Source organism: Pan troglodytes, chromosome X (assembly GCF_028858775.2).
Source record: "Pan troglodytes isolate AG18354 chromosome X, NHGRI_mPanTro3-v2.0_pri, whole genome shotgun sequence".
NCBI classification, from domain to species: domain Eukaryota; kingdom Metazoa; phylum Chordata; class Mammalia; order Primates; family Hominidae; genus Pan; species Pan troglodytes.
In genome coordinates, this window is record NC_072421.2 from 128,484,109 (window position 1) to 128,628,287 (window position 144,179).

The 144,179-nt window shown below is 39.8% G+C and overlaps 1 protein-coding gene and 1 long non-coding RNA gene across 9 annotated transcripts; one reads left to right on the top strand and one right to left on the bottom strand.

Annotated features, from left to right (window-relative positions):
* Positions 1-473: 473 nt before the first annotated feature.
* On the bottom strand, positions 474-37,831 carry LOC104004000 (uncharacterized). 2 transcript variants are annotated; one of them, XR_676804.4, is made up of 4 exons: positions 36,942-37,831; positions 9,488-9,628; positions 8,853-9,015; positions 474-1,037 (listed from the first exon to the last, which is right to left on the bottom strand). It is a non-coding gene; the product is annotated as an uncharacterized LOC104004000 (long non-coding RNA). The 2 variants fall into 2 exon arrangements; XR_676803.4 differs by lacking the exon at positions 8,853-9,015.
* ARHGAP36 (Rho GTPase activating protein 36) lies at positions 25,248-59,469 on the top strand. 7 transcript variants are annotated; one of them, XM_003317678.5, is made up of 12 exons: positions 25,248-28,014; positions 51,344-51,502; positions 52,749-52,814; positions 53,318-53,553; positions 53,799-53,991; positions 54,210-54,265; positions 54,498-54,648; positions 55,173-55,321; positions 55,498-55,674; positions 55,914-56,011; positions 56,144-56,250; positions 58,212-59,469. In XM_003317678.5, the coding sequence occupies exons 1-12, from the start codon at positions 27,957-27,959 to the stop codon at positions 58,367-58,369; spliced, it is 1,608 nt and encodes a 535-aa protein (XP_003317726.1). In that variant the 5' UTR covers positions 25,248-27,956; the 3' UTR covers positions 58,370-59,469. The 7 variants fall into 7 exon arrangements, with proteins under 7 accessions (XP_003317726.1, XP_521264.2, XP_009437902.1 ...); XM_521264.6 differs by lacking the exon at positions 25,248-28,014 and adding an exon at positions 48,259-48,342; XM_009439627.5 differs by lacking the exon at positions 25,248-28,014 and adding an exon at positions 48,546-48,688.
* The last annotated feature ends 84,710 nt before the right edge of the window (positions 59,470-144,179 follow it).

Sequence of the window (144,179 nt, forward strand, 5' to 3'; positions counted from 1 at the left end):
ATTGGGTTAATTCTTGTTCTGCAGATATTTGTGTTACAAACTGACTATTCTTAGGCTGGGCGTGGTGTCCAGCACTGGGTGCTGTAGTCCCAGCACTTTGGGAGGCCGAGGCGGGTGGATCACCTGAGGTTGGGAGTTCGAGACCAGCCTGACCAACATGGAGAAACCCCGTCTCTACTAAAAATACAAAATTAGCCAGGCATGGTGGTGCATGCCTGTAATCCCAGCTACTCAGGAGGCTGAGGCAGGAGAATTGCTTGAACCCAGGAGGCAAAGGTTCTGGTGAGCTGAGATCACACCATTGCACTCCAGTCTGGGCAACAAGAGAGAAACTGTGTCTCAGAGAAAAAAAAAGAAAGAAGAAAAAGAAAGAAAGAAAGAAAAGAAAAGAAAGAAAGAAAGAAAGAAAAGAAAGAAAGAAAGAAAGAAAGAAAGAAAGAAAGAAAGAAAGAAAAGAAAGAAAGAAAGAAAGAAAAGAAACTGACTATTCTTAATGTATCTGTAGATGAGCGAAACTGAAAAAAAGAGGTTCCAATAGTAAGAGTTAGAATATGCATGGAATATTAACTTACTGATTAATGGATTTTAATCTATTATTATCTTATACTTTCAGTAGTGGCAAGTTCTTCGTTGAGGGAGGTGGTGAGGTGTGATGGTTACTGGTGGCTTAGTCTCCTGGGAACTTAGCTCACTGGGGATGCCAGATTAATGCATCCTTGATGTGGGTTTCTGGCATTGGAGTGAATAAGGTTCTGATGATTAGGTGACCTGAGGAGGGAAGGGAAAAGAGTGTTTCTCTCTCCCAGCTACTCATGTCTTTGATCAATAAAACTGTGGTTATGTAGCTACTCATATTCATTTTATACATCAAATATTAATCCCATAGCACACAGCAGTATTTCTCAATGTGCGATCTATAAATTATCCATATCAGAAGCACTTTAGTCGAGGCCTGGGGGTCTGCATTTGAAAAGTATCCCAGATGATGCAGATGCACACCAAAATCTGATCCCCAATGCTCCAGTCTCTCAAGTGCTCTGTGAGAAAAAAAAGATGCCATGGTTAGGGAAGTTTCGAACACATTGCCTACTATATCCACCTCTGAAGAGGTTCATAATGCACATTAGCATATTAAAAGCTCTGAAAAATCTTTCAGTAACAGAACAATCTTATGTCCACTAACATAAGATTAATTAAATTATGATACACATACAATAAACTCCTATACTGCATTTTTTTTAAATGAGGTAGCCCTCAAAGAACTAACAGGCAGCTTGGTGTAGATGTTAAGAGCATAGATTCTGGCACCAGATAGACCTGAACTCAAATCCAACCTCTGCCATTAAATAACTGTAATCTTAGGAAAGTCCTCTGAGCTGTTTTCTTTTCTCTACAGTGGGAATAATAACAATAGTCTTCATCTCATGGAAGTTATTATGAGTTTTAACTGAATGAAAATATGAAGTATTTATAGAATTGTATTTGGTACGTGGAAAGTGTACAGTAATTATTAGCTCTTATGATCACTGACATGGGAAAATGCCCATGATATATTGTTAAATCAAAAGCAAGGCCAAGAACAATACATATAGCTTGCTTTCGTTTGTGTTAATAAATTGTACATCATAAATAATTTCAAAGATAAGTGTGGAAGGATACTCAGTATTCTGTTAACAGTGATTACCTTTGGGGTTAGGTACTGGGAGGGAGGAACGCTGTCAATTTTCACTTTACATACTTTGGTAAGTTTTTTTTGTATTTTTCTCCCCAGCTTTATTAAGAGGTAATTGACAAACAAAATTGTATATATTTACAATGTACAATGTGACATTTTGATATATGCATACATTGTGAAATGATTGAATCAAGCTATTTAACATATCCATTACCTCACATACTTAGTATGTGTGTGTGGTGAGAATATTTAAGATATACTCTTAGCAATTTTCAAGTATACATTATTATTAACTGTAGTCACTATGCTGTAGAATAGATCTCCAGAATTTCTTCTTCCTAACTGAAACTTTATATCCTTTGACCAACATCTCTCCATTTCCCCTCCACCTTTTGTTTTTATTTATTTTTTAAAGATAACACACATCAGGGAGATAAAAGGAATTTTGCCCAGAATGGAAACCAGTATGGACTGGATAATGGAAAATAATCAAGTGTTAGCACGGTTCTCTCTTGTTTCCAGAGAGGCACATTCAGCTACATTTAGCTTTTATTGTTTAATTTTTTTTATTTTTGCCAGCCTCACCATTCTTCTGACTCATCCAGCTGTCTGCCTACTGATCTCCTCTGCCTTCTGTATGCTGACGGCTGCTCTGTATATAAGCCTGTCTTTGTACATGTGAATTTTGAATTCCTGATGCTGGACATTGCATTTCACAGAGGTCAGCCCATGCTCCAGCCTACTGAGATTGTTTTGGATCCTGAGTCTCCCATCCAATCTGTTAGCTAGATCCTCTAGCTTCCCAGCATCCTCACTCTCAGAGAGCATGCCATCTGTCTGAGCTGTTGGATAAGAATGGTGACTTGACTGACACTGATGTAAAGATCTGTGACCTATCACTAGAGACACTGATCCACATATCAGCAGCCACCTGCTACCTCTGGTGTCTCACCTGCAGTCTGTATTTCTTCACTTTATCTATAAAAGGCTCATGAGAGTCTAAGTCAAAAGCCTTGTTAAAATCCAGATGCATCCTGTCTACAGCATTCTCCTGATCTACAAGCCTTGTAACCTTATCAGAAGAGTAAATTAAGTTAGTTCTGCCATGACTTGTTTTCCTAAAGGCCCTACTTAGTGTTATTACTAAAAAAGATTTGATTTGAGCCCAATTGTGGTTTCAATTTAGACATATTTACTGTATTTCCCTACCTGCTCAGTGTCCCTCCCTGTCCCTCCAAGGCTTGCCTGGTGGCTGGAGTTAATTGGATGCATAAATTCATGCAAAAGGACTAATGGAAAACAAGGGCTTATGTGTACTGTTTGCAATGTAGTAGCAAGAAAGAATTGCTCAAAAAGTAGAAATGTTGACATATATGTGTGAATTTTGGATTCCTAGTCCTTGACATTGCATCATGATAGATTGAGGGCCTATTTTGGCTAGAGGAGGATTTTGATGCTCTTTACAATACAACAGGAAGGTTGTTTATCATTCTACCTATGACCTGGGCTTAGTAATGGAGATCTATATTAGTTTCCTAGGGCTGCTGTAACAAACGATCACAAATTTTATGGCTTAACACAATAGAAATTTATTATCTCAAAGTCCGGAGGCCAAAAGTCCGATATGTTTCCTGAGCCAAGATCAAGGTGCTGGCAGGGCTGAGCTCCCTTTGGAGGCTCTAGGGGAGAATGCATCTTTTGCCCCTTCCCACTTCTGATGGTTGCTGGCATTCTTTGGCTGGTGGCCACGCCACTCCAATCACTGCCTCCATGGTCACATTGCCTTCTCTTCTTCTGTCTGCAATCTCTGTCTGACACACTTATAAGGGCACTTGTGATTGCATTTAGGGCCCAGCTGGCTAGTCCAAGATAATCTGTCTATATCAAGATGCTTAATTTAATCACATCTGCAAAGTCTCATAGAAGATAATATTCACATGTTCTTGGGAATAGAATGTGGATTTTATGGGAGGGGGAGCATTATTCAGCCTAACACAAAGACTAATAACAAATTACTAATGCCTTCCCCTGACATACTCTCCTCAGCCCCTTGGTTTATCTAAGTATGAAGGAGACAACTGGAATGGAGAAAAGCAAAATTTTGCAGAAGATGCCACTAGACTTTCTTTCCTCTTCTGGCCCCTGGTGGTATATCCAGCTGCAGATCTGTTCATGTACCTGTCCAGTTTCTGACCATACACACTCTGCTGGGAAACAGTGCAGTATAATCCACTCCTGAAATTCATCTTTGCCAGTTTTCACTCATTTGGGTGGCTTTCGACCTCCACAGCATAATTGCTGACGCAAGTTGAAACTTTAACGGGGGGAAAGATTGATTGGCTCACCAATAACATTTGTCTCTTGGGCTGGCAGTGAGCGCAGAGGAACCATTTATGCAATCTAATTATTACGTCAATTGGGGGATGGAGTAATGTTTCCCAGATGCCATTTGGCACCTGGAAAGCTGCAAATCAGCACTATCATATAAGAAACATTAATATAGACCATTGATTGGATTCATTGATCCTATCCCTTCCCCCTACCGCCTTTAGCTTCTTACTTTGGTTTGGAGTGAAACGCAAAAGCTTTGCTTTGCTTCTCCTAGCTGCCATGTTCAGACAGGTGATCGGATTGATTAGATGTATTTTACAATTAAATGTACTTAAGGAATCATGTGCATTTCTGAATCATTTTCCCTTTTCCTGACCTTGAATCATTCAAAATATATGTGGCCAGTAGGACTGAGATCTAGGCTCCAAAGGAAGCCAAAACAGGAGGGAAGAGCAAGGGGCAAAGTGCTGTTTGCAATTCCTGCATCCTGAGCCTGTATAATATGTCCTCAGAACTTTTCACTAGGCTTTTCAGGTTCATTGTTGGAACAGTTTCTTGGTGTTAGATCATTGTAAGCCCCCAAGAGGGCTTAATTTTTTATTTTTAATGATTCTTTTTATTAGTAACTAAGTAATCTGTTGGGATTAACCTCAACAGAGTGCAGGGCCCTAGAGCCCAAGGAAAGAGGATGTTAGGATATTGGGGAGGTTTATTATAACCTCTTTAATCTTCATTTCCCTTCCACAAATTCTTCTCCCTCTTGTAGGCAGATCCCTGCAATATTTTTAAGTGACAAAGTCTTTCATTCCACAATTGGAAACAAAGCTTAAAATGTAGCTAATCCAGGGAGAAGGAACATAGCTACTTAAATTTATACTAATGAGTAAATGACTGCTACTACAGACGCCTAGATGATCTATTAGATTTGGAAAGGGCTTCACAGCCCCAAGCCTAAACTTGTTATTTTAAGGAAGGGAGGACTGAGAATTGACTTGCCCAAGGTCTTACATAAATTTTGAAGTATAGTTTTTTTTCTGAAAGAAAGTTTTAATAGAGGAGCACCTTAAGGGGCATTGTAAACAGACATTTGTGACCAGTTTTACCAAGGGCTAGGTCTGGGGGATTCCAAAGCCAACTATAATCTCAGGTCTATTTTTAAAGGTAGTCTATCACCAGTGCTTAAAACACACTCTTCCCTTTGGCTCTGCCCTGGTGGGATTCACCAAAAGTTCATGTGTCTTATTCCTTTTTGTTATCTTAGTATCTAGTTGAGTGTCTGCCTCATAAAAGGCATTCAGTGAGTGTTTGATGTAAGATTGAATGTTTCCAGAAACAGGGAAGGCTTTTCACTGTACCCTCCATACTCTCTCATTCTGCCTCCTGTGTACACATTGCTTAAATAGCTGTTCAGGTTAGAGATTTTGCCCTTGGGTGGGACTAATAATTGTGTCAATGATCAGAGACCAAAGTGAAGAAGGCTATCCAACTTACCCAGGATCGAACCCACAACCCTAGACTTCCTTAAAGCATATGAGGAGATAGTCAGACTATAGTCTGAGATGTTAGAAGTGAATATTATGGAATCCATGTATCTCTGAAGGCCAGAGTCACCAAGTCTATATCTCTGATCATTGCGGGCATCCTAAGTCAGGGAATGCAGGTTGCAAGTGGGAGCCGGCACACCTTCTCCAATAAGCTTCTCTTACTTTCTTGGGAGGAACCCCTCCCTGGTTGTGGTTGGGGCTACAGAGAAAGAGTAAAGAGGGAACCATAGGGTTGTGGACAAGCTACTCAGATACTCATGGCTTGTGGGAAGGAAGGGTTTGATCGGTCAGGATCAGCCCTTAGCTTTAATCTCATAGTGCCCATGCCCACCAATTCTACTTGCTTATTCTCTCCTTCGCTGGTTCACCTGCACTCACCTGCAGGGACTGGGCCCAGGCATGGCCCCTGGCCCCAAGCATGCCTACCTCTCTCTGAGCTGACTCGATTAAGTCCCACTGCTCATGCCTTCTGTGTTCATGGCAAAAGTTTTCAGTCAGGGATGACAATGAAGAGACAAGGCAGCCCTTGGGGCAGGGCTACCCATCAGCCCTAGATGAAAACAAGATCCAGCAGCAAAGCCCATTCCTGTTGGCTGATGGCTTGGCATTGGCTGAGAGTCCAGAGAGCCTTCAGTTGGTCTGAACCAATGAAAAGGAGCCAAAGATACAGTCTCTCTTGCCATTAAAGAGATATTTCCACCTATGATTGGCCCCAGGATACTTCACCTCAGGGTTCTCCTATTGGCCTGGAATAGCATGCTGGCAGCTAGGGCACCCTGTGGTGAGCAGGCACCTACGTAGGCATGCAGTAAAGCACAGCCTGCTGCTGGGCACTCAGGGGACAGGCAGATAGAGGAGGAGGTATCAAGATCCTCTCTCTGCTTAACTGGTGACATCTTGGGGTCCACCAACTTCTCCTTTTTGTGCCTTTCCCCTCTGGCTGGGCCTGCTTGCTCTCCTGGTCCCATTCCCCAAAGGACTTCGATTCCCAGGTATGGTGGTGACTGGCAACACAGGGTAAGATGTAGCTTTTTCTTAGGGTTATTTGCATTGTTGTAGGGGATCCTGAAATCTGAAAAGTGGTGGTGGTCCAAAGAAATTGTAGGTTCATAGAATTTTGGTGCCAAAAGGGAACTTTGAAATAGTTCCCATTTTACAGATGAGGAAGAAAACTGAGATGGACTCCAAGAAGTAATAGAATTTAGTCAAAATCATATAGCTAGTTAGTGGCAAGTCTCCTGACCATAGGCAAGGACATTTCTGATGCATCCCAAATGAATCTTAAGCTGTGGTATTTCATGTACATTTCTACTGTTTTTCAAACCACTGATTTTCTGTCCTAACGAAACTCCTAGCCTCACTGGGGAGATCTTCAAATCACAAATTAATGGCTTAATTAACATTACAACAAGTTTTTGGCTGTGTCTTCAGTGTATGAAGAAGGGGGCTTGTGACATGGGCTTTCTCTCTGTTTACCCTCTTCTTGTACCAACCCACAGTAGTCAGATGACTGTGACCAGGGCTCTGGAGTCATGTAATCTGCTATCTAGCTAGGAAGTTGTCCAACTGGTGACTCTGTGATGTTTGAGCCATCACTGTGCAAGATGCAGCAGAGAAGAAAGTCAGTTACTAAATGCAAAAAGGTCTGAGTCTAAGCTACTGCCATATTAATACCAGTGCTTCGTTTTTCATGCATTTAGCCTCCAAATCCCTTTTAAGTTAGAGACCTGGGTTTATTTGTCCATATATTAGGTGGGACCCTGAACAGTCCTGAAATCCTGGCCCTGGGTAGCTCTGTATTATCAACAACAATGATAAGCATAAAGGGTTTGGGATTACTCAATCCAGCTTTCCCCCATTGTGTCTGTTTTCTTCATGCTTCTACCTTTCTCATTCCCCTTTTCCTTATCCTTTAAAGGCCAATTTAAGTCCTGCCTTCTCCAGGAGCCTCCCCTTACTAGTGCTGCCCACATCAGTCTTTCCCTCTTTTGGATTCTTACTGTCCTTCCAGCATATCCCTCAAAGTGACATTTCATTATATTCCATTTGTATTTATCACTGTTGGTTCCATATATATCAACCTCATCTTCTCAACAAGAGTATAAGTTCCATAAGGGCAGGGTACACATTTTATCCTTGCTAAGTGTGCCCCATAATGTCTGATGGATGTTCAAATTAGACTAGAATGATAGCTTTTGTGGTGACATGGGAAATGCTCACAATATACTTAAGTGTCTAACTCAAAATACAAAAGTCTATGATCACAATTTTATAAAGACATGGAAAATAAAAGCAAGCAAGCAGAAAGGTAATACATGCAAATGTGTGAGAGGTGGGTGGGATGATAGGCGAGTCTAAATATTTATATATTTACCTGACTTTTCAAAGTTTCAACAAGGAGCATGTATTACTCTTATGAGAAAAAAACAAGGTGGGGTGGGGGGAAGGGGGAGGGATAGCATTGGGAGATATACCTAATGCTAGATGACGAGTTAGTGGGTGCAGCGCACCAGCATGGCACATGTATACATATGTAACTAACCTGCACAATGTGCACATGTACCCTAAAACTTAAAGTATAATAAAAAAAAAAAAAAAAAAAAACAAAGATTATTTAAAAGAGAATCACAGATTTATGAGCTCTGGAAAGCAGAGCAGAAACAGATGAAAGAGCTCACGTAAGTCCTGTCTTATTGTTTTAAGATTGAAAAGCCTGGGGCAGAGCTATGGGAGATGCCTAGCTGGTAACTCAGTTTCCATCTTCTAGGAGCAAACAACCCAGTTTCCTGAAGCTCTAAGGCTGAGCCTCCTAACCTCTCCTCAAATCCACCTTCCCCTGAGCTTCTCCTCTAGGCATCGGTCCTGGAACTGCGTGGTTTTCTCCTGATGAGGTCTCCCATGATTCTTTGGTGTCTCCTGGGTTGGGAAGCCTGAAGGTTTGGCTTTGACTCTGTTCTAGTCCCTTGCTAGCCTCTCCTGGAACTCACTGCTTTGCCTCTGAAGCATCCCAGGACAATAAGCTATATAGTATCCACACTCCCAGGTGGCTGGAAGTAAAAAAACACCTAGCTGTACCCTTTCCTAGAAATATATACTTACTGCACTCTGAGTACTTGCTGGGAAGGGTGATCTCGAACTAATTCCACTCAGTACCTTAGCAAAGCCTTGCTGAGAGCAATACTATTTAAGGAGGGCCACCTGAAATTGGTGCTTGAAGCCCATCCATTCCTTTCCAACTGGACCCAACAGACTAGCCCCAGGTACCTGCCATGCCCATAACTTTCCCTTCTAGTTAGGCCTACCTCACTCATAGCCAGGAAAAAGGGCTGGATGGAGGTTTTATGCAGAAGAGTGGCCCAGGGATCGCCACTTAACCCCAGGCAGGCCATCCATGATCTGGTAGCAGACCTATGTGGTGGATTTTTTTATTAGTGTTCCTCTTGCCAGCGATGGATTCTGATGTGCCTACAATTGGTTAAAGTGATGAAGACTCTTGTTAAATGCACATTTGTCACTTGGGATGATAAACACATGTAATTCATTGTGTACATCTATGTTTCCATCCTTCCATCCATCCACCAAACAAGCATTGGGCTCCTATTTCTTATTTTCACTTCCCAAACCACAAAGCTCTGAAAACCAAAAACATTCTCATAAGTTTGACATTAAAACTCATTTTAACTTATATTATAATAGCCTTTCTTTATCCCACTTAGTGTGAATATTCATATATTTCATGACAAAAATATTAATGTATTTGATAATGGGGAGCTATACTGCAACCTGCTAGAGGTGTTATGTGATATTGGCAAATACACATGATTACCTTGATAAAATTCCCCAAATTCTGAATTTTGAAACATCTGGCCCTAAGGATTTGAGATAAGGCAGTTTAACCCTTTAAGATCTAGGGATGGGGAGGTGGTAGATACCCTACCTGAGTTGGCCAGGAACAGAAGAAACCACTCAGTGAAGGGAGTAGGCATTCAAATCTTTAGAGAGAGAGGGCTTGCTCAGGTTCAAGCCAAGGAAATCCAGTTGGGTCACTCAGCTGTTAGTCCAAAAGGAAGGAACAGGGCTGCAAACAGAAGACGGAATAAAGACTCAGGAGAAAGATGGAACTGAAATGGAACAAGAATAGTTTGAGAATGGGGAAATGAGAGGGAACTAGAAAGTAGCAGGAACAAGGTGTCTTTGACTCCAGTCAATTGGCTGGTGGCTGTTAGGTACCAACTGGGGTCAGGTTAGCTTTAAATTTGGAAGATTGTGACAGGCAGATACTGAGAGAAATGAGACACAAACTCTGGTCCTCTCTTTGCCAAAAGTCTAGAATCTGCAGGGTCCTGAGAGAATGGATAGGAATTGGAGTTGCATTAGTCTGAAACAAAGATTTAGCTTTGACTTTTTTCAATCTCTGCATTTTTAAAGCTTTATTTTTTAAATTGTGAAATATGCCACACATAAAGAAAAGTGCATAAATCATAAATGCACAACTTGTTCAATGAAACACCCATATTAATCGTTACCCGGTTAAAAATAGAATATTATCAGCACTCCAATGCCCAACTTGTGTCCTTTCCCTAATCATAACTCCTTTCTCCCCTACTAAAAGGTAACAACTTTTCTGACTTTTCCAAAAATCACTTCCTTGCTTTTATTTAGACTTGTACACCTTAGCATGCATCACTAAACATTATAGCTTTGCCAGTTACTGACTTTTATGTAATAACTCAGTATGTACGCTTTTGTTTCTGGCTTCTTTCATTCAATATTATGTTTGTGAGATTAATCCATGTTGCTGCATAAAACTGATATTGTTCCTTCTCATTGCTGTATAATATTCCCTTTTGTGAATATGCCACAACTGAGTTAACCATTCTACTGCAGATGGGCATTTTCAGTTTGGGACTGTTTGACTAACACTATTATGGTTATTTTTGTTTGACTTTTGGTGCACATGTCCCTGCATTTCTGTTAGTAGTGGAATCACTGAGTCATAAGCACGTGTTCCATTTGCTGGATGCTGCCAGTTTTTCAAAGTTTGTATCAATTTGCACTCTTCCATTGCGCCAAATCATTATTAACAGTAAGTATTGTCAGAGTTTTACATTTTAATCACTCTGGTGGGTGTGCAGTGGTATCTCATTGTGGTTTGATTTGCAATTCTCTGGTGACTAATGAGGTTGAGCATCTTTTCATATGTTCATTGGCCTTTTGGATACACTCTTTTGTACAATTCCCATTTAAGTCTTTTGTCCATTTTATCCTACTAGATTGTCCTTTTCATATTCATTTCTAGGAGTTCTTTATACATTCTAGATGCAAGCTCTCTGTTATATGTGGTACAAATAAATTTTCCAACACTGTGGCTTCCCATTTAATGCTTTTTGAGTCTCATTTTCTTCCTCTAATTTCCATCAAGCTTCCCAGGCTCAAATGTCCCCCATTTTGCTAAGGTTCTAACAAGCTCACCTGGGCCCTGAGGGATAATAGCTCAGTAAGGCTGCAGGGCTGTTCTCTCCACCTTCCCTTCCTTCTTCCCTCCCACTTATCTGCCCTGTCTCTCTCTCCCTTCCCTCAAACTTTGCCCATTCTTGGGGGGGCTGCTTATTATTCACAGGAGGGATAGAAACAACCTTCTTTTAGCCATGGTGCCAAAACTGTCAGATTTGCCACGTGCTATTAATATGTCAGAAAACCTTCATCTGGAAAGCACTTGGAGATTATGTAGTTCTAATGATGAGGAATCAAAAGCTCACAGAAATTAAGCGGCTTGTCCATCATACTGCAAGTTAGTGGCCAACTTAGGACTAGAACTCAGGTCTCTTGCATGCATGCCCCAGCTTTTTCCACTCCATTATGCTAAGAAAGACCAGAGCACACAGCTGCACATTGACGGGGGCATTTTTTTCTTCTTCTGAAAATAAGTGCTGTCTGTGTCTGTGTAACAACGCAATCGGTAGAGACTATGGCTCATGTCTGTCTGGACCCAGGTTGAGAGATCACATCACCTCTGCTACTTTCCCATCTCCTGGCTGTCAAAGCCTGAAGGACAACAAATGGCTTGAGTAATGAGATGAGTTAAGATAGTGTCTCCCACGCTGAGTTATGTGCCAGTTCAGGACTACAGGATTCTGCCACAATCCATTTACACAAGAAATTAAATTGAAGATCGCAATGTAATATTCATATATTAAATCCTGGCGGACAATCAAAGTAATTAAGGCCAAATGTTCTGAATCATCCTGTGGCATCATGAACATTCTATTGCTGGGTTTTTAGAAGGACTTATTTCTACAACCAATTATCTTGGAAATCATTAAACCTCCTTTGGAATGTGAGTAATTTGAAAGCCACCATGATACCCAGTGCTACTCAAATCACTTTGCCCCCATAAAAGAATAACTCTGCTACATAGGAGTGCTGGGTGGGTAAGGAAAATCTGATTTTCAAGAAGCTAAGTTTAGGGGATAGGAACCAGTCTCCGACCACCCCCCTCCCTGCATTGTGTTTTTCAAAAGGAGTGGCTATATTTCATCCTAAATTGAAGCAGTTAACTGATGCAGGCTACCAGGCTAATCCCAGCTACAGACTGATCTGCTTGCAGTGTAGTTCTGTGGTTCTCACAAATACATTCTACTGATTAAAACAAAACAAAACAGAGTCTGGAGAAAGAGGATGGCTCCGTCTAGCCCCACAATGATGAATAGGGTTGACCTTCAGACCTTCCCCACCACTCCCCACCATAGACCACTCGTCTCTTAAAGCTTCTCCACATACCCTCATCTCTTAGTCCCTGTTCTTCTCAGCTTCCCTTTGTCCACACCTCTGTTATGCCACTCATCATAAAGTCCTCGAGTTATTTGTTGGCTCCCCTTCTGGAGCGTAAGCCCTTCAAGGGCAGGGGCTATGCTCTAATCTTTCCAGTGTTCCCACTCGTGGCCCAGTGCATGCATCAGAGAAGGTGCTTTGTGTATGGTTGGTTCATGTATGAAAGTCTAGATATATAAAAGACAAATGATCAAGAGAACTCACAAACATACACGAATGTATCTCTGTTTGGGAATGACAGGCTTAGTGTCATGGCAGCATCAAAGAGAGGAACCAATCTTCCTTTCTCTTCCAGTAAATGTTTTAATTCTCTCCAAAATACAATGCTCTCAAACCATCACCCACAAATAAAACTCTATCATGGAGAATGTGTAACTAAAAGATAAACAAAAAGTATTAAATTAACTTGTACTTTTTCAGAGTTGTACTTAGGAAACAATCAAGTTATTTTACCTGAACTAATTATACGACTTCTTTGCATCTTGAATACTGTATACAAAAAAAGGTCTCTGATTCATCAGTTTTGCCAGTGGGAATAATTAAAAGTGTGCATATACAGTAATATTCCTACCAAATTATTTCTTCTCATAAATATTTATCCATAGCCTAAGTTTGTTGATGCTGAGCGGCATCAATATTTCTTGACTTTGGTTCACATACTGCCCCCTTGACTGTACCACAATTCTGATTCACAAATGAGATTCTTGGGAGATATTGGACTGTATCTTGTTCATGTCTATATTCTTAGTTCTAGCACAGAGCTTGGCACAGAGCATGCACTCTCTGTAGAATGAACGAATGAATGAAATACTAAGTGAGGCAGTAGCCTTCAGGGATGATTTGTATCAAAGTGAAGTTGTACAAAGCAAGACCCATTCACTGCTATTCTCTTTGTGACCCGTTGGCTACAGCATCCCTGAGCTTTTAGGGCAACCCGATCCACCCACCCAACCAGCATGCCCCTTTCGAAGGCAGTCGTGCTACCCCTCCATGTGCCCAGCACTAGCCAGAGGGGTTGGTGCAGTCTGTGTGCCAGCCCAAGCCAGGTGGACACAGCAACAACGACCTGTGGCTTTCCTGGGTGGGCATCTTGAGCCTACATGTTTCACGTCATCATGCACCTACCAGTCAGTGCTGGAAACTGCACCAAGAAATATTGATACTGCACAAAATCAATAAACTGGGGCCATGGCTAAATACTTATTGGGGCAGATAGTGACGCCGTTTGCTCAGAAAATTCAATCAAGTTCTGTGCAATTACTGCGGGTTTAGATTTGAACAAATTAGCTGTTAGTCATAGAATTTCAGAATGTCAGAGCTGGAAGGACCCTTATAATTCATCTGGCTCTGTGTAACCCCGAGGTTTTCAAGCTTCGCTTTCGCAAGAAACACTTTTTAACCAAGGAAATCTTATGACGCTCCTCTTATTCAAGTAGGGGTGCGGATCCTGATGCATAGCCTCCCCTTCTCAACTGCTTCAAACTGCAGAGGTGAAAAGGAAAGTCCAGTAAAGTTAAGGAGGATCGTGGCATACTAGGGGCAAAAAGTTCCAGTCTTGGAGTAAGTGTCAAGACAGACTGCAACTCTGTCTTAGCCAAGGGCCTGATATTCAGCCATTTACACTCATGCCTGAAGGGGTCTTTTGGATATGATCATTTAAACTGATGAGAGACGTGTGTTCCTAGGAGGGGAGACACAGTGACTAACAGACCCTAGCAGGAGTGAGTTTATTTAAATGAAACACACTGCTACCAACCTTCGCAAAGCCTAAAGGAAAATCCCAAGGGCAGGAGACCCAGAATGGTAAATGCCCATTATTAGAGTATTTCACAAAGGCAAAGAGAAGAGAGGAGGAACGGAGCTAGGCCAAACCTCCTCCTCCCATCCTGGCGGATATCTGCTTGTGTACCTGTCTATTCATGTGTCCATCTTTTAAGGTGCCTTTGTGTCATCTTCTGCAGTGGTATATCTAGTTCCTTGTCAGTTTCTGCCTGAGGCCCATCCTTGTGTTCAGGTTGGCTCTCTCTACTGTGAGTCTGTCGCTGCCTACATCTCAAGTCTTTCAGCTCCTCTGTGTCCAGATATACTATTTTTCATGTGCTTATTTGCCTCAGAATGTGTGTCTGTGTCTGACTGATTTTACCCCACAAGAATGGCTAACAGTGAAAGTGGGAGGGAGGGAGGAAAAAACTGTTTCTGGTCCTCCTAAAGACTTCAATCTCCTCTTCTATGTTTCTTAACTTTTTTCACCTATTTTTTTCCCAGTATTCATATCTCCCTCATCCCTTTTTCTTTCACTGTGTTCCTTTATCTCTGGTTGTTCTATTTTTCTGTTTCTCTGTATACTTTTCTTTTCTATTTTATTTTTTTGACAGTGTTTCACTTTGTCACCCAGGCTGGAGCACAGTGGCATGATCATAGCTTGCTGCAGCCTTGACCTCTTGGGCTCAAGCAATCCTCTTGCCTCACCCTCCTGAGTAGCTAGAACTATAGCTGCATGCCAACATGCCTTGCTAATTTAAAAAAAATTATATTGACAGGGTCTTGCTATGTTGCCCAGGCTGGTCTTTAATTCATGGGCTCAAGTGATCTGCCCACCTCTGCCTTCCAAAGTGCTGGGATTACAGGCGTGAGCCACCACAGCCAGCTAGTTCTTTCTCTTTCTTCTTTTCCTCTTAGCTCCTATTTCTGGGTTTCTCTTTTAACTGTATTCCTCTTCCTCCATGTGTCTCTTTTCTGTGATCCTTTATTTATTTTATTCATTTTCTTTCCCTGTCTTTTTTATCCCTTTCTCCATGTCTTGTTTTTCTATTTCTCTTTCTCTTGCCCATTCTTCTCATCTCTCTGTCAGTAGCTCCTTGTATATGAATCTGTCAGCCTCTTTTCTGCTTTGTTCTCCCCAAAGATGCTTCAAGCATCAGGAGGAGGAAGGAGTTACCCTTTTCTGCCCTGGGCTGGACTGTGGGTGGGTGGGGTTCATTATCTGTCTTTTCACTCAAGGATGGGTGGGGTCGTTTGCTGCTCCCTGGAACCTAACCAACACATCCTTGTTCCCTGCCCCCAAGACCCCATCTGCAGAGTCACACTGCGACTCCAGCTGCTGCGCTGCTTGCATTCCCTGCACGTCCCATGCAGAGTGATGAGCCCCCAGGTGCAGTGGGAGAATTCATCAGCCACCTGACAGGGCTAACAATTTACTCCTGAGAAATAATCCATATCCAGATAATGGATCACCCCTGACTCCCTGAGACCATTTGTCTTGGCACTTAAATGGCACCAGAATCCAGGGGCAGAGCCAGGCACTCTATCCCAGGTTCATTGGTAGATGAATAGGCTGGAATAATAATGTTAAGGATTATGATAAGGAACACTTTGCATTTGCATGGTGCTTTTTTAAAACTCTATAGATTTGGAAGAGATTAACCTTCCTTGGCTCATATCTTTTGCATCTCACACACTGTGGACCCTGCTTGCAGATTCAGAAAAAGGGGAATTTTAGTGACTCACCCAGACTCATCTAGCCTGTTACTGGCAGAAATTGGAGGAAAACTATTTCCTGACTTCCTGAGACTCTTTCCTCTGAATGCTACATGGCCTTCCAATCTCTGGGTCCCACTGTTTGTATCCAAGAAATGGAAGCTGATACTAAGAGACAGTATACTGGAGGGGTTCATAGATCTGGCTTTGAATCCTGGCTCTGCATTAGCTAGGCTAATGCAGGCTGCTTACTCACTTAGAAATTCTACTTTAAAGATCCTCCTCTTTAAAGTGGGGATCCAAATAAACCTTCCTCGTAGGAATATTATGAGAATGAAGAGAAATTATGCATGCAAAGTGCTTATTATAGTGCCTTCCTTATAGTAAAAGCTCCATGAATGTTAGCTGTGATTATTACTACTGCCTGTCTCTTTGCAGGATGCTAAGTGAACTCATACAAATGCATGAGAAAATTGGTCTAGAGGAGGGGAAGAGATAATTGGTGGCTTCCACATAAGTGTCCCTGAGGCCATCGATGGGGGAAGGGATGAGGAAGAGTGAATTCTGATTGCGGGAGGAACTACGGATTCTGCTTGGGGTGGGAGGTCCCGCCAGCTCTGGGAACAGGCAAAGAGAAGGAAGGAGATTGGGGATTTGTGTTCAGGCTCCAAACGTATTTCATTGCTCAGCAGGATCAATTGTTGGCCTTCAGTCCCAGCCAGCTAAGGTTCCCGTTCTCAGGGTCTCAGCTGTTTCTGTTTCCCTGGGGTGGTTCTCTTTCCCAAAAGCTGGACAGAGGAATATTTCTTTGGGGGAATATTGAAGCCCAAAAGGTTTTGTGGAAGGCCAGCACAAACGAAAAAAATGAATTCTTGTGCAGGAGCCTTTTGCGTAAACAGGAGTTCACTGTACGAATGTAAAAATATTATTAATATTCCCAATAATAACAGTAATGATCAATCTTTAAAGCTTGTTCTATGGAGTGCCACTGCCAGAGGTTGACACATCATCTCAGATGGTGCGAAACATCCCCAGGGTCCATCTGCATGCAGAATCACAGCCCACATTCTTCTCCCCGTTTACGGAGACCTCACCCTCCCAGAGTCACACACATAATTTAGTCTTCGGTGAAATGATTCTGACGCTATAGAGGCTCCCTGGAGAATGGATGCTGTGCGGAGGCGGGCAGTGTGGGCTCCTGACTTCAAGCTGCAGGAAGGCGAGGAATTGATACATCTCCTAAGCTCCAAGGGCTCAACTTCTTTGGAGATCAGAAGGGCTTTGTCAAAGCCTGATGGTTTATTAATAATTCTCTCAACTGAAGAGAGCCCCATGCTTATCAATTGACAAGTATTTAGTGAGGACCCTCTGTAGGGGAGCTAAAGAGGTTTGGCAGAGCTGACAATGTGGTTGAGGAGACAGACCACAGACATAGAAAGATTATTGACAATAAAAGCAGTCCCTTCAACAAAGAGATGCTAGCAGCTGAAGCATCTCAGCTGGAAAAAAATGTAGTCAGGAGACTTGACCTCACAATCTCTCTGAGACTTGGTTTCCCTATCCTCTTAGAAAGGCAGTCTGGTATCACTTAAAGAATATTCACTTTGGAGTCAGACCAACCTGATTTAAAATTTCAGTTACCTCACAAACTAACTAGGGGTCATTGAACCAGTTACTTAACTCCTATGAGGCACAATTACCTTATGTATAAATTGAGATATAATAATAGCCCCCACCTCATAGTGTTGTGGTGAGAATTAGATGAAAGCACACATGTAAAATGCTAAACATAATGCCTGGCACATGGTAAACATTTAATAATCTGTTCTTATTATAATATGCAGGGAGAAAGGCACAGAATGTTTGGAAATAGAAGGGTTTTATTTTCCTCTTCAGCTTTTTATATGCATGACATTAAATTTCATACAAATGCAAACCAAAAAATACTCATATGTAAACAATAATTATAATATCACTGTATGATACCTTTTATATGCCTCCCCAGTATTGCTCACTAAATTTTGTATGATCAAATTTACAGAACAATGAAATAGCAGAGGAGGCAAATTATATGCTCCTTGTGATCTTGAATTCCTTTCTGAGCTTCAGTTTTCCCATCTGTATAATGTGGCTAAGAACACCTACTTCACAGTGCTGTTGTGAAAATTAAATTAAAATATGTATTAAGCACTTAGCACAGAATAGGCAGAAAACAAACATTAGCTCCCTCCTCTGCTCTCATCTATAAAAATGAGAATAAGAAAAAATCATCCTCACAGGGTTATGATGAGGATGAAGACAGGCAAATATACAGGAAATGCTTGTAAACTGTAAAATCCCCCATAATAGTCTTTACAGAACATTTGAAATGTACCAGGCATTGTGCAATTAACAAACGTTAATCAATTAGGTAAACATTACTTAAGTGTCTACTATATGGAGGACTATTTTAGGTATTGTGAGCCATCCAGAGAGATAAGGGCCATCAGAGTAGATGAGCCCCTCCACATGAGAATAGAGCGTTGAGGACAGGACCTGAGCAATGCTCCCATTTAGGGTACCAAACGAGAATGCAGAGCCAGAAGGAGAAATCAGAGGCAAGAACACCAGTATAGCAGTGTCCGCAGAGCCAAGGGAAGAGTGAGTTTCAGTAAATAGAGACTTACAATGTAGCATTCTGCAGAGAATGAAAATCAAAATAGGACAGAGATGTGTCCCCTTGGAGCAGGCCTCCAAAAAAAACATTCGTAACTGCTTTGAGAGGGGCTGTGTGTGTCTGCACATGCATGCACGCACGTGCATGTATGGAGGGGGTAGGAGCCATCTTGCCGTGGATGGCAGGTATGTTTGGGGAAACGTAAGGTGAGCATATCTAGAATACTCTTTCAAGGTGTTAAGGACTAAGGCTGAGAAAGGAAGGATGGATGATAGCTAGAAGGGGACGCAGGGTTGAGGGAAGACTGTTTCCATATAGGAGCGTTTCAATGTTTTTGTGGGCTACAGGGAAGAAGAAGCCCACAGGGAAAGAAAAGATGAATAAGTAGATGACAGAGAGGATTACTGAACAGACAGAAGAAGAATTCTGAGAGATGAGACCTGGGAGGTTTGGCTGAGAGCAGAGGAGTTTTCAATTAATAAGGAGAAAGAGATCATGGGGTAGCAAATGGCTGTCAAGTAGCCAAGAGGGCTGAGAGTTGACAAGGAGCCATTGCATCTAGAATTAGGAAGGCCTCAAGAGTGGAAGTGGAGTGGGAAGAGGTAAAATAGTGAGTTGATGGTAGACGCTACACATTTGAGAAGTTTTGCAGACCCAGGAGCAGGTAGAACAAGGCCAAGGGAGAGATTATGCTTTACGGGGAGGTTTGAGATGTGTGTAGGAAGGAAGGAGTTAGCGGAAGAGAAGAGGCTGAAGGTAGAAGAGGGTCAGAGGTTTCTTGGTGGCTGAGGTGGCAGCAGCAGAAGGGGCCGAGCTTCAGAACACTAGTGAGGAGAACCCCAGAGAGGATCCCTTTTTTCCTTTGAGGTGGGAGGAAAGGACAAAAAAGCCAGAGGAGCCGACGTTCTGCACTTGGTCCTTGAACCTGGCCTTGGGCACTAATATCACCACTGTTGACCCCATAACTTTCAGGGCATCTCATGATCACTGAGTAGATTTGAGGGACTGTCTCTGAGGACAGCAAGGTGTGTGATTTGGAGAATATACTGGTGGCTCTTTCCCTAGGGAGATGGCAGAGAGCTGTAGCCCCAGTCCCAGGATACCAGGCCCCAGAGCCTGGCCCAGTGAGGAGGGCCTACAGTCCATGACCTATATCCATGTTACACAATCTCTTCCTTCCCTGTCACTGAAATTGCCACCCCAGAGCCAATCTTAAAAATGAAGTCAGGGTCCACAGTCACTCAGAGACTTAAATGTTCCTGTTATTTGCTAAGGCACTAGGGACCCAGAGTCCTGTGATCTGGCCAGAAATTTCCTTATTAGGGGCAAAAGGAAGGGCTTTCTGAATATAACCTGGTCTTCACCTCTTCAACATGTGTGCACAGCCTGCCAAATGCGTCAAATGGCCGTCCTGCCACTTGACCCAGCCTCAGCTACAGCCCCTCTTCTCCGGCATGGCTGCTCTCTGGTCCTAGGCAGATGCATTTCTGATGGCACCTTCCTGCCTTACCGCTTAGTTTTCAATCTCATAACTCTCCTGGGATCTAGGGGGTGGAACAGCAGGACGGTTATAAGCCCTGGGTGCTTGAAAGCAGGAGAGGGTTTTGGGCCACAGAAGTCAGGAGAGGGGGTCCTTGGGTGGGGGCCAGACCCAAAGTAGCTCAGAAGTTAAAGTCAGTCCTTGGTATCTTTTGTCCCAGGGTCAATTTTGGTGTTCACATACCAATCTTATGGCTCCTGGGATGGAGGAATACAGGGAGGGAAGGGCAAACAGCCCCTTAGTTAGGGAAACCTAGGGCTCTGGAGCTAGCCTTGCATCTTTGTTTAAGGCGTGGGTTGTCCCAGGATTGAGTTATAATGGAGAAAGACCTATTTGCATTGACAAATGGCACTTAATGAAGGGAATGATTAAAAGCGAGGGAAGCTACAGGCTCAGAAATGTCAGCGGTTGTTGTACAAGAGAATTCCTTTATTGCACTTTCCTCTCCCCCTTCTCCCTCGTCCTTTTTCTTCCCTCCCGCTATTGCTCATCTTCCTTCTTCTCCTCTGCCCTCCTCCTGCTTGCTCCATCCACCTCCACCCACAGCAACTGATGTGATTTCTCATGATCTACAGTCAAATGCCATTAATCCCGACAGACTCACGAGGGTCCAGCTAAGCTGTCCCATGAACCAATCCTGTGAGAAGACAGACCAGGGTACGCAACGGGCAGGCAGCCCCCCCACCCCGCCCCCTCACGAGTAATGGCAGATAAACCAATAAACCAGAGTGGCTGCCCCTAAAATAATCAATAAATCACTTGGGGTCCAAGAGAGGTGGAAAGCTCCCCAGCAAACAGTGCTCAGGATATTTTCCATGACCTTCTCTGCCTTGAATGTCCATGGCACGCTAGCCGCGTGGGCCAGGACTGACTCTGCTCTCAAGGTGCCGCTCCCAGATTCCGCCTGGCCCTCTCAGTTTCAGAGGGAGGTAATTCATTCCAGTGGGATGTGACAGGTGCCATCTTCAGGCGCCTGGCTCTGCTCCCAGCAGCAGGGACTGTCGCTGACTGCAAATCCCCCAAGTGCCACGCTGGTCTGAAGAAAGCAAGCCCTGGGGTGGGCAGATGACCTTTCAAGAACCCAGGAAGCCAAAGTGGGATAGCAGCGTGATGTAATGGACCGAGCCCTGGACTAGGATGCTGGACACCTGGCTTTTAGTCCCTTTTCAGCCACTAACTTGCTAGGCGATGTTGGGTAAGTCACTTTCCCTTTCTGGATCTCAGTGTCCCCTTCCCACCAGCCCCCGTGATGTGAAGAGGTTGGACTAGATTATCTCTAATGGCACTTTCAACCCTGATAAGCAAGTTTTGAAATTAAAGAAAAAATTATTTTTGGAAAATTGCCAGCTCTAATTAGAATTTATTTAAGGACTCCTCTCAGGCTCTAATTTAAGCTGCTTTACCATCAAATCCTTCACCCTAAACTCCCATGCAGTACAGGCAGCCACTTACCAGCACCCAAGCTCCATCTAAGACATCACAACCACTCACAGGTGTAGCCTTCTCCTCCTGCAGAGCTATTTCTGTGTTTGGGGCTGGGTCATCCTGATAGGGTCCTGAGGTAGAGCCCCATGAGATGCATGCACCACTAACACTCAGATTTTAGAGTAGACCAGTGGGATGGCTGCCTGGGAGGAGATTCTCCTTAACTTATACTTGTGTGTGTGTGTGTTTGTGTGTGTGTGTATACATAATAGCACAATAAATTATCTCTATCTATATATATATAGATAGAGAGAGAAAGAGAGAGTCATATATATATATATACTTGAAAATATGTTGCAGATATCATGACATTTCACTCCTAAATACTTCAGAATGCATCTCATAAGAATAAAATGTTCTTAGCTGGGGAGTTTCTCAGGCTTTCTAGGGGCTTTGGAATTCTCAGCAAGGTGAAAGTCTCCAGTTTTTGGAGTCCAAGGGAGGGGTCAAGAGACATATAAGATCTAAAGACCAGATTTTAGGCTGGATATGGGTAGTGTGAGAGGGAGCCATGCACAAAAGAAGGAAGCACAAAAGTGCTTCAAGAACAGGTTCCAAACAAACAAAAAAGGCAGTGACTTTAGGCAAGTCACTCCCCTTCCTCAAACTTTAATTTCTTCCTCTATAAAATGAGGGTTGTGCTAATCTCTGTCCTGCCAACCTCCCAAAGCTGTATGCAATTCAGATTGAAAATACATATGAGAGTACGTTGAGAGCTGCTACACTTAAATATATAAAGGCAAGTGCTTTGCAGAGATGAACTTCAGAGGTAGTAAAGCCCATGAGTCCATGGTAACACATAGAAGTGGACGGTCCCCCTGCTGAGCCCCTAAACTCTTGTTATTGGAAGCCACGGAATTTTCTTCTAGAATGGAAATGTCAGTGGCTTGCATGTCTTGTAGTTTTTCAAAGGCATAAGCACACACCTGAATTTTTTCTAGTTCTTTTTTCAGATAACTCCATTTTCTTATTGATTATGGCGCACAAAACTGAAAGAAAACATCCCCGTGCTTTTTGTTCTTTCTGACATTTTTTTCCTGTGCCCCCCTTTGTTCCCACTATTCTCCCTACCCCACCCTGTTGAGACTTCTGGAGTTGGAAAATTCTTTCATCCTGCCTACCCCTAGCTCAAAGAGCAAAATGCTTTACAAAATTAAGTGAGCATTTGGGATTTTTAACTTGATTTTATCTTTTCATTCAACCAGAGGGGTATGTGTGTGGGAGATGCGCTTGTCAACTAAAAGCAATTTCTCTGCCTCCTTGGGGACTGAAGCGTAATCGTTGCTCTGTCTTTCTAGTGTCAGGATGAAACTTGCATTTCCTGAGTGGTGTCAGCACACTGACAGACAGCTCCTGGGATCTAGCAAGGAGTACCAGAAAAGAATGGGCAGGGGGCGAGAGATGTGGAGGCTGGTCTCAGCTCATCTCTTCTCCCCTGGGTGACTTTGGGATAGTCACTTACTTTGCCTCATTTTTCTAAATCTAAGAAAATGGGAATAATTCTCTCCCATATCTACCTCACAAAGATGGTGCCAGGACTTTGTCAGGTTTCAGTGATATGAAAATTTAGAATTAATAGAGCTATGGGAAAAAAGTGCTATGGAAGGAGTGTACCCCTAGAAATGCTGTTAAGTAGCTAGAAAGGAACTTCAAGATTTCTCTGTATAAACCCATTTGAGAAATGAGGAAACTGAGGACCTTCTGAGGTTCAAAGTGGTCCCCCAAAGCACCCATGATTTCACTGACATGTTTACCATTTGCCCAGCTAAGTCTTTCACAAATAGAAAACCAGGGAGGCAGGGTCTTGAGGTCCTGGGGCTTGGAGTCCCCTTTAGAGAGCAAATATGATCCCTGTGTGCTCTGTGTGGACCTTCTGATAGGGCTTCTCAAAAGGAGATGCTGGGGGGCAGGGTGCTAATCTGCCAATTCCCTTCATGGACCCAGAAATAAGTACTTGTTATCTCGTTCCTGAAAATGCAGAGACCTTCCTAACAATCTGTAGAGCAGAGGTGTCCAATTTTTTGGCTTCCCTGGGCCACTTTGGGAGAATTGTTGGGCCATACATAAAATACACTAACACTAATGATAGCTGATAAGGTAAAACAAATGGCAAAAGAATCTTATGTTTTAAGAAAGTTTACAAATTTGTGTTGGGCCGCATCCAAAGCTGTCCTGGGTTGCATGTGGCCCACGGGCCATGGGTTGGACAAGCCTGCTGTAAAGGGAGGTGGGTGGCAGGATTGAGATTCCCACTTCATGGAGGAGGAGCCTGAGGCTCATGTTGGGAAGCAGACACACATTCACCCAGCCAGTCAGCCAGTAAGTCCAGCCTCACTCTTGGCATTTTAACTGCCCTTTCCACTGTGCTCTCTTGCCTGATGCAAGGAACCCAACAAGTAGAATGTTCAAATGAAATAACCTGACTGGGAAGTGCTATGTAGACATATACACAAGGATTCTTAGAAAATCCAAATGAATGACTTGTATGGAGTATGCTCATTTTGAACACACCTAGGCCCTATGAGGAGTCAAGTTTCAAGGTTTAGTCAATTTTCCATGCTACATATTTCCCCATGCACCCAAAAGAAGTAGAGTGGGGTTAAAGTGACCAGTTTCCCCATTTGGTTGCCCCAGTGTTTCTTGTGGCTAGGGTGCTGCAGTGTTCCCTGTAGCTAGGGCGCAAGGGGAGGGTTTGCAGGGAAAGACTTCTTTCTTCTATATTAGAGTTTCTCTAACTTTAGTGGGCGTAAAACCACCATGGAGGGCCTGTTAAAAATACTATTTTCTAGTCCCCATGCCCAGAAATTCTTGTTTAGTAGGACTGGAGTGGGAGCAGGGAATCTGCATTGTTATATGACATTCCAAGTGATTCTGATGCATCTGGTCCAATAGATTGTACTTTGGGAAACACTGATCAACAACAAGGTTTAAGGGCCTTTAATTCCTAGAGTCCCATTTAATTAGCAATTATATGCCCGGGTGTCAAGCACTTTTGGGCTTCAGGAAAAAAGTTAAGAAGGTCTGAAGCCTATCTTCTAAAAGTCAACAAGCCCCAGATTCACTTTATCATTCTGGCTAAAGACCTCTGGGAAGACAATGACCCAAACTAGGAGCAGGATGCTTGGCTCTTAATTGGAATTACAATAGAAGACGCTTAAGAAGCAGTAAACTGTCGTGCCGTAGGTCTTGGACTGTCAGAGTGAGGACAAGGATGTCCTATGTGTCCCTTGTGAGCACATACCGTGGGATGAGGGATTACAGGTCCAGGCTAGCAGGCTCCTGGCTGCTCGATGGGGGCACTAAGGACTCCTACATCCTCAGAAAGGAGGAGTCATAACTTGTTATGTGCCCCTGCACAGGAGGGGAATTCTGCGTTTTACTCGCAGGCCAACTTTCTCAGCCTTTTCTGGGTCACCAAAGCCAGCCCAGGTGCCTTGTGCCACTGGCACAACCCCAACCTAAAGGCCCTCGTCATTCTCCTATCTAGCCTAGTCCTTTATTCAGCAGAGACGAAGTTGTAGATTTTTTTCTAAGTAGGATTTTCTAACTCCAGAAAATAATATATGTTTATTAAAGAAAAATTGGAGAATACTAAGATATGAAAATAATAAAACAGTTAAAAATTGCCCATAATTGCATTACCTAAATACAATCACGACTCAGATTCTGGTGCGTTTCCTTTTAGCCTTTTTTTTTTTTTCTGTATATAGGCTTATTATTTATTTGCGCTGTCTATATTACAATGTGTGCACATTTTGCATCCTGCCTTTTTTTCATTTAAAAATATCATACGCGTATTTTCAGATTATCATATAAGCTTCTAAATTATACACTTAAAAATAATTGCATAATAATTCATTGAGTGAATCAACATTATTTGCATAGCTCAATATCCGGCACCTAGAGGACATTTGAAAAATATTTGTTGTATGAATTAATGGATTGATGGATGAATGCATTTCCCTATTATGTCTATTATGCCCTTCTACCCCAGGAAATTTAGTTAAGGATAAAGATTTTCAAAGGGAATGTAACACTAAGTAATTAAGTGGCAGAGTAGGCAGGTCAAAGAAAAGGGACAGGGCAGAACTGCTAACTTAGTTACTAAATCAATTTTTTAAAGAATTCTGACCTCTGTATTTCCTCTTCTCTTTTTTCCCAAAAGAGTAGATGCTTTGGTCCACCTGGAGCTTTTTCATAGCTATTAATATCCCCATTTTACAGGTGAGGAAACTAAGCTTCAGAGAGATTAAATAACCCTCCCAAGATTACATGGCTAGAACATAGCAGAATTGAGCTTCCAATCTAGGTTTGTGAGTTTCTGTAGCTTTGTTCCTTTATTACATTATACCTCTTGAGAAAAAGGCAACAAAGAAGGACGGCTGTCATGGGTTTGTACCTCATGTAGAGCTGCCCTGGAAGCAGCTCTAAATTTCAGTTTCCGAGGACTCTGGGATTGGACCAAGCAGGCAGATTTTGTGCCATGAGGGAGCCCAAAAAAAGCTCATTCAGTTGGAAAAAAAAGGAACCCATTGAGGCCATTTCAAAAGCTGGTGCTGGATAAGCTCATGGGAAGAGGTAAGGCTGAGATTTCAATATCCAGGGCCTGAAACTGGACATTTCTAGATGTTAGGCTTGTTTGGCTTGGATGACTAAGTATTCGTAAAGAAGAAATCGGTAAAAGAGCAGGTCTGGTGAGTGTTTGTTGTCTGTGATTGCTTTTAGAAAACAGAGAAAATCAAAATGATTTAGAAGTTGGTACAAAGGCAGAGAGGTACCATTTTTCCCAGAAAGGAAGGAAAACGAGTGGAGGGCCTTTAAACTCTGAAGATAGCTCTGCTTTGCTAAGAATTGTACAGCAAAGTACAGGCAATTTTTCCATTTTATGCACCCCTTTTGCCGCATTAATACTAATATCAGTGGTTAGCAAAGCAAATATAATAACTGCTCTCCCCAGTGGACCCAGTGATTGAGGCTTCCACTCCTCTGGCCTGCAATCGAACAGTTGGAAGGAGATTTTCCATATTTCTTTCTACCTCCTCACTAGCATTTTGATCAACAGAGCCCCATTCTCCCAGTGGAGAAAAACAAGGCACAGAGTCACGTCTGTGGAGCTACCACTGGCGAATTGGGAGAGAAATTAATTTGGGCCCCTGGGCTTGAAGTAAAAAGGAAATTTCGTTTAGAAGCTCTTCCTGCCTAATGTGGTCCATCTCTGGTGGCTGCTTCTACCCCAGGATTTGGGGGGCAGGGCTGTTTTTACCACCACCAGAGGCCCCAAACACTGAACCCATTATGGCACGTGCTTCCATATGTATTTAAAACGTAAAAATACAAAGCCATAAAAGAAGTGTAAGAAAATCCAACACAGTACCACCCTCCATTGAAATATCAAATATCAAATTCTTTCTAAAAATAAATGTGGGTCCCCCTCCCATATCAGTGCCCAGTGGAATCTGTAAGTCGGCAGCAACTGGGGGGCACCCCACGTTTATACATACTTGACACTGGGTTCTTTTATCTCAGTTGATGATCAACCCCCTCAGTACAAAGGTTCCCAGGCAGGAGAGCATCTCCCTCTTCGCTGCGGAATTCGCAGGAGAAGGGAAGTAAGATTACTCTCAGATATGGGACTTCTTGGGGGAGGCGGCAAAATCGTTTTTCCTGCTCACATTCTTGGTCCTCTAGAACGGACCAGTGATTTAAATCAGACTTGGAGCTACTCGGGGCTGAGGTGATGCCTGCCCTAAGAGAGGGGTTAAGGGTGGGGGTGGGAGGGTCCCCAAGGGCTGAGACAGTATCTCCCCTTTAGATTCAGGGATCCCGGGGAACACACTGCTTCCCGCTTAGACTAGGCCTCTTGAGGGCTGAGATAACGCTCCGCTAAATCGTGGAGTTTTCTAGAGCCTGGGATACTGTCTCGCCCTCAGATCTGAGGCTCCCTGGGACAGGTGCGCTACCTCGCCTTCAAATTCCAGCCTTTGGGGACAGGCCTGCTTTTATGTGCCCGATCAAGGGCTCCTGGGGTGGGGCTGGGGGACAAGGACCTTCCCTCCCTCTCAGATTTGGGGCTCACCAGGGCTGAGATGGCGTCTCCCCTCAGACTCTGGGCTCCCTGGGGGTAGGGGCAGGGTCCCGCCCTCAGAATCAGCTTCCCAGGACAGGAGCTGTGTCTCTCTGCCTCCCTTCGCGTGGGGCAAGGGGCTGCGGGACCAGCGGCCTCTCTTCTGGCAGGAGGGGGGGTTCCCCGGAGGCCCTGCCCCCTTCGTGACATGCTCGAGGTGTCCGGTGACCGAGACACTCTTAGCTGGGTGCAGGGTGCGGCTCAGGGCGTGGTCACCGGGGGCTACTTAGGGCCGCCGGTGCGGGGGACGACGCAAAGGTTAACTGCGAGCTGCCGGGCACTCAGCGCGGGTCATGGCGTGGATACTGGACTGCCTTTTCGCCTCGGCCTTTGAGCCCCGCCCCCGCCGTGGTGAGTGGGGCCCACCGAGTCGGGGGGCTGGGGTGCTCGGCCGGGGGCGGCCGGCGGCTGCAGCTCCCTCTGGGCGCCCTGGGGCTTGACTGGTCGCCCCCTTGCCTCCCTTCCTGCTGGCTTTTAGCTAATTGTTCCTGGCTCAAGGGACTGCCCCGTCGAGGCCCCGCATAAATCACCAGCTTTGCCGGGAACCGCGAGCAATCGCGCTAATGGCTCGGCGGTACGCGGGACGAGCGCGTGGGCGGAGTCGCTGGCTCAGCCGCCGGCAGGGACAGCCAGAGCCTTGGGGCCAGACGCGCAGGAGCGGCGTCCCGCAACTCAAGGACCCTCAAGGCCCAAGGATGAATGTCCCTGACAGGGCAAGCCAGGCCCCAGGGACCCTGAAGGAGGCGGGGATTCATTTTGCCTTGAAGTTCGTCCCCTTGTCTCAATCTCAAACACAGAATATCAGCAATGGACCCCCTAGAGTCGTCGAATTTAACCCCTTCATTTAAGAGATGATGACACTGAAGATGGGAAAAGCCTGCCCAAGGTTACCCAACAGGTTGGCAGCATACCTGGGTCAGCTTAGGCTCTGCCAGCTGCCCACTGCCCCAGACTGCCCAGTAGTAGACCCCTGGGGTCTTTAGTCGGGTTCTTTCCTTGGGTACTTGAGATCAATGCTTGGTTTCCCTATTTCTGTGGAATTGAGGACACAAGTGTGCAAAGATCACAGCACCGGCATATGTGGGTCACATTTCACCCCTTTTCGGGAACTGCTTCTACAAAGTACATTTTGACAACTGATTATATTTTCATCCTTAAAGTTTCAGGAGACTGATATTTTCTTTTTGACATACCCCAGGACCCCCACCCACACTGTCCTTCACTCCCCCTTGATAATAAGCCCCACCCCCTTCAGGCTGCCACCTGCCCCCACAGCCACCTGTTTTTCCATAGTCTCCACCTCCAAAATCTATATTGGTGAGAGTGCGTCATTGGGCACCAGCCATAGACCAAACCTGGGGTTGTCTCCTCTTTCCTCTGTCCCCTCACAGGCGGGGGAGGGGAAGGAGGGAAAGGAGGGGCCTCAGCAACTTAATTCAGCAGAGACCTGTTTTTAGTTCTTGCCAGCCCCAACACCCTGCTGAGAACCATCCCAGGAGTTTGACCTCCTGCTGAAAGACTACAGCTTGCTTAGCCAGTTCAAGTACAGCCTCAGGCCAGCAACAAGATCTCTGAGAAGGAAAAAGATCTGCATACACACAGAGGTTAATTTTTTCTTTTGCATATTTTTAAGGTTTATATGATCCTGGTGAATCAAAAATATAAGGGAGTTTTATAAGATGTCTTTTAAGGCCTTACTGCTCTAACAGTATACCCTGAAAAAGGGGGTGGGGGAAACATTTCACGGTTGCTTGGACTAGAAGGTTGTCATGTGACTCCAATGAGATCAAGGACATGAAGGCTCCTTTATGAGTAACCACATAGGAGGGAGTCCATATTACACCAGGAAGCCCATTCCCATCTAAAAACAGCAATGTCTATTAGAATTAGAAGGCTTTTCTTTAAACTGAACCCAAATCTATGTCCTGGGAGCTTCCACCTTCTGGCCCTGGCATTGACTTCCATGGTCCTCCTTCCTAGGAAACAGTGTCAGCTCTCCCCATTGTCCCATCCCCTACTCACCCTGTTCTTACCTAGGCCAAACTTCCCCAGTTTCTTCATCTGTTTAACATGTGACATAGCTTCAAGGCCCCTACCCATGTCTAGCTGCTTTTCTTTGAACATGCTCCAAGTTATAAATGTCCAGTGACCAGGCCAAAAGAGGCTTTCCAGCTGTGCCCCTATAAATATAGTCCTGGAAAGCTGACTTTCCCTCTTTTAGAAGCCTACGCCACACCCAAGGTACACACATACGTAGTCATAAACACACCCATAACATACACATTACCACACCTATGCATGCCCATTTGCAAAGCCATGAACACACACACACACGCTTCACATGCACCACATAATTTCCACACACAACACAATATACTCACATCACCTGTGTATGCACCACTCACAAATCCCATGCACAGCCACACAGTTCACACAAAGACTTTATTCACATTGAATTACTTTCAACGAAAGCTACTCTTTTTCCTTAAGTAAACCCAAGTTCTTTTTGGAGTCTCCATTCTGTATTTGGTGTTTGAACTCAAGTGTAAGACCTTATATTCGCTGCTGCATTTCTAATCTGGTGGGACCTGTTCCCCAACATACCCCTGCAGCACACCACTGCCTACATCAGCTCTATTACTCAAACAACAGCAGCTGATATATGTGAAGCTCTTCCCAAATGTTGGGCCCTTAGGCTCAATTGCTTACATGTATAATCTCACTTAAGTCACAGGGCATCACTTTGAAATAAATAATCTTTGGGTAGTTTTTTGACTGGGCAAGAGCTCATTTCATTGCACTCCCCCTGAGAAATGCTGTACAATGTGAAGGGTAACTTTGTGGGTAACTATTGATATTCTGCAGGGCTATAATTGCCTTGGTGCCTCCCTTTGAATGTCCTTCAGAAGTCTTCAGGAGTCAGAGATGGGGTTGGGGGAGGAAGCTGTCAGCTGACTGGACAGAACTGGGGCAGTATCTAAATGTTCCTTCACCCCCATTCCCCTTGCCCAAGAGATAGCTGGCATGTGACAGCAATTTTTTTTTTGAGGGGCAGGTTTATTTTGTCTTCATTAGAATATCATCACGCTTTTGTTGATGTTTGCTATTTTTTTTTTTTGTTCAACTCTTTTTTTAAAAAATTTACTTTAAGTTCTGGGATACATGTGCAGAACGTGCAGGTTTGTTACATAGGTATACATGTGCCACGTTGGTTTGCATCAGAGAGATTTTTCAGGGCGACAACGGGCAATGGGCAACCATAGGAAGGCACTTGGGAGAGGCATCACTGAGGTCTGGGAGGAATGAGGGCCCAGAAAGGCCTTCTTTCCCAGGGAAAGAGACAGCACAATTGACCCACTTGAAATTCTCTCCCCAGTTCACTCTTGGCATTGGATTTGGCCTCAAACAATTGGACTTCTGTAAAGCAGCCAAAGCTCTAAAGCTGAAGGGACCCTGGGGCGCACTTTACATACAAATTTGATCTTTTCTTGGAGATGGGACCGAATCGATTTGCTGAGGCCAGGCCTAGTTGTGCTGCAGCAGGATCAGTTTCCAAAGCTGGGGCGTGACTGCCAATGAGACCAGTGAGACACCCCATTCTCCAAGTCAGGTCGTCAGATAAGCACCCCCATTCACCAATGGCAGGACTTCCCCAATTTTCTTTATTACTTGTTTGTACCTCAAAATACATTTCTCCCAAAGAAAAAAAGTGTGATGCTCTAGAGCTTAGCCCATAACTTACCCATCGTGAGGATAAAATACAGAATCTGTGTGATGAAAACTGGCAGAAAATAATACTCTTGCAAATGTATCTCAGGCTTCAGCAGTAGAGCTGACATTTATCAGGCTTAAATATCAAATGATGGAAAGCATTGAGCACTGATACAGCAAGGCACCAGGTCCGTGAGGGTGATTATGGCAATGGTGAAAGTAACATCATTCCTTTTTTTTCACACCTACCTACTACAACAACCTAAATGTCCAACAATAGTGGAATGGTTAAATAAATTCTGTGATATATCCCCTTATTAGATTGCACAGAATCATAAAAATTATTTTTGTGAAGAATATGTAACAACATAGAAAATGGTATGATTGTAACTGTCAAATATGCATTTTTGAAAGACTAGAAAGAAATCGACAATAAGATAAAGTTAGAGAATCTATTAAGGTGGTGGGATAATAGTTATTTTTCTCTATGTTTTCTAAAGTCTATGAAGTTTGTTCTTCAATTACTGTTATACTTTAAAAAGGCATACAAAGGTAAATTTAGTACCTGTGATATGCAAATAATCTATACAGTGATCTAGAATTTCACTATACGTAGTTTAAAGAATTTTTTCTCCTAATTTTAGTTTAAATGTAATGACTAGATCCGGCCAGCCAACCATGATCTTCCCAATGATCATGAAATTTCCACTTACTCTGGGTGGGAAGAGGAACAACTGGTTTGAATCCCAGGCCAGCTCTTATAAGGTTGCTGTGAGAGAGTTACTTAACCTCTCTTAAAATGACATAATAATGTCTATATTTTGGGGTTGTAAATAATAATAATAGTTCTTATTACTGCTGTTGTAGATGTCATTATGTTAAATGCTTTCTATGGCTCAGTTATCAAAAGAAGCTTTTTTCCCAAATGTTTACTGTTTGTAAATACCAGTCATACTACATAAACTATCTCTAACCGTAACAACTTTCTGAGGTTAGTATTATTGTCTCTATTTTAAGGACAAAATCTCAGAGAAGTTTAGTAACTTGCCCACTGTCACACAGTGGCTGAGCAAGGATTACAATCCTTTTTGATCTGACTTCGAAGCTTGAGTGAAATTAAAAGAGAGAAACATTTGCAAAACTCCTATGCTGACATATGGCAGACATTTACTAGGTGGTCAACATGATGTTGGTGATACTTTGCCCAGGACCCAGATGCTGGTCTTTGACTTATTTGATTATCTATAAATTTCTTTCTGTGAAAAGGAATTTCAACTGAAAGATGCAATACAAACGCACCACCTGTGTCCTCATAGATGTGGCTCTGAGTCACTAAGAAACGATTTCTGTTTCCTTCTGGCAGTATCATTTGTTCTCACATGTATCAGCAGAAGTAGGTAGATGGCATGTTTGATGAGCCTTGGCAGCTACTGTCACGTCTCAGATACACTTCTTGAGAAACCACGCGGCTTCCTCAGGATGAGTACCCAATACTCAGCAGCTGGTAGGTCCCTGCTTATTAAGGAAACTTACTAAGTGGCATGGGCATATCTGGAACCCCTGCTCTAACTATTCTCTGTCTGATGTGGTTGACACCTAATTGCTACCCCTCCCATTTCCCTTTTCAAAGCTAAGGCTCCAGGATTTCCACAGAAGCATACAGGGGTAGGAGCTGGAGAAGTTTTTCGAAATTCTTAAATCCTCAGAGGGACTCACTTGCAAGGAGGAATCTAGGGTCAGTGAAGGTAGCATGCAGGATAAATAGAAGGGATGAAGGAGAGGGAGGAGTTGAAGGCACCTTCCAGAGTCTGGGAACATCTAGGGGTGGACCTCTCAGAGCTTTTCCTGCCATGAATCTCAATACCTCTCTACTCTGTAGTCTCTTTATCCCTCCCTGGGATTATATCCACCACCACCACCCCTCCTCCGCCCCCAATTTCTTGATCTTCCACCACCGCTCCCTGCTTAAATGCAGCTTTAGCTTGCAGTGACTTGCTTTTGTCTCTAGAGGGAGGCAAAAGCACCAGGGAGGAGGGGGTTCAGATTGGGGTCTTCTTCCACTTCACTAGTTTTGGCAAAGAGTAGAATTTATTTTCTTTTAATTGGGAACATATGAATAAAAGCTAATCAGAGATGTATTTTAAGTGCTGCATAGCATATCTCAGAGAACCATCATATCTTTCTCTATCATCCCATCTACCCCTCAACGTAGGTGGCTGCTAGAAACTGGATGGTCTTAGGCACTATTATTTCTAGAGTGAAAGTGAGGGCAAAGCAAAACAGGAGTCATAGGGCAATCTTAGCCAGGAAATAGTCATGCTTTTATTTTCTGGGGCACAATGGCACATATTTAGGAGACTGGGTTGGGGCTGGGTCAGCAATTGGGGTGGAGGGAAGTCTGGACAGTGAGCAGAAAGTTTGAAACTTTCCTGTGTGGAGTATTACATCTGAAACCTTGGTCTCATTAACACTGCGAGGAGAAACTGCAGAGTGAGAATTGGACTTAAGGTCCAGTTCTTCCGGGGCTGCATTAGGCTGATCAAACATCTTCCTAAAAGAAGAGGGACTATTTCAAGAGTGTCAGACAAGCCAGTAATGAGGAAAATTGGCAGTTTAGTCAGTTGGCTCCACTCCCTGAACACCATGGTTGAGACACTCTGGGCTACATGAGAACGAAAAAAAGTGCAGAAGGGAATTAACTAACCTTTTCTTAAACATTTACTGTATCTGTTAACCACTTGGCTGGTGGTTTCTATGGTTTACCTCCTTTAGTCATCTGAGCAATTCTAGGCAGGTGTTAACATCTCCATTTTACAGTTGAGGAAACTGAGGCTCAGAGAGGTGAAGTATCCTTCCCAAGATCACACAGCAAGTAAGTGCTCGAGCTGGGATACCAACACAAAGCTGTCTCATTCCGAAGCCTGTGGTCTTTCTCTGCCCTCCCCACATGGGAAAAACAAAAGCCCTGATTTTCAAGGGCTTTACTCTCATGGGGAAACCATGATCTCTCTCCCCACAAAAATCCACATTTTGGTGCCCTGCTCCTCCAGATTCTTATATTTAGGGTGAAATCAAACAAATCTCTGTTTATGTTGGACAGTAATGGGAGTTAGTAAAGCATTTTCACCTTTACAATTCCCCATATAATCTTCATGTTATGGGAACACATTTTCTGAACTCCAAAGAGAGAGAGAGACTTATGACGGCGATTTTAAGCTCCAAGGAAGTGTGTGTGTGTTTGTGTGTGTGTGTGTGTCTGCGTGTCTGTGTGTCCATCCCATGGTGGTGGCATATTGATAGGGATTCTGATAGCCCCTCTTATTGCCCCAATTATATGGGTGGGGGGTATTAGAGAAGGATAGCTTTCAATTATGCTAATAGCCCCTGGCCCAGGACTGCATCTTTGGAGACATAGCCTGGAGCTTTTGGCTTCTTCAGAGCTGAAGTTTGTCCTCCATTGCACAGGCAGGAACACTGAGCTGGAGTGAACCAGATGGTCTTTATGAACCAAAGTGGAACTTACACAACAGGATTTAGATGGGTAGTCTAGCGATGTGTTTATGCATGTGTGCGTATGTGTGTGTGCTGGTGTTGAGAAGCAGGGGCAGAACCTCTGAGGAAGAGAGGCCTCACATGAACAGCTGTGAGGAGGTGGAAGTGAAGCCAGTATATTCAGAGGAGAAAGAGGAGGTGTCAGATTGGCCCCACAGCAGCAGGAAAGCTGAGCATCTGAGACCAGATGCTGGGAGATACCAAAGTTTGCCTGAACACCTTGTATGGATTTAAGTTTAATGAAACCAAGGGGCTTCAGGTGGTCTATGCCCTGCCTGAGTAAGACTGACGTATTTAGGCTCCCTTTCCCCCCCCCAAAGGATACTTTCTGGCTACATAATACTTTAGGCAATGCTTTCTGTGCCCACCCAGGATGAGGTGCTGACCCAGGCCCAGCTGGGGGGAAGCTTTATGGATGTTCCAACTGCTTTTCATCCACGCACCAGGCTCATTTGTGCCAGATGAAAGGGCACAATAATAACAGTGGCAATTTAAATCGTGCTTCTCACTTTCCCCCTGAAAAGTGGCGAAGTGACTCACCACTGTTGAATTGTCCCTCTCTATCCACCCCCTGACCTCTTTGCAGCAGTCTAGGCTGGTTCCCTGGGGGCTAAGCTGGGAGCTAGAGCTTCCAGAGGCCCTTTAGCTGTGACTGGGATGACATCATGCCCCCCCATAAATGTGTTCCCCAAAATGCGATGTATTGCTTTAATTTGGGTTTCTCAGATGAGGCTGCTTGGAAGGCATTAGAGCAGCATGAGCCCCATTAGGCAAGTGCAGTGCCCCCCGACTCATGAATAATATAAAATGGGGTCCATTCAGTAATCTTTTCTGAGGGAGAGGCTCTGCTTGTTTTTCTACATGCAGTTTGGTATGGAGATGCTTGCTCTATTTGAAATTCGCCATATACCAACTTCTGGTAGTGATATTGTAAAAATGGGTCTGGGGGAGCTGTGAAATCATTCTGTTACTCCACCCTGATTCTTCACCTCCATTTCCCTCCATACCCAAATCCCCTGACCCTGTGGCTAGAAAATGTTCATTTTCAACTCTTTCTTTCAGCACCAGCCTACGGAGAGCTCCCAGAACTGGAGCTAGTGAGGTGCACTTGTGCCTAGAGTAATTACAGATTTTGAAGTATCAACAAAGCAGGTAATTAGGTGGAGAAAGTATCCGCTGTCTGGGAGACAAAGAAAGTAATTATGATGAGTACTCTTGGTGCTGTCAGTAAACTCAAAAGAAAGATTTGTAGAGAAATGATAATGTTTGATAGAAACTTCAACGTCTAGCAGGAATCAGGGGACTCTTAGTAAAGCCACCTGGTATGTAATACAGGTTTAGGAAATATGGTAGACCTGAGTTCAAATACGAGCTCAGCCTCCTAGGGTCTGTGTGATCTTGGGGAAATTACTTAACTACTCTGAGCCTGATGTATGAAGTGTAAAAATAGCAATAATTATAGCTCTATCTACCTTACAGGATCATTGTAAGGACCCAAGGAGATAATGCATGTCAGAACACTTAGCACAATGCCCAGTACACAGTAGGTACTTAACAAATGGCAACATTATTATTATTATTACAACTATCCTTGCTACATACCAGGTATTCTCTACAGCCGTTCAGAGTTTAAAAAGGGAAAGAAATGATTGCAGTTATGTATGATCATGTCATGAGAAGTATGAAGGGTGTAATTGTGGTGGCTCAAAGAAGCGAGCCCTCAGTTGAGAGGGAAAAGTACAGAAGAGCAGAGAAAGTTTTGTGATTCTGGAGTTAGGTTTTAAAAAAAATAAGTAGGAGTTTGTCACAAGGCCCAAGGGGAAAGGGCTTCCAGGCAACTGGATCTGCCCACACAAAGCCAAAAAGGTGTGAAACAGCCAGGCCCTGAGCAAATAGTTGGGCTCAGCTAGGCACCAGCTGGGATCTCCTGGGCGCGGGAGGGGTGTCAGGTCAGAGACCAAGAATCTTTCCAGCTTACTCCCACCAGCCCCTGTATCGCGCCCTAGGCGCCCTACCTGGCAAATCACGTGCGGTGCCCTCCTCTTCTTTCCTTTAAGCAGCCAGGTAAATTCACACCCTGCCCCAGCGGGCCTTGCCGACACAGAGGTGGGCGGGCAGGCGAACCCCCACGGTGCAGATCAGACCAGCGGGAACCCCTGCCGGGGTCGCGGCCCCTACTTCCTTTCTTCTCTCAGTCCCAGCCCAACGTCCCACTCGTCCCCGCCCCCAACCACACACACGGTCACTTGGGTTCTTTTAGACAACCCTGTACTCTCACACACCGCACCCATACACTTACGCAGCAATCCCCCTTCAAGACACACACAACCCCTTCATCCAAGCACGTAAGCTGACCACATGCGTCCACACCACACACATGAGAACATCACACCAAAAGACACACACCGCACCCTCACATGCATAAACCTTTGAACACACATCTCAAGTAGATTGACTTATAGAGAAATCTTGCACACGCACACATTCACACACTACACAGTTCAACAGACACCACCTGTAAACCCACATTGACACACTGCATCTAAGCATAAACACACTCCACACATATGCACACAAGCTTCAACGGGTACACGCACATCCACACATTGCACACACATATACACTCACCACAGCACGACCACAAACCCCGGCAGGAACAGCACACACCCGCCTTCAAACCGCACCCACATAATCCCACTATAATCGGGCAGAAACATACAACCTATAAGCGTGCACACACAAACACATGCTGCATGTCAAAGCGCAAACCAAATACACACCACACCAAGCACTCCAGCTAAAACGTGCTCCGCGCACACACCCCCCACACCCGGCCACACACCGAACGCACACACAGATCTACCGCACCCGCGCGCGCGCACACACGCTTACATGCATACATACATACACACACAGCCCGCCCCCGCCTTCCCTTTGGGCGGAAGAGAAGGGGGCGAGGAGGAGAGGAGGGGAAAAAAGGAGGGGGGATGAGCGAGCCAGGCGGGGCGGGCACAGATGCTCTTTTCCTTTTGACCTGGGGTGTTGCCCCCATGTTCCCCATTCCCAAGCAAAGGGAGTAAGTGAGTTGGGTCCAAGGAAAATCCAGGCGGAACCCAGGAAAACAAGAAGGTCTAGGGAATCAGCGAGCTGGCGCGAGGGCTCCGCGGGGACCCTGACTCAGCGCACTGTCGACCCCGCCGGAGGCTCCTCCTCCCAGTACCCTCCCCCTGGCCCTTTCACTGCGTTGACCTCTGTCCCCCTCCGCACCCCCACCCTCAGCCAGGACATGTGCTTCTCTCCCCGGCCCCCACCCGCCCCCACCCCCCGAGCCCCACTGGAGAGAACTGGCCACTGTTAAGGGTTGAGGGCTTTATTGGTTTCAAGAAGTAAGGAGTTAAGACTGGCAGACAAGCTTTTTGCGAAGCCTGTTCTAATCTAGCTTGAAGACTTTTCTTAATGGAGAGCTCACTCTTTCTCAAAGCATCACATTTTCTACGTAAAGGGCAATGGCTATTAGAAATCCCCGACCCCGCGCTGGACACATAGTAGGGCTCTCTAAATGTTCCCCCCTCCCGCTTATGTCACCACATTTGGCAAGGCTGTCTGCAGCCTAGCACTGGCTCGCAATAGCTGTTGGGCAGTCAGTCAGTCGGTGAGCTCTTTTCTTAGCCCACTAGCCCTCCTGAAAACAGCAGCTTCGGACTGGGCGCCACAGGCGGCAGGGGGCGATAGAGTCGCTAACGGTGCTTTGCACTTCTGGTTCTGGCCGCACAGCCCCTGTGAGAATCTCTGAGGTGCCCTCCCGCCATAAGCGGACTATGCGAGTGGTGGCGGCGGGGGTCACTCCGGAATGATCCGCGGCCAGATGACTTTCTGGCTCCTGTCCTCCACTTGCTTCTTTTCTGTGGAGATGGACAGCAAGGGAAAGGGAGATGGACCTCCCCCTCCGACTACCCCGTGGCGCATTATGTAAAGTGTCATGTAAAAATACCCAGGCTTCAGAGTTCTTTATAGGTTCGAATCCCAGCTCTGTCACTTCTTAGCTGACTAACGTGGTAAGTCGCTGGCTTAGGTCGCGGGGTAGTTGTGAGGCTTAGAGGAAGTAACATATGTGAAGTACTTCTTCCAGTTAACATACAGAGGATGTCCATTCCCTCCCTCTTTCCCCCACCCTCTTCAAAAATATAAAGATATGGGAGTTTAAAAGAAAGGGGATTAGAGTCTGGGAGGGGGGACATGGCCATCAGCTGATGCTCCCAAGCCAGGCCAGAAACACAGAGGACGGGCAGGAGTTCAGTTAACTTGCAATATGCTGTATTTAAGGGAAATGCCTGCACCAATGATTTGGTGATGCCATTCACTGGCCACAAGAGAATCCAGGTCACAACTCCAATCCCTGGATTTGTGATGAGGCTCTTCTGCCCATCACCTCCCCTCCTTACAAGGACTTCCTAACTCACCTCCACTTGTATTCTTTTCCTTCTTACCGAGATGCCACAGTAATATTTTTAAACTTCTTGTGAGCACTCCTTGGGTGCCAGGAATGTCTCCTGTTAACTTATGTCCCACCAGCATCTAGCACTGTGCCAGACACACAGTGCAAGCGCTATACAGGCGGCAAGAGATGTCCTGGGTGAAATCCCTAGGAAACATTGAGACTCGAGGGTACATGAGGAGTTATCATAAGGAACCTAAAGAGAGGACCCTAGGCACTGCAGGGATGGAGGGCAGTGGCTTTGGATAAAGAGTTATTCCATTGGACAAAGAGTTATTCCATTGGACAAAGAGTTATTCCATTGGACAAAGAGTTATTCCATTGGACAAAGAGTTATTCCATTCCTCCTCAAAGCCCTCCACCTCTAAGCCTGTCTGGAAGAGCATTGCTTCACTGCGGCTGAGACTTCTGCAGGCAACTAAGAAGAAAGCCTCTTTCCTGGAGGGCAGAGGCCCTGGCCAGCTAGAGGGTGATTCACCATCTCAGTTAGGTAGCAGAGATGGCGCTAAAGTGGCAATGAATCAGTCCAAGATGGCATGAGGAGATTACCTGAGTGATGATGAGAAGGGGGATGAGGCAGGAGCCTGAGCCCTTGAGGCTGGGACTGAGTGATAGAACGTCTATATTCATATGCACAAAGTCAGCTCCTAACCTGCCTCCCCAGTTCCACAACCAAGTCCCCAAGGATAGCATTGGCACCCTCCTGGGGAGGGGAATGTTTGGGAGACTTGGGTTCCAATCCTGACTCTGCTACTTACTATGTGACTTTGGGCAAGTTATTTTCCCCTCTCTGGGCTTCAGTGGCAAGGTAAGTGCTAGGTACTTTACCTATGTCATTTCACACATTCCTCTCCACGGTATTATTGGAGCATTAATTTTCCTATTTCGCAGTTGAGAAAACTGAGGCTGAGTGATATTTTGTTATCTACCTTCTCTCTATATCATGCGGTCTTTGTGTATGTATGTTACCAGGCAATCGCTGTAATCCAGGCCTCTTCTAGTATGCCAGTCCTCTATTTAAATTGGATCCCTATGTACTCAGGTTCAAATCGTGTCTCCCAGCTGCCCCCAATACCAGCCCATGTTGCTAGCTACCTGGGTGGGTTTTCTTTTCCTCTCCGGCGACACCCTCTCCCACCTCAACTCAAGTTTTTTTCCTGGCATATAGGTCTAAAATCTCACATTAAAAAGCAAGTGTCACCAGAAAGATGTACTCCAATGTTTTGTGTTTTATCACAGTGGAGGGTGCTGGTTGCAGGGTGCTGGTTGCAGGATGCTGCAGTGAGGAAGGGGAGCAGAGCTTCCAGGGCCAGAGGGAGGGGCTGCAGAAAAATCCAGGGAGAGAGAGAAGACAGAGAGAGAGAGAGACAGAGACAGAGAGAGACAGAGAAAGAGGGGATGCCAGGGACAAATTGGACCAGCCTCAAACTGCTGCTCCCTCCCTTTCTCCCCCTCTACTTACCTGGTGCTCTAGAATGTATAAAGGGGCAGCACCCAGTCCACTTACAGCAGGAGGAGAGGGAGAGATCCTCTCCTCTCCTCTCCTTCAATGGAAGGGCAAATTGTCCTGAGTATTCAAATTGCACTCCTGTGTTGGGTAAGATTTATTTAATTCTGGGGGGAGGGGAGGGCGAGGGCCTCATCGTGGTAGCAATGATGGTGAGGTGGCACTTAAATTGAAAAGAGCGCCACCAGTGCTGCTTAGAGCCAGACGCTCTCTCTCTTTACTAGAGGATAAGTGAAACTTGACACTGGGCTTCTGGATCTCATTTCCAATCCAGGCACCTAAGAGCCATATCTCTGAGCCTTTGGAGAATAAGTCCATGTCTGCCTGGGCTTCCACAGCAGCTATACTTGGAGCCAGCAGCTGTACTCTATCCTTTCCCTTCCTTTTTCTTCCTTCTCTCCTTTGCCCAGGCTCTGCTTCCCCATGTTTCCCTCTTGCTGGGCTCACCCATAGTCTCTTATATTCTTGACTCTTCTCTTTCTTCTCCATTTCTGTCCCTCTTTGTTGACAACACTGTCCCTTGTGCATTTACTTGGCCCAAGACAGGAGAGAATTCAATTGGGGGGGGTTGTAATTGTGTATTTGAAATTCTCCCACTTAAGATCTTGTGATTATAACCCCATATTGCCCTTGTTGCATCAGATAAGAATATTAAGCTCTTGTAAATTATATATTTTTGCTTGGTTGAATGGTGATTTGTATATATGATTGGTGGGCTGCAGTTTAGAAGAGAGTATTTTTGGAAGAGGTATTAAAAGGTAAGACGGTTTGGGCTGGTGTAGATGGCCTCCTGACTTCTCTAAGTGCCTAGATATGCAAAGAAGACAGTACATGAAAAATTAAGACTATAGTAGTGGGGGGCGGGGGTGGGAGACCATTGCCAGCCAGGTCGATGGAGGACTTTGTGAAGTCAGCTTCTGTTTTGCTCTTGCTGATCATTGAACTTTGAAAAAAATGACCTTTTTATCTCTGAGTTTGGAAGACCAGAGGCCCTAGACGAGAAGACCAGAGGCCCTAGACAGGAAGGGGAAACAAAAAGCAGAAAGAGTGAGGCAAGGAGGGGAAAGGACTATTCCTTGTGCAGTCCTTGTGTGCAAAGGGCCAACAAAGAATGTCCCCTGCCCTCAAATGCCACACCAGTCAAGGCAGAAGGGAAGCAAAGTGCTGTGGCAAATTGTGTGCTGAGCTGGGATCCAGGAGTTCTGGACCTTCATCTTGGCTCTGCCACTAATTAGCTGTGTCCTTGGGTAAGTTTCTTAACCATCTGAACCTCCATTTCTGCTCTTCCTTCACTTGTACTGTGAGGTTGTGTGGCATGGCCAGGGGAGGGGAGGTTCAGAGCATTCAGAGGGAAGGGACCCTTGGGCTGAATCTTGAAGGAGAGCTCTGCTTTGAATAGGGGAGAGAAGATTGTGGGGTACAGTGAGAACCAGTGGGAGTGGCCCAGAGAATTCAGCAAACAGGTATGCGTAAGGCACTGAGCTGGCTGCTGGGTAGAAAATTGCTATGAATCAGCCCCCTCCTCACCGCGGCAAGCTTTCCAGAGAGTAGAGGAATCTGAGCGGCAGAGCCAAGCGCTGGCAGTGCCTGCAGCTCCTCTCAGCACTACCCGCTGCCGCCCGCCGGACTGTCGAGCAGGTCACGCAGCCTTTCCCTGGCCGGACCAAGAGGCTCGCCAAGAGGTAGTGCAGGGGTAGGGCACCAGTGGCCTGAGCGCAGCCCACTGCGGGGTGAGAGAGGGAGGTGAGGGCACTTCCACGTGGAAGGCCCGACGTGAGGGAGGGAGAGGAGACCTGAGAGTGTGGAACAAGTTGCCCAGGCTTTTGCGTTCAATGTCTCAAACCTAAGAGCGCAAGAAAGATTTAATTTTTCTAATTCTCAGAGGAGCAGGAAGCAGTGAGTGGTTTCCGCGCGCCGCAGGGCTTTGTTTAACTTTACAGGTTCTGCGCTGCCTGGAGCTACCCAGGGGCAGGACCTGCGCAGCGCACCTCAACCCAGCCTAAAGGCCATGCTCTGCAGCGCAGTGGCAGCCAGAGACCCAGGGCAACCCCGAGAGGCAGAGGGCGCACATTCCGCAGCCCCCTACCCTCACCTCTGTCCCTAGCTCAGAGCCGAGGGCACGCAGCGGGACGGGTGCTCGGGCGGAGGGTCGGGGGTGGAGACAGGCTCAGTCCCCTGCACTCTGGCCCGTTGGAGGGGCTTGGTGGGGGGGTGGGCTCTCCCTTCAACTGCGAATAGCAGCCGTGTGGCCCTGTGTCCCGGAGTTAGCTCAGTCCAGTGGAAGAATCAAGGACTTTGCAGACGTGAGAGTTGTGTCTCTACAGTGCCCTTAGATAAACAGAATGATAATAAATTATGCCAGTATGTTTCGGGCTTGGAGACGCTCTCTGACTTGCCCAAGGCCACCCAGCTGCTTAGTAACTGAGGAGGCCTCCTGACTCCTGGTCTAGGGATTTTTCTGATTGCGTCATAGCCATGAGAGTGGTCCAATTTTGAATGGGGATGGATAGATGGATGGATGGATGGATAGACAGACAGACAGATATTGATATTTTTAAAAATATGCTTATTTGAATGTAGTTTTAAAATACCATTCCTGCCATGAAAACTACAGGGAAAAACATCTCCCACAGCCCCAGTTCCCTATGACAGCCACTCAGACAGGATTTTGAAAAAGAAAACTGACAGAAAATTGGATGCTTGTTGGGGAAGATACGATCAAAGGAGAATAGAGGGGGTAGGAGTGGGGAAACAAAGATGGAGGAGAAGAAGCTCTCAGCACGGATTCTGAGAACTTCCTTATTCTGAAGGTTTCTTTGATATGGCCTCTGTTCAGATGGCTTCTGGGAGTGTCCCCATCAGTCCTTTATTTCTTATGCCCACTCTGTAGAAGCCACAGATGTGGTCTGGAGAGGCAAATATTGATGACCCTTCTTTTAATTAAGTCTCATTTCCCTTTTTCCCTCTCTTGTAGTGAGTACATCGAAGAAGGGAATTTTGCATGTGTGTGAGTGTGTGTGTGTGTGTGTGAGAGAGAGAGAGGGAAAATGCTTATGTAAGAGAGTGTAAGGGTGTGTGTGTACATGGATGTCTGTGAGTGGGAATATGTGTGTGTGTGTGTGTGTGTGTGTGTCTGAAAGGGAGCAGGTCTCAAAGAGGGAAGCTTTGAGAGAGGCAAGGGAGATAAGAAGAATGAATCAGAATTTACAGAGTGCAAACTAAAAACTTATAGCTGACTAGGGATCTGTCCAGTGCTGGTGGGCCTGGGGAAATAGTCAATTCTTAATATTCCTTAAAAGAACAAAGGAAAGGAAACATATTTAAATTAGTGCAAGAAAGATGATGTTAAACCCATGGGCCTTTCTTGATAGTCTTCAGACACTTGACATTTATGTGACCTTCGACTAGGCTGTGAGATCCCAGGGCAGGAACAAGGGCTTTCTACTCCAGGTAGCTCTCCCCTTCCCTCCACCATCTCTAGCATGGGTGGCTTCCATACTGTGCCAAGGAAGCCAAAGTTCAGGATTAAATCCATTTTGTAGGCCAGTTAGCTTTTATCTACATTTCATAGACTAGACTAATCCCCACATATCACACAGTTAGCTGCCTTGCATCTCTGATCATGAAAGACCCAGTGAAGATACAGTTCATCTTATCCCATCTAAAAGTGTGCTTCCTGCTGACAGTGGGTGAGTACCCATTTTCATCTTCAAAGGATGATACAGAGGCATTCTTCAGCAGGGGACACTATCTGCCTCATTCCAGATAGTAGCACTTCTGCTAAGTCTTCCTCTCAAGTTTGGCTCCCAGGTATTTTGGAGGGCAATTCCTCACCTTGCTTGTTTGCTTGCTTGGCATAGAAATGTACCCTTTGGAGAACACTTTCATTCTACCCTTTTATTTTATCATCACAGCCACACTTAATAGGTACCATGATTCTTGTTTTGTAAGGTCATGGATCTGAGGCTCAGAAAAGCAAGATAATTTGCTCTCTGTCACATAGTTAGTGAGTGTGTAAACTTACATGGAGTGAAGCTGAGATTTGAAGCTAAGTTCCAGTCTATATCACAGGACCTTGCCAGGATACCATGCTGTCAGGTTGGGGGTGGGCTGGGGTAAGAAATATGGTGAGATGCCTACACAGGGCTTTTGGTGTCTTTCTCCTCTGTCAACTCCTCTCCTCTACCTTTCATAATAGTCTTTTTTTTCAAAAAATATATATATACTCTTCCTGTAAATATATATATACACACACACATATATAAACACACACACACGCATATATATGTGTGTATATATGTGTGTGTGTGTGTGTGTGTGTGTGTGTGTGTCCATGTATCTATCTTTCTTTCTATCTTCATTTCCCACGGAATGGCACAGAGCAATGTATAAAAATAATACCTCAAAAATCCAACCACATCCTTAGGAAAGAAGGTAGTCTTGGTTTAGACTTTCCCAGTTCCAGGCAGCAGATGTTGGTGATGAATACCAAGAACTGCTATGGTTTGGTGGAAAGGGCAAGGCTTGAGCTGGGGATAGGAAGGGAGAGCTGGTTCCCAGATCATATTCCTCCATGGCATTTTTGTGCAACTTTAGATAAGTCACAGCCTCTCCAAAGTCTTAGTTTGTTGCTATTGTAAAATGGGGAGGAAATATCCAACCTACCTCTTTCCCAGGGGTTATTGTAAGAATAAAGTGGCATGATTCATTTATTCATGAATCACGAATAACTGTTTTAATTACAAGACTCTCAAGAGCTTATAATCCTATGATTCACTCGACAAACACTTATTGAACATCTATTGTGTGCTAGGGTCTGGAGATAATGGGCATATGGAAAGCTTTTAAGAAAATGAAAAGCAGGAGACAAATTAGGCATTAAAAACGTTTACCTCCTATTGATAGAACATCTTATTTTTAACTTCTTCCACCACAATTTAATAGAAGCAGCAACCAAAAGGGGAAAAAATGATATGCATGACACAGCTTGTGATGCCAACACTATTATGCACCCTGATACATATTGCAGATAATAGTGAGAATATCTATATCTTCGTGTACTTGATGTCACATTGCCTTGTTTACACTATCCTTTGGGATGTTCATAGCATAAAAATTGCCTTTCACCATCCTGAGCCTGAGTTGTTTCTTTAGTCAATAAAATTTAAAAACAGGATTCCATGGAATGACGACTGTACTTATTTTACAAAGATGCTGTAATATGTGGTGGCTGCCTGCCGTCAGATATGACCTACCCTGGCTTATGGAATCAGGCTTTGATTATGTGTATTCTTTTGATTTCTTTATTTAGCAATGCAGAATCTTGCAGCTAGTGAAAGCAAATACGGGTGCGTCAATGGCAAGAGCCCTGAGACTGAAGAGAACTGGGTTCTTGTCCAAGCTCTGTTGTCAAATTGCTGTGTGGTCTTGGGAAAACCCCTGTCTCTCTGTGAGCCTCAGTTTTCTGACCTGTATAATGGAGGTTTGGGACCAGGTGATGGCTAAGGTCCTATTTCTGAAACATTCTAATATTATAATGTTTCTGAAACTTTCTTATTTTTTTGAAGCCAGGGCTTTTCTCCATATATTTTAACAGTAATATTACCTCTAGTTTATGACCTTCTGCTATAACATGATGGGCTGACTCAATGTATTGATGAACACTATCCCCAGATTTAATTATCTTGGAGCGTCATCACCACATTGTATAAAATGAGCCATATGGTTCATTGCATCAGCAGCCTTTGCTGAAATGGAGGTTATGGGATAACAACTTTAAGGCTAACTCATTAATGCTCTGGGATGAATAAGCTAATGTGTCAGCAGACCAAATTGGTGCCCAAATGTTTTCATATAGAGACCCATATCTCTTTCCCATGTTGTGATACATTAATGGGGATGTCTTTATCCATTGCCGCTGTCTGTAGTCATTTGAATAATGTAGATGCAGTACCTTCTGGGCACCCAGCCCCATTCACTATCAATTTCCTAAACTTTGAGGCACTCTCAGAGGCTTGGAACAAAATTCTAGTGATGCCATAGAGTACCTAATTTATAAGGATTTAAACCATGGCATCAGTGCAGTCCCTGCTTTTTTTTTTTCCATAGGTGTTTACTAGTAAGCACTGCACCATTCTTAACTATTTTATGGGGGCAATGGAGTAAATTAGTCCTCCAAATCATGAAGGCTGTAGATTTATGCCTAGTTGAAACCATTTCAATCCTCACAATGTTGAAGTGGGTAACCTTTCTGACGTTAATTTGTTTCTCCATCTGTGTGCCATGCATTTTGGGAGGACGTGAGAAACAGGCTTGATGCCATTCAAGTGTGTTTCCCCTTTTTGTGTTGATGGAAACTTGATTTGTGCCTGTCCGCTCTTTGTTCAAATTCTCTCTCTTGATATCTGCTCATATTCTAGCCCCTTTACTTATCCAAATAAAATCATATATATATATATATTGCTAGTGACAATGTAGAATTGGATGGCTTGAAAGAGAAACAAATTTTGAGACATACAGTCACTTTATTAATCTGAATAATAACATTTGAAATATTAACCTATGCAGTTAGTTTTTCTAAATTTTATAAGATGATTTTTTTTAAATACTTGACTCTGCTGAAATTGGAGAATGAAGAAGAAAGATATATCCCTTAAAATCTCCTAAGATCTCGTTACATAATTCAAATTTAGTGGAGAAGAGTAGATTGTTCAATGGATTGATACAAATTCTAATTTTATGTAATTACTTTTGAAACATGATTTTTTTTGTAAACTCCAGCCCTCTGCAAAGAACCTTCACTATTAACATGTTTATTAAAAACCAATGCTAAATACCACACATAATATTATTCATTCAACTCTCAGACAACCACTGAAATGGATACTGTGTCATTTCACCATTTTATAGAGAAGGCCACTGAGACTCAGAGAATTCAACTGACTTTCTTAAGATCACACAGCTAAGAAATCTAGAGGCTGGCTTTGAACTCAGTTATATTTGGCTCTAACACTAGTAAAAGTATTTGTCTAAAGATAGTGTTTCTGCAAATGTTTTGAATTCTAGACTGAAACTGAGCTGGTTTGCTTTCATCTTGCTTTTGAATCTCATGGTCTCTTCAGGCTAGTGCCATGGTATACTGAAGGGGTAAGGGGAAAACACTTTGGAGCAAGAGAGGTCTCTTGGCACCTCTTTCCTGTAGGGAGCCTCCTTTTGTGTTCAGCTTGAAATGTCAGGCCTGAGGATGAGTATTCAAATCTCAAGATCCTGTTATGTGCCTCTCTCATAGTGCGAAAGCCTGCCTACTCATTCCCCCTCCCCACCCCACCCATCTGCTTCTTGTCTGGGGACATTGGTCTTCCTAAATCTGCTTCTGTATTGTATGCTACTGGCACCTTGAGAAGGTTGAAAGCAAGTAAGGCAATGCCAATTTTTCTGTTAGAACTGCAGCATATAACTGCTCTTAAGTTTAGCCCTGTGTGCTGGAGCAGGGAGGCAATGACAAACGGTTTATTCTAAGGCCTTTGATTTCCTTCGGAATTGTAAGCATCTAGGCTGACTCATCTCTCAAAGGCTTTTCTCTCTCTCTCCTTTTGGGGCTGTTGTTGATTGGGGATTTTACTGTTTGTTCTTACCTTATATTTGCGGGAGAGAAGGGACTGATTTTCATCTTATTTTTGGGTGAAAAAACCAGCTCTGCTCTTTGGGTGATCAGATCTGGTAAGCTTCGATAAGAAGAAATAGCTGAAACTCCAAAACAGGTACAAAAGATGTCTGGATTGGGGAAAGGGGAGAGGGGAGTAATGTTAGAGAAATTAAGCCAGAGCTAGGCTGTGTGTCTCAGGATGAGACCCTAGACTAATAGGCTCTGGACCTGCTATTTTGAATGGGGGATTGCTAGAGGCTTAGTCTGGAACTGTGGTTAAATGCATGTGCCTTTGGTTAAAATGGTCACTTTGCAAGTTGCAGTTTGGTGGTTGGGGTTAGGTGTTCACTTTGGGTCCAGGGGATGGAGCTTTGCAGTTGAAGGTTTAATATCTATGCTAGGTGTTTTCCTCTTGGTTTAGTTCAAAAGCCACAGGAAAACTCCTCATCTTTTCTCTTACTGCACCTATTTCTGACATCTGTGATCCTGGCTACTAAGGGAAGTAGGCAAAAGAGTTTTGGAGACAAAATTCAAGTATGGTTTATTTGTTTGTTTGTTTTTTGTTTTTTGTTTTTTTGTTTTTTTTGGACAGAAGGTAGCTCATCTATTTAGATTATTGCATGATAAACCGTTACTTAACTTTTCTCTGCCAAAGCTGCATTGCCTGATCTTTGAAATTTAAGCTCCCCACCCCCCAAATCATATATAGAATGTTATTGTAGATTCCATGGGAAAGAGACATTCAGTAAAGTTGTATGTAACTACTTCCTTTCTTGGCAAAAGGTTTAGTTCCCCATCTCCTGAATTATCTTCTCTATCAGGAACCAGCCATATGTACCCAAACCATGAACTTGGGAGCTATCCTAAATTGTTTTCTTTCCATTGCAATTAAAGATGTTCCCTAAGCCCTGTCAGTTCCATCCATGAGATTCGTCCCCTACTCCAGCCCTAGTGACACTGACTTGTGTCAATATCCCTTGCCTCTTGGCTCATCTACCTACTTCCAGCTCTCTACCCAAAACAGGCTTTTTCATGGCTTTCTGTGATTTTTCCAAGGTGCAACCCTGAATCTTTCACTCCCTGCCTAAAGCCCTATTGCCTTCAGGAAAAAGTCCGACTCTTTAAGCTGGCTTATAGGGCCATCCATGATCTCACCCCTGCCCATCCAGATTTATCTCCTTCCAATCCCTTTATACAGCTTCAAGAATATGACAACCTCTCTCCCATCTCTTTTCCTTTGCACAAGCTGTTCTCTCTGGATGCTCCCCTCCTCTGTCTCCAGGCAGACTTAGCTGTTTTCTCCTTTCTGCTCTCACAATACTTTGTTTATATCTTGGAGGTCTAACATCACAAGGTTTTGTAAATTGTTGCTAACTTGTGTATCTCCTTCACTGCACTGTTAAATCTTTAAAAAAAAAAAAAAAAAAGAAATAGTATTACCTTGCTCATCCTTTCAATCTTTAGCGCCTGGCACAAAGTGGGCAATTAATACAGGTTTTTGTTTTAATGAATGAATGAATGAGTGAACAAATGAGTAATAGAGAATGTGCGGGAAAGGATGCTGTGTGAGGTGTAGGGGCATACCCCATGGGGGATGCTTTGTAGTCTGGAAGTAGTATAAGATAGTGGGCATCATGGAGAAGACACATATAAAATAGGTTTTACCATTACACTAAGACAAACTCCACTTTGATACCAATTCTGTTTAAGGAGTCTCACTAGAAATGGTCTGGAAATGATGTTTGTTGGTTTTGGTACAAATGATTTTTTATGAAAAAGTAATATAATGAAGTTGTACAATGTTTGGTAAATAGAGAAAAGCAACAGGCAAACAAAATCTCACCAGTTAATGCAAATGTTGTTAGCATTTGGGTGCATTTCCTTCAGTCTTTTATTTTTATGCATGTTTTTCTTCACATAGTTGCAATCAAAATTAATACAATTCTGTGTTTTGTATTTGTTGTTAAAAAACTCTTTGTAAATATGACTTTAATGATTGCATAATTTTTCCATACTGTGGCCATTACAAAATTTATATAACTAATATCATTGCTGGGCTAGCTTTTTTTCCCTTTTTTTGTTACTATTATGGTTTATGTGGATATGCTTTTCCCTGTCTGTAGGAAGATTTTATTAGGATAGATTCCTAGAAGGGGAGTTACTAGGTCAAAGGGCCTGGGGACGATTTTTGGCTCTAGACCCATGTGTCCATTTTGTTTTCTGGACTTGTCTGAATTTGCAGCTCTCCTAACCTAGATGAAAGTCCCCTTTTTATCCAACCTGGACAGCATCGAGTATCATCATGGAAAGAAAAAAAAAAAAAACCTCTAAAAACGCTCTAATTAATTAATTAATTAATGGAAAATACTATCTTATTTTTGTTTCAAAGTGCTTTTGTTAAAAAATGTTTTTCTTTTTTATTTTTTCTTCTTATTTTCTCTCTTTGTACTTTTTTTTTCTAATTAGGTTTTCTTTTTCCTGGACTATCTGTTAAGGGCTGAATTTTTGAAGTTGGATTTTTTTTTCCTTTTTAGCAAAAACAACCAGAGGCTGCTCTGCTTGAGGGTGAAGCCGCCTCCCAGTTTTCCCTCCCCCTCTACCCCCACCCCCATAGTTCTCTCCACCAGGTCCAGTGACAATTGGATGATGCAGCCTTAATAATCATCCGATTCCAGAATGGGTGGCTGCATTCCTTTTCTGAAGGCAGCAAGGGCACTGTGCCCCAGAATCATGCCCCCTTTGCTGTTGTTGTCCGCCTTCATTTTTTTAGTGAGTGTCTTGGGAGGAGCCCCAGGACACAACCCCGACCGCAGGACGAAGATGGTATCGATACACAGCCTCTCCGAGCTGGAGCGTCTGAAGCTGCAAGAGACTGCTTACCACGAACTCGTGGCCAGACATTTCCTCTCCGAATTCAAACCTGACAGAGGTAAGCTGTACCCCGGATTGTGGCATCCTCGCCTTCGGGAGAGTGGACCCTCCGGGCAGGACAGGGCGGATTAGGGGTCTGGCAGGGTGGGAGGGGCTCACGCCTGATCTCGGACTTGATCAGTTCTCCTGGCGTCTGGGGAACTGAAGAAGCCGGAGTTGAAGGCTGTTTGTTGAATTGCGGAAGAGGTAAAAATTAGTTGAGTTTGGTCGAAGGCTGGGAGTTGAGGGGGCAGTAAGACAGACGGGCAGATGTCAGGGACAGACAAGTGGACAGAGGGCCGGTGAAGAGACAGACGCACCAGGTGCGGTGCGAGAATAGGGCAGAGCGAGACGGAAGCGCAGAGGGACACTCTGGAGAGAACTGGGAGAGACAGAGACAGCGCGGTCGAGAGACAGAGAGTAGAGGGAGATAGCAAGACAGTGCGTGAGAGAGAGACGCTCCTAGCCGGGCGGTGAACGGGAGGGCGGTGCGGGCGCGGGGGCGGCGGCAGGAGGTGCGCCTCTAGCACTGCCCACCTCAGCTGGCTGCCGGGGAGCGAGCAGGACGCGGCGCAGGACGAGGTTCGAGTGCACCAGGGAATCTCAGGGGTAAGCGCGCGGATTTGGCAGCGGAGCCCAGGCGGTTAGCGCGGACCCAGGCGCGCCCCAGAGGTATTGGAAAGTGCTGGGGGTGGCAGCTTCGCTAGGCGCGCACCGCGAACGCAGCTTGAATTGAGCGAAGCAAAGGGCGAGGAGCCCCCGCTGGCAGCCACTGATGCCAGATTCGGAGTGCGGGGACAGCCAGGTGTCGCCGCTTCTCCTACCGCAGCGCAGGGAGCCGACGGCAACCTGGTGCGAGCGCGCCCGCAGTAACTTGGCGACCCTCACCCGCGGTGGCGCTGCAGGAGAGCCCCTCCCTCCCCTCTCCTGTTGCGTGATCTGGGGGCTTCAGAGCCCCGGAAATTATGTTTTAAGTGTTGTATTGAGCGACTACGGGTGCGTAGCAAGATGCGCGGTGCGCACGCGGCGCATTAGAATGTCTGGTTTGGTTAAATTCTTGGAGTCTGATAAGAGTGAGATAGGCTTGTCCTTGTTGTTAGGTGGGGAAACTGAGGCTCATAGAAAGCAAATTACTTTTCGCCCGCTGGGCAGAGCTCGCCTCTCTGCCACTCCCTCCCCCTGCTGCAGATCAGGGCATTGGGATGTTTTAGTCACTTATTAAGTCCTATTTGTAAGTGTATCTTTTCTTTTTTCTCTTTCTGTAGCTCTGCCTATTGACCGTCCGAACACCTTGGATAAGTGGTTTCTGATTTTGAGAGGACAGCAGAGGGGTGAGGGGGCTCTTGTATTTTCTTTAGAAAAGAAATAGAATGCTAACCCCCTGTGTAGTGTGGCCCTGGCTATTGGAGACTGGGTGGCGTCCACTGTCCCAGGGGACACTCTCCTCAGCTCCCAAACCCCACAGGGGGTGATATCAGGAAATGGCGCAGTAGCTGTAGGTGCTTGGGGCGGTCCTCTCAGACCTTCCTGGTGGACTCACCCCACACAGATCAACCCGAAGAAATCGCCCTCTTTGTTTCAAGGTAGTCACCCCCAGGGAAAATTTAAGGCAGGGACCTCGAGCCTCGTCGGGGTGGTTGAGTGGAGCTGAGTCCTTTCGCCAAACCACTGCGGGGTCTTTTTGGCTAGCTCCCCAGGGAGGGGCGCTGCGGTTCTGGAGAGGTGGGGTTGGCTGCGGGTGGTTGCTGAGAGGAGTGCTACAGCCCCTGCTTCCTCCTGATTTAAGCGCTGCGAGGCTTTGACGTTTCTCATTCTTTCTCTCGTGGCTCCCCAGCTGTATCACACAAGACATTTGGCATTAGCCTGGAAGAGGTCCTGGTGAACGAGTTTACCCGCCGCAAGCATCTTGAACTGACAGCCAGGATGCAGGTTGAAGAAGCCACCGGTCAGGCTGCGGGCCGTCGTCGGGGAAACGTGGTGCGAAGGGTGTTTGGCCGCATCCGGCGCTTTTTCAGTCGCAGGCGGAATGAGCCCACCTTGCCCCGGGAGTTCACTCGCCGTGGGCGTCGAGTGAGTTAAACCCTCCAGGTTTCAGGCAGGGGCCTCTCCTGAGGTATGCAGGAATGTGAGGCCGGAGGATCAAGGCCTGTGCCCTCAGAGGCAGGGGGGAGCTGAACACAATATGTTGAAGTGGTGTCCTTGGCTTGCCACAAAGGGAATGTATCTTGTCCTGAATGTCATACATACAGTACTCAGGAAGGTCCTAATTGACTCTCTTTATTTCCCGTTTTAAGATAATCTGGATTTCTCCACAGGGTGCAGTGTCTGTGGATAGTCTGGCTGAGCTGGAAGACGGAGCCCTGCTGCTGCAGACCCTGCAGCTTTCAAAAATTTCCTTTCCAATTGGCCAACGACTTCTGGGATCCAAAAGGAAGATGAGTCTCAATCCGATTGCGAAACAAATCCCCCAGGTTGTTGAGGCTTGCTGCCAATTCATTGAAAAACATGGTAAGGGAGCTGCAAATGGGTAAATCAAGGAAGGAAGCAAAGGGAAAGGAGGGATGTTCTGGAAATGGGGGGAGAAAAGAGGTCGAGGATGAAGGGCTTGGATAACATTCCCCTGACACCCAGTGGAGGTCGCGATGCAGTAGGGGGTGAGGGGAGAAGAGAAATGCCATGGGAAAGGGATTCAGAGATGCTTAGCATCCCCTGGTCTTTTCTTTCAGGCTTAAGCGCAGTGGGGATTTTTACCCTTGAATACTCCGTGCAGCGAGTGCGTCAGGTAAATTGGCTATGTTTACATGTTTGTTCCTCCAATAAGAAAGAGCAGGAGGAGGTGGGGTTTCCCCATAGACCTGACTACCTGGTGGGGGGAGGAGCAGGGTCTTCTTTGTAGCCCCCAGGCCCACCATATTGCCAGCTACCTCCACTGAATACTGGAACCTGTTGAAGGAATGACCAAGATGGAGCTGTGGTGGGCCAGGCAGACAGTTCCTGTCTTCTCCTTTTCCTAGCTCCGTGAAGAATTTGATCAAGGTCTGGATGTAGTGCTGGATGACAATCAGAATGTGCATGATGTGGCTGCACTCCTCAAGGAGTTTTTCCGTGACATGAAGGATTCTCTGCTGCCAGATGATCTGTACATGTCATTCCTCCTGACAGCAAGTGAGTCTTCTGACCTCCCTAGTAGGGCAAGGAAAGGAAATATTACTGGGGTCTAGGGGTTCTAGGGACAGAGCTCAGGCTGGAGGACTTCGAAGAACTAAGGCAAAATGACCATAAGAAGATTTTAAAAACCTCTCCAGAATATATACAATTATTATTTGTCAATTAAAAATAAAATTTTAATAAAAAACGTATTTGGGTTACTTTCTTTGTATTTCTAAATGTTCCATTATAAGTCTGTTGCTTGGAAATTTCTCTAGAGCTTCTTGAAGATATGTGTGCCCTCTCAGGTCAAAAAAAAAAAAAAAACCACCCAGGTTCTGTAGAGGACGTCTGGTTTTTATGGGGGCACTTCTTGCTTTCAGAGTTCCTGAGCTCAAATGCTTTGGAAATGAGCAAAGGCAAGATGCCTGGGTACTTTCTCCATAACTGCCAGCAAGTTTCAAGCAGAATCTCACCTCCCTTGGTATCAGTCTGCAGCCAAGACTATCCCCCTGAGACAGCCCCTGTTTTCCTTCTTCTAGCTTTAAAGCCCCAGGATCAGCTTTCTGCCCTGCAGTTGCTGGTCTACCTGATGCCACCCTGCCACAGTGATACCCTGGAGCGTCTGCTGAAGGCCCTGCATAAAATCACTGAGAACTGCGAGGACTCAATTGGCATTGATGGACAGTTGGTAAAAAGATCTTGGAAAGAGTAGTGAAAACTGTAGTAGGGGACATATGTGGGAGTATATCAGCAAGAGGGTGGATGGAGAGGAGAGAGAGAAACAAGAATAAAAAGAGACATATTCATTTGTACAACTCCCAGTACTACCTCAGCGTCAATCACTTTCTGCTTTCCTTTGCCTAGGTCCCAGGCAACCGTATGACTTCCACTAACTTGGCCTTGGTGTTTGGATCTGCTCTCCTGAAAAAAGGAAAGTTTGGCAAGAGAGAGTCCAGGAAAACAAAGCTGGGGATTGATCACTATGTTGCTTCTGTCAATGTGGTCCGTGCCATGATTGATAACTGGGATGTCCTCTTCCAGGTAGGTGCAAGTTTTGGATGCACTTGTTTTACACATCCGTCTCCTGTTCACAAGGCAAGGCACAGTTGTACCTGCATCTTTGAGGGTAGCCAAAACAGGCAGCCACAAGATCGTCCAGTCTAGAAATTCCTCCCACATTAGCTGGCCTTGGTACCTTTAGTCCTAGGTACCTGAAAGAGATGAGTATAAATGAAAAGGTGCTGTGTAATGATGGCTAATGTTGCTAATTCTACCCTCAGGTGCCTCCCCATATTCAGAGGCAGGTTGCTAAGCGCGTGTGGAAGTCCAGCCCGGAAGCACTTGATTTTATCAGACGCAGGAACTTGAGGAAGATCCAGTGAGTGTTTTTTGGGTTTGTTTATGCTTAGCCTGAAGCACCTCCTCCTATGGGGTTTTCCAACTCCAGACTATCTTTATATTAAGTAACGCAAGTACACAAACTGACTTTTTCAAAATCCTTCCCATTCAGGAGTGCACGCATAAAGATGGAAGAGGATGCACTACTTTCTGATCCAGTGGAAACCTCTGCTGAAGCCCGGGCTGCTGTCCTTGCTCAAAGCAAGCCTTTTGATGAAGGTCAGTTCCCTGCTGGAGGTCAGGCCCTTGCTGAAGGTCAGTCCCTTGTTGAAGGTCAGGCCCTGTTTGAAGGCCAGGTCGTTGCTGAAGATGAGCCCCTTGAGGAAGATGAGTCCTCTGAGGAAGATGAAGAGCTAGTATTTGAATATCTTAATCAAGGAGTAGTCTTTGGGGAAGCTCAAGGTCTAGAAATCCCAAATAACTTTGAGATTCAGGGCCCACATCTTGAAGGAATACCAGAGCTTGATGAGGAAGATGATGATGATGATAATGATACTTTAAATTTTGATGATCTTCCTCCCCTTGGAGATATTCTAGAACCAGATAATGAAATTCCAGAACTCATTGAGATCCCAGACTTTGAAGAAATTCCATATTTTGATATGGTCCCAGACCTTGAAGGAGCCCCAGATGTGCAAGAAATCCTGAACCCTGGAGAAAACTCAAACCATGACCTAGAAGAAGGAGCAGATTTTGAAGACCACCAAAATCTTAACCTTGCAGAAGCTCCCTATCTTGATGTAATCCCAAACAATGAAATTCCAGACCACGCAGATGCTTCAGATAATGATGAAATCCAAGATTCTGAAGAAGATCCCAGTCTTGAAGATGTCCCAGCTGTTGATGAAGTTCCAAATGATGAAGCCTCAAATACTGAAGAAATCCCAGACTATGAAGCCCCAGAGGTAAATGGGATTTCAGACTCTGAGGAAGACCTTGATTTTGAAGAAGTCTCAGCTCTTTATGTGGTTCCAAGCCCTGAAGAAGCCCCTGGTAGACATGAAATCCCAAATCATGAAGAATCTCCAGAGCTTAATGGACTCTCAGACCCTGAAGAAGATCCCAGTCTTGAAGAGGTCTCAGATTTTGATGGAATCCCAAATGATGAGGAAGCCTCAGACACTGAAGAAATTCCAGACCATGAAGAAGCTCCAGAGACCAATGGAATTGCAGGCCCTGAAGAGGTCCCAGCTCTCCATGTAGTCACAGGCCCTGAAAATGTCTCTGATTTTGATGAAATGCAAGACCAGGAAGAATCCTCAGATGTGAGTGGAGTCCCAAACACCGAAGAAGCCTCAGATATTGAAGAAATTCCAGGACGTGAAGAAGCCTCTGATGTTAGTGGAAACCAAGACTCTGAAGAAAGCCCTAGTCTTGAAGAAGATTCAGTTCTCTATGTGGCTCCAAAACCTAAGGATGCCCAGATTTACAACAAAGTTCAAGATTATCAGAAAGACCAAGCCAATGCATTTGAAGAAGAAGAAGTTACCACTATGGCTCCAGAAACTGATGATGTCTCCATTCTCAATACAATTCCAGACCCTCCACAAGACCTGGCTGTCAATCTTGAAGAAGTCATGAATGTGGAAGAAGTCCCAATGCTTAAAGATTTCAACTCTAAAGAGGTTCAGAATCCAAAGGCAATTCAGTTTCATAAAGATGCAGATGTTGCATTCCCTGTAGATACCACTCTCCTTAAAAACAAGTCTCAGCCTGGCCAAGTCATGGACTACAAGTCCTCACCAGAGGTGTTGAAGGGCAACACCTGCTTTCTGTCTTCCATGCAGTGCTGTAAGCTTTCAGCTCTAGCTTTGTTACTCATTTGCTTGGTAAAATTAGTCAGGTTACTTGTAGGGTGGTGGTGGTTATTAGGAGGTCGCCCTCTTACCTGTCTCCCTGGTGGTATTGTCCATTCCCTCTGAGCGCAGGGTATCTGTCTTACTCTTTCTCTTTCCTAACTCAGCTCTTTTCCCAGTTCCCACAGTGGTCCTAGATTCAGAGATCTGTGTTCTGCTGTCAGGCTGTAGTATTCTTATATGTCAAATGGGGATAATCATCCCTGTCCTACCTTCTTGCCTCATACTGTATTTGAAACTCAAAATTAGGTCTTAGTGCCTTGGGTGCTGCGCAAAGTATAAAGTCTAGAAACATAAGGAGTTAACATTGTTACTATTTTTCAGGTTCCTCTGAGGAGCCAGCTGTGCCTCCCGGCACTGCCCGTTCCCATGACGATGAGGAAGGAGCGGGTAACCCTTCCATTCCGGAGCAAGACCGCCCATTGCTCCGTGTGCCCCGGGAGAAGGAGGCCAAAACTGGCGTCAGCTACTTCTTTCCTTAGATGTTTTTCCTTCTATAAGGTGCCAGACAGGGGAAAAGGGTGGGGGTACATCTGGGATGTCACAGGAAACATTAAGGAGAGAGTTGAAGGTAAAGATCTGAAGGTAAGAAGGAGTTCCACCTGATGCTCGGGTCAGGATGAGAATTCCAAACACACTGCCAGCCCCTTCACTGGGGATGCTTGGTCTCTTCTGCTGGTAAAAGCAGCGATGTTTCTGTGTCATGCCCAAGCTCCCCGGTGCTACCTTGCCTTTCTCTTTTACCCCTGATCTTGGCTTTCTCTCTCTCTCTGCAGACTTTCCTTTAATTGATGTGACATTTGTGGTAAACACCTTTCCCAGGGAACCTCACAAATCTTGAGATGCTTTCCCTTCCCCAAATGGGATTGCATGATTTCCCTGACTTTCCTACCCTCCTCCAGAGAGCTCAGTTGGAAAGGCCCTCAAGAGGCATGCTAGAACGTTAGGTCAGCCTACTGACAGCTGACAAACAATTAATGCGAAATCATGTCACACCAACCCATAGCCGTGTCCACGCAGCAACTCCACCACCTTAGGATTTCCCCCTCCAAATTATTCAGACCAATGGCTTGCCAAATGGCCTCTCCCAAAATTCTGTACAGTTTTGCTCAGGTCACGCCAACAGGGAAACCTCAAGTGTAGATCTAATTAGTGTTTCTGGGATCCAAAGTTAGAGGAAAAATTAGATTTTATTGCCTGGATCTGCTTTAAAGACAATTGGTGTTTACACCCTCTTGTCAGCAAAACAGCTAGTTAGGTAAGGACATATAGTTCCAAGTAGGTAAAGTCACTTGATTACAAATGTTCTTAACTATCGTCTCTGTAATTCCTTTATACAGGACAGTACAAAATTGTGGGACATGCTCTGGTAACACACAGATATGGGTTGCATATGATCCAGAATTACAGCTGATATTATGGATAACAACTGCTAAGGTCCATAAAATGAAGACTGTATTGTATTGAGGGATAGAAATTGATCATTTAATGGGTAACAACTGCTGAGCTCAAAGATTTGTGATTGTTAAAACTTCTCTGGCATTTAATCATTAATAAACATCTGTATTGTGACAGCAGCATATTCATGGCTTATTGTGTTTTTCTTCTTTTTAATTTGGGGGGTGAGTTGGGAAGCTCTGACTAGAGAGCTGAAGGGGTAAAGGAGAAGTGAATAGAAATAAACAGGACAGGGTGATGTAGAATAAAGAAGAAGATGACATGGGATAAAGGGAAGGGGGTGACAAGGAATGAGGGGGTGGAGTGATGTGGAATAAAGGGGAGGGAGTGAAGTGGGTAAAAGGGGATAGAGTGATGTGGGGTAAAGGGGAGGGAATAGAGTTGAATAAATGAGAGGGGGAAACATGGAATAGAGAGGGAATGACATGGGATAAAGGGAAGGGGGGTGACATGAAATGAGGGGGTGGAGTGAGGTGGAATAAAGGGGAGGGGATGATATGGAATAAAGGGGAGGGGCTGATGTGGAATAAATGGGGGGGGGTGAGGTGGAATAAAGGGAAGTAAAATAGAATAAAGGGGAAGGGCTATAATGGAATAAAGGGGGTGGAAGTATTACTATTAAAGTAGAAAAGGTTAAGGGGAGATGAAAGAGAAGTAGGGGAAGCAAAGGAAGCTTAAGAGGAGAGCCTATAAGGGGGAAGGGAGGGGAATAAATGAGGAGACCACTAGGTATTTTCAACTGAGAAGTTCCCCCGAATCAGTGAAAAATAAAATCCTAAAAACATAGGCAGACATATGACTTCCAAGGGTCAGAGGAAGAACATACTGCTGTCTGACTGATAAAACTTGCAACCTTTCTTGAAAACTTATGGCTTCATGACATACTTGGAAATTTTCCATGTTAGATACAGGGCCTTAGAAAGTGGAATGGTTTGTGTTATTTATTTTTACACACTTTGCTTTAGGGTATTTCCTTGCATAGAGCTTTACAGACTGCAGACTCGTAGCATTGTCCCCTCCTACACTAATAAATTTTGTAAATAATAATAATCCTGATAGTTAACACATATCAAGGTCTTCCAAAGTGTCTGACACTGTTAAAAACTTTATATTCATCATTTAATTTAATATTGGGGTTTGGGCTTTCAACAAGCAAGTTTCAGGTTTCTTCCTTGTAGGTCCTTTCTCTCCAGAAAGGACAGGCTATTAGACAATAACTGATATTTCAGGCAGATTCTAGCAGTTATAGCTGGGGCTTACAGATATCAGAGGCAGAAGAAAATGTAGGAGCTCACCCATTCCAACCTTCTTGTTATGTGAATAGTCATACTAGGGCTCAGACTTGGGAAAGGTCAGAAATCCGGGAGTAAGATTCAGATAGACCTTCTGACTGCATTTCCAGGACTTTATGGGGTCAAAAAAGTAAAATATGTCCCGTGAAAAGTTTACGTGTGCTTTCACCATTCAGCTTCAAAACAAACCAGATAACAAAGAAGAAAGTAGATTTGAAAACATTGCCTTCACTCTCTGGCCTTCCCTGAAACCAGGTTTTCTCCTAATCTTACATTTCTTCCCAGTGCCAATTCCTAACCAGCCTCAGGGACTGGGCCTGAGAGTGTTTGTAGATGTGGGCATTATCCTTGCTGTTCTCCACACTGTAAGGACCCAGCTCACAGGCTTCCTGACACTCCAAGTCCTGTCCTTATTCTGGGTGCCACCAACAATGTACACATGGAAGTCTTACCCCATATACCCTGGCCTCACACCTCTCTGACCTTTAACTTCTTAGTACCTCAACCACTCCCAGTCACTTGGCATCACTGGGCGTGGCTTCAACTCCAATATCCCACTGAGGCCCAAATCTTCTAATGAAGGCTGGGTCCATGCCATTTGCTCTTTGGCTTCCCTGAGGGGTCCAGTACCCAAGACCTTCCTTTTGTCTTCACTATTTTCCCTGTCCAGACAAAATTTGGGGCATATTGATTTAGTATTAACTGCCTTATCATCCCCTTGCCCTCCAAATACCACATCTGCACTATTTATCTCCAATTTTTGGTCTTTCCAAACAAATGTGTTCTCTGATTCCATAATAACCACTGTGGGAGAAAGGAGCAGCACCCCAAGAATTTCCAACCTCAGCTGGCCCTTCTGGCCACCTTGCAATCCTTTCACACACCCTAGGTCATCTCTTTCTCCAATTTTCATCCTATCTGTACTCCAAGATTTTCATCACTCCTCTCAAACAACAGCCCCTTTCACTCTACCCTCACCACACCCCATACAATGGCTCAGACTCCTACTTCATAAAGGAGATTGAGGTTAACTTCAGCTCCTTGACCCTACACCTACAAAGGTCTTTTTGGCTTCACTAACTCTCACTTCATATTGCATAGCACTACTTCTTATTATATAGCACTCCTTCAGCTTAGAAGTTCCTATTCTAGTTTCTTTTCCCTTGCTCTGTCTCTCCTCTGCTTTCCTTCTCCATTACCCCCACCCCTAAAACCTTGCTTACACTATTATCTCAGTTCTCTTGCCTGATTTTTGAATCTCTTCTTGTCTACTAGTTCACTTACTTCAGGATATTCTCATGATCAAGTGTCTCTCATCCTTAGAAACAATTCCTTGATCCGTCATCACCCTGTAACAATTGCTATACTGCTCTTTTTGTCAAACTCATTGAAAGAAGAGTCTATTCTATTCTGTATCTTCCTTCTTTTTTTTTTTTTTTTTGAGACAGAGTCTCATTTGTGTCACCCAGGCTGGAGTGCAGTGGCATGATTGTGACTCAATGCAACCCCTGTCTCCTGGGCTCATGCCATCCTCATGCCTCAACCTCCCAAGTAGCTTGGGCTACAGGCGCATGCTTCCACGCCCTGCTAATTTTTTTTTGTATTTTTTGTAGAGATGGGGTTTTGCCATGTTGACCAGGCTGGTCTTGAACTCCTGAGCTCAAGTGACTCACCTACCTCAGCCTCCCAAAGTGCTGGGATTACAGGCGTGAGCCACCACGCCCAGTCTCTATCTTCCTTCTCACCTCCCATTTATTCTTCAGTCCATACCAATCAGGCTTCTATTCCCACTACTCTAATAAAATGGTGGCAAAAGTCACCACCAATAACCTATTATTACATTCAGTAAACATTGGTAATACCCTTATTTTCCTCGGTCTCAGTGACACCACCACACCACCATCTCTTGATGTTTTACTTATATTTTTTAAATTAAACATTTTTATTTGAGATAATTGTAGGTTCACATGCAGTTTTAAGAAACAATACAGCAAGGTCCTGAATATCCTCTACCCAGTTTCTCCAGTTGTACTATCTTGTAAATCTACAGTACAATATGACAACTAAGACACTGACATTGATACAGTCCAGATACAGCAATGTTCCATCACCATGAGAATTCCTCCTGTTGCTCTTTTATAGCAAAATAGACAAATCTACCTTTCATCCCCACCACCCCCTTTCCTAACCCTTGGTAACTAATCTGTTATCCATTTCTGTAATTTTGTCGTGTCAAGAATGTTATATAAATGGAATCATACATATGTGAGCTTTTGGGAGTGGCTTTTTTTTTTCACTCAACATGATTACTTTGAGATTCATCCAGGTTGTGTGTAGCAGTACTTCATCTCTTTTTATTGCTGAGTAGTATTTCATGGTATAGATGTACCATAGTTTGTTTAACCACTCACCTACTGAAGGACATTTTGGTTGTTTCTTCAGTTTGGGGCGATTATAAATAAGACTACTATGAACATTCGAGTACAGAATTTGAGTGGACATATGTTTTCAGTTTTCTGGATGAATGCCCAGCTGTGCAATTACTGGGTCGTACACAATTGCATGTTTAGTTTTATAAGAAACTGACAAACCACTTTCCAGAGTAGTTATACAACTTTATATTCACACCAGCAATGTATCTGCATGCTTGCTAGCATCTGGTCTTGTCACTATTTCTTTTTATCTTGGCCATCATGATAGTTGTGTAGCGATATCTCATTGTGGTTTAAATTTGTATTTCTCTGATGCTTAATGACATTAAACATCTTTTTATGTGTTTATTTGCCATCTGTATAGTCTTCAGTGAAATGTCTGTTCACGTGGATATCTAATTGCTCTGGCACCAATTGTTGAAAAGACTATTTGTTCCCCATTGAATTGCTTTTGTGCCACTGCTTGCATGATTTCTGGTGATAAGTCCACTGTAATTCTTATCCTTCTTCCTTTATAGGCAAAGTATTTTCCCCTCTGGCTTCTTTCGTGACTTTCTCATTACCTTCGGTTTTCTGCAGTTTGAATATGATATGCTTAAGTATGACTTTTGGCAATTTATATGGTGTCACCTGAACTTCCGGGATGTGTGGCTTGATGTCTATCGTCGATTTTAGAAATTGATGTACCGTTATTATTTCAAATCTTTCTTCTGTTTCTTTCTCTCTCCTCTTTCTGGTAATCTATTTACACATGTTACATCATGTGAAAATGTCTCATAGTTCTTGGATGCTCTTTTCTTTTTTCATTCTTTTTTTTCTTTTTATTTTAGTTTAAGAAGTTTCTATTGACCTATCTTCAAGATTACTCATTCTTTCCCTGGCCGTGCCCAATGTACTGATGAGCCCATTAAAAGCAGCTTTCATTTCTGCTAGTGTTTTTTCATTTTTGGCATTTAAAAATTCTTACTTAGAATTCCCATCTCTCTCCTTACATGATTATTCTGTTCTTGCATGTTGTCTACTTTTTTTGATTAAAGCCCTTAACATATTAACCATAGTTATTTTAAATTCCTGTCTGATAATCCCAACATTTGTATCAGTCTTGTTCTAATGCTTGCATTGTCTATTCAGACTATGATTTTTCATGCCTTTTGGTGTGCCTTGTAATTTTTGTTGAAAGCTGAACATATTGTATCTGATGTCAGGAATTAAGGTAAGTAAACCTCTAGTCTGAGGATTCATGTTAATCTGGCAAGAATTGGGCTTTGTTTAATCTTTTCTGTAACTATTGGTGCCTCGGGCTTAAACTTTTCTATGTTCTTGTTTTTGTCTCCCCAATTAACATTGTGCTTTCCTAAGTACTCCTCTGAGAGAGAGTCTGTGTCTTGCAGCTCTTTCAATTGTAACTCACTATTATTATACTGGAGCCCTGTTGGTATGGTGTTAAGGTGTGAATCGGGGGATATTTTATAATCTTCTGATTACATCTCTCTTTTAATGGGTCTGTGTCTTTGGAATGTGACTTTTACAAGTGTTTCTTTAATGATAGAGCTTTTCCCCTCCTGCCTCCTGTTCCATTCTTTGCCTGCAGTGTTTCCAATCTATTTCTTCAAAAGTCTGACCCTTGTTTACTATTTTTCCCTCAGGTGAGACAGGAAGGCTGGAAGATGCGGGAGGGCAGATGAATTCTCCTCTCTCAGCTAGGATAAAGTTTCAGAATTATGTTGGAGAGTTAGCATTTGTTATGGAGAGGGCTCTAGATGTATTTCAGGAAGGTTACTCTTCTATTATCTCTCCAGTGTCATAAGGAGACTTTTCTTGGATCCTGTATCCTCATTGTAAGAACCTGATGGGGTTCCTAGAAGGGAAAGTAGATTAAAAAATGTGAGGATCCTCCTAAGACTGTGGATCCTATGAGTTTCTGACTCTCATACTAGTCCACACTCAGCCTTTTAGCAATTTTTCAGAACTACCGTTTAAATGTTTTTACCATCTTATGGTTCCAGTAGCTTCTGCTTTAGTTAAGCAGATTTCAGTTGCTGTAGATTTTTGAACGTGCCTTTCTCTCCAGATTTAGGGATGATAGTTTGCCCTGTGACCTCAGTTATCTGATGGGTCAAGAAAAGTTGTCGATTTTTAGTTTGTCCAGCTTTTTCTTGTTGTAGGACGGAAGTGACAACTTCCAACCTGTTTATACGTTGGAGCTGGAACCAGACATATCTAATATTGCATTTCTAATGTCAGTTTCTACGTGTTCATTGTTAGTATATAGAAAAGAGATTGATTTTTGTGTGCTGATCTTGTCTTATGTGACCTTGATGAGCTTACTTACTAGTTTTAAGAGAGTGTTTTTTAATAGGTTACCTGAAAATTTTCTATGCAGCTAATCATGTCAATTGAAAATAATGGCAGTTTTATATCTTTCTTTCTAATCTATACGCATTTTATTCCTTTTTCTTATCTAAATGCAATGACTAGACTTTCCAATATTATATTGAATAATAGTGGTGAGAGAGGACATCCTTGCATTTTTCTTCATCTTTGAGGAAAAAGCGTTCAATGTTTCACCATTAATTATGATGTTAGGTGTAGGTCTTTTGTATAATAGATGCTTTTTATTAAGTTGAGATTGTGCGTCTCTATTCCTATCTTGCTAAGAGGTTTTTGCTTTTTATCATGAATTTTGGATTTTGTCAAATATTTTTTCTGCATCTGTTGATATGATCATATGATTTTTCATTTAGCCTGTAGATATTATGGATTACAATGGTTGATTTATGAATATGGAACCAGCTTACGTATCTGGAATAAATTCTACTTGGTCATGGTATTTAAGTTGTTTATTTTTACATTAATGAGTTCACTATGCTATTTTTTTCTGAGAATTCTTATGCCTAGATTAATGATCTGTAATTGATCCGTAACTTTCTGTTTTTGTACTTTTTTATATAGTTTTGGTATCAAGATAATACTGGCCTCATAAAATGCATTGGAAATTGGTAATTCCTCCTCTGTTTTCTGGAAAAGATTGTATAGAGTTGGTGCTAGTCCTTCTTTAAACATTGGGTAGAATTCTCCAGTGAAACCAACTGGGACTAGAGATTTCTTTTTTGGGAACTTTAGAAATTATGAAAAATTATGAATTAAAGAATTTTATTTAATTATTATAAAACTATTCAGATTATTTTATTTTGGGTTTTCAAATATTAGTTACATGTCTTTTAGGTTACAAAATCTATGAGATTAAATTTGTTCTTAGTATTATCTTAACATCCGTTGAATGTTTGCAGGGTCTATAGTGATAGTCTGTTTCATTCCTCATATTAGTAATATGTGTCTTTTCTCTTTTTTTGGTTGTCAATCTTGTAGTAGATTTTTCAATTTTATTGCTCTTTTCAAAGAACCAGCTGTTTGTTTCATTAATTTTTTTCTATTATATTCCTGTTTTCAATTTTATTTATACTGATATCTTTATTATTTCCTCCTTTCTGCTTGCATCTGGTTTATTCTCCTCTCTACTTTCTTTAGGTAGGAACTTAGATTATTGATTTACTCTTTTCTAATGTAAGCATTAAATGCTATCTATTTTCATTTTAGCATTGCTTTAACAGTATACCACTAGTGTTTATATGGCGAGTATTTATTTTCATTCAGTTTGATACATTTTTAATTTCTTTTGAGATATTCTCTTTGACCCAAGGTTGGTTTAGTTTGGTTTAGTTTCCAAGTGTTTTGAGATTTTTCTCTTATTGATTTGCAGTGTTGTCTGGCTCATCTGTTATAGATAGCACTTCTATTTGATCCTGAGGAAAAATGAGCTTATATGACCACCTTCCGTTGCCAAGCTGGTGGTGAGGAAATGGCAGGCCTGGGTCACCATTTTCTGTTGGATAAGAGGTCATAAGATGACTGGCTACCATTTCGTTTTCCTAGTTCTGTGGTCCCAAACCAAGACACCTTCCTCTTCCACTTTTCAGAGTTTTTCTTTGGTTGTCTTTTGAGTTACTTCCAGAGTTTATAGTTGTCCTTAGTGTGCAGGAGTTTGGAAAGAAAGATTTATGTGCTTTTCCTAAGCAGAAATCTCATGATTATTTGAAATAATTGTTTAGATATAATTTTCATATACATTTTACCATCTAGAGTGTACAATTTAATGCTTTTAGTATACTTTCAGAGGCATGCAACCATTGCCAGAATTTAAATAAAAATATTTTCATCACCTTAAAAAGAAACCATGTAGCGGTTAGCAGTCACTCTCTATCCTCCCCATCACCCAAATCCTAGGCAACCAAAGTAGTTTCTATCTTAATAGATTTGCCTCTTCTGGATATTTTTTGTAAGTGGAATCATGCAATATGTGATCTTTTGTGACCAGCTTCTTTCATGTAGCATAATGTTTTTAAGTTTCATCTATGTTATATGTATTAATAGTATGTATCAGAACTTTATTCCTTTTTAATGCTGAATAACAATTAATTGTATAGCTATACCATGTTTAATTTGCATGCACCTAGTAAATAATGATGTAGAGCAATTTTTTGTATTTTTCCTCTTTCTTTCATCATGTATCTGTTCAAATCTTTTGCCCATTTTTAACTAAGATTTTGGATTGGATGTTGACAGTTCTTTGTACAATCTGGATTTTTTTTTTTTATTTTTTAGTTTGTGACTTGACTTTCATTCTCTCAATTGTGCCCTTTAGAGAGCAGAACTTCTAAAATTTTAATGAAGTCTAGTTTATCATTTTAAAAAATTTTATGAATCTTGCTTTTGGTGTCATTTCTAAAAAATCTTTGCCTAATCCAAGATCACAAGATGTCTCTCTCAGGTCGACATTAGAGGAAGGAGATGAGGCGCCTAAGGCACAAAATTTAAGGAGGAACTCATGCTGAGGGTTGTGCAAGTCCCTGAGAATGAGGATGTCCTTATATTTTGCACCCTCAGTTCCTCACTTGCGTCACCCTATTCCTGGTCCTGTATTCTTGTTTTTTGTTTCCTAGAAATTTTTTATCATTTAATTTATTCAGTCATTAGTTGAGGATCAATTAGGTTGTTTCCAGTTTTTCCTATTTTAAATATTGCTGTTATAAACATTCATATACAAGTTTTGGTGTGGAGGTATGTTTTCATTTCTCTTAAGTATGTATCTAGGAGTGGAATTGCTCGTCATATGGTAACCGTAACTTTAAATATTAGAGAAACTGCCAAACACTTTGTGAAAAATGTGACTGCATCATTTTGCATTCCTACCAGAAATGTCTGATATTTCCAATTTCTTCATATCCTTGCCAATAATATTTGTTATCTGACTTTTTTATTATAGCCCTCCCAGTGAGTCTGAATGGCATTTTCTTGTGGTTTTGGTTTGCATTTCCCTATTGACTAGTAATGCCAATCAATGTAATTAATATATCATATTAAGAAACAAAATGTAAAAAATATATTTTTAGTTTGTTTATTTCTGTCTATGATTTATTTTGAGTTGATTTTTAAATTTTATTTTTATTTTTATATTTTGGAGACAGGGTCTCACTCTGTTGCCCAAGCTGGAGTGCAGTGGTGTGATCATGGCTCACTACAGGATCGATCTCCTGCGCTCAAAGGATCCTCCCACCTCAGTATCCCAAGTAGCTGGGACTACAGGTGTGCCAACACAACCATCTAATTTTTGTATTTTTTGTAGAGATAGGGTTTAGCTATGTTGCCCAGCTTGGTCTTGAACTCCTGAGCTCAAGTAATACACTCACCTCAGCCTCCCAAAGTGCGGGGATCACAGAAATGAGCCACCGCTAGCCTTGAGTTGATTTTGTATATAGTATAAGGTATGGATTGAAGTTTATCTTTTTCTTCCATACAGATAGTCACATTTTCTAGCACCATTTATTGAAAAGACTACCATTTCTTCACTGAATTGCCTTTATAACTTTATCAAAAATCAGTTAATAATTCATTTTTTCTGTATTTCTACATTTTGTCTGTTTGAAGGATCTATTTGTCTATTTTTATGTCAGTATCATACTATCTTTATGACTATAAATAAACCTTTAAATTGAGTAGTCTTAGCCACCAAGTTTATTCTCCTTTATCCAAGTTGTTTAGAATATTCTTGGTCCTCTGCATTTAAATAGGAATTTTGGAGTCAGTTTATCAGCTTAATGAAAGGAGTCTCATAGGATTTTGATTGGTATTGCATTGAATCTGTAGATCAATTCCGAGATTCTTTTGACCCACTAACAAGGTAAATCTCCACTTATTTAGGTCTTTTTTTATTATCTGTCAGCAACATATTATAGTTTTCAGTAATATTGCAGCTCTGCCGTCAGAATTATTTGTATTTCACATTTCTGATGCCTTTGTAAATGGTATTTTAAAAAATTTTAACTTATGATTACTCATTATTAGTATATAGAAATAAAAGTAAATTTTGGAAGTTGAATTTGTATATTATCAGTCATAATAGTTTTGTTTTGTAAAATTGGTTGGCTTTTCTACATTGATGACTGTGGTATCTGTGAATAAAGTCTTCCTTATTCCTTTGGGGTCTGCAATAAAGACTCACCTCTTATTTTTCTTGTCTTGGGGCACTAGCTGCAACCTTTAGTGCAGCGACACACAACAACACACATTTATTTTCTCACAGTTTCTGTGGGTAAGGAATCTAGGCATGGCTTAATGAGATATTCTGCTCTGGGTCTCAAAGGCTGCAATCAAGGTTTTGATTGATTATATTTTCATCTAGAGAATCAACTAGAAAAGAATCTGCTTCCAAAATCATTAAACTTGTTGGCCTAATTAATTTCCTTGCAACTGTATGACTAAAGGCCTTTGTTTCTTACCTTAGCTGGAGGTGTCCCCAAGGTCCTAGAGGCCACCTTCAATTTTTTTTTTTCCCATGTGACTATCTCTATAGGCAGTTCATAACATGTTCGTCTGCTTCTTTAAAACTAGCAGAAAATCTCTCTTAGCAGTCTGGTAAGACTTTTATAACACAATATAATGATAGGAGAGGCAGCTTATCATCTTTGCCGTATAACATGACCTCACTAAAGGAGTAATATCCCATTACTCTTGTCGTATTCTACCAGTTAGAAGCAAATCACATGTGCCACCTAAACTCAAGGTGAGTGGATTACACAGGACATAAAAACAGGAAGTAGAGATCCTGGGAACCATATTCATATTTTCTCTGCCACATAAGAATCCTAAGATATGCCATTTCCTCCCTCCCAATTTTTTGAAAATGTCACGTATTTTACTTTTAATATGCTAAAACCCCAGTGGTTTTCCTTCTTTTGTGCATATCCATATTTATAGATACACACCTGAAGGGCTTCCTGTACAATTTGCTAAGTGCAAAATGTAATTAGTGATTAATTCTTTCAGCTTTTTTGTATCCTAAAATGTTATTTTATCCCTTTTAAAAAAACACATTTTGGCTGGGTATGGAATTGTGGATTTACTTTGTCCTTCTTACAGTACTTTAAACATATCGTTTTACTGTCTTATAGCTTTCATGGTTTCTGAAAAGAAATTATCTATCATCCTTACCTGTCTTCCTCTACATGATGTGTCTTTTTTCTAGGCTTATTTTAAGAGTTTGTTTTCATGAATTACTGTGGTTAATTTTATTATGATGTGCTTAATGTATTTTTTTCATCTTTGTTGTGCTTGGACATGCTAAAGTTACTGGATCTGTGGTTTTGTAGTTTTCACCAATTCTAGAAAGTTTTATACTATTATTTCTTCAAATATTTAGTTTTCTGTCTCTCTCTCCTCCTCTTCAGAGGCTCCAATCACATATATATTAGGCTACTTTAAATTATCCCACAACTTAATGATGTTCCTCATTTTACTTCCATCTCTTTTCTCCCTGTATTTCATTTTGGAGAGTTTTAATTTCTATATCTTTATCTTTGTTTATCTTTTACTTTGAATGTCTGATATATTGTTATTCCCATTGACTGTATTTTTCACCTCAGACAATGTGGTTTACATCTCTGCAAGTTAGACTTGGATCTTTTTTGTATCTTCCATTTCTCCAGCTAACGTGTTCATTCAGTATTTCCTCTATCTTCTTGAACACGAGATACAGGCAAATTGACTATTTTAATGTTCTTATGTACTAATTTTCTCATCTGTGCCAGTTTTGTGTCTGTTCTGATTAGCTGAGTTTTCTCCTTATTATGAGTAGTGTTTTCCTGATGCATTGTTCATCTTGTAATTTTTTGGTTGGATGCCAGATGTGAATTTTGACTTGTAGGTGTTGTATATTTTGTATTCCTATAACTATTCGTGAGCTTTGCTCTAGGATGCAGCTAAATTACTTGAAAAAAGGCTGGTACTTAATGTCTTCCTTTTAAACTTCCAGGTAGACCAGAACAGCACTTAGTCTAGGGTTCATTTTCTTCACTACTCAGACAAGACCCTTCTGAGTATTCCTCTCTATGTCCCATGAATTATGAGGTCTTTCACTCTGGTGGTAGGTACACAAATTATTTTCTGCCTTATGTGAATGTGAGGTACTATTTCTATAATCCCTTTGGGTTCTTACATGCACAAATCCATCAGCCCTGATCTAAGCAATGAATAAGGACACTCTGCAGATCTCCTCATTTCTTTATCTGTTTGACTCTCTCCTCTCAATTACTCTGCCCTGTGAACTTTAGCTACCTGGGACTCCTAGGACTTCTAGGTCTAACTCCTCAACTCAGAGAGAATGCCTGGATTCTGGGCAACACCTGGGTTTCTATCCCCTGCACTGCACCTTGGTACATCTTTCAGGCAGCAAGCTGGAACAATTGTTGGCTCATCTCATTCATTTTCTGTCTTTCAGGGATCACTGTCCTTTGTTGCATGACATTCAATGTCTTGAGAACCATTATTTCATATACATTGATTGTTTTTAGTCATGTCAAGTGGGATGGTAAATTTGCTCCCTGTTACTCCTTCCTGTTCAAAAGGAAAATCAGAAATATTTATTAATTTTACACTGTTTAGAAGATTTCTGGATATCTTTCTGTTGTTTATTTCTAATTTAATTCTGTGTGGTTATAGAACATACTTTGTCTGATTCAAATCCTTCAAATTAGTTGAAGTTTGTTTTACAAGTCAGAAATATGGTAGTATATCTTGGCAAGTGTTGCATGTGTACTTGAAACTGTTTTGCTGTTGTTGGGTGCTGTATTTTGTGTATATATTAAGACAAGTGGTTAATAGTATAACTCAAGTAATCTGTATACTGCACATATTTATTTCTCTGTGCTTGTAGAAAGAGTACTGAAATCTCCAACTATAAATGTGAATTTGTTTATTTTGTTTTAAGATTTGTATTTGCTTCATCTATTTTTGAAGCTCTGATGTTAGGTACACACACATTTAGAATTGTTTCGTTAGTGAATTGACCCCTTCGTAAGTATACAAAGGCCCTTTTATCCCTGGTAATATTGCTAGTCTTAACATTAACATTATCTGACATTAATGTAGCCATTTTGGCTTTCCTTTTTTCATTTTTAAAAACAGCTTTATTGAGATATGATTCATATACCACAAAATTTATCCATTTGAAGTACACAATCTAATGGTTTAGAAAATTGATAGAGTTGTATAACCATCATCACTACCCAATTTTTAGAACATTTACCTCCCTTTTAAAAGAAAAGTCATACACCTTAGCAGTCATTCCCTATTCCTTCTTATCCTCAGCCCTAGGTAACACTAATCTAAGTTTTATCTCTATAAATTTGCCTATTGTGGGCATTTCCTATAAAGGGAATCTTAAAATGTGTGACCTTTTGTGACTGGATTCTTTTACTGAACATATTTTCAAGGTTCATCCATGTTATAGTATGTATAAGTACTACATTCATTGTTTATTGGCATTACATATTCTATTTTATGGATATATCACATTTTACTAATCTCTTCATTAGCTGATTGGCATTTGGACTGTTTCCACTTTGGGCTGTTATGAGCAGTGCTACTATGAACATTTTTGTGCAGATATATGTTTGATTTCTCTTGAGTAAACACCTAGGAGAGGGATTTCTGGGTCAAACAGAAACTTCGTGATTAATATTTTGGAGAAATGTCACTCTGCTTTCCAAAGTAGCTGCAGCATTTTCCCATCCCATCAACAATGTACGTGGAATTCAGCTTCTTCATATTCTTGCCATTGTTCATTATTTTCTGTTTTCTTTTTACTATGGCCATTCTGGTGAGTGTGAAGTGGTATCTTATTGTGCTTTTGACTTCTATTTCCTTAATGACTCATGATATTAAGTATCTTTTCATGTGTTTAATGGCCATTTGTGCATCTTCTTTAGAAGAATGTCAATTCAGAGCATTTGTTCATTTTCATATTATGTCTGTGTGTCTCTTTGTTATTAAGATATGTGTTCTTTATAAATATTGAATACAAGTCTTTTATCAAAGATATAATTTTCAAATATGTTCTCCCATCTTATGGGTTGTGTGTTTACTTCCTTGATTTACTTCCTTGATTATATCCTTCACAGGGATAAATCCCACTTGGTCATGATGAATGATTTTTCTAGTGTATTGTCAAACTCGGCTTGCTAGTATTTTGTTGAAGATTTTTGCGTCACTATCAATCAGTGATATCGGCCTATAGTTTTCCTTTTTTGATGTGTCTTTATCTGGTTTTGGATCAAGGTAGTACTGGTCTAATGAAGTTCAATTTATGTTTTCTTTTGTCACTTGTACTGTGGTTTCATAGTCAAGGAACCACTGGTTAACACCAAACTCGTGAAAATTTAAGTTTTCTTCTAATAATTTTATAGTCTCAAGTCTTATTATATTTACGTATATGATACATTTTGAATTAATTTTTGTGTATGGTATGAGGCAGGGGTCAAATTTCACCATTTTCTTTGCCCATTGCCTTGTCTTGGCACTCTTGTTGAAATCAACTGACAATATGTGTAAGGTTTATTTCTGGATTCTCAATTCTATTTCATTTATTTATATGTATATCCCTACAAAAGAGCCAAACTCAAGGCCATAAACACATCAATCACCTCCCAGTTTCCTCCTGCCATTGTTATTATTATTTTGTTGAGGGAGGTAAAAACACTTAACAAGCAGGGTATGGTGGCTCATGCCTGTAATCCCAGCACTTTCGGAGGCCAGAGGATTGCTTGAGCCCAGAAGTTTGAGATCACCCTAGGCAACATAGGGAGACCCCATCTCTATTGAAAAAAAATACAAATTATCTAGGCATGGTGGCACGTGCCTGTGATCCCAGATATTTGGGAGGCTGAGGTTGGAGGATCACTTGAGCCCAGGAGATCAAGGCTGCAGTGAGTCAGGATGGCACCAATGCACTCTAGCCCGGGTGACAGAGTGAGACTCCATTAAAAAAGAAAAGAAAAGAAAAGAAAAGAAAAAAAGAAAGAAAGAAAGAAAGAAAGAAAGAAAAAGAAAGAAAGAAACACTACCTTCTTTGCAATATAGTGTGGTGAGCTATGGGCACTATGTGGTATGGTAGATCTCCAGAACTTTTTTTTATCTTGCATAACTAAACCTTTGTACACTTGACCAACATCTTTCCATCCTGCCCCCACCTCAGCCCTTGGCAACTACCATTCTACTCTGTGATTCTATGAGTTTGACTATTTTAGATCCCACATATAAGTGAGATCATGTAGTATATGTTTTTCTGCGTTTGGGTTATTTCACTTAGCATAATGTTCTCCAAATCCATCCATGTTGTTACAAGTGGCAGGAATTCCTTAATTTTTAAGGCTGAATGGTATTTTTTTGTGTTTATATACCACAATTTCTTTATTCATTCATTCATTGTTGGATAATTAGATTGGTTCCAAATCTTGGCTACTGTAAATAATGCTACAATAAACATGGGAGTGCAAATATCTCTTCAAGATTCTGATTTCAATGCCTTTATATAACCAGACGTGGGATTACTGGATTCCATGGTGGTTCAATTTTCTATTTTTTGAGGAACCTCCATACTGTTGTCCATAATGGCTGCACCAATTTATGTACACAATTGTGTATACAATTTCACTTTTCTCCACATCCTTGCCAACACTTGTTAACGTTTGTTTTTTAATTAATAGCCATTCTAACAAGTGTAAGGTGATTTCTCATTGTGGTTTTGATTTGCATTTCTCTAATGATTAGTGATGTTGAGCACTTTTTCATATGCCTGTAGGCCATTTGTATGTCTTCTTTTGAGATATATTGATTCAAGTTCTTTGTCCATTTTAAAATCAGGTTGTTATTATTTTTTGCCATTCAGTTGTATGAGTTCCTTGTATATATTTTTAAAATATTAACCCCTTAACAAATATACAGTTTGCAAATATTTTCTCCCATTGTGCAGACTGCCTTTTCATTTTGTTGATTGTTTCCTTTACTGTGCAGAGATTTTTAGCTTGATATGATCCCATTTGTTTGTTTCTGCTTTTGTTGCCTGTGCTTTCAGTATCATATTTTAAAAATAATTGCCAAGACGAACATTAAGGAACTTTTTCCTTATGTTTTCTTTTTCCTGATAGTTGTTCATCTTATATTTAAGTCTTTAATCCATTTGAGTTGAATTTTGTGTATGATATAAAGGTCCAATTAATTCTTTTGTATGTGGATATCCAGTTTTCCCAGCATCATTTATTAAAGAAGCTATCCTTTCCTCATTTTGTATTCTTGGCACCCTCGTGAAAAATTAGTTGACTGTATATGTGTGGGTTTATTTCTGGGCTCTCTATTCTATTCCACTGGTCTATATGGCTGTTTTTATGCCATACCACTCTGTTTTGATTACTATAGCTTTGTAATATAATTTACAATCTGGAAGTGTGATGCCTGTAGCTTTGTTATTCTTGCTCAAGATTGCTTTGTCTATTTGGAGTCTTTTGCAGTTTCAAATGACTTATAGGGTTATTTCTTTTACGTTTTATTTTAAATGCTACTGGAGTTTTGGTAGGGATTACATTAAATCTGTAGATTTCTTTTCATAGCATGTACATTTTAACAATATTAACTCTTCCATGAACATGAGATATCTTTCCATTTACTTGTGTCTACTTCAATTTCTTTCATCAATATTTCATAGTTATCAGTGTACAGGTCTTTCACCTCCTTGCTTAAATTTATACCTAAGTATTTTATTATTTTTAATGCTATTGTAAATGGATTTTTTTTCTTAAATTCTTATTTGGATAGTTCATTGTTACTGTGGAGAAACACAATTGACTTTTATATGTTGATTTTTTACCTTGTAACTCTACTAAGTTTGTTTACTAGTTCTAAGACTACTTTGGTGCAGTTTTTAGAGCCACATGCATGTGCGCATGCACACACACATATGGGATCATGTCATCTGCAAACAGAGACAATTTTACTTCTTCCTTTCCAAGCTGAATATTTTTTATTTCTTTTTCCTTGCCTAGTTACTTCAGCTGGAACATCCACTACTATGTTACATAGAAGTGGTAAGACTGGGTATCCTTGTTTTGTTCTTGATCTTAGAGGAAAAGCTTTCACCTTTGCACTGTCACGTATGATGTTACCTGTGGGCATGTCATATATGGTTTTTATTATACTGAGTTACATTCTTTATATACTTGATTTGTTGAGAGTTTTTACCATTAAAAGATACTGAATTTTGTCAAATGCTTGTTTCTGCATCTGTTAAGATGATCATGTGATTTTTATCCTACATTTTCCTAATGTGGTGTATCATATTTATTGGTTTGTATATGTTGAAGCATCCTTGTATCCCAGGTATAAATCTCACTTGATATGTTGTGTAATACTTTTAATGTGCTGTTGAATTGTTTACTGGTATTTTGTTGATGTTTGCATGTATGTTCACCCGGGATATTGGCCTGTAATTTTCTTTTTTGTAGCATCCTTGTCTACCATTGGTACTAGGGTAATGCTAGCCTCAGAATGAGTTTGGAAGTGTTCAACTTTCTTCCATTCTGGGGGAAAATTTGAGAAAGATTGGCATTAATTCTTCTATAAATGTTCGATAAAATTCACCATTGAAGCCATGCAGCCCTGAATTTTTTTTTGGAAGATTTTTTATTATTGATTCCATCCCCTTGTAAGTTTCTAGAAATTTATTCATTTCTTCTAGGCTATACAATTTATTGGTGTATAATTGTTCAGAGTAGTCTTTTATGATTCTTTGTATTTCTGTAGTATCAGTTGTAATGTCCCCTCCTTCATTTACAACTTTATTTATTTGAGATCTCGCTGTCTTTTTCTTAGTTTAGCTAAAGATCTGTCAATTTCATTTATGTTTTCAAAAAGGTAGTTTTTGTTTTTTATCTTTATTCTTATATTTATTTATTTAATTTTTAAAACAATTTTGTTGGTACATAGTAGGTATACATATTTATGGAGTACATGACATATTTTGAATAGGCATGCAATGCATATAGTAATCACATCATGGAAAATGGGGTATCCAACCTTACAAACATTTATCTTTTGTGTTTCAAACAATCCAATTACACTCTTAGTTATTTTTAAAATGTACAATTAAATTATTGTTGACTATAGTCACCCTGTTGTGCTAGCAAATACTAGGTCTTATTCATTTATGCTGGATAATTTTTGTACCCATAAACCATTCCTACCTCTCCCCCAACCCCCACTTCCCTTTACAGCCTCTGGTAACCATTCTTCTACTCTCTATCTCCATGGGTAAAATTATTTTGATGTCTAGATTCCACAAATAAGTAAGAACATGTGATGTTTGTCTTTCTGTGCCTGGCTTATTTCACTTAGAATAATAACCACTGGTTCTATCCATATCATTGGAAATGACTGAATACCATTATTTTTATGGCTGAGTGGTACTGCATTGTTTACATGTACCACATTTTCTTTATCCATTCATCTGTTGATGGACACTTAACTTGCCTCCAAATCTTGGCTATTGTGAACTGAGCTGCAACAAACATGGAAGTGCATATATCTCTTTGACATACTGATTTCCTTTCTTTTGGGTATATATCCAGCAGTGGAATTGTAGGATCATATGGCAGCTCTATATTGGTTTTTTTGAGGAACCTCCAAACTGTTCTCCATAATGGATGTGTTAATTTACATTCCCACCAACAGCGTATGAGGGTTCCCTTTTCTCCACATCCTCACCAGCATTTGTTGTTGCCTATCTTTTTGATATAATAGATTTTAACTGGGGTGAGATGATATCTCACTGTAGCTTTGGTTTGCATTTCCCTGATAATCAGTGAAGTTGAGCACCTTTTCATATGCTGTTTGCCACCTGTATGTCTTCAGAAATGTCTATTCAAATATTTTGCCCACTTTTTACTCAAATCATTAGTTTTTTTTTCCCTACAGAGTTGTTCGAGCTCCTTATATATTCTGGTAATTAATCCCTTGTCAGATGATTAGTTTGCAAATATTTTCTCCCATTTTGTGGGTTGTCTCTTCACTTTGGTGACTGTTTCCTTTGCTGTGTAGAAGTTTTTTAACTTGATGTGATCCCATTTGTCCATTTTTGCTTTGGTATCCTGTGCTTGTGAGGTATTACTCAAGAAATCTTTGCCTAGAATGATGTCCCAGAGAATTTCCAGTTTTCTTGTAGTAATTCTACAGTTTGAGGTCTTAGATTTAAGTCTTTAATACATTTGTATTTGATTTTCGTATATGGTGAGATATAGTGTGATACAGTGTGTCTAGTTTCATTCTTTTGCATATAGTTATGGATATCCAGTTTTTTCAACACCATTTATTTAAGAGACTATCCTTTCCTCATTGTAGGTATGTGGATTTTTTTCCCGAGTTCTCTATTCTGTTCCATTGGTATATGTGTTTGTTTTTATCCCAGTACCATACTATTTTGGTTATTATTGCTTTATTAGTATAATTTGAAGTCCAATAATATGATTTCTCCAGTTTGTTCTTTTTGCTTAGGATAGCTTTGGCTATACTGGGTCTTTTGTGGTTCCATATAAATTTTAGGACAGTTTTTTTCTATTTCTGTGAAGAATATCATTGGTATTTTAATGGAGATTGCACTGAATCTGTAGGTTGCTTTGGGTAGTCTCGATAGAAATTTTAACAATAAGGATTCTTCCATTCAATGAATATAGAATATCTTTCCATTTTTTTGGTGTCCTCTACAATTTTGTCCACTGATGTTTTATAGTTTTTATGATAGAGATCTTTCACTTCTTAAGTTAATTCCTAGGTATTTCATTTTGTTTGTGGCTATTGTAAATGTGATTACTTTTTTATTTCTTTTTCAGATTGTTCACTGTTGGCCTATAGAAATACTACTGATATTTTGTTGCTGATTTTGTATCCTGCAACTTTACTGAAGTTGTTTATCTGTTCTAATAGTTTTTTGTGGAATCTTTAGGGTTTTTAAAAAATATAAGATTATTTCATCTGCAAACAGGGATAATTTGAGTTCTTGCATTCCAATTTAGATGTCCCTTAGTTCTTTTACTTGTCTGATTGCTCTAGCTATGATGCCCAGTAACAGTGAGTAACAGTGAGTAACAGTAACAGTGAGTAAAAGTGGGTATCTTTGTTGTGTTCCAGATCTTAGAGGAAAGGCTTTCAGTTTTCCCCATTCAGTATGATACTAGCTGTGGGTCTGTCATATATGGCTGTCATTATGTTGAGGTACGTTCTGCTATGCCCAGCTTATTGAAAGTTTTTATCATGAAGGGCTGTTGAATTTTATCAAATGCTTTTTCAGCATTTGAAATGATCATATGGTTTTTATCCTTTGTTCTGTTGATATCACATTAATTTATTTGCGTATGCTGAAACATCCTTGAATGCAAGGGATAAATCCCACTTGGTCATGATGAATGATCTTTCTAACGTATTGTCAAATTCAGCTTGCTAGTATTTTGTTGAGGATTTTTGTGTCACTATTCATCAGTGATATCGGCCTATAGTTTCCCTTTTTTGATGTGTCTTTATCGGGTTTTGGATCAAGGTAGTACAGGTCTAATAGAATGAATTTGAAAGTATTCCCTCTTTTGCTATTTCTTGGAATAGCTTGAGTAGGACTGGTATTCATTCTTCTTTAAATGTTTGGTAGAATTAAGCACCGAAGCCATTGAGTACCGGGCTTTTCTGTACTGGAAAACTTTTTCTTAGGGCTTTGATCTCATTACTTGTTATTAGTCTGCTCAGGTTTTAGATTTCTTCATGGTTCAATCTTGGTAGGTTGTATGTGCCTAGGAATTTGTCCATTTCTTCTAGATTTTCCAATTTATTGGCCTGTGGTTGCTCAAAGTAGCCACTAATGATCCTTTTAATTTCTGCTGTATCAGTTGTAATGTCTCCTTTTTCATCTCTGATTTTATTTATTTGGGTCTTCTCTCTTTTTCTCTTAGTCTAGCTAAAAGGTTTGTCAATTTTGTTTAACTTTTCAAAAAAACACAACTTTTTGTTTCATTGATCTTTTGTATTGTTTTCTTCACTTCAATTTCATTTATTTCCCCCTCTGATCTTTATTATTTCTTTTCTTCACCAGTTTTGGGTTTGATTTGCTATTGCTTTCCTAGTTCTTTACGAAGCATCACTACGTTGTTTATTTGGCATTTTTCTTCTTTTTTAATGTAGGCACTTACAGCTATAAACTATTAGTACTGCTTTTGTTGTATCCCATAGGTTTTGGTATGTTTCGGTCCCATTATCATTAGATTCAAGAAAATTTTCAATTTCCTTCATAATTTCTTCATTGACTCATTTGTCATCCAGGAGCATATTGTTTAATTTTTTTGTATTTGTATAGTTTCCAAAATTACTCTTGTTATTGATTTCTAGTTTTGTTCCATTGTGGTCAGAGAAGATGCTTGATATTATTTCAATTTTCTAAAAATGTTTTATGACTTGTTTTGTGACCTAACATATGGTCTATGCTTGAAAATAATCCATGTGCTGAGGGAAAAAATGTGTATTCTGCAGCTGTTGAATGAAATGTTCTGTAAATATCCATTAGGTCCGTTTGGTCTATAGTGCAGATTAAGTTTGATGTTTCTTTGTCAATTTTCTGAGTGCAAGATCCGTCCAATGTTGAAAGTAAGGTGTTGATGTCTCCAGTTCTCATTGTATTGGGGTCTGTTTGTCTCTTTAGCTCTAATAATATTGGCTTTATATATCTGAGTGCTCCAGTGTTGGGTGCATAAATATTTAAAATTGTCATATCCTCTTGCTGAATTGACCTGTTTCTCCTTATATAGTGACCTTTTTTGTCTCTTCTTACAGTTTCTGTGTTGAAATCTATTTTGTCTGATATAAATATAGCTACTCCTGCTATTTTTTGGTTTCCATTGGCATGTAATATCTTTTTCCATCCCTTTATTTTCAGTCTTTGTGTTTCTTTATAGGTGAAGTATGTTTCTTGTAGGCAACAGACCACTGAGTCTTGGTTTTTCATCCATTCAGCCACTTTGTCTTTTGATTGGAGAGTTTAGTCCATTTACAGTCAATGTTATTTTGATAAGTAAGGACTTAATCCTGCCATTTTATTTGTTTTATGATTGTTTTGTAGTTTTCTCTTCCTTCTTTCCTTTCTGTTTTTCTTTTAGTGAAAGTGATTTTCTATGGGAATATGATTAATTTTTTGCTTTTAATTTTTTTGTATCTGTTGTAGGTTTTTTGGTTTGACGTTACCATGAGGTTTGCAAATACTATCTCATAACCCATTATTTTAAGGTGATAAAAACTCAACACTCATTGCATAAACAAACAAGCAAAAAAAACCTGATAAAGACTCTATGCCTTAACTTAGCCCTCTACTTTTTTAACTTTTTGTTGCTACTGTTTATCTCTTATTGTGCTATGTCTTGAAAACTTGTAGCTATTATTTTTTATTGGTTCATCTTTCAGTCTTTCTACTTAAAAGTAGTTTACACACCATAGTTGCTGTGTTATAATATTCTGTGTTTTTTGTGTACTTATCATTGCAAGTTAATTTTTATCTTCATATAATTTCTTACTGCTTATTAATTTCCTTTTCTTTCTGTTCAAAGTACTATCTTTAGCATTGCCTATAGGACAGGTCTGGTGTTGATGAAATTCTCAGCTTTTCTTTGTCTGAGAAAGTCTTTATTTCTCCTTTATGTTTGAAGGATATTTTCACCAAATATGCTGTTCTAGGGTAAAAGATTTTTTTCCTTCATCTCTTTAAATATGTCATGCCACTCTCTCATGGCCTGTAAGATTTCCACTGAAAAGTTTGCTGTTAGACATACTGGAGCTCAATCATATGTTATTTGTTTCTTTTCTCTTGGTGCTTTTATTATTATATTATATATAATATATATTAATATATATATTAATATATATTATATTATTATTAAGAAAGAATCCTTTCTTTGTCCTTGTCATTTGGGAGTCTGATTATTAAATTCCTTGAAGTAGTCTTCTTTGGATTAAATGTGCTTGGTGTTCTATAACCTTCCTGTACTTGAGTGTTGTTATCTTTCTCTAGTTCTGGGGAGTTATGTGTTATTATCCTTTTGAATAATTTTCTAACCCTATCTCTTTCTCTACCTCCTCTTTAAGGCAAATAACTCTTAGATTTGCCTTTTTGAGGCTATTATCTAGATCCTGTAGGCATGCTTCATTGTTTTTTATTCTTTTATCTTTTTTCTCTCCTCTGTGTATTTTCAAATAGCCTGTCTTCATGATCACCGGTTCTTTATTCTTCTTGATCAATTCTGTGATTAAAAGACTCTGATACATCCTCAGTATGCCAATTGCATTTTTCAGCTCCAGAGTTTCTGCTTGACTCTTTTTAATTATTTCAATCTCTTCATTAAATGTATTTGATAGAGTTCTGAATTTCTTCTCTGTGTTATCTTCAATTTCTTTGAGTTTCCTCAAAACAATTACTTTGAATTCTCTGCCCAAAAGGTCACATATCTCTGTTTCTCCAGGGTTGGTCCCTGGTGCCTCATTTAGTTCATTTGGTGAGGTAATGTTTTCTTGTATCATCTTTATACTTGTAGTTGTTCATCTGTGTTCGGTTACTGAAGAGTTAAGTATTTATTGTAGTTTTCACAGTCTCAGCTTGTTTGTACCCAACCTTATTGGGAAGGTTTTCCATATATTTGAAAGAATTTAGGTATTATGATCTAAGCTGTATCTGCTTTAGAGAATACCCCAAGCCCAGTAACACTGTGGTTCTTCTAGACTCATAGAGGCACCACCTTGATGGTCTTGGACAAGATCCAGAATAATTCTCTGGATTACCAGAGATTCTTGTTCTCTTCCTTTACTTTCTCCCAAACAAACAGAGTCTCTCTCTCTGTTCTGAGCCACCTGGAGCTGAGGGTAGTGTGACGCAAGCACTCCTGTGGTCACCACCAGTAGAACTGTACTGGGTCAGATCTGAAGCCAGCACAGCACTGAGTCTCACCCAAGTCCTGCTGTAACCACTCACTGGCTACTGCCTATGTTTGCTGAAGGCCCTAGGGCTCTACAATCAGCAGGCACCAAAGCTAGCCAAGCCTGTGTCCTTCCTTTCAGGGCAGTGAGTTTCCTCAGGTGGGCCTAGGGGTGCCATTCAGGAGCCAGGAACTAGAGTCAAAAACCCTTGAAGTCTACCTGGTGTTCTATTGTACTGCAGCTGAGCTGGCACTCAAATCACAAGACGTAGTCCTTCCCACTCTTCCCTCCCTTTACCAAAGGCAGAAGAAGCTTATTCCATGGCCACCCCCCACCTCAGGTCCATGAGGAGTACTGCCAAACTAATGCTGACATTCTCTTAAGGCCCAAGGCCTCTTCAGTCAGATTCTGGTGAATGCTGCCTTGCCTGAGGCTCACCTTTCAGGACAGTGGACTTCCTTCTGGCCCAGGGCAGGTCCAAAAATGCCATTCAAGAGCCAAGTCTTGGAATCAGGGACCCAAAGAGCTTGCTTAGTGCTCTACCCTCTGTTTCCAAGCTGGTACCTAAGGTACAAGACAAAGTTTGCTTTACTTTTCCCTCTGCTTTTCTCAAGCAGAAGTAGTTTTGCCCCCAAAGCCACCACAGATGGGAATGTGCTGAGTCTCACCTGAAGCCAGCACATCTCACACCTGACTCAGCACACCTGAGTCACACCCATAGTCCTTGACATAGGACCTGGGTATTGCTGCTGGTTATTCAGTGCCCAAGGACTCTTCAGTTAGCAGATGATGAATCCTGTCAGGACTGGGTCATTCCCTTTAAGGCAGTGGGTTCCCTTCTGACCCAGGGTGTGTCTAGAAATGTCATCTGCAAGCTAGAGCCTGGAAAGGAGGCCTTACAACTCTGCTGTGGCTTAGCTGGTATTCAAGATGCAAGACAAAGTCCTCCCTGCTCTTCCCTCTCCTCTTCTCAAGTGGAAGGAAGAGGGGTCTCTTTTGGAGCTTTGAGCTGTGCAGCTTGGGGTTAGGAGAAGGGTGATGCCAGCACTTCCTTAGCCATCCTGGCTGGTGTCTTAGTAGGTTGTGTGCCTCCCCCCTGCCACCAAGTACACTGGCTTTGGGACCAGTTCAGCACTAGGACTGACTCAGGAGTTGTAGTCCTTGTGGCCTAGACTACCTTTCAACTTTATTTAGGGCCTCAGAGCACTTTAGCTTGAGATGGCAAGACATGCCAGAACTCAAGTTCTGATGCTGGCATCGACAATTCCCCTCTGCTATGGCTGGTTAAATTCTCCCTCTATGGGCAGGAGTTAGCTAAGTTTGGTCTAGTTTTGCTTTCTCCTATAACAAGGGCAGCATTGAGTTCAATGCTTCATATTTGCTGGCTCTCCCTCTCCCCAACCCACAGAAACACTCTCTGCACCACACCACAACTGTTGGGAGATAAGGGAGGGATGGCATCGACGATTCAAGACTGTTTTTCCTACCTCTTCAGTGCCTTTCAGGGATATGAAGTTAAAACCAGGTACTGTGGGTAATGACCTGATTTTTGGCTCTTATGAAAGTGTTTTCTTTTCCATTTAGATAGTTGTTAAATTGGTGTCCTTGGTGGGGGAACAATCAGTGGAGTCTTCTATTTTGCCATCTTGCTCTGCCAGCAAAATCTTAACTTTTTTTCAATCTTTTAGATTATTTTGCTGGTCTCTATTTCATTTATTCCTGCACCAATCTTCATTATTTCCCTCCTCTTGCTAACTTTGGGTAAGAATATTGAAATTATATTATGTATCTTTTCTGACCACAATGTTATGTTTTTCCAAACCTCTTATGGACATCTCATTACACAGCTTTTCCTTTGGAATTACAGTCAGCCCTCTGTATCCATGGGTCCAAATCCATAGATTCAACCAATCTGGATAAAAAATATTTAGAAAAAAATTCCACAAAGTTCCAAAAAGTAAAGCTTGACTTTACTGTGCATCAAGTATTACATTGAATCCACATGAATTAAGAAATCTGTAGGTATTATATTAACTATTATAAGTAATCTAGTGGTGATATAAATTATAAAGTATATGCAAATACTCCATCATTTCACATAGGAGACTTGAGCATCTGCGGATTTTGGTATCCACGGGGGTTCTGATAACCAAACCCCCACGGATACCAAGGGATGACTAAATTTGGTCTGCTGCTTGTTTTCGATTTCTATTATGGCTATCTCAGACATCTGTTGTATTAAACAATAACCATTGATAGCTTTTGAGAAATGGCCCTAGATGTAAACCTGTTTGCATTGAGTGAGCCCTGAGTTATGCAGGTCACATGAAAACAAGTGCTAGGAGTAAAGGTTCCAGGGAACTATCAGACTGGTCAAATAATGACAATTCTCTGGGAATGGTGTTTTTAGGGTGGACTAAATCTGTTCTGCCACCTTCCAAGTGGTTGATAGCCTGCTAGTTTTCATCTTTTTTGCAGGGATGTTTGTTTCTAGAATTACTGCATAGCTGGGGCAGGGGGATGGGATTAGGTTAAGTTAAAACCCCACAAAACTTGCTGTGCTTAGTGAGTCATTCAGTTTTCTTAAATAAATGTTTTTTGAATTGTTGTAAGCCTTTGGATAATTTCCAAACTATAAATTCTGAATTCAATGTTGATTATAACTTCCATTATTGATTCTGAATTCAGAAAATTTTGACTCTGATTATTTTTGTCTAAGTTCTTGTTGCTTTTATGGAGGCTTGGATGTATGAAAGTCCTAGCTTCATCATTCTCTCTGATCCATACTGTTAGCTTTTACATTTTGGGCTTTGCTCCATTCTGAGTTAAGTTTTGTGTATGATATGAGGCAAGGATATTTTCTCATCCATATTATTATTCAGTTGACTTTGAATTTACATGTATATTTATATTCTTTGAAATCAACTTTACTGACATTTGAGTTACATAGAATCAAATGAATCCACTTTACATGTTTAGTCTGATGATACAAATTAATCCATCCATTTAATCACTATTATACGGGAAGTTTCTATCACCCCAAAAAGAAAATTTCCTTATGTTGCTTTGCAGTAAATCTTCTCCTACATCCAGTTATAAGCAGGCACTGTTCTGCTCTCTTTCTTTTTTTTTTTTCTTTTTGAGACATAGTCTCACTCTGTAGGCCAGGCTGGAGTACAATGGCATGATCTCGGCTCACTGCAACCTCCGCCTCCCGGGTTCAAGTGATTCTCCTGCCTCAGCCTCCTGAGTAGCTGGGATTACAAGGACGCACCACCACACCCTGCTAACTTTTGTATTTTTAGTAGAGACAGGATTTCACCATATTGGTCAGGCTGGTCTCAAACTCCTGACTTTGTCATCTGCCCGCCTCAGCCTCCCAAAGTGCTGGAATTACAGGGATGAGCCACTGTGCCTGGCCACTGTTCTGCTTTCTATCACTATAGATTTATTTTTTTCTATTCTTGAATTTCATTAAATGGAATCAGACATTATATACATTTTTTTGTGTGAGTATGGTGAAAAGTTCAGCATACATTTTGAAATTTGTCCTTTTTTGTTAAGGTTATCAGTAGTTTATTCCTCCTTATTGCTGAGTAATATTTTGTTATATAAAGATACCACAATTTGTGTACTAATTTACAAGTTGGTTAACTTTTGAGTTGCTTCCAGTTTTTGGCTATTATGAATAAAGCCTCCATGCATATTCATGTACTGGTCTTTTTGTGGTCATTAGCTTTCATTTATTTAAGGAAAATACTTAGTGAAAGAATTACTGGCTCATATGATAAGTAATGTGGCCCATCCCGGTTTGCCTGGGATAGTCTCAGATTTAGCCCTAAAAGTTTCATATCCCAGCAAAACTTTCAGTCCTAAAAACCTGGGACAGTCGGTGACAGTAATATTCTGACTTTACAAGAAACTGCTCAACTCTCTCTTTTTTTTTCTTTCTTTCTTTCTTTTTTTTTTTTTTTTTTTTTTCTGACGGTCTTCTTCTGTCACCCAGGCTGGAGTGCAGTGGTGTGATGCTGGTTCACTGCAGCCTCAAACTCCTGAGTTCAAGTAATCCTCCCACCTCAGCTTCCCAAGTGGCTGGGACCACAGGTGTTCCTCAACGTGCCTGGCTAATTTTTATTTTTATTATTTTTGTAGAGATGTGGTCTATCCATGTTGCCCAGGCTGGTCTTGAATTCTGGGCTCAAGTGATCCTCTTGTCTGGGCCTCCCAAAGTGTTGAAATTATAAGTGTGAACCACCGCTCCTGGCATGCCCAGCTCTTTTCTAAAGCGTTGGCACCATTTTGCATTTTCGTAAAGAATGTATAAGAGAGTTCCAGTTACTCTATATCCTGAAAAACACAAGGCATTGACAATTTTTGTTTGTTTTGTCTTGTTTTTAAATTAAAACCGTACTGGCAGGTCTGAAGTGGTATGTCATTACAGTTTTAACTTGCATTTCATTGAGGATTAATGATTTTGAGCATTTCTGCTTATGAGTCATTTACATATGTTTCTTTGTAGAGTGTTTTTATTGATCCCTAAGATTTTAAATGTATTATTAGTAAAAGTCTTTTGTCAGATATGTATATTGCAAACATTTCCTTCCTATTTGTTGTCTTTCATTTCATTAATGGTGTTTTTCAGAAAACAAAGTTTTCAATTTTTAAAAAAGTTTTAGTTTCAGGGGTACATATGCAGGTTTGTTACATGGGTATACTGTGTGATGCTGAGGTTTGGGCTTCTAATAGTCCTGTCTCCCAAGTAGCGAACATAGTAAAAGTTTTCAATTTTAATAAACTACTAATGTATCATTTTTAAAATTTGTAGTGTTTCTTGTGTGTAAGAATGCTTTTCCTACCCTGAAATTGAATATATATGTTCCTATGTTTTATTCTACATGTTTCACAGGTTTAACATTCATCTTTAGGTCTATAATACATTTTGAATTAACTTAGTATATGGTGTCAGTTAAGACTTAATGTTCATTGGTTTCTTAAGGATATGATGGTTCCATCACTATTTCATGAAAAGACTACTTTTCCTCCACTGAATTCCTTTGGTGACTTTGTCTAAAATCTGTTGATCATACATATGTGGGTCTATCTTTGTAATTTTCTTCTATTCATCTATGTCTCTTTCATCAAACCAATGTTGCAGTATTTTGCTGACCATAGCTTTGAAATTATGTTGTGTATATTCTCCAAACTTGTTCTCCTTTTAAAAGACTGTTTTGGCTATTCTAAATTCTTAGCTTTTCTACATAAATTTGGGAATAAAAGTGTCAACTGCTATATCAACTATACTGGCATTTAGATTGGGGTTATATATATATACACACATATATATATATACATATATACATATATATGTATAGCGAGAGAGAGAGATTAACTTGCTGACATAATTAAACTGACATCTTAATATTGAGTGACTCAGTTCATAAGCATGATCTATCTCTCCAATGATTTCAATATTCTTTATTTTCAGTCAGCAACATTTTATATTTTTCAGCATTTAGGATTTTTTATATATTTGGATAAATTTATCACTACATATTTCATGGTTTTTGATACTACTGGAAGTATTTTTAAAAATTTCAATTTCCAGTTGTATATTGTTCATGTATAGAAACTCACTTCCTCTTTGAATATTGACATTGTGACTGCATAGTATTGCATTAGGAGATATACCTAATGAATATTGACATTGTGTCCTGTGACTTTTCTAAATTTTATTTATTGGTTCTTCTAATGCTTTGAAAAGATTTCATATGATTATCTGTAAACAAAAGCATGTCTTCGCTAAGGGAAGAGTGTTTTCTTTATTTACAATATATATGCCTTTTATGAAGTATATTTTATTTTCTTATTGCACTGGATAGAAACTCTAAGAAAATTATGCACAGAAGTAGTGAAAGCAGACGTCGTTGCCTTGGTCTCAATTTTAGAAAGATTTCAGCATTTTACCATTAAAATTATGTTAGCAATCAGTTTTTCTTAGATTCCCTTTATTAGGTTGATGAAAATCTCTTCTATTCCTAATTTACTGAAATTCTAAAAAATCACAAATATAGCTATATTTTTCACATGATATTTTCCTGTAGTTACTGAGATGACAACTTAGTTATTTCCTTTATTATGTAAATATGGTCAATTGCATTGATTGGTTTCCAAGTTTTGAACCATCTTTTTATACCCAGAGTAAACCCCACTTTTTCATGACATGTTATCTTTTTTACATATTTTTGAATTGAACTTGCTAATGTTGTTTAAAATTTCTTTTGAATATGTACTTGAGAAATATTGGTGCATATTTTTCTTCTGTTTGTCTGGTATTTGTTTCAGGATAACTTGTCTTCCTAAGAGAATTGAGAAATGCTCCTCTCTTTCCTATTTCCTGAAGTAATTTGAATAAACTTGGTATTATTTCTCATTTTAGGTTTTGAGAGAATAAAAAGTTAAAGATATGAGGGTCTGGAGTTTTCTTTGGGAAGGAATTTTAATTTAAAATTCAATTTCTTAAATAGATATAGACCTATTGATATTTTTATTTTTTTATTATTTTAAAAATTTTGTGTCTTTCAACAAATTTGTCCAATTCATCTCAGTTTTGGAATTTGCTGAAATAGAATTAATATCTTGTTATCCTTTTAATATCTGCATTATCTGTATTTACAGTTCCTTTTTTAGTTCTGATACAATGTGTTTCTTTTTTCTTTATAATCAACTAGTCTTGTAAGGATTTTATTAGTTACATTAATATTTTCAAAGAAACACCTTTTGTAGTTCCTTTTTGATGTTGTTGATTTTTATTTGTTGTTCGTATCCTCTTTCATTGATTTCCAGTCTTATTTTTATTGTTTACTTCTTTATACTCACTTTGGGCTTAAATTGCTCTTTTTTCTTTTAGCCTTTTAAGTTAGAAGCCAGAATAATCAATTCTAAACATTTATTTTCAATTTAATCATTTAAAGCAATACATTTCTTTCTAAGATCTGTTTAAGTTATAGCCCACAAATTTTGATATGTTGTCTTTTTATCATCATCCACTTCAAAACTTTTTCTAGTTTTCCTTGTGATTTCTTTTTTGACTTATGAAATACTTAGAAGTGTGTTATTTTCCAAATATTCAGAAATTTTCTAGATACCGCTGTGTAATTGGTTTCCAATTTAATTCCATCATTAGATAACATACCGTGTATAATTTTGGTACTTATAAATTTATTGAGGCCTTTTAAATATTGCTTAGCATATAGTCAATATTTGGAAATGTTTCATGTGCATTTGAAATATATATTTTACAGTTCTAGGGTATAGTATTCTCTGAATATCCATTACAATAAGCTGGCTGATAGTGTTTTTCAAATCTTCCACAACATTACTGATTTCTGTCTACTTGTTCTATCAATTACTGAGAGTAATGTTGAAATCTCTGAATGTGCTTTGGATTTCTTCATTCTTCTCTTTAGTTCTTTAACTATTACTTCATGTATTTTGAAATTGTGCCACTAGGCACACACAATTTAACCACTCTTTATCCTTTGTTTTACTGTTTTAATCATGTCTACATTTTCTGACATTAATAGAGCCACTCCAGAGTGCTTATGCTTATTTGTGATGATGTTTTCTTTCATCTTTTTACTTTTAATTTATGTCTTCAAATTTGAAAGATAATTTTTGCTGACAGTGTTATAATTGGGTTGTAATTTTTGCTAAACCTGATAATATCTGGCTTTTAATTTATGTGTTAGGTCTACAGTTATTGAATGTAATTATTAATATGGTTGACTTTAAGTACAGCCTCCCTCTCTTTGTTTTCTCTTTTCCCTTATTTTGTTTTCCTTTTTCTTGTTTTCGGCCTTCTTTTAGATGAATTGAATATCTCTTAGTATTGAAGTTGCACCACTATTGACTTAATGGCTATAACTTTTAAAAATATTTTTATGTCGTGATCCAGGATTTACAATATTCATCCTTAATTTATTACAGTCTACTTCAAATAATTTTCTACCATTCTATATAAGATGTAAAGATCCTAGAACAATGTACTACCATTATCCACTCCATCCTTTGAATTACTGTCATATAATTTATTTCTACACATGCAATAAACTTTACAAGATGGTATTATTAATTCTGACTTAAACAGGCAATTATCTTCATAAAAAACAAACAGGAGAAAAGTTTTTTATGTATATCACATATTTACCATTTCCAGTGCCCTTCATTTCTTTATGTAGATTTTCATTTAACATTGGTTTTACTTTCTTTCAGTCTAAAAAACTTCATTTATTGTTTCCTGTAATGCAGACATTTATTTTGTGTGAAAATTTTTATTTTGTCTTTATCGTTCAATTATATTTTAACTGGATAATGAATTCTGCTTTGAGAGTGTTATTTTCTTTCAGTACTTTCTTCCATTTCTGGCTTCCACAGTTTTTAATTATATTTTAAAGGCCATTTCTCTTTCTTTTCCGTCATGGATATATTATCTTTTTCTGTGGCTGAATTTAAAATTTTCCTTTTGTCTTACTTATCGGTAATTTAATTATTATTTATTTTGATTTGGTTTTCTTTTTATTTATTTATTTTTAATTATTATTATACTTTAAGTTTTAGGGTACATGTGCACAACGTGCAGGTTTGTTACATATGATTTGGTTTTCTTTATTTTTTCCTCTTCCTTTCTTTGTGTTCATTGAGTTTTGATGAATTTATATTTTCAACAGATTTGGAATACTTTGTGTAATTATTCATTCAAATATTTTCCTGCCCCACCCTCCCTTTTGGGGGCTCAAATTTCACATAGGGTATTGCTTGATTTTTTTTTTATTATACTTTAAGTTTTAGGGTACATGTGCACAATGTGCAGGTTAGTTACATATGTATACATGTGCCATGCTGGTGCGCTGCACCCACTAACTCGTCATCTAGCATTAGGTATATCTCCCAATGCTATCCCTCCCCCCTCCCCCCACCCCACCACAGTCCCCAGAGTGTGATGTTCCCCTTCCTGTGTCCATGTGTTCTCATTGTTCAATTCCCACCTATGAGTGAGAACATGCGGTGTTTGGATTTTTGTTCTTGCGATAGTTTACTGAGAATGATGATTTCCAATTTCATCCATGTCCCTACAAAGGACATGAACTCATCATTTTTTATGGCTGCATAGTATTCCATGGTGTATATGTGCCACATTTTCTTAACCCAGCCTATCATTGTTGGACATTTGGGTTGCTTCCAAGTCTTTGCTATTGTGAATAATGCCTCAATAAACATACGTGTGCATGTGTCTTTATAGCAGCATGATTTATAGTCCTCTGGGTATATACTCAGTAATGGGATGGCTGGGTCAAATGGTATTTCTAGTTCTAGATCCCTGAGGAATCGCCACACTGACTTCCACAATGGTTGAACTAGGTTACAGTCCCACCAACAGTGTAAAAGTGTTCCTATTTCTCCACATCCTCTCCACACCTGTTGTTTCCTGACTTTTTAATGATTGCCATTCTAACTGGTGTGAGATGGTATCTCATTGTGGTTTTGATTTGCATTTCTCTGATGGCCAGTGATGGTGAGCATTTTTTCATGTGTTTTTTGGCTGCATAAATGTCTTCTTTTGAGAAGTGTCTGTTCATGTCCTTTGCCCACTTTTTGATGGGGTTGTCTGTTTTTCTCTTGTAAATTTGTTTGAGTTCATTGTAGATTCTGGATATTAGCCCTTTGTCAGATGAGTAGGTTGCAAAAATTTTCTCCCATTTTGTAGGTTGCCTATTCACTCTGATGGTGGTTTCTTTTGCTGTGCAGAAGCTCTTTAGTTTAACTAGATCCCATTTGTCAATTTTGTCTTTTGTTGCCATTGCTTTTGGTGTTTTGGACATGAAGTCCTTGCCCATGCCTATGTCCTGAATGGTAATGCCTAGGTTTTCTTCTAGGGCTTTTAAGGTTTTAGGTCTAACGTTTAAGTCTTTAATCCATCTTGAATTGATTTTTGTATAAGGTGTAAGGAAGGGATCCAGTTTCAGCTTTCTACATATGGCTAGCCGGTTTTCCCAGCACCATTTATTAAATAGGGAATCCTTTCCCCATTGCTTGTTTTTCTCAGGTTTGTCAAAGATTAGATAGTTGTAGATATGCGGCGTTATTTCTGAGGGCTCTGTTCTGTTCCATTGATCTATATCTCTGTTTTGGGACAAGTACCATGCTGTTTTGGTTACTGTAGCCTTGTAGTATAGTTTGAAGTCAGGTAGCGTGATGCCTCCAGCTTTGTTCTTTTGGCTTAGGATTGATTTGGCAATGTGGGCTCTTTTTTGGTTCCATATGAACTTTAAAGTAGTTTTTTCCAATTCTGTGAAGAAAGTCATTGGTAGCTTGATGGGGATGGCATTGAATCTGTAAATTACCTTGGGCAGTATGGCCATTTTCATGATATTGATTCTGCCTACCCATGAGCATGGAATGTTCTTCCATTTGTATCCTCTTTTATTTCCTTGAGCAGTTGTTTGTAGTTCTCCTTGAAGAGGTCCTTCACATCCCTTGTAAGTTGGATTCCTAGGTATTTTATTCTCTTTGAAGCAATTGTGAATGGGAGTTCACTCATGATTTGGCTCTCTGTTTGTCTGTTGTTGGTGTATAAGAATGCTTGTGATTTTTGTACATTGATTTTGTATCCTGAGACTTTGCTGAAGTTGCTTATCAGCTTAAGGAGATTTTAGACTGAGACAATGGGGTTTTCTAGATATACAGTCATGTCATCTGCAAACAGGGACAATTTGACTTCCTCCTTTCCTAATTGAATACCCTTTATTTCCTTCTCCTGCCTAATTGCCCTGGCCAGAACTTCCAACACTATGTTGAATAGGAGTGGTGAGAGAGGGCATCCCTGTCTTGTGCCAGTTTGCAAAGGGAATGCTTCCAGTTTTTGCCCATTCAGTATGATATTGGCTGTGGGTTTGTCACAGATAGCTCTTATTATTTTGGAATATGTCCCATCAATACCTAATTTATTGAGAGTTTTTAGCATGAAGGGTTGTTGAATTTTGTCAAAGGCCTTTTCTGCATCTATTGAGATAATCATGTGGTTTTTGTCTTTGGTTCTGTTTATATGCTGGATTACATTTATTGATTTGCATATATTGAACCAGCCTTGCATCCCAGGGATGAAGCCCACTTGATCATGGTGGATAAGCTTTTTGATGTGCTGCTGGATTTGGTTTGCCAGTATTTTATTGAGGATTTTTGCATCAATGTTCATCAAGGATATTGGTCTAAAATTCTCTTTTTTGGTTATGTCTCTGCTCGGCTTTGGTATCAGGATGATGCTGGCCTCAGAAAATGAGTTAGGGAGGATTCCCTCTTTTTCTATTGATTGGAATAGTTTCAGAAGGAATGGTACCAGTTCCTCCTTGTACCTCTGGTAGAATTCGGCTGTGAATCCATCTGGTCCTGGACTCTTTTTGGTTGGTAAGCTATTGATTATTGCCACAATTTCAGATCCTGTTATTGGTCTATTCAGAGATTCAACTTCTTCCTGGTTTAGTCTTGGGAGAGTGTATGTGTTGAGGAATTTATCCATTTCTTCTAGATTTTCTAGTTTATTTGCATAGAGGTGTTTGTAGTATTCTCTGATGGTAGTTTGTATTTCTGTGGGATCAGTGGTGATATCCCCTTTATCATTTTTTATTGCGTCTATTGGATTCTTCTCTCTTTTTTTCTTTATTAGTCTCACCAGCGGTTTATCAATTTTGTTGATCCTTTCAAAAAACCAGCTCCTGGATTCATTAGTTTTTTGAAGGGTTTTCTGTGTCTCTATTTCCTTCAGTTCTGCTCTGATTTTAGTTATTTCTTGCCTTCTGCTAGCTTTTGAATGTGTTTGCTCTTGCTTTTCTAGTTCTTTTAATTGTGATGTTAGGGTGTCAATTTTGGATCTTTCCTGCTTTCTCTTGTGGGCATTTAGTGCTATAAATTTCCCTCTATGCACTGCTTTGAAGGCATCCCAGAGATTCTGGTATGTTGTGTCTTTGTTCTCATTGGTTTCAAAGAACATCTTTATTTCTGCCTTCATTTCGTTATGTACCCAGTAGTCATTCAGGAGCAGGTTGTTCAGTTTCCATGCAGTTGAGCAGTTTTGAGTGAGATTCTTAATCCTGAGTTCTAGTTTGATTGTACTGTGGTCTGAGAGATAGTTTGTTATAATTTCTGTTCTTTTACATTTGCTGAGGAGAGCTTTACTTCCAAGTATGTGGTCAATTTTGGAATAGGTGTGGTGTGGTGCTGAAAAAAATGTATATTCTGTTGATTTTGGGTGGAGAGTTCTGTAGATGTCTATTAGGTCCGCTTGGTGCAGAGCTGAGTTCAATTCCTGGGTATCCTTGTTGACTTTCTGTCTCGTTGATCTGTCTAATGTTGACGGTGGGGTGTTAAAGTCTCCCATTATTAATGTGTGGGAGTCTAAGTCTCTTTGTAGGTCACTCAGGACTTGCTTTATGAATCTGGGTGCTCCTGTATTGGGTGCATATATATTTAGGATAGTTAGCTCTTCTTGTTGAATTGATCCCTTTACCATTATGTAATGGCCTTCTTTGTCTCTTTTGATCTTTGTTGGTTGAAAGTCTGTTTTATCAGAAACTAGGATTGCAACCCCTGCCTTTTTTTGTTTTCCATTTGCTTGGTAGATCTTCCTCCATCCTTTTATTTTGAGCCTATGTGTGTCTCTGCACGTGAGATGGGTTTCCTGAATACAGCACACTGATGGGTCTTGACTCTTTATCCAATTTGCCAGTCTGTGTCTTTTAATTGGAGCATTTAGTCCATTTACATTTAAAGTTAATATTGTTATGTGTGAATTTGATCCTGTCATGATGATGTTAGCTGGTTATTTTGCTCGTTAGTTTATGCAGTTTCTTCCTAGTCTCGATGGTCTTTACATTTTGGCAGGATTTGGCAGTGGCTGGTATTGGTTGTTCCTTTCCATGTTTAGCGCTTCCTTCAGGAGCTCTTTTAGGGCAGGCCTGGTGGTGACAAAATCTCTCAGCATTTGCTTGTCTGTATAGTATTTTATTTCTCCTTCACTTATGAAGCTTAGTTTGGCTGGATATGAAATTCTGGGTTGAAAATTCTTTTCTTTAAGAATGTTGAATATTGGCCCCCACTCTCTTCTGGCTTGTAGAGGTTCTGCCGAGAGATCTGCTGTTAGTGTGATGGGCTTCCCTTTGAGGGTAACCCGACCTTTCCCTCTGGCTGCCCTTAACATTTTTTCCTTCATTTCAACTTTGGTGAATCTGACAATTATGTGTCTTGGAGTTGCTCTTCTCGAGGAGTATCTTTGTGGCGTTCTCTGTATTTCCTGAATCTGAATGTTGGCTTGCCTTGCTAGATTGGGGAAGTTCTCCTGGATAATATCCTGCAGAGTGTTTTCCAACTTGGTTCCATTCTCCCCGTCACTTTCAGGTACACCAATCAGATGTAGATTTGGTCTTTTCACATAGTCCCATATTTCTTGGAGGCTTTGCTCGTTTCTTTTTATTCTTTTTTCTCTAAACTTCCCTTCTCGCTTCATTTCATTCATTTCATCTTCCATCACTGATACCCTTTCTTCCAGTTGATCACATCAGCTCCTGAGGTTTCTGCATTCTTCACGTAGTTCTCGAGCCTTGGTTTTCAGCTCCATCAGCTCCTTTAAGCACTTCTCTCTATTGGTTATTCTAGTTGTACATTCTTCTAAATTTTTTTCAAAGTTTTCAACTTCTTTGCCTTTGGTTTGAATGTCCTCCTGTAGCTCGGAGGAATTTGATCGTCTGAAGCCTTCTTCTCTCAGCTCGTCAAAGTCATTCTCCGTCCAGCTTTGTTCCGTTGCTGGTGAGGAACTGCGTTCCTTTGGAGGAGGAGAGGCGCTCTGCTTTTTAGAGTTTCCAGTTTTTGTAGAGTTTCTGTTTTTTCCCCATCTTTGTGGTTTTATCTACTTTTGGTCTTTGATGATGGTGATGTACAGATGGGTTTTTGGTGTGGATGTCCTTTCTGTTTGTTAGTTTTCCTTCTAACAGACAGGACCCTCAGCTGCAGGTCTGTGGGAGTACCCGGCCTTGTGAGGTGTCAGTCTGCTGCTGCTGGGGGGTGCCTCCCAGTTAGGCTGCTCGGGGGTCAAGGGTCAGGGACCCACTTGAGGAGGCAGTCTGCCCGTTCTCAGATCTCCAGCTGCGTGCTGGGAGAACCACTGCTCTCTTCAAAGCTGTCAGACAGGGACATTTAAGTCTGCAGAGGTTACTGCTGTCTTTTTGTTTGTCTGTGCCCTGCCCCCAGAGGTGGAGCCTACAGAGGCAGGCAGGCCTCCTTGAGCTGTGGTGGGTCCCACCCAGTTGGAGCTTCCCAGCTGCTTTGTTTACCTAATCAAGCCTGGGCAATGGCGGGCGCCCCTCCCCCAGCCTGGCTGCCGCCTTGCAGTTTGATCTCAGACTGCTGTGCTAGCAATCAGCGAGACTCCGTGGGCGTAGGAACCTCCGAGCCACGTGCGGGATATAATCTCGTGGTGCGCAGTTTTTTAAGCCCGTCGGAAAAGCGCAGTATTCGGGTGGGAGTGACCCGATTTTCCAGGTGCCGTCTATCACCTCTTTCTTTGACTAGGTAAGGGAACTCCCTGACCCCTTGCACTTCCCGAGTGAGGCAATGCCTCGCCCTGCTTCTGCTCGCACAGGGTGCGTGCACCCACTGACCTGCGCCCACTGTCTGGCACCCCCTATTGAGATGAACCCGGTACCTCAGATGGAAATGCAGAAATCACCCGTCTTCTGCATGGCTCACCCTGGGAGCTGTAGACTGGAGCTGTTCCTATTCGGCCATCTGGGCTCCTCCCCCCTGCTTGATGTATTTTTACTAGTCTTTGGAGTCTTGCTTAACCCTTCTTTAAGAATCATTGCACTAGATTCTTCCTGTGATATGACAATTCATCACTGACTGTTGTCTTATATCTGAAAAGTTGCTTCATATGTTTCATCTAGTTTTCTAGTTTTTTATGGTGAGGGTACTAGACTTCTGCAGTTTACTCCTCACAGCTAGAATAGACATTACATTTTATTGTCTTTTTCCCATCTGTGTCTTTTAACAAGCAGAAATATTTTTATTTTGATTAAGTCCAACGTGTCATTTTAGAAATGTTATTTTACTCTTTTTTTGTCTCTTCTCTGTATAATTTTTTCCTACTCAATGTTTATGAAGTTCTTTTTCTGTGCTTTCTTCCATAAACTTTGTAGTCCTAGTTTTCCATATTTAGTTCTGTGCTCCATCTTGAATCAAGTTTTTTGGTGCGATATAGGGGTTATGGCTCATTTTTTTTCTATGTAGATTTCTGGCATCATTTGTTGAAATCTTTCTTTTCTGCATTGAGTTCCCTTTGTGCTATTTTGGAAAATGAGTTGCTTTTGTATGTGTGGGTCTATTTATGTGCTTTCTATTCTGTTTTGTTAATACACTTGTTCATTCTTAGGCCTATACCACACTGTCTTATTTTCTGCAACTTTATGGTAAGACTTGAAATCTGGTAGGTTGAATCCTTCAACTTTGTTTCTTTATAAAAGTCTTTTTTGGCTATTTTAGTGTCTTTACTTTTCCATATAAATTTTAAATCAGCTTATCACTCTCTTCAACAAAACCTGATGGGATTTTGATTGTAATTATATTATATCTTTAGATCAATTTGGAAAGAATTAAAATCTTAATATTGAGACATATAATCAATGGCAATTTTTTCCCATTTATTTTAATTGTCTTTAATGTCTTTCACCAATGTGTTGTAATTTTTAAGTGTAAAGATATTGCATTTTTTAAATTAAACCTATTCCTAAGCATTTCATGATTTAAAAATCTCATTGTACATGGCATTTTTGATTCCCTTTTCTAATTTTTGGAAAAAATTGTTTTATGGCCTATATATATAAATGTGATTAATTTTCATTTATTCATTTTATACCCTACTCCCTTATAAATTCAATTAGTAGTTCTAGGGTTTTTTGTTGTTTTTGTTGTTGTAGCTTTCTTTGTAGATTCCACAGGATTTTCTGTACATACAATTATCTCATCTATGAATAATGACAGTTTTACTATTTTTTTCTCCAATCTTTCAGATTTCTACTATTTTTTTGTGTTATTGAACCGGTTTGGACCTCCAGTACAATGTTGAATGTAAGTGATGAGAATTGATTTCATTGCTTTTCTCACACTTAGTTAAGAAGGCAATGAAGATATCACCATTAACGTCATGTTAACTGTAGGTTTTTGGTAGACGCCCTTTATCACATTGAGTAAGTTCCTTCATACATTGTTTAATGACAGGGGTACATTCTTGACGGGGATACATTCTGAGAAATGTGTCATTACGTGATTTTTGTCATTGTGTGAACATCATAGAGTGTACTTACACAAACCTAAATGATATAGCCTACTATACACCTAAGCTCTATGGTGTTTTTCAGCTCCATTATCTACTGCTCTGAGGCTACAAAACTGTACATCATATTACTGTACTGAATACTACAGGCAATTGTAACACAATGTAAGTACTTGTGTATCTAAACATATCTAAGCATAGGAAAGGTATAGTAAAAATACAGTATAAAATATTTGAAAATAGTACTCACGTATAGGGCACTTGCCATGAATGGAGCTTGCAGGACTGGAAGTTGCTCTGAGTGAGTCAGTGAGTGGTGAATGTTAAAGCCTGTGTCATTAATGTACACTACTGTAGACTGTATAAGCACTGTACACTTAGGCTGCAGCAACTTTATAAAAGAATATTTTCATTCAATAATAAATTAACCTTAGCTTACTGTCACATAATAAGTTTTAACTTTTTGACTCTTTTGTAGTAACACAACTTAAAACACAAACACATGGTATAGCTGTACAAACATATTTTATATCCTTATTATATAATGTTCTTACTATTTTTATTTTTAAATATTTAAACATCTGTTAAAAATTAAGACACAAACACACACTTAAGCCTAGGCTTACACAGGGTCAGGATCATCCATATTGCTGTCTTCCCCCTCCACATTTTGTCCCACTGGATGGTCTTCAGGGACAATAACACATGGAGCTGTCATTTCCTATGATAAAAATGCCTTCTTCTGGAATACCTCCTGAAGGACCTGCCTGAGGATACTTTACAGTTAACTTTTTAAAAAAATATAAATAGAAGAAATACACTCTAAAATAGTGATAAAAATTATAGTAAATTCATAAGCCAGTAATATAGTCATTTATTATCATTATCAAATATTAGGTATTGTACATAATTGAATGTGCTAGACTTTTATATGACCTGCAGTGCAGTGAGTTTAGTTACACCACCATCACCATGAACAAATGAGTAATGTATTGTGCTATAGAATTTTTCAGTTCCATTATTATCTTATGGGGTCACTAGCATAGATATGTATGTGGCTTGTTGTTGACCAAAACATTGTTACAAGGCACATGACTATACATACTAGTTTTCTGAGAGCTCTTATAATGAATAGATTTTGAATTTTGTCGAATAGTTTTTCTCCACCTATTATGCATTCTTTTTCTCATTTTGTTCTGTTAATATGGCAAATTAAGACTGACATTGATACAATTCACTTATCTTACTCAGGTTTCCCCAGTATTACTTGCACTCACTTGTGTATGTGTGTACTTAGTTCTATAAAATTTTATCATGCTTTTAGGTTTCTGTATCCACTACCAGTCAAGATAAATAACAATTTCATCGCAAGGGTACCTTCTATTATAGCTACAGCTGCCTCCCTCCTGCTATTTCTCTCATCCCTAACCCTTAACAACCACTAGTCTGTTCTTCATTAAAAAATATTTTGTTATGTATGTCTTTATTTATTTATTTATTTTGAGACAGAGTCTCACTCTGTCGCCCAGGCTGGAGTAAAGTAGCTCAAGCAATCTTCCCACCTCAGCTTTCCTAGTAGCTGGGTCCACAGGCACACGCCACAATGTCTGGCATCTTAAATTTTTTTGTAGAGACAGGGTCTCCCTATTTTGCCCAGGGTGGTCTTGAACTCCTGACCTCAAGCCATCCCCCTGCCTTGACCTCCCAAAGAGCAGGGATTACACACATGAACCACTGTACCTGGCCCCAAAATGTTTTATAAGTGGAATCATAGGTATGTAATCTTATGGGATTGACAAGTTGTATGTATCAATAGTCTGTGCCTTTTTATTGCTGAGTATATTGTACCGCAGTTTTACTATTCACCTGTTGAAGAACACCTGGGTTGTTTCCAGTGTTTGACTATTATGAATAAAGCTGCTACGAATGTTATGTACTGGATTTGGGGCGAACATATGTTTTCATTTCTCTGAGTTAAATGCCAGGAAGTGCGATTGCTGGGTTGTATAGTTGCATGTTTAGTTTTATAAGCACCTGCCAAACTGTTTCCCAGAGTGACTGGGGTTGAACTGTGTTCTCCCAAAATTTATATGTTAAAGTCCTCACCCCTCATAACTCAGAATGTGACCTTACTTGGAGATAAGATCTTTACAGAGTAAATCAAGTTAAATGAGGTCATGAGGGTGAGCTCTAATCCAATATGACCAGTGTCCTTATCAAAAGGGGAAATTTGGATACAGAGACATGCATTGAAGGAAGATGATGTAAAGAGACACAGGGAGAAGATGACCATCTACAAGCCAAGGAGAGGGGCATGGAACGGATTCTTCCCTCACAGACCTCAGAAGGGACTAATCCTACTGACATCTTGATTTTGGACTTCTAGCATACAGAACTGTGAGACAAAAATTTTCTTTTGTTTAGGCCATCCATTTTGTGGTACTTTATTACAGCAGCACTAGCAAACTTATAGAGGCTATACAATTTTACATTTTCACCAGCAGTGTATAAGTGATCCAATTAATTCACGTCCTCACTAGAATTTTATGTTGTCACTGTATTAGTCTGTTCTCACACTGCTAATAAAGACATACAAGAGACTGGGTAATTTATAAAGAAAAAGAGGTTTAATGGATTCACTGCTCCACGTGGCTGGAGAGGCCTCACAATCATGGCAGAAAGTGAGGAGGAGCAAAGTCACAACTTACATGGTGGCAGGCAAGAGGGCATGTGCAGGGGAACTTCCCTTTTTAAAACCATCAGATCTCCTAAGACTTATCCACTATCACGAGAACAGCACAGGGAAAAACCCTCCCCCATGATTCAATTACCTCCCACTGGGTCCTCACACAACACGTGGGAATTGTGGGAGCTACACCTCAAGATGAGATTTAGGTGGGAACACAGCCAAACCATATTCGTCACTATATGTAATATTATACATAATTTAATATATAATTATATATGTATGTATCTTATGTATAATTATATATACATATAATCTTCTGTCTCTTAATATATATACATATAATATTATGTATAATTATATATACATCTAATTTTTTTCTTTTTAATATATATATTTTTATTATACTTTAAGTTCTAGGGTACATGTGCACAACATGCAGGTTTGTTACATATATATATATGCGCCATGTTGGTGTGCTGCACCCATTAACTGGTCATTTACATTAGGTATATCTCCTAATGCTATCCCTTCCCCCTCCCCCCACCTCACAACAGGCCCTGGTGTGTGATGTTCCCCTTCCTGTGTCCAAGTGTTCTCATTGTTATATACATATAATTTTATTTTTTTAGGGATGGAATCTCGCTATGTTGCCCAGGCTGGAGTGCAGTGGCTATTCACAACTATGATCCCACTACTTATCAGCATGAGAGTTTTGATCTGCTGTTTCCAATCTGGGCAGGTTATTCCTCTCCTTAGGCAACCTGGTGGTTTCCTTCTCCTGGGAGGTCCCCATGTTGAAGCTGAATACTGAACTTAGTGCAGACAACCGATCAGCATAGGGCACCTCAGCCCAGAACTCCTGGGCTCAAGCAATCCTCCTGCCTCAGGCTCCTGAGTAGCTGGGACTACAGGCGTGTGCCATCACGTCCAGTTGTCACTATATTTTTATTTTTGCCATTCTGATAGATGTGCAGTGATATCTCACTGTAGTTTTAACTTACATTTCACCGATGGCTAATGATGTTGAATAGCTTTTAATGTGCTTATTTACCATCTGTATATTCTCCTCAGTGAAATGTCTGCTCATGTCCTCTGCTGGTTTTCTCATTGGATTTTTTAAATGTTGAGTTTTCAAAGTTTTTGTATGTTATAGATATTAGTTCTTTGTCAGATAGCTGGTTTGCAAATACTTCCTTCAAATCTATGCCTTATTTTCATCTTCTTCACCTGGGCTTTTGCAGAAGAGAATTTTTAATTTTGATGATGTCCAGTTTGTTAATTTATTATTTTATGCATTATGCTTTTGGTGTTAACTCTAAGAATTAATTCCCTAGCCCTAGATCTTGCAGTTTTCTCCTATGATTTTTATAGACATCTTACAGATTTATGTTTTAAATTTAAGTTAATGTTTGATTTAAATTTTACATAAGGTGTGAGGTTTGAGTTTTCAGTTGAAGTTGTCTCTGTGTGTGTGTGTGCATGCGTGCACACATGTTTGTAATTCAAATTGCTCCAACACTATTTGTTAGAAGGACTATCCTTGCTTTATTGAATTGTCTTCACATCTTTGTCAAAAATCAGCTGAGCATATTTGTGTGGGTCCGTTTCAGAGTTTTCTGTTCTGTTCATTAACCTAGAAAAGAAAACACCAACAAATCCAACCATATCCTATCTATAAGAGATGTAATTTAGATTCAATGATACATATAGATTGAAGTAAAAGGATAGAAAATAATATACCTACAAATATCAACCATAAAAGACCTGGAGTGGTGATACTAATATCGGAATAATAAATAAATTTGTTCTTATGACAGGATGTCCCTTTGTCACCCACGCTGGAATGCAGCGGTGTAATTGCAGCTCTCTGTGGCCTCAAACTCTTGGGCTCAAGGGATTCTACTGCCTCAGCCCCCCAAGTAGCTGGGACTACAGGCATGTGCCACCATGCCAGGCTAATTTTTAAAATTTGGAAAGATAAGTTCTCACTATGTTGCCTAGGCTTGTCTCAAACGCCTGGCCTCAAGTTATCCTTCTTCCTCGGCCTGCCAACATGCTGGGATTATAGGCGTCAGCAACCGTGCTCATTCTAATATCAGAATTTAAACAGAATTTAATACAAAAAAGTGTCACCAGAGATAAGGAGGAATATTTCATAATAATAAAATGGTCAACTCCTCAGGAAGATATAACAATTTTATATAATTATAGATAATTATTTTATCTATTTATTTTACATATAACATATAGATATTATTTTATATGTTTACATATAATATATAGACAATATTTCATACATTTATTTTATATATAATATATAGATATTATTTTATATATTGATTTTATATATAATAGATACATATTTTATATATTTATAGAGACATGTTTTATAGGCTAGCAAGGCTAGCATATGGTCTATGCTGGAGAATGTTTCATCTGCGCTAGAGAAAAATGGGCATTGGCTATTGCTGGGTAGAATGTTGCACAGATTTGTCTTAGGTCTAATTGGTCTGTCCGTTATTGAAAGTGAGATATTGAAGTCTACTATGATTACTGGTGAATTTTCTATTTGTCTCTTCATCTATTTTTGTTTCATTTATTTTTAGGAATATATATATATATATATATTAGGAATATGTTTAGGAATATATTTAGGAAATACTTAGGATACATTTAGAATATATTTACGCATATATTTAGGAATATATATATGGAATATATATGGAATATATATATGGAATATATATGGAATATATATATGGAACATATATGGAATATATATATGGAACATATATGGAATATAAATGGAATATATATGGAATATATAGGGAATATATATGGAATATATATGGAATATATATGGAATATATATATGGAATATATATATGGAATATATATATGGAATATATATGGAATATATATATACGGAATATATATGGAATATATATATACGGAATATATATGGAATATATATATATGGAATATATATGGAATATATATACGGAATATATATATACGGAATATATATATATACGGAATATATATACGGAATATATATATACAGAATATATATATGGAATATATATATACGGAATACATATACGGAATATATATATACGGAATATATAGACGGAATATATATATATACGGAATATATATATATGCGGAATATATATATAAGGAATATATATATATGCGGAATATATATATACGGAATATATATATATGCGGAATATATATGTACGGAATATATATATATGCGGAATATATATGTACGGAATATATATATATGCGGAATATATATATACGGAATATATACATGCGGAATATATATATGGAATACATACATGCGGTACATATATATGGAATACATACATGCGGTACTATATATGGAATACATATATATGGTACATATATATGGAATACATACATACGGAATATATATATAGAATACATACATACGGAATATATATATGGAATACATACATACGGAATATATAGATGGAATACATACATACGGAATATATATATGGAATACATACATACGGAATATATATACGGAATACATACATACGGAATATATATACGGAATACATACATACGGAATATATATGGAATATATACATACGGAATATATATATGATATGTATGGAATATATATATGATATGTATGGAATATATATATGATATATATATGGAACACATATAAGATATATATGGAATATATATATGATATATATGGAATATATATGACATATATGGAATATATATGGAATATATATGACATATATGGAATATATATGGAATATATATGATATATATGGAATATATATGGAATATATATATGATATATATGGAATATATATGGAATATATATATGATATATATGGAATATATATGGAATATATATGGAATATATATATGATATATATGGAATATATATGGAATATATATGATATATATGGAATATATATGGAATATATATGATACATATGATATATATGGAATATATATATGATATATATGGAATATATATGGAATATACATGATATATATGGAATATATTCATGATATATATGGAATATATATATGATATATATGGAATATATATGATATATATGGAATATATATATGATATATATACGGAATATATATACGGAATATATATACGGAATATATATATGGAATATATATATGATACATATGGAATATATATGATATATATGGAATATTTATATGGAATATATGGAATATTTATATGATATATATGGAATATATATGGAGTATATATGCTATATATATATATGGAATATATATGACATATATGGAATATATGGAATATATATGATATATATGATATATATATGGAATATATATGGAATATATGTATTATATATGGAATATATATGGAATATATACGATATATATGGAATATATATGTGATATATATGGAATATATACGATATATATGGAATATATATGTGATATATATGGAATATATATGCGATATATATGGAATATATATGCGATATATATATGGAATATATATGGAATATATGTATGGAAGATATATATATGGAATATATGTATGGAAGATATATATATGGAATATGTATCTGGAAGATATATATATGGAATATATATATATGGAAGATATATATATGGAAGATATATATATGGAATATATATATGGAAGATATATATATGGAATATATATACATGGAAGATATATATATGGAATATATATACATGGAAGATATATATATGGAATATATATACATGGAAGATATATATATGGAATATATATACATGGAAGATATATATATGGAATATATATACATGGAAGATATATATATGGAATATATATACATGGAAGATATATATATGGAATATATATGGAATACATATATATGGAATATGTACACATGGAAGATATATATGGAAGATATACATATGGAAGATATATATGTGGAAGATATATATGGAAGATATATATATGGAAGATATATGGAAGATATATGTATGGAATATACATACGGAATATATATATGGAATATACATACGGAATACATATATATGGAATATATATATGGAATACATATATATGAAATATATATACAGAATATATATATGGAATATATATACAGAATATATATATGGAATATATATATACGCAATATATATATGGAAAATATACATGCGGAATATATATATGGAAAATATATATGCGGAATATATATGGAATATATATATGCGGAATATATATATGGAATATATATATGCGGAATATATACATGCGGAATATATATATGCGGAATATATACATGCGGAATATATATATGCGGAATATATACATGCGGAATATATACATGCGGAATATATATATGCGGAATATATACATGCGGAATATATATATGCGGAATATATACATGCGGAATATATATATGCGGAATATATACATGCGGAATATATATATGCGGAATATATACATGCGGAATATATATATGCGGAATATATACATGCGGAATATATATATGCGGAATATATACATGCGGAATATATATATGCAGAATATATACATGCGGAATATATATATGCGGAATATATACATGCGGAATATATATATGCGGAATATATACATGCGGAATATATATATGCGGAATATATACATGCGGAATATATATATGGAATATATACATGCGGAATATATATATACGGAATATATATATACAGAATATATAGATGGAATATATATACGGAATATATAGATGGAATATACGGAATATATAGATGGAATATATATATACGGAATATACAGATGGAATATATATATACGGAATATACAGATGGAATATATAGATGAACTATATATAGATGAACTATATATAGATGGAATATATAGATGGACTATGTATAGATGGAATATATATAGATGGAATGTTTAGAGATGGAATATATAGATGGAATATACATAGATGGAATATATATAGAGGGAATAGATAGATGGAATATATATAGAGGGAATATAGATGGAATATATAGAGGGAATATATATAGATGGAATATATATAGAGGGAATATATATAGAGGGAATATATATAGAGGGAATATATATATGGAATATATATACGGAATATATATAGAAGGAATATATGTATATGTATACGGAATATATATATACGGAATATATGTATATGTATACGGAATATATATATACGGAATATATATATGTATACGGAATATATATATGTATACGGAATATATATATGCGGAATATATATGTATACGGAATATATATATACGGAATATATATACCAAATTTATATATGTACAGACTATATATATACGGAATTTATATATACGCGGAATATATATATATACGGAATTTATATATACGTGGAGTATATATATACGGAATTTATATATATGCGGACTATATATATACGGAATTTATATACACGCGGACTATATGTATATACGGAACATATATACGTGGACTATATGTATATACGGAACATATATACGCGGACTATATGTATATATGGAACATATATACGCGGACTATATGTATATACGGAACATATATACGCGGACTATATGTATATACGGAACTTATATACGTGGAATATATGTATATGCGGAACATATATACGCGGAATATATGTATATGCGGAACATATATACGCGGAATATATGTATATATGGAACATATACACGGAATATATATACACGGAATATATATATGTACGGACTATATATAGACACGGAATATATATATGTGCGGACTATATATAGACACGGAATATATATATGTGTGGACTATATATAGACACGGAATATATATATGTACGGACTATGTATAGACACGGAATATATATAGTACGGACTATGTATAGACACGGAATATATATATGTACGGACTATATATATACACGGAATATATATATGTACGGACTATATATATACACGGAATATATATATATGTAGAGACTGTATATATACACGGAATATATATATGTAGAGACTGTATATATACACGGAATATATATATGTACGGACTATATGTATATACACGGAATATATATATACGCGGACTACATATGTACATGGAATATATATATATACACGGACTGTATATATACACGGAATATATATATATACGGACTATATATATACACGGAATATATCTGTACGGAATACATACATACACGGAATATATCTGTATGGAATACATACATACACAGAATATATCTGTACGAAATACATACATACACGGAATATATCTATACGGAATACATACATACACGGAATATATCTATACGGAATACATACATACAGAGATATATACGGAATACATACATACACGGAATATATCTATACGGAATACATACATACACGGAATATATCTATACGTAATACATACATACACGGAATATATATATGGAATATACATATACGGAAACATACGGAATATAGATATGGAATATATATACGGAATATAGAGATATGGAATATATAGAGATGGAATATAGAGATATGGAATATATAGAGATGGAATATAGATATATATGGAATATATAGAGATGGAATATAGATATATATGGAATATATAGAGATGGAATATAGATATATATGGAATATATAGAGATGGAATATAGATATATATGGAATATATAGAGATGGAATATAGATATATATGGAATATATAGAGATGGAATATAGGTATATATGGAATATATAGGATGGAATATAGATATATATGGAATATATAGAGATGGAATATATAGATATATGGAATATATAGAGATGGAATATATAGATATATGGAATATATAGAGATGGAATATATAGATATATGGAATATATATATGAATAGAGATATGGAATACATGTATATGGAATAGAGATATGGAATACATGTATATGTAATATATATATGGAATATATAGGAAAAAATATACATATATGGAGTATATATTGAAAAAATATATGGAATATATATGTATATATGGAAAAAATACATGGAATATATATGTATATATGGAAAATATATATATATGGAATGTATATATATATATTCCTAAAAATAAATGAAACAAAAACAGATGAAGAGACAAATAGAAAATTCACCAATAATCATGGGAGACTTCAATATCTCACTTTCAATAACGGACAGACCAATTAGACCTAAGACAAATCTGTCCAACATTCCACCCAGTAATAGCCAATGCCCATTTTTCTGTAGCGCACATGAAACATTCTCCAGCATAGACCATATGCTAGCCTTGCTAGCCTGTAAAACATGTCTCTATAAATTTAAAATTACTGAAGCCATACAAAATATAATCTATGACCAAAATGGAATGAAATTGGAAATCTATAACAGAATTAAAAATGGTAAATTTACAAATATGTACTTCTAGCTCATCTCCCCAAGAAGTATCATTGAGCTACCAGCCTTCTCTTAACTTGTCACCACCAAAATTGTTTTCAACAATACCTTAAGTTTGAATTTCCTTACACACTTTAAAAAATAAAGCCAGTTCCCTTAGTCTGAGCTGTAGAGTTCTGCTATTTTATGTCTTGCCTTTTCCCTTGGGCAGAATTTCTGTGCTATTGCAAGGGAGCCTGGGGTAAGGATAGCAGCATGCTTCTCCTAGAGTGACACCCCAGCTCTAGGAGCAGCGATCGGGTTTTGAAGATAGTCCCTGGTGTTTTCTACTTGACTCTTTTAATGTGCAACCTCTACCCTTCTAGAGACCTAGGTCAGGTGTGTTCAGGGCAGAGTATACTATGCCTGCTCTGACTGAAGTAAAACTGCCACCCTATAAGTAGGCATTGAGTCGGGGGAAGGAAGACTGGCCTGCTGTAACTGCCCAGAATAGAACTTCTGCAATATGGAACTTGGGGTGATGACTGATGCTGGTGGCCTGCCTCACATAGGGTACAACTGTAACCCTAGATTGGGAGCTAGGTAGAGAGGGAGCCCATCTTCTTAATTGCAGATGCCTGGAGTAGAATTTCCATCACAATGAGCTGGTAGTGATGGGGATATAAACATGCCAAGGCTCAAGTGTCACGGATTCTCATTGCTTTTACAGAGAGTTAGATAATTTTCTTGATTAGATGTTTTTCTATTTGCTTTAGGCTCTTAGGACAATTTCCAAATACTTTAAATGTTTTTTCAAAAAATAATTTGCAGCAGTAAAATGGTTGTTTTGCTGGGGAGAATGTCCACTGTGCGCTTAAGCTGCCATTCTGGAAGTTCATCCAGGGTTGATTTTTTTTCCATAGATATATTCACTTGACTCAGAACTATACTGAACGAACCATTATTTCTCCAAAGTACTGCAGTGTTTTCTTGTTATAAATCAGATGACAGTATATGTGTGGGTTTAATTCTGGACTCTAGATTTTGTTCCATTAATTAGTTTGATTATCCTTTTGCCAATACTATGCCCTCTCAATTACTATTCCTTTATAATAGGGATTTTTATCTGGTAGTAAATTCCTCTTGTTTGGTCCTTTTCTATGAAATACCCATTATTCTTGACCCTTTGCATTTTCTTATAAATTGTAGAATCACCTAGTAAATTATCCAAAAACATACTGGGATTTTCACTGCGACTCTGTTGAATCTATATTAATTAAAGAAGATTTTACATCTCTTTGTTTTGAGATTTTACATCTTAGCAATATTTAGTCGTATGATCCATAATATAGTCTCTCTCTCCATTTATTTATGTCTTTAATTTTTTCTCGAAATGTGATAAGTTTCAGCATAAATTTTTTTCATGCCTGTTATCAGATAAATTTCTAGGCATTTGATTTATTTGATTTGTTAATAGTGTCTGTATCAGTCAGGGTTCCACCAGAGAAATATATATACCATATACACACACATATACACTGTATGTATACTTTCTCTCTCTATATATATATATATAGAGAGAGAGAGATAGATAGATAGATAGATAGATATACAGAGAGAGAAGGGGAAGGGAGGGAGATCTATCTACCTATCTATCTATGTGTCTAAGTTATTCTCCTTTACTTAAAGTCAGCTGATTATACATGTTAATCACATATATGTAATACATTCACATCAATACCCAGATTTGTGTTTGATTGAATAGTTGGAGACTATAGCCTAGGTAAAGTGGACATATAGAAATTACCATCACAATGCCGTTTCTTTCTGAAAATTGGACCATTCAGATTTCCTATATATTATTCTTTCCTCACAGTATTCTAAGGTTAAATTTTACTGTTGTTTTCTAACTTCTTGAAATGTAAAAGTCCAAATTATTGATTTGGTTCTGTATTGATTTAGTTCTAGTCTTTCTTCAGTTCTATAGATGAGATTTCACCCTTATAAAATTTCTTCTAATATCTACTAAAGCTGTATATCAGAAATTGCAATATATTCATTATATTCTACTTCGAAATGTTTTCTACTTTTACTTGTGATATCTTCCTTGATCCATTGACTATTTCATAGTACATTGTATAATTCACAGGAAATTTAGAATTTTGTATTTATTATTTTGTTGTTGGTTTCTAGATTACATCCACTGAGTCAAGACGATACTCTGAATGATTTCAATCTTTATAAACTTGTCAAGGCTTTCTTTGTTGCCAAGCATGTGATCAATTTTGTTAAATGCTCCCCACATACTTTAAAAGAAAATGAGTCCTGCTATTGTTGCGTGTAGTGCTGTATGCATTATAATTAGGTCACGTTTCATCATGTTCATCAAAATTCCTTGCCCTTACTCTTTTTGTGTGTGTGTAAGTGTTTTATTGATTTCTTTCTCTAGTATTTTTGGATGGAGCGCTTGTCCATACAACTAGGAAGTAGAAGTCCCTACATTCCCTGGAATCAAATACCATATATACAGTGTCAGCTCCCAAATAGACTTCAAATGCAGATCTTTCACTTCAATTAAGGCTCATATATTTAAGTGTTCACTAAATATTTACATATGTCTCAGACACTTCACATTTATGTTAAAACTAAAATCATCATCTTTCCCCTAAATTATCCTTATTTTTCCATCTTACCAATAGAATTGTCATTGATTAAGTTGCTCATAAAGAACAAAATGAGAGTATTATCATTAGAGTCCATTCCTGATGTCTCATAGCACATCCAGAAAGTCACGAAGTCCTTTACCACATTCATTTATCAGAACTAGGAGCTTTTTGGGTTAGTCTTTAGGGTTTTCTAGGTGTACGATCATATCATCAGCAAACAGCAACAGTTTGACTTCCTCTTTACCGATTTGGATGCCCTTTGTTTCTTTCTCTTGTCTGATTGCTCTGGCTAGGACTTCCAGTACTACACTGAATAGAAGTGGTTAAGGTGGGCATGCTTGTCTTGTTGCAGTTCTCAGGGAGAATGCTTTCAACTTTTCCCCATTCAGTATAATGTTGGCTGTGAGTTTGTTATAGATGGCTTTTCTTACCTTAAGGTATGTCCCTTCTATGCTGATTTTGCAGAGGGTTTTAATCATAAAGGGATGCTGGATTTTGTCAAATGCTTTTTCTGCATCGGTAAAGTTTCAGGATGAAAATAACTGTACACAAATCAGTAGCACTGCTATACACCAACAGTGACCAAGCTGAGAATCAAATTAAGAACTCAACCTCTTTTACAACAGCTGCAAAAAAGTAAAATACCTAGGAATATACCTAACCAAGGAGGTGAAAGACCTCTACAAGGAAAACTACAAAACACTGCTGAAAGAAATCATAGGTGGCATAAACAAGTGGAAACACATCCCATGTTCATGGATGGGTAGAATCAATATTGTGAAAATGACCATACTGCCAAAAGCAATCTATAAATTCAATGTAATTTCCATCAAAATACCATCATCATTCTTCACAGAAGTAGAAAAACAATCTTGAAATTCATATGGAACCAAAAAAGAGCCCACATGGCCAAAGCAAGACTAAACAAAAATAACAAATCTGGAGGCAACACGTTACCTGACTTCAAACTATACTACAAGGCTATATTTATCAAAACAGCATGGTACTGGTATAAAAACAGGCATGTAGACCAATGGAACAAAATAGAGGACCCAGAAATAAAGCCAAATACTTACAGCCAATTGATCTTTGACAAAGCAAACAAAAACGTAAATTGGGAAAAGGGCACCCTATTCAACAAATGGTTCTGGGATAATTGGCAAGCCTCATGTAGAAGAATGAAATTGGATCCTCATCTCCTACTTTATACAAAAATTAACTCGTGATAGATCAAAAACTTAAACCTAAGACCCGAAACCATAAATATTCTAGAATATAACATCAAAAAAACTCTTCTAGACATTGGTTTAGGCAAAGAGTTCATGACAAAGAACTCAAAAGCAAATGCAATAAAAACAAAGATAAATACATGGGACTTAATTAAACTAAAAAGCTTCTGCACAGCAAAAGAAACAATCAGCAGAGTAAACAGACAACCCACAGAGTGGGAGAAAATATTCGCAAACTGTGCATCCACCAAAGGACTAATATCCAGAATCTACAAGGATCTCAAACAAATCAACAAGAATAAAACAAATTGTCTCATCAAAAACTGGGGTAAGGAGATAGACAATTCTCAAAAGAAGATATATAAATGGCCAAAAACCCCATGATAAAAAATGCTCAATATCACTAATTATCAGGGCAATGCAAATCACACCCACAAGGTGATACCACCTTATTCCTGCAAGACTGGCTAAAATTTTTAAAAATCAAAAAATAATAGATGTTGGTGTGAATGTGATGAAAAGGGAAAACTTTTACACTGCTGGTGGGAATGTAAACTAGTACAACCACTATGGAAAATAGTATGGAGATTCCTTAAAGAATGAAAAGTAGAACTACCATTTGATCCAGCAATCCCACTACTGGGTACCTACCCAGAGGAAAAAAGTCCTTATGTGGAAAAGACACTTGTTCATCCATGTTTATAGCAGCACAATTTGCAATTGCAAAAATATGGAACCAGCCTAAATTCCTGTGAACCAATAAGTAGATAAAGAAAATGTGCCTAGTTGATGGGTTTATCTGTGCAGCAAACCATCATGGCACATGTTTACCTATGTAACAAACCTGCACATCCTGCACATGTACAGTGGAACTTAAAATAAAAGTTGAAGAAAACAAAGAAAATGTGCTATATGTATATACCATAGAATACTACTCAGCCATATAAAGGAATAAAATAATGGCATTTGCAGCAACCTGGATGGAGTTGGAGACCATTATTCTAAGTGAAGTAACTCAGGAATGGAAAACCAAACATCGTATGTTCTCACTTATAAGTGGGAGCTAAGCTATGAGGATGCAAAGGCATAAGAATGATGTAATGGAGGCCGGGCACGGTGGCTTCTGCTTGTATTCCCAGCACTTTGGGAAGCCAAGGAGGGTAGATCATTTGAGGTCAGGAATTCGAGACTGGCCTAGCCAACATGGTGAAACCCCTTCTCTGCAAAACATACAAAAATTAGCTGCGTGTAGTCACGTGCCTGTAGTCCCAGCTACTGGTGAGGCTGAGGCAGGAGAATCGCTTGAACCTGGGAGGCAGAGGTTGCAGTAAGCAGAGATTGTGCCATTGCATTCCAGCCTGGGTGACAGAGCGAGATTCCATCTCAGAAAAAAAAAAAGAAGAAGAAGAGGAAGAATGATATAATGGATTCTGGGGACTCGGATGGAAGGGTGGGAGTTGGAGGCAGGATAAAAGACTACACATTGGGTACAGTGTACACTGCTCGAGTGATGGGTGCACCAAAATCTCAGAAACATCACTAAAGAATTTCTCCATGTAACCATAAACCACTTGTTCTTCCAAAACTATTGAAATAATAGAAAAATAAAAACTTTTAAAAGAAAGTCACAAAGTCTTTAGATTCTACCTTGTTGACATCTCTCTGATCCATCTGTTCTCTATCCTCACTGATATTGCTCCATCATCCCCTGTTTGAACCCTTTCAATAACTTCTAATTGACCTTCCTGCCTTCAGTCTTGTTCTCTTTAATTTGCCCTCCATGCAACTGCCAGAGTTATCTTTATAAATCATAAATCTAACTCATTATTTCTCTGCTTAACATACTTAAATTGCTTCCTATTACCTGCAAGATGCATTTCAAACATCTAACTTTTGCAACAAGGTTATTTTTTTCATGGAGTGTCCTCTTGTATTTCATCTCACCCCTCTCTCCACTTGGAGAACATCTTTTCCATTTTGTAAGAATGAGTTCAAGTGTCAAGTTCTCTGCCCACCCTCCACTAGAATCGAATGTTTCCGCCATTGTTCCCTTACTATGTACAATATGGCCTTCTATTACAGACCGCCTAAAAATTTATTTTACTTGCTTTTATATGTCTGTGGCACTGACCCACACACCCAGACGCTGAACAATTCAACATCAAGAACTCTGTTTCGTCTTTAAGAACAATTCAACATCAAGAACTCTGTTTCATCTTTAAAATCAGTATTGAACTTGGCAGATACTAGACACATAATAAATGTTGGCTGACTGAGTAAATAGCAATAAAAAACTACATACAATTTGTTATATTTTCACTCTTTCATGTTAAAAATCTTATAAATGTTAACAATCTTAATTTATTAATCTGATCATCTCCTATATTTGATCAGAAATAACCTTATTTTGTGAATAGCTGTGTTCTGTCTGTGAAGTTCTGAGTGCTGTAGGCTATGTCTGGTATTTCAGTTAATCAATTAAGCTACTGTAGGAATAAGTGAGAGGATAAATGATTTAGACAGAATCTTTAATGTGACATACCTCATGAGAACTGCTTCTTCACTGTACGATGTAGCAGAGCAGAGAGACTAATAACAGCCACATAGGATGATCCTGAGAATAACTTTCCTTAGAAATCTCACAGGCTAGACTCGTTGTCTTCCCAAAACCCATTCCCCTTTTCCATTCTGTGTCACAGTGAGTGGCGTCACTATTCATGCAGTTGCAAAATCAAACACCTTACAGTCATTTTAAAACTTTCTCCTTTTTGTCATCCTACATCCCTGAATCCATCACCAAGTCCTATTGATCTTCCTCTAAAATATATCCCAAATCTGTCCATTTCATTTTATTTTCACTGCCACCATCCTCATTCAAGGTACCATTATATAAGTCCTTACCATAGTGCTGTAGATTTCATTCTCTCCTGTCTCACCAATAGACTATGAGCTCCCCAAGGGCAATGGATATTTCTGATGCTCTATCCTTCTGGGAACATGTTGCCCTCAAATATGAAAATGGGTACTAATAGTTAATATATAATTTAATGTAGTATATTTCTCCCAATTATCATATTTGTATTTTAACAGACGCCTTCTAGAGACAGTGCTTTAGGACAATGTTTTCCAAATGGCAGTCTGTGGAACACTTGTCAGACCAGGTTAAATAACTGGGGAAGCTGCAAATTTTATCTCCTTGGATAATTATATCCCCATTTATGATGTTAAAGGTTTTGAAACATACTGCAATAAAGCATACAGTTTCACTCTATATAGCCTAGCATTTTACACACTTATTTAATCAGAGAACGTCCTTTTTCATGGCATATCTGTTAATGTTCTGCTGAATGATGTATTTTAAACACAGTCCATAAAACGACTTATAAGACCAACTTAAAGCACCAGCTGTGCAATGTAGGACAGTTATAAAGGGCAGGAGGGGATTCGGTTAGTCCTAACATCATCTTGGAAGGTTAAAGATGTCTCCCAAATGATTTCAACAACCCCTTAATAACTTGATATAGTTATGGGATCCAAGGACCAACTCCTTAATCTGTTCAATGTTGTTTTAGCCCAGAGTATCTGAGCACCCTCAGTAACTTTACACAATATATTTTTGGGAATGCTATGTGATCCATCTGTTTCTTTTTTATCCCATAAAAATAAAGTCCTCTTAAAATTGCTATTCTTACTGCTGTTCATTAGTTATGTTTGATTATTTTTCCCTGGATAGAATGAAAATCTTTTGAATTGCATCTATTAATTGTCTTTCTGCAACTTGGCATTCCTTAGGGAAAAACATTCCTTACCTCATAAGAGGGTTGTGGTTTACGTGTGTGTTTGTGTGTGTGTGTGTTTGTGTGTGTGTGTGGAGGCGGGTGGTGAGGGGAGATATTGGTTTGTAAATTTAGCATCTTTACCCTCTGTGAAAATCACAACACTACTTCAGGTTGGGAGCATTCCTGGCCCATGGATAACACTTTAAGGTCACGTGTCTCTGACCAATCCTTACAAGTCATCACTGACCCAATGCCATGCATATCTTGCCACACTATCTTCCCGCCCTGTCTTTTACAACTGTCCTCTATACCCCCTTAGAAGACCACTGGCATCACATCTGTCTTCATAGTGGAGCCCTCCTGGCAGCTTTATTACCCACCTCCTATGTTCCAGGCACTGTCCAAGGTACTGGGATTGACAATTGAGAATGAAACGGTACCTGTCCCTGCTTTCCCAGAGCTCACTCAGTTCAGATTTTGAATGTCTCTCTCTTCACTGCCTCTCTTTCTCTTCAGCTTTAAAAAGTGCCCAGGAGTCTCTCATATTGAGAATGCCAGTTGTCCTCTCAATGACCATCTCATCTCTTACCTTGCACTGCCTGAATCCTTTTCCCACAATTTGTAAAATAATCTTTCTAAAGCACAGATTTGATTAGTACTTATTCTAGCTTAAAAACCTCCTTTGATTCCCCACCATCTACAAGCTCAAACCCAACTTCTTAGTAAGGCACACGAGACCTTTCACAATATGGCAGCAGTTTGGTCTCTTGATCTAATTTCCCCAAAATCCACATTACAAACCCTGTGCTCAGGAATGAGACTAGAGTGAAGCACCTAGGATATGACTCTAAAAGTGAGTATCTCCTTAAATTTGTGTGCCCTAATTTCTTCACTCAACTGCCCTAGTCCTGACCCTGCTTGTATTAAAGCCACACATAATGTGCCCTGTATCCTCAAATACATGATATGCCTTTATATCTCTGTATCTTTGCAATGTTTTTTGCCTTCACCACCCCCTCCTCTCTCATCATTAAAAACAATTCATAATTTTAAACTTTATTTGTTTATTAGTGTCATGCCTAAGTAGAGTATAAGCCCCAAGAGAATAGGAGTCATGTCTATGTTGCTCACTGTTGTATCTCTAGCAATTAGGAAAAGGAAGAAATAAATTAATTCAATTCAAAGCCACTTCCTCTATGGAACCCTCCCTGACTCTTTTCTCCCTCTGAAAATTCAGTTGCTTTTCTTTTTGTGCTTACACAAGGCTCCATGGATATAACACACTTACAGCTTTATGACATTGTGTGATATTTACTAGAAGTATTTATCCCCAACTATAAATATATATTTAAGTAAACATTTCTATTTTAGAACAATTTTAGATTTACAGAATTATTACAAAGATAGTACAGAGAGTTTCTATATATGCCACACTAGTTTCCCTTTCATTAACATCTTACACTAGTATGCATACTTTTCACAGTTAATGAAACAATATTGATAGATTATTATTAACTAAAGTCTGTATTCAAATTTCCTCAGTTTTCCCTTAATGTTCTTTTTTTAATTCATCAATGTTCCATCCAGGATATCACATTACATTCAGTCACTGCACCTCCTGCAGCTCCCTTGGATTTTTCAAACTTTCCTTGTTTTTGATGACCTTAACATATTTTAGGGTTACAGGTCAGACATTTTATAAAATATATTTAAATTTTCAATGATGTTTTTCTCATGATCAGATTGGGGTAATGTGTTTTTGAAAGGAAGACCTCGGAAATAAAGTGCCATTCTCACCACTTTGTATCAAAGGTATACCAACAATATATATTAATCTTCATCACTTGGCTTGAGGTAATCTTTGTCAAGTTTCCTCACCATAAAGTTATTATATTTTTCTCCCATTCCATGCTTTACTCTTTGGAAGAAGGTCACTCTTAAGTAACAGGGGTTTTTATTTCACCTCCTTAAGCATGGAATATTTACATAAATTATTTGAAATTCTTCTGTATCTGGGACCTATTCTTCCCCATTTATTTATTCAATAATTTATTTATATTGGCACAAACTCAAGGATATTTGTTTTATATTTGGGGCTATAAGAATATTTTACTTATTTTGTTGCTCAAATACTCCAGCTTTGGTCACTGAGAACTATTTCAGCTGGCTCCTGTATTCCTTTTACATAGCCCCCCCCTTTTTTTAGCGCTTTTATTGTTTCTGGTACTCTAAGATACTCCAAGATCATTTTGTATAATTCATGCTCCAGTGATTGCCAGATATTTTCTCTAAAAAGTCCTGGTTTCTTTTATTGGAGAATGGTAGTAGAAACCAAGATCAGGGTGCCAGGTGTGTTCATTGATTGTGTCATTGCTTCTTGGCCGTCTCAGCTGACAGAGCAAGGAGATCTAAGTGTGATACTGAACCCATGTGTATAGACATATGTATAAATATTTCTCTATGTAACCACCTGCATCAGTATTAAGCTAAATGAGAGTTGCTAGTGATGTCTCTTATTCTAGTCCTCACCACATGGATCATTCTAGCCTCCTTCCCTTGCTTATCTGTAAACTTCCACTCCCACAGTGAGAAACCTGGCTCCTACCATTCACTATTTGTTTACTTAATTCTTCAATTCCAGTGTAACTGTATAGCAGTGTGAGAATTGTTAACTCATACTCCCATGGGAACCACCTTTATCACTGGAGCAGAATGCTTCTGAACAGTTCCTTTTGCCTTTAGTCTTACAGAGTTCACGCATTTCCAAAGGTACTCAGATCAGCACCTTATTCCCCCTGCCCACTTCAATTAGGTTGTTTAATACGCTTATAATGCATTTAGATCTTATTGTTATTCTGCATTCCATCCTGGGATTCCCTGGCTGTCTAAATATTTTTAATTTGCATACATTAAGTTTATTCTTTGTGTTCTAAATTTCTATAGGTTTGACAATGCTTAATATCTTGTATTCACCATTACAATATCATAAAGAATAAATTTACTGACCTAGAAATTCCACTGTACTTTACCCATTCAACCCTCCTTCCCTCAAAACACTGTAACCTCTGACCTTTTCACTCTCTCTAGTTTTGCCTTTACCTGAATGTCACATAAGTGAAATCATGTAATATGTATCCTTTTCAGACTGACTTCTTGCACTTAGCAATAGGATCTAATACTTATTCATGTCTTTTTGTGACTTTATAGCTCTTTTGAAATTACTTTTAAAAATCACAATTTTATTGTGTGGATGTATCACTTTGTTTATTCATTCACACATTGAAGGGCATCTTGATTGCTTTCAATTTTTGGTGGTTATGAATAAAGCAACTATGAACATTCATGTGTACATTTTTGTGTGGACATAGCTTTTCAAATCAGTTGGGTAAATACCTAGAAGCATGACTGCTGCACTATATAGTGAGGTTTTGTTTAGCTTTGTAAGAAACTGCCAAACTGTCTTCCAAAGAGGCTGTACCATTTTTCATTCTCACCTGCAGTGAACGAGAGGTTTTGTACTGTTTACTTGCCAGCAGTTGGTATTGTCAATTGTTTGGATTCTAGCCAATCTAATACATGTAAAGTGGTATTTCATTGTTGTTTGAATTTGCAACGCTCTAATGACAAGTGGTGTTAACATCTTATATGCTTATTTGCCATCTGTGTATCTTCTTTGTTAAGTTGTCTATTCACATCTTTTGTATATTTTCCCCTGCTATATTATTTAATGTTTTAATGAAACATCACATACATGCATATGCAGAAGAAATCACAAGTGGCCACTATTTGAACTTCTATATCATAAACATACCCATGTAACAAGCGTCTGAGATCAAGAAAAAGAAGATCACTGACACCCCAGAAACTCCCCTGTGTATCCTCACATTTATTGCCCCTTGGCATCTAACAGAATAAATTTTTCCTATGTTTTAAACTTTATTATGAATGGGTTATGCAGTCTATATTTCTTTCTTTTTACTTCTTTCAATCAACATTATGTTTGAAGATACATCAATATTGTTACATGTAGTTTTAGTTTGTTCATACTCATTGCTATATGGTATTCCTTTATATAAATTTATTGATCAATTCTACACAAATATTTGTGTAGTTTGAAGCTATTATAAAGAGTACTACTATGAATATTCTTGTACATTTCTGTTGGTGCACATATATACATATTTCTATTTGGTGTATATCTAGGAAGGAATTGTTAGATTACAGAGTAGGCAGATATGCAGCTTTAGTAGATACTGCTGAACAATAGTTCAGAATGGTTTTATGAATTTACACTTCCACTAGTGTAAAAGAGTTCTAGTTTCTCCACATCCTTGAAAACACTTAGTATTGTCAGGCTTTTTAATTTTAGGCAATTTGGTGGGTGTTTTCTTATTATGGTTTTAACTTTTATTTTTCTGATAACTAATAAAGCTACTCATCTTTTCATGTGTTTATTGAACACTTGGATATACTCTGTTGTGAAATGTCTCTTTCGGACCTGAAAGCATGTGTTAGTGAGGCTACAGAAAAGGGACGGTGACAGGAAACACCTAGTGTGATTTTAAAAGCGGGAAATAAAAAGATGCATGTAGTTAGCAAAACATTAAAGAATTTATCTAAATAGCTAGAGAGGTTCATTGCAGCCAGAAGCGGTTCCTTTATTTCTGTAAGACATTCCAAAACCTGATAGGATAATTTCTCAAAAAAAAAACTTTGAGGAAGGAAAACGCAGGGTAGATCGAGCATTGAGCCATGCACCTTGTGTGTTTTCTTCATTCTTACAACAAATCAAGGAGGTAGCAATTTACAGACCCTAGTTTTATTCTCTCTATAATCTGCTGTGCTAAAAAGTGTCTTGCGCACCAATTGTCACAGCAGACTTAAGAAAATAATCTAAACATTAAATAAACCCTACGTTAAAAAAAAAAAGTCTCTTTCAATCTTTTGCTCATTTTTCTATTTGATGGTTGCATTTTCTTACTGATCTGAACTTCATATGTTCTTGATATAATTCTTTTGTTGAATATAGGTAATGCAAATATTTTCTCCAACCTATGGATTGACTTTTCACTTTCTTAATAGTATCTTCTCACAAATGGAAGTTATTACTTTTAATATAGTCTAATTTATCAAAATTGTATCTTATGATTAGCATTTTTTGTGTTCTGTTTTAAAAATACCTTTGGAAATCATCATTCTCAGTAAACTATCGCAAGAACAAAAAACCAAACACCGCATGTTCTCACTCATAGGTGGGAATTGAACAATGAGAACACATGGACACAGGAAGGGGAACATCACACTCTGGGGACTGTTGTGGGGTGGCGGGAGGGGGGAGGGATACCATTAGGAGATATACCTAATGCTAAATGACGAGTTAATGGGTGCAGCACACCAGCATGGCACATGTATACATATGTAACTAACCTGCACATTGTGCACATGTACCTAATAAAATAAAATAATAAAAAAATACAAAAAAAAAACCTTTGCCAACCAGAAGATCATGAAGAATTCTCTAATGATTTCCTCTAAAAACTGTACTGTTTGGCTTTTTATATGATATGAGAAATGGGTCAATATTCATTTCTAATAGATTGAGAGACAATTGGCACAACCACATTTATTGAAAAGACCCTTTCTCCACTATATGGCAATGTCACCATTGTCCTAATTAGATGACTTTGTATGTATGAGTCTATTTCTAGACTCTATTCTCTTTCTTTTTTTTTTTGGTTTCGGTTTTTTTTTTTTTTATTAACTTTAAGTTTTAGGGTACATGTGCACATTGTGCAGGTTAGTTACATATGTATACATGTGCCATGCTGGTGCACTGCACCCACTAACTCGTCATCTAGCATAGGTATATCTCCCGATGCTATCCCTCCCCACTCCCCCCACCCCACCACAGTCCCCAGAGTGTGATATTCCCCTTCCTGTGTCCATGTGATCTCATTGTTCAATTCCCACCTATGAGTGAGAATATGCGGTGTTTGGATTTTTGTTCTTGCGATAGTTTACTGAGAATGATGATTTCCAATTTCATCCATGTCCCGACAAAGGACATGAATTCATCATTTTTTATGGCTGCATAGTATTCCATGGTGTATATGTGCCACATTTTCTTAATCCAATCTATCATTGTTGGACATTTGGGTTGCTTCCAAGTCTTTGCTATTGTGAATAATGCCGCAATAAACATACGTGTGCATGTGTCTTTATAGCAGCATGATTTATAGTCCTCTGGGTATATACCCAGTAATGGGATGGCTGGGTCAAATGGTATTGCTAGTTCTAGATCCCTGAGGAATCGCCACACTGACTTCCACAATGGTTGAACTAGGTTACAGTCCCACCAACAGTGTAAAAGTGTTCCTATTTCCCCACATCCTCTCCAGCACCTGTTGTTTCCTGACTTTTTAATGATTGCCATTCTAACTGGTGTGAGATGGTATCTCATTGTGGTCTTGATTTGCATTTCTCTGATGGCCAGTGATGATGAGCATTCTTTCATGTGTTTTTTGGCGGAATAAATGTCTTCTTTTGAGAAGTGTCTGTTCATGTCCTTCGCCCACTTTTTGATGGGGCTGTTTGTTTTTTTCTTGTAAATTTGTTTGAGTTCATTGTAGATTCTGGATATTAGCCCTTTGTCAGATGAGTAGGTTGCAAAAATTTTCTCCCATTTTGTAGGTTGCCTGTTCACTCTGATGGTAGTTTCTTTTGCTGTGCAGAAACTCTTTAGTTTAATTAGATCCCATTTGTCAATTTTGTCTTTTGTTGCCATTGCTTTTGGTGTTTTGGACATGAAGTCCTTGCCCATGCCTATGTCCTGAATGGTAATGCCTAGGTTTTCTTCTAGGGCTTTTAAGGTTTTAGGTCTAACGTTTAAGTCTTTAATCCATCTTGAATTGATTTTTGTATAAGGTGTAAGGAAGGGATCCAGTTTCAGCTTTCTACATATGGCTAGCCAGTTTTCCCAGCACCATTTATTAAATAGGGAATCCTTTCCCCATTGCTTGTTTTTCTCAGGTTTGTCAAAGATCAGATAGTTGTAGATATGCGGCATTATTTCTGAGGGCTCTGTTCTGTTCCATTGATCTATATCTCTGTTTTGGTACCAGTACCATGCTGTTTTGGTTACTGTAGCCTTGTAGTATAGTTTGAAGTCAGATAGTGTGATGCCTCCAGCTTTGTTCTTTTGGCTTAGGATTGCCTTGGCGATGCGGGCTCTTTTTTGGTTCCATATGAACTTTAAAGTAGTTTTTTCCAATTCTCTGAAGAAAGTCATTGGTAGCTTGATGGGGATGGCATTGAATCTGTAAATTACCTTGGGCAGTATGGCCATTTTCATGATATTGATTCTTCCTACGCATGAGCATGGAATGTTCTTCCATTTGTTTGTATCCTCTTTTATTTCCTTGAGCAGTGGTTTGTAGTTCTCCTTGAAGAGGTCCTTCACATCCCTTGTAAGTTGGATTCCTAGGTATTTTATTCTCTTTGAAGCAATTGTGAATGGGAGTTCACTCATGATTTGGCTCTCTGTTTGTCTGTTGTTGGTGTATAAGAATGCTTGTGATTTTTGTACATTGATTTTGTATCCTGAGACTTTGCTTTAAGTTGCTTATCAGCTTAAGGAGATTTTGGGCTGAGACAATGGGGTTTTCTAGATATACAATCATGTCGTCTGCAAACAGGGACAATTTGACTTCCTCTTTTCCTAATTGAATACCCTTTATTTCCTTCTCCTGCCTAATTGCCCTGGCCAGAACTTCCAACACTATGTTGAATAGGAGTGGTGAGAGAGGGCATCCCTGTCTTGTGCCAGTTTGCAAAGGGAATGCTTCCAGTTTTTGCCCATTCAGTATGATATTGGCTGTGGGTTTGTCACAGATAGCTCTTATTATTTTGGAATATGTCCCATCAATACCTAATTTATTGAGAGTTTTTAGCATGAAGGGTTGTTGAATTTTGTCAAAGGCCTTTTCTGCATCTATTGAGATAATCATGTGGTTTTTGTCTTTGGCTCTGTTTATATGCTGGATTACATTTATTGATTTGCGTATATTGAACCAGCCTTGCATCCCAGGGATGAAGCCCACTTGATCATGGTGGATAAGCTTTTTGATGTGCTGCTGGATTTGGTTTGCCAGTATTTTATTGAGGATTTTTGCATCAATGTTCATCAAGGATATTGGTCTAAAATTCTCTTTTTTGGTTATGTCTCTGCCCGGCTTTGGTATCAGGATGATGCTGGCCTCAGAAAATGAGTTAGGGAGGATTCCCTCTTTTTCTATTGATTGGAATAGTTTCAGAAGGAATGGTACCAGTTCCTCCTTGTACCTCTGGTAGAATTCGGCTGTGAATCCATCTGGTCCTGGACTCTTTTTGGTTGGTAAGCTATTGATTATTGCCACAATTTCAGATCCTGTTATTGGTCTATTCAGAGATTCAACATCTTCCTGGTTTAGTCTTGGGAGAGTGTATGTGTCGAGGAATTTATCCATTTCTTCTAGATTTTCTAGTTTATTTGCGTAGAGGTGTTTGTAGTATTCTCTGATGGTAGTTTGTATTTCTGTGGGATCAGTGGTGATATCCCCTTTATCATTTTTTATTGCGTCTATTTGATTCTTCTCTCTTTTTTTCTTTATTAGTCTTGCTAGCGGTCTATCAATTTTGTTGATCCTTTCAAAAAACCAGCTCCTGGATTCATTAATTTTTTGAAGGGTTTTCTGTGTCTCTATTTCCTTCAGTTCTGCTCTGATTTTAGTTATTTCTTGCCTTCTGCTAGCTTTTGAATGTGTTTGCTCCTGCTTTTCTAGTTCTTTTAATTGTGATATTAGGGTGTCAATTTTGGATCTTTCCTGCTTTCTCTTGTGGGCCTTTAGTGCTATAAATTTCCCTCTACACACTGCTTTGAATGCGTCCCAGAGATTCTGGTATGTTGTGTCTTTGTTCTCGTTGGTTTCAAAGAACATCTTTATTTCTGCCTTCATTTCGTTATGTACCCAGTAGTCATTCAGGAGCAGGTTGTTCAGTTTCCATGTAGTTGAGCGGTTTTGAGTGAGATTCTTAATCCTGAGTTCTAGTTTGATTGCACTGTGGTCTGAGAGATAGTTTGTTATAATTTCTGTTCTTTTACATTTGCTGAGGAGAGCTTTACTTCCCAGTATGTGGTCAATTTTGGAATAGGTGTGGTGTGGTGCTGAAAAAAATGTATATTCTGTTGATTTTGGGTGGAGAGTTCTGTAGATGTCTATTAGGTCTGCTTGGTGCAGAGCTGAGTTCAATTCCTGGGTATCCTTGTTGACTTTCTGTCTCGTTGATCTGTCTAATGTTGACGGTGGGGTGTTAAAGTCTCCCATTATTAATGTGTGGGAGTCTAAGTCTCTTTGTAGGTCACTCAGGACTTGCTTTATGAATCTTGGTGCTCCTGTATTGGGTGCATATATATTTAGGATAGTTAGCTCTTCTTGTTGAATTGATCCCTTTACCATTATGTAATGGCCTTCTTTGTCTCTTTTGATCTTTGTTGGTAGAAAATCTGTTATATCAGACACTAGGATTGCAACCCCTGCCTTTTTTTGTTTTCCATTTGCTTGGTAGATCTTCCTCCATCCTTTTATTTTGAGCCTATGTGTGTCTCTGCACATGAGATGGGTTTCCTGAATACAGCACATTGATGAGTCTGGACTCTATCCAATTTGCCAGTCTGTGTCTTTTAATTGGAACATTTAGTCCATTTACATTTAAAGTTAATATTGTTATGTGTGAATTTGATCCTGTCATTATGATGTTAGCTGGTGATTTTGCTCGTTAGTTGATGCAGTTTCTTCCTAGTCTCGATGGTCTTTACATTTTGGCATGATTTTGCCACGGCTGGTACCGGTTGTTCCTTTTCATGTTTAGTGCTTCCTTCAGGAGCTCTTTTAGGGCAGGCCTGGTGGTGACAAAATCTCTCAGCATTTGCTTGTCTGTAAAGTATTTTATTTCTCCTTCACTTATGAAGCTTAGTTTGGCTGGATATGAAATTCTGGGTTGAAAATTCTTTTCTTTAAGAATGTTGAATATTGGCCCCCACTCTCTTCTGGCTTGTAGGGTTTCTGCCAAGAGATCTGCTGTTAGTCTGATGGGCTTCCCTTTGAGGGTAACCCGACCTTTCTCTCTGGCTGCCCTTAACATTTTTTCCTTCATTTCAACTTTGGTGAATCTGACAATTATGTGTCTTGGAGTTGCTCTTCTCGAGGAGTATCTTTATGGCGTTCTCTGTATTTCCTGAATCTGAACGTTGGCCTGCCTTGCTAGATTGGGGAAGTTCTCCTGGATAATATCCTGCAGAGTGTTTTCCAACTTGGTTCCATTCTCCCCATCACTTTCAGGTACACCAATCAGATGTAGATTTGGTCTTTTCACATAGTCCCATATTTCTTGGAGGCTTTGCTTGTTTCTTTTTATTCTGTTTTCTCTAAACTTCCCTTCTTGCTTCATTTCATTCATTTCATCTTCCATCGCTGATACCCTTTCTTCCAGTTGATCGCATCGGCTCCTGAGGCTTCTGCATTCTTCACGTAGTTCTCGAGCCTTGGTTTTCAGCTCCATCAGCTCCTTTAAGCACTTCTCTGTATTGGTTATTCTAGTTATACATTCTTCTAAATTTTTTTCAAAGTTTTCAACTTCTTTGCCTTTGGTTTGAATGTCCTCCTGTAGCTGAGAGTAATTTGATCGTCTGAAGCCTTTTTCTCTCAGATCGTCAAAGTCATTCTCCGTCCAGCTTTGTTCCGTTGCTGGTGAGGAACTGCGTTCCTTTGGAGGAGGAGAGGCGCTCTGCTTTTTAGAGTTTCCAGTTTTTCTGTTCTGTTTTTTCCCCATCTTTGTGGTTTTATCTACTTTTGGTCTTTGATGATGGTGATGTACAGATGGGTTTTTGGTGTGGATGTCCTTTCTGTTTGTTAGTTTTCCTTCTAACAGAGAAGGCCCTCAGCTGCAGGTCTGTTGGAATACCCTGCCATGTGAGGTGTCAGTGTGCCCCTGCTGGGGGGTGCCTCCCAGTTAGGCTGCTCGGGGGTCAGGGGTCAGGGACCCACTTGAGGAGGCAGTCTGCCCGTTCTCAGATCTCCAGCTGCGTGCTGGGAGAACCACTGCTCTCTTCAAAGCTGTCAGACAGGGACATTTAAGTCTGCAGAGGTTACTGCTGTCTTTTTGTTTGTCTGTGCCCTGCCCCCAGAAGTGGAGCCTACAGAGGCAGGCAGGCCTCCTTGAGCTGTGGTGGGCTCCACCCAGTTCGAGCTTCCCAGCTGCTTTGTTTACCTAAGCAAGCCTGGGCAATGGCGGGCGCCCCTCCCCCAGCCTGGCTGCCGCCTTGCAGTTTGATCTCAGACTGCTGTGCTAGCAATCAGCGAGACTCCGTGGGCGTAGGACCCTCTGAGCCAGGTGCGGGACAGAATCTCGTGGTGCGCAGTTTTTTAAGCCCGTCGGAAAAGCGCAGTATCCGGGTGGGAGTGACCCGATTTTCCAGGTGCCGTCCGTCACCGCTTTCTTTGACTCAGAAAGGGAACTCCCTGACCCCTTGCACTTCCCAAGTGAGGCAATGCCTCGCCCTGCTTCGGCTCGCGCACGGTGCGCGCACCCACTGACCTGCGCCCACTGTCTGGCACTCCCTAGTGAGATGAACCTGGTACCTCAGATGGAAATGCAGAAATCACCTGTCTTCTGCCTCGCTCAGGCTGGGAGCTGTAGACCGGAGCTGTTCCTATTCGGCCATCTTGGCTCCTCCCCCCTCTATTCTCTTTCTTGGTGTATTTATCAATCCTGGCACACTATATTAATTATTATACCTTTATAATAGGCCTTAACATATGGTAGTGTAACTGCTTTAGCTGCTTCAAATAGGTTTTGTGCTCCCAAATGTAGGTCTATATTTTGTTTTTCTTTCTTTTCTCAGGCCCCAACTCCGTGTCTGACACAAAGTCAGGTCTGAGTAAATAATCTAGCCTTCTATTTACCACCACACTTTTGGAGTGATTTATATCTACTTCTTTTACTTCCTTACTACCCACCTCTGCCTTAGACAGTGTCATTCAACCTCTACATTTCCATGCCAATAGAATGCTGTTTTCCAAGATCACCAGTTGTGGTGAACAATGTTAGTGCTTCAACTAGATCTACTCAGATCTTTCTTTGTGTCTTCTCTGATTTGGGTGAGCATTTGTTCCAGCAATAAGCACTTGCGTTTCTTTTGCAGGTGACTGTTGTTGGATCTCAGAACCCCTTTATCCACCTGCATGGAGAGCCAGAAGTGCCAGGACATTTAGGTCCCTCTTGGATCTTAAACAATGAATAATGAATGAGGGAATATGAAAGTCCCAGATCTCTTGCCTCACACCAGAACAACTCTGGGACATAATATACTCCAAAGTTCCCCTGTGGAATCAGACTGTAGCTACATTTGGGGGACTTTGTCTATTATCATGCCCTTGCTTGACTTCTGCTCCATCCTTGTCTTGCTTCCCCAATCTCCTGTCAGTTCTCTTTGGGGGCACTACCTAGTATATGATTTGTATGTGTCTGAGGGCCTGCTTCTGAGGAAACTTTCCTAGGATAGTTGACCAAAAATGATCCTAGAAGCGGACTCTAACGATGTAATTCTGGAATTGTATCAGTTGTCAGCTACAGTGCAACAGTGATTTCTTGCTGCATTATAATTGCTAAACTTTCATCTGTTGTTAGTTGGAATGGATTCAAATGTAGAAGAAGATGCTGTGCCCTATGTGATATCTGTAGCATTTTGAGACATAGCAGGGAAATGGACTGTGGAATTTGTTGTTTCTGGGCAACACTGATGTGTTGAAGGGAGGAAATGACAGCCTCAAGTCAGCCAATTACCAACTTAATCCACTGTGTACAACTTAGAAGACCTCCATAGCAGCGTATAAAGAGACCCTCCTCCTGCATTGAGAATGGAAACCATACTGAAGACCTGATTTTTAAATTATTATTATACTTTAAGTTCTGGGATACATGTGTAGAATGTGCAGGTCTTATGTTTAAGTCTATAATCCATGTTAAGTTAATTTTTGTATAAGGTATAAGGAAGAGGTTCAGTTTCAGCTTTCTACATATGGCTAGCCAGTTTTCCCAACACCATTTATTAAATAGGGAATCCTTTCCCCATTGCTTGTTTTTGTCACGTTTGTCAAAGATCAGATGGTTGTAGATGTGTGGCATTATTTCTGAGGCCTCTGTTCTGTTCCATTCATCTATATATCTGTTTTGGTACCAGTACCCTGCTTTTTTGGTTACTTGTAGCCTATAGAAATCAGGTAGCATGATGCCTCCAGCTTTGTTCTTTTTGCTTAGGATTGTCTTGGCTATACGGGTTCTTTTTTGGTTCCATATGAAATTTAAAGTAGTTTTTTCTAATTCTGTGAAGAAAGTCAATGATAGCTTAATGGGGATAGAATTGAATCTATAAATTACTTTGGGCAGTATGGCCATTTTCACAATATTGATTGTTCCTATCCATGAGCATGGAATGTTTTTCCATTTATTTGCGTCCTCTTTTATTTTCTTGAGCAGTGGTTTGTAGTTCTCCTTGAAGAGGTCCTTCATATCCCTTGTGAGTTGTATTCCTAGGTATTTTATTCTCTTTGTAGCAATTGTGAATGGGAGTTCACTCATGATTTGGCTCTCTGTTTGTCTACTATTGGTGTATAGCAGTGCCTGTGATTTTTGCACATTGATTTTGTATCCTGAGACTTTGCTGAAGTTGCTTATCAGCTTAAGGAGATTTTGGGATGAGATGATGGGGTTTTCTAAATATATAATCATGTCATCTGCAAACAGAGACAATTTGACTTCCTCTCTTCCTATTTGAATACCCTTTATTTCTTTTGCTTGCCTGATTGCCCTGGCCAGAACTTCCAATACTATGTTGAATAGGAGTGGTGAGAGAGGGCATCCTTGTCTTGTGCCAGTTTTCAAAGGGAATGCTTCCAGCTTTTGCCCATTCAATATGATATTGGTTGTGGGTTTGTCATAAATAGCTCTTATTATTTTGAGATACATTCCATCAATAACTAGCTTATTGAGAGTTTTAGCATGAAGAGGTGTTGAATGTTATCGAAGGCCTTTTCTGCATCTATTGAGATAATCATGTGGTTTTTGTCATTGTTTCTGTTTATGTGATGGATTATGTTTATTGATTTGTGTATGTTGAACCAGCCTTGCATCCCAGGGATGAAGCCAACGTCATCGTGGTGGATAAGCTTTTTGATGTGCACTGGATTCAGTTTGCTAGTATTTTATTGAGGATTTTCACATCTGTGTTTATCAGGGATACTGGCCTGAAATTTTCTTTTTTTGTTGTGTCTATGCCAGGTTTTGATATCAGCATGATGCTGGCCTCATAAAATGAGTTAGGGAGGAGTCCCTCTTTTTCTATTGTTTGGATTAGTTTCATAAGGAATTTGTCTTTGTACCTCTGGTAGAATTCGGCTGTGAATCCATCTGGTCCTGGGATTTTTTTGGTTGGTAGGCTATTAATTACTGCTTCAATTTCAGAACTTGTTATTGGTCTATTCAGGGATTTGATTCGACTTCTTCCTGGCTTAGTCTTGGGAGGGTGTATGTGTCCAGGAATTTATCCATTTCTTCTAGATTTTCCAGTTTATTTGAGTAGAGGTGTTTATACTATTCTCCGATGGTAGTTTGTATTTCTGTGGGATCAGTGGTGATATCCCCTTTATCATTTTTTATTGTGTCTGTGTGATTCTTCTCTCTTTTCTTCTTTATTAGTCTTGCTAGCAGTCTATCTATTTTGTTGATCTTTTCAAAAAACCAGCTCCTGGATTCATTGAGTTTTGAAAGGTTTTTTGTGTCTCTGTCTGCTTCAGTTCTGCTCCAATTTTAGTTATTTCTTGTCTTCTGCTAGCTTTTGAATGTGTTTGCTCCTGCTTCTCTAGTTCTTTTAATTGTGATGTTAGGGTGTCAATTTTAGATTTTTCCTGCTTTCTCTTGTGGGCATTCAGTGCTATCAATTTCCCTCTAAACACTGCTTTAGCTGTGTCCCAGAGATTCTGGTACATTGTGTCTTTGTTCTCATTGGTTTCAAATAACTCATTTATTCCTGCCTTAATTTTGTTATTTACCCAGTAGTCATTCAGGAGCAGGTTGTTCAGTTTCCATGTAGTTGTGTGGTTTTGAGTGAGTTTTCTTAATCCTGAGTTCTAATTTGATTGCACTGTGGTCTGAGAGACTGTTTGTTATGATTTCTGTTCTTTTGCATTTGCTAAGGAGTGTTTTCCTTCCAATTATGTGGTCAGTTTTAGAATAAGTGTGATGTGGTGCTGAAAAGAATGTATATGCTGTTGATTTGGGGTGGAGAGTTCTGTAGATGTCTATTAAGTCCACTTGGTCCAAAGCTGAGTTCAAGTCCTGAATATCCTTGTTAATGTTCTGTCTTGTTGATCTGTCTAATATTGACAGTGGGGTGTTAAAGTCTCCCACTATTATTGTTTGGGAGTCTGAGTCTCTTTGTAGGTCTCTAAGAACTTGCTTTATGAATCTGGATGTTCTTGTATTGGGTGCATATATATTTAGGATAGTTAGCTCTTCTTGTTGCGTTGATCCCTTTGCCATTATGTAATGCCCTTCTTTGCCTTTTTTGATCTTTGTTGGTTTAAAGCCTGTTTTGTCAGAGACTAGGATTGCAACCCCCGCTTTTTTTGCTTTCCATTTGCATGGTAAATGTTGCTCCATTTCTTAATTTTGAGCCTATGTATGTCTTTGCATGTGAGATGGGTCTCCTGAATACAGCACACTGATGCATACTGACTCTTTATCCAATTTGCCAGTTTGTGTCTTTTAATTGTGACATTTAGCCCATTTACATTTAAGGTTAATATTGTTACTGTTATGTGTGAATTTGATCCTGTCATTATGATGCTAGCTGGTTATTTTGCCTGTTAGTTGATGCAGTTTCTTCATAGTATTGATGGTCTTTACAATTTGGTACGTTTTTGCAGTGACTGGTACCAGTTTTTCCTTTCCATAATTAGTGCTTCCTTCAGGAGCTCTTGTAAGGCAGGGCTAGTGGTGACAAAATCTCTCAGCATTTGCTTGTCTGTAAAGGATTTTATTTCCCCTTATCTTATGAAGCTTAATTTGGCTGGATATGAAATTCTGTGTTGAAAATTCTTTTCTTTAACAATGTTGAATATCGGCCTCCACTCTCTTCTGGCTTGTATGGTTTCTGCCGAGAGATCCGCTGTTAGTCTGATGGGCTTCCCTTTGTGGGTAACCCAACCTTTCTTTCTGGCTGCCTTTAACATTTTTTCCTTCATTTCAACCTTGGTGAATCTGACAATTATGTGTCTTGGGGTTGCTCTTCTCAAGGGGTATATTTGTGGTGTTCTCTGTATTTCCTGAATTTGAATGTTGGCCTGTCTTGCTAGGTTGGGAAGTTTTCCTGGATAACATCCTGAAGAGTGTTTTCCAACTTGGTTCCATTCACCCTGTCACTTTCAGGTACACCAATCAAATGTAGGTTTGGTCTTTTCACATAGTCCCATATTTCTTGTAGGCTTTGTTCATTCATTTTTATTCTTTTTTCTCTAATCTTGTCTTCACACTTTGTTTCATTAAGTTGATCTTCAATCTGTGATATCCTTTCCTCCACTTGATCAATTCGGCTGTTGATACTTGTGTATGTTTCATGAAGTTCTCATGCTGTGATTTCAGCTCCATCAGGTCATTTATGTTCTTCTCTAAACTGGTTATTCCAGTTAGCAATTCCTCTAACCTTTTTTCAAGATTTTTAGCTTCCTTGCATTGGATTAGTACATGCTCCTTTAGCTCAGAGGAGTTTGTTATTACCCACCTTCTGAACCCTACTTCTGTTAATTCGTCAAACTCATTCTCTGTCCAGTTTTGTTTTCTTGCTGGCGAGGAGTTGTGATCCTTTGGAGAAGAGGCATTCTGATTTTTGAAAATTTCAGCCTTTTTGTGTTGTTTTTTCTCATCTTCGTGGATTTATCTTCCTTTGGTCTTTGATGTTGGTGACCTTCAGATGGGATTTCTGTTTGGGCATCCTTTTTGTTGATGTTGATGCTATTCCTTTCTGTTTGTTAGTTTTCCTTCTAACAGTCAGGCCTCTCTGCTGCAGGTCTGCTGGAGTTTGCTGGAGGTCCACTCCAGACACTGTTTGCCTGAGTATTACCAGCAGAGGCTGAAGAACTGCAAAAATTGCTGTCTCTTCCTTCCTCTGGAAGCTTTGTCCCACAGGGGCACCCGCCAGATGCCAGCCTGAGCTCTCCTGTATGAGGTGTCTGTCAACCCCTGCTGGGAAGTGTCTCCCAGTCAGCATGCACGGGGGTCAGGGACTCACTTGAGGAGGCAGTCTGTCCCTTAGCAGAGCTCAAACGCTGTGCTGGGGGTTCCGCTGCTCTCTTCAGAGCCAGCAGGCAGGAACATTTAAGTCTGCTGAAGCTGTGCCCACAGCCGCCCCTTCCCCCAGATGCTCTGTCCCAGGGAGATGGGAGTTTTGTCTATAAGCCCCTGACTGGGGCTGCTGTCTTTCTTTCAGAGATACCCTGCCCAGAGAGGAGAAATCTAGAGAGGCAGTCTGACTACAGTGGCGTTGCCCAGCTGCAGTGGGCTCCGCCCAGTTCGAACTTCTTGGCGGCTTTGTTTACACTGTGAGGGGAAAATCGCCTACTCAAGTCTCAGTAATGGTGGATGTCCTTCCCCCCACCAAGCTCGAGTGTCTCTGGTCAACTTCAGACTGCTGTACTGGCAGCAAGAATTTTGAGCCAGTGGATCTTAGCTTGCTGGGCTCCTTGGGTGCAGGATCTGTTGAGCTAGACCACTTGGCTCCCTGGCTTCAGCCCCCTTTGCAGGGGAATGAACAGTTATCTTGCTGGCGTTACAGGTGCCACTGGGGTATAACAAACAAACAAACAAACAAACAAAAAAACTCCTGCAGCTAGCTTGGTGTCTGCCCAAACAGCTGCCCAGTTTTATGCTTGAAATCCTGGGCCATGATGGCGTAGGCACCTGAGGGAATCTCCTGATCTGCAGGTTGTGAAGACCATGGGAAAAGCATAGCATCTGGGCTGGAATGCACCATTCCTCAGGGCACAGTCCCTCATGGTTTTCCTTGGCTAGGGGAAGGAGTTCCTTGACCCCTTGTGCTTCCCGAGTGAGGTGACGCACCACCCTGCTTTGGCTAGCTCTCCATGGGCTGCACCCACTGTCTAACCAGTCCCAATGAGAAGAGCCAGGTACCTCAGTTGGAAATGCAGAAATCACCTGCCTTTTGCGTTGATCTCGCTGTGAACTGCAGACTGGAGCCGTTCCTATTCGGCCATCTTGCCAGCCACCCTGAAGACCTGATTTTTAAAAGTAGAATAGTGTCAGAGAAGGTGAAATTCATAGCCTCCATAAGACTAAGACCCGTACACAAAAATTATGGCTCTGACAGGGAATGACTCACAATCTGAGGCTTGGGTTGGGGTCACCTAAGTTTACCCACTGATGAAATATGGAACCTTTTTATTCTCCAAAACATTGTGGTCCTGCAATAAATAGTCCATTCCTTATTGCTAGTAGATAACAGCACTCTCCTGTCTGAAGGCTAAGTAGAGATTTTAACTGAAGTAGATGCCTTGCAAGCCAATACTTGCCCTTCTCAAGATCTACCCCAACATTTCTTTCTGGCCATTGGACCAATAACTAGGTCAAGTTAGCATGACCAATCTGGGGAAGGTCTGGCTTTACTAATGGAGGAAATGTGTTATTAATCAATGGAGCTACAGAATCTAATAATATGTGTTATCAGGAACTGGGGTAACATGCCTGCATATGTATCTTGAAGCTAACTTGATTAAAGAAAAGTGAAATATAAAGCTGGATAAGAGAAATCACTTTTAAAATTTGTTTTCTATATGTGAGCATTCTACTGTGACTCAATATTTAACATATCTTGTAAGGGTACCTGGAGCCAAGCCTATTAATTAAAATGACTGAGATGACTCCTGGAAATTTGGGGGAAAATGTGAATCGCATTAAATGAAATGAGATGCTTGAACTGCTTTGTCAGAGTGTTAAAAAATGGGGATAAAAATGCTCTCAGAAGTGGGCATGTTAGAATGGATCTATTTCATAAAACCTGAGGTCCCACCAGAGGACTATTTTTGGGAAGGCTCAGAGTACACTCCCTTGACTAAGGTGAAAAGAAGTGCAATAATAAGGGGCAGTTCCAAAATATTTTAGAAGCTCAGAAGTAAATGTTCTCTGCTCTGCTAGGCTGGAGCTGACTGTAGGAGATTAGGTTATAGAATTGAGCTTTCTAGTTTCTGTGGAAATGATAAGATTCCAGAAGAACAGAGGTCAGATGGCAGCACACAATCGCCAGAAGCCAGGTGAACACAATTATTGTAATGGTCAAGTGGCAACCAAAGTGTCCTGTCATGCAGGAATGTATGGTGATGACTAATAGATCATGGTGTTCCTAGAAGCAAGATACACAGTTGGCCAATGAGAGTGTTGCTTGCTTGACATATATAATTTAAAATCATAAGTGGATGAATAGAAGTTAATCTACACTACCCCAATGAAGGGTCAAAATATTTTGCCTTGTTTTCATGGCTGAGCCAGTTGTTAGCCTCAGAAGTCATCAATCGAAAGAGAAATTGAGTACGCTTGAAGAAAGATCTTGCAATGCAAAAGCAAGCATATACAGTAGTGATTCTATCAGTTCTTCCCCAAAAGGGACTTATTAACATTTATAAATATAAGCGAACACTAAGAAAAAGGGGATTGCCCATATCTTTTAAGGGCTGTTGGATACAGAGTTTAAGCGGATGCTGATATTAAGGAACCTAAAGCACAATAACACCCACCCCCAACACTAAAATAGGTCCTTGTGGAATTCAGTTCTTGCCTTGGTCCATCTTACAGTGGGTCCAATGGGTCCAAAGACTCAGTGGGAATTTCTGATTGCTTAAGCAGAAGGACATACTTAGCATGTGGAAGAAACCTGACTTTTGGTTCCAGGACCCATGAATTAAGAGCTATTATGGTAGAAAATCACACATGAACATTATGAAAGTGGTACCTTCCCCAGAACAAGGTGGTAAATAAAAAACGATACCACATTTTAAGTGGAATGGTAGAGATTAGTGACAATCCCAAAGACTTAAGGGAGCAGGGCTGATAATCCACATTATGTCTTCATTCACTGTGAAAAAAATAGATGTACCATGGTAGATTATGATGAACTAACACAAACTTAAACAAGTAATAGTCCTGACTAAAGCTTGTATGCCAGATATGGTTTTTTTACTATAATGGATTATTATCAATGCAGCATCTGGTATTTGGTAAGTGGATTTGATGTGGCTAAAAGATTTGTTTAAATCTTCATCTGGAAAGAGGAGGAGAAGTTGTTCATATTCACCCAAATAGGCAGTAGTATACCTTTATGCTTTTGATTCAGGTCTATTTTAACTCTCCTGCCATTTGTTATAATATAGTACAAAGAGAATACGATCGTCTGAAAATTCTATAGGATATCATGATGGTCCACTATATTGATAACATCAATTTAATTGGCTCTGATAAAGAGAAAGTGGCAAGTACTCTGGATTCGCGAGCTCCAAAGGGTAGAAAATAAACCTTATAAGGATGCAGAGATTTGTCACATTGGTGAAATTTTGAAGGATTCACTTACGTTTCTTTGAATGGCAAAAAATGACAATTACTTTTGCACCAACATAATATTTAGGTCATGCCAGTATGTCCTTTCCATGAAAAGGGCACTTTATTACACCTTGACTCTCCTACTATTGAGAACATAGCACAGTGCTTTGTAGGTCTTTTTGGATTTTGGAGACTGCATATACTGCAATTGGGGATACTAGCCTGACTCATTTTTGAGATTACTTTGAAATCTTCCAGTTTTAATTGGGGTTATAAACAAGAAAGGGCATTGAGGAATATCCAGGCTATAGTACAAATGGCATGACTGCTTGAGATAAACAACCTGGCAAATTTCATGGAGCTGAGGATATTTGCAGTAGATACAGATGCCAGATGGAGTCTTGGGTGAATCCCAACAGAAGAGTTGAGGCATAAATCCCTAGGGTTTTGAAGCAAGTCTTATTTTCTGCAGCAAAGAAAGGGACACACTTCAAAAAGAAGCTCCAGATATGCTATTAGGTCCTGGTAGAGAATGAGTGAGTGTCCATGGGACATCAATTGACTATGCATTCAGAGCTTGTATATAAACTGGGTTCTGTCAGACACATGAGGTCATAAGTTGGTCAATCACAGCAGCAATTCATGGTATATTTGGAATTAGATCTGACTATGTCCAGTGGGTATGAGTGAGTTACATGAACCAGTGGCCCAGTTCTCATTGTTGCAATAAGGCCTATCTCTTTCTCAGCTCACACCTATGGGTTCATGGGGGCATTCTCTATGACGAGTTGACAGAGGCAGCTAAACTACATCCTCACTCAGAGGTAACTCTAAAAATGCAGTAGTAATTGAAGTTTTTCAAGTATGCAAAGCTGGTCAATCATCCACTCTGGGCAAAGACATAAATGGCTCTTGTTAGTCATACATGAACTTCTGGACAGTGGTAAATAGTTTGTCTGATTGGGCAAGGTCTTAGGAGAAGCAGGATTGAATGTTTAAGGCAAAGAAGAGGCATACGGTTAAACCTACAGGAGTTGGCACCAAATGTGAGGATCTTTACATCTCACAGTAATGCCCATGAAAGATCATCCACAAAACGAAAAGTACTAAACAATGGGTCAACAGAATTATTCGTTCAGTAGATGTCAGCATCTGTGTTTGTCATACAAGCACTTACATGATATACCTATGAATGTAGTAATCATGATATGCGAGACAGAGGCTATGCATTGGACTAACATTTGGGCTTCCTTTCACCAAAGCTGATTAGCTACTATCACTTAGTATCTTTAATAAATATCTTTTTGATCTTTCAGCACTGGAGACTAATGCTTAATCTTCAATATGGTACTGTTTCTCAAAGAGAAAAACCAACTACTTGATGGAAAGTTGATTTTATCTTGCTTCAGAAGGGACAATGATTTATCAGAACTTCGATTTACTTGTATTCTGGGTGTGGATTTGTCTTTTCTACCTGCAGTGCTTCAACCCACTCTACTATCTATATTCTTATAGAAAATCTGACTTACTGACATGAGGTTCGATATAATATTATCTCACATTAATTGATTCACTTTATATCAAAGCAGTCATAACAATAATTTTATAACCATGGGATCCACTTGTTCTACAATATACCGCATACCCAGAAGCTGCCAGCCTTAGTAGAGTACTGACATGGTCTCTTAAAGGCACATATAAGGCAGTATCTTGGAAATGATGCCTGTGATTTGAGGGCTTTATTCTTCATGAGGCAATGTATGTCTTAAACCAGCAGTCATTATATGACACTCTACCATAAATAGGTAGAATACACAGACCTGGCAGAAAATGAGTGGACATTGGAGTGACCCCATTCACCGTCATTCCCAGGGACTCATTTGAAAACTTTAAGTTCTGTGGTTCTAGATGTCCTGGTTTCCAGAAAGTAGATGCTTCCGCTAGGGAACACTATAAGATTCCTACTAAACTTAAAGTTATGGCTGCCACCTGGTAATTTGAGGTTTCTTGTGCCACTGGAGCAGCAGGTAAAGAAAGGAGTTAACATACTGGCAAGGCTAATTGGTCTTGATCATAATGAGCAGATAGAGTTGTTTCTCCCATATACATTTTTAACTGTGAATGGACAATGGCCCTGGGAGGAAGGGGCTGGAGAACAGGAAAGTCAGTCATCTTTCTGCCATGTACAGCCTTCCAGGCATCTTGAGCACCTTAAGACTGATTCTACCTCCACAGCAATGAGCTCAGAACACAGCAAGAAGGGAAGACATTTCCAAGGTGACCCAGGCCCAAACATCACCTCCACAAGGCATCAGCATGAAGCATTCCCAATCATGATGAGGCCCACAGATTGGCTCCACTCTCAGGAAAAGAAGGAAATGTATTTATTAACTATAGGCCAAGAGGGAATATGGCAACAGGGATCTGAATGTCAGGAAATGATGCCCTAGGTGGAATTGGATCACTTATTCAAAAGCTAAATCAAAAAAGTTGTTCAGTGCTGGCTGAAAGGGTAATTCTGGGACTTGTGAGGATTTGACTCCATCAGCCAGAGATGGGATAAACTTGCTATATCAGAGGGCCTATCCAAGGATCTATTTGGCATATTTTTATTTCTATGCCCGATCATATGACACTGAGTATCCCTCACATTATCCTACACTTATTCAAAGTTTCTTATTTGCTGAGTGTCCACAGTGTTCCAGGCACTGTGCCAAATTCAAGTAGTGGTGGGACTGAGAGAGTGGCACTGGGTGCTGGGATAAGATGCACAGTTGAATTAGCCAGGGTACCTTCCCTTGAATAGACTGAGTGAGATCTAGCAGGGCAGACAGAATATTGATCGAAAATAGTATGAAAAGTGATAATACACAAGTCTAAACACAATGCCATGAGACTCCAAGGGAAGAATAAGTTGTTCAGCTGTCTGAAAGTCAAGGAAGTATTCACAAAGGAGAAGACACTTGAGTGAAGGTTTAATTGATAAGTAGAAGTTTGATGGGCTGAGCAGAGGAGGAAAGTCATTCTGGGCAGAGGGAATAAAGGCACAAAAATAAGAAAATAGCCAGATTTCTGTGAAATGGTGAGGAGCCTTTGTGGGGATGAGATCCATTACAAACAGTTGCGCAAGTTTTTCTCTGTATAAGGGTGCCTGGCTAAAAGATCCCCCCTTGCATTCTGCTTGATACATCAGACATTCTGATGAGGAGCTTTAAGCTGTGTCTTCCTAAAGAAAGGGTCTTATTCTACAAACTGTTGTTATCAGAGGTCCACAATTTTCCTTTTGTCTTGGAGTTTCATCCCAGGGTACTATAGAGAATGATCCCCTCAAGATATTCTCAGCCCCAAATCAGATACCAGTGGCAGATTTTTCTTGTGAATCTCTGCCAGGTCCTAGAGTTGATGGCTCTTACTTCATGCTAGAAACCCTGACACATTCGGGGGAAGGAAAAACTGGAGATGGCCTCTTCCAGAGGCTCCTTGTGGCTTTGGAGAACATGGTGCCCAAGAAGTTCAGTGATTCAGGGGAGCCAAGGAAGGGGCAGGAGAGAGGCAATTGGTAGCTAATGCAAAGAAGAATAACTCCAACCGTGGGCCACAAATACATTTAATATATAGTTAGACTCAACTAACAATACCTATTTCCTCCCACCACCAAGTACAAACACACACACACGCATGCACACACACACATTCTCCTACATTCTCCTAAGGAAGAAAAGGAAAAGGAGGCAGAACTATAAGCTGATGCCCTATCACCCAATAACCTAAAGCTGTGAGTCAGAAAATAAGCCATAGTAGGAATATAAAACTCCTTCTTGCTTTCCCTCACCCATTCTAACACTTTCCTCAAGTTTTTAGCAGATTTGCCCTAGCAGTACCAGGGCTGGCTGCCAGACATCAAAGCTTCATGTGTCCACTGTAGCTATTGCCCACTCCACTCCAGATGTCACAACTTGTTATTGATATTTTACCACCAATACTCCCAACTTGGAGGCAAGATGACTTTGTGCCTCTTTACATCTTTGTAGAGACTCCTCAGCACTCCATATCCCAATTTCTGTGACCTTGATCAGTTTGCTTGTCAGCACGAAGTCTGTTTCTTCATCTCTTAAACAGTAAAGATAATAATATCTATCTCAGTGGGTTGTTTGTAAGGATTAAATGAGATGTTTTGGGCAAGGCAACCAACACAGTGTGCCTGGCACATAGTACAAACCCACTAAATATTATTAATTAGTGTCTATCCAACACAGGTGCAGTTCAGTTACACAGTTAATAAAAGACTCAATGGGGGCTTGAACCAAAGTTTTATGATTTGGTCCAATTTATTAGTTTATGGATCTATCCACTTATCCTGGAAGGGAACTTTGGGGTTTTTCCAATTTACTTTCTGAGTGTCTACTCTGTGTAAGTAACTAGGGCTCGGCACTGGAAATACCAAGATGAACAAGATATTATTCCTGCTTTTGAGAAGTTGATAGTCTCATCGGGGAGAATGGTGACCAAACAGTTACAATGCAAAGAGGTAGTCCTGTTATAGTTGGATGCAGGATTCTGTGGAAGCACAAATCAGAGGCAATTGGTTCAAAGTAGGAATAAAGGGAAAAATTTCTGCATGAGATGTCACCTGAGGTGAGTTTTGGCAGATGAGTAGGTGTTGGTGTTATGAAAAGGAGAGGCATGGGTGTGTTGCTGATAAGAGTTATGGGTGGGAGTCCACATCCAGGCTATGGTGCCTAAGCAAGATCCTAGTGTCCAGGGTACCTTAGGGCTGAAGCACGAGGGATAGGGATGAAGCTAGAGAGTTTGGCAGGAACCAAGTCACGAGAGTTTGTAGACTCTAGATTATGGGACTTTTTTTTCCTGAGAGTAATAGGGACAATTGACTGATTTTAAAATGGACAATGATATATTTGGATGTGATGTTT

Excerpts from the sequence above, each read along its gene's own strand:
- ARHGAP36 (XM_009439626.4), top strand. The coding sequence starts at position 51,250 with ATGGGTGGCTGCATTCCTTTTCTGAAGGCAGCAAGGGCACTGTGCCCC. Across the intron at positions 52,815-53,317 it reads TTTGAGAGGACAGCAGAGGG|CTGTATCACACAAGACATTT; the intron begins GTGAGGGGGCTC and ends GTGGCTCCCCAG. Across the intron at positions 54,649-55,172 it reads GTCATTCCTCCTGACAGCAA|CTTTAAAGCCCCAGGATCAG; the intron begins GTGAGTCTTCTG and ends TCCTTCTTCTAG.